The sequence below is a fragment of the Homo sapiens genome, chromosome 2, assembly GCF_000001405.40.
Source record: "Homo sapiens chromosome 2, GRCh38.p14 Primary Assembly".
In the NCBI taxonomy this organism is placed as follows: Eukaryota; Metazoa; Chordata; class Mammalia; order Primates; family Hominidae; genus Homo; species Homo sapiens.
Genome location: NC_000002.12, coordinates 121,193,324 through 121,303,410, shown reverse-complemented (window position 1 = coordinate 121,303,410; position 110,087 = coordinate 121,193,324). Strand labels below are relative to the sequence as shown.

Below are 110,087 nucleotides of genomic sequence, written 5' to 3'. Positions count from 1 at the left end.
ACAAACCCCCATGTTCTCACTCCACCCCCCACACTTAGGTTAAGAAACAGAACATACAATTTAGAAGCCCGGGTCCCCTCTCCAGTCACATCCTCTCTCTCTCCCCAGGGGGACTTAAATCTTGATTTTGTATTAACCATTCCTTTACTTTTCTTTACATTTTCCCACATATTTACATATTTCTTTCTATTATATTGTTGAGTTTTTCCCCTTTTTGCACTTTCTACAAATAGAAAAAAAATCCTCCTACAACTTGAGTTTTTCCTTTCAACATTATGCTTCTCAGATTGAACCATGTTGATGCAGTGGCTACATTGATTCCATTTTCACTGCTAAGAAACGTTATGCCATTCTACAGTTGATCATGGGTCCTTACTGCCCCTATTTTTTTTTTTTTTGAGACGGAGTCTTGCTCTGTCCCCCAGGTTGGAGTGCAGTGGCACGATCTCGGCTCACTGCAGGCTCTGCCTCCCAAGTTCACGCCATTCTCCTGCCTCAGCCTCCCGAGTAGCTGGGACTACAGGTGCCCGCCACCATGCCCAGCTTATTTTTTGTATTTTTAGTAGAGATGGAGTTTTACCGTGTCAGCCAAGATGGTCTCGATCTCCTGACCTCGTGATCTGCCCGCCTCAGCCTCCCAAAGTGCTGGACGAGCCACCACGCCCGGCCAACTGCCCCTATTTTTATATGCACTGCTGCTCTGAAGATTTTTTGCAACAGATCCCTGGTTACATGTTCAAGCGTTTCTCCAGAAAATACAAATGTTTGTCAACTTAAGATAGGGTTACATCCTGATAAATCCATTGTTAACTGGAAATATTGTAAGTTGAAAATGCATTTCATACACGTAAGCTACCGAATATTATAGCTTAGCCTAGCCTAACTTAAATGTGCTCGGAACACATACATTAGCCTGCAGTTGGACAAAAACATCTAACATAGAGCTTATTTTATAAAGTATCAAATAGCTCATGTAACTTATTATTATTATTATTTAGATGGAGTCTTGCTTTGTCTCGAAGGCTGGAGTGCAATGTCGTGATCACGGCTCACTGCAACCTCTGCCTCCCCGGTTCAAGCGATTCTCCTGTCACAGCCACCTGAGTAGCTGGGCCACCACACCCGGCTAATTTTTGTATTTTTAGTAGAGACAGGGTTTCACCGTGTTGGCCAGGCTGGTCTTGAACTCCTGACCTCAAGTGATCCACCTGCCTCGGCCTCCCAAAGTGCTGGTATTACAGGCATCAGCCACCATGCCCAGTCTTCATGCAACTTATTAAATACACTACTGAAAATGAAAAACAGAATGGTTATGTGGATACTCGAAGTACAGTTTCTACTGAATGTGTATCACTTTTGCAGCATTGCAAAGTCGAAAAATCATACGTCAAATCATTGTAAGCATAAGTAGAGAAGGTCTGTGTATTTAGGAGTGGAATCACTGGGTCATGGAGTATGTACGTGTTTGACTGTTTCCTGATAGACTATTTTCTGCAGTGTTACATCAATGTACACCATCATATCCTGGCCGATACTTGATGTCTTCTGAAAATTTTTGCCAGTCTTTTGACTGAAATCTTATCTCAGGGCCAGAATTTTCATTTTCCTGATTACTAATGAGGTTGAGCTATGTTTGATGTATTTACAGGCAATTTGTGTTCCCTCTTCTGAGCAAATGTCCTTTCAATTCTGTTGCCCATTATGTGACTGGGTGGTTTGTTGCATTCTCATTGATTTATGGATAGTCTTAATATATTCTGGATGCTAATCCCATCACTATTATACTTACTGTAAAAATATTTTTTTTAGTCTGAAAATTTGGGGCTCTGTAACTGATGATCTCTGCCCTTTGCCCATCCCCCTCTGCCCATGCCTTGAGGTCATTTGAAACAATAAGTCCAGGTGGAAAGGCAACACCCTTAATTAGATCTTCCCAGTGGGCAGAAAACTCCTTCCTTCCTTCCTTCCTTCCTTCCTCCCTCCTTCCTTTCCTTTCCTTTCCTTTCCTTTCCTTTCCTTTCCTTTCCTTTCCTTTCCTTTCCTTTCCTTTCCTTTCCTTTCCTTTCCTTTCCTTTCCTTTCCTTTCCTTCTCTTTTCCCTTCCTCCCTTCCCCTTCCTTTCAGCTCACCACAACTTAACCTTTACAGCCCCAAACCCAACCTTCTCCATTCAGCCAATTCCCAAACTGCAGATTTCTGTAACTTGCAGCCCCCCTTTGAGATACCAAATTGGGATCGATTAGTATCAACTAGGATCTGATGGGTAATCCAAGGCTGAAGTGATGGCTCCATGATGTCTCCAGGGATTCAGGCTCCTTTTGTATTTCTGCTCAACGTTAGAATGGGCATCTAGCTTTCCCAACATGGCTGCCTGAGCTCCAGCCTTCACATCTCCCTTCAAAGCAGGGAGGAAGCAGAAAAGGCAAGGGCAAAAGGAGGCTGGTCAACTGATTTGGCTCTCTCTCCCATCTTCCTTTGCTATAAAATGTATTTGTATAAAGTATTAGGAACTTTTAGGTGGGAACAATCCTACCCAGATTTCACCACTAGGTTCAACAGAATGTAATGAGCCAGTGCTGTATCCAGTGTTAAACAGGCATGGCATGTTGCAACAAATGCTACACAGGACCACCTAATCTGCAAAAAAACTTATAACCATATTTTAAAGCTTCAGGAGGCAAAACTATTCCAATTCAAAACACTAAGAAACAGTCCCATCATGAAAACCAAAATCAACTTCTGAGGGTACCAAAAGGGGTACAGGACAAATGTGAGGAAAATCAGCATTTGTGGAGTTACAAATACGGGTTTTCTGTAAGACAGACATTAAAGAATTCAGTGACAAAGCTTGAAAATACAAAATAAAACAAAAGTCAGTGGTCATATAATTCAAAATTTACTTCAGAAAAGGCAAGGCAGGCCAGGTGCGGTGTCTCACGCCTGTAATCCCAGCACTCTGGGAGGCCGAGGCGGGCGGATCACTTGAGTTCAGGAGTTTGAAACCAGCCTGGCCAATATGGTGAACCCCGTCTCTACTAAAAATACAAAACTTAGCCAGGCCTGGTGGCGCAAGCCTGTAGTCCCAGCTACTTGGGAGGCTGAGGCAGGAGAATCGCTTGAACCCAGGAGGCAAAGGTTGCAGTGAGCCAAAATCGTGCCACTGCACTCCAGCCTAGGCGACAGAGCAAGACTCCATCTCAAAAAAAAGAAAAAAAGAAAAGAAAAGGCAAGGCAATAGAGTCAGCTTCTAGCCTGTCAAATCTTTTCTGCACTAACATTATCTACAGAAACACGTGGCCAATTTGTGCCTAGAGACTCCTATCATGCTGAATGGGGATTGTGTACAAACATGCTATGTACAAACCTGTGTACAGAACCAAAAGAATGTCCCCTGTCTCCCGTGGAGGTTATCAATAAACAGCAGGAAACCTCAAGCTTCATATTTTTGTTGCCTTACCAGAATTCCAAATAAATATTTCAGGGTGTGATTTTGTTTTTGAAGCTACTTCCCTCAAATATGTGCCCTATGGCAACAACTAACAATAATAAAAGGAAACCCTAGTTTGGGAAGCTGACCCATACAACACATCTGAGGGACCTTACCTTGGGGGACACACTGAGGCCAGCTCACCTGCTATGGAATCTTCCCCCAAAGCTCCGCCCATCAACTTCTTCTTACATCTCATTGGCCAGAATTTAGTCATGTGGTTAGCCCTCTCATTGAGGAGCCTAGGAAATACAGATTTTTTTTTAGCTGGGCACACACTGCTGACACCCCGTAAAATCAGGGTTTTGTTAACAAGGAAAAAGGAAATAAAAGATCTTAAGCGGGCCTGGCACAGTGGCTTACGCCTGTAATCCCAGCACTTTGGGAGGCTGAGGCAGGTGGATCACCTGAGGTCAGGAGTTCCAGACCAACCTGGCCAACATGATGAAACCCCGTCTCTACCAAAAATACAAAAATCAGCTGAATGCGGGGGCACACGCCTGTTATCCCAGCTACTCGGGAGGCTGAGGCAGAAGAATCGCTTGAACCCAGGAGGAGGGGGTTGCAGTGAGCCAAGATGGTGCCATTGCACTCCAGCCTGGGTGACAGGGCAAGACTCCATCTCAAAAAGAAAAAAAAAAGATTTTAAGTGGGCAACTCTAACTAGTAGGGGCAGAGAGGAATTTATCCCCACCAGAATTGCTAGAAGGGCTAAAAAAGCAGGTCCAGGCAAAGCTTCCAGAAACAACGCACTGCTTAATTGCTGTGATGAACCCCAGAAACACTGTCTCTGCTGCCTCCTATACCAGCAACAGACCACCTCCACCCATCCTGCTTCCTCATGTTGCTTCCAAATCAAAACCTCCTATGGGTGCATCTTATTGACGGAAGTTGGGTCACTGCCTGCAAGGGAGGCTGGGAAATGTAGCTTACCAAATTTTGACCTTAAGAAAAAGACAGGATTCACAGTTTTGGGGAGCCAGTGTATTTCACTGATTCTAAAACACACATTTTCCCCACATTTTCATGTCTCTGAAATCAGGATGCTTCTGACAGTTGGTGATGCCTCTGCCATTTGGCAGTTTGGTAATGTGGTTGACATTGCCTGCACACACATGAAATCTCTGCCTAAGACCAAGAGAGCATCTGCATTGAAAGAGTGCAGAGGGGGCATCAGCGGCTTGGAAGGAAATCCTGGGCCAACGGTGAAGCACTCTCTTCAAAAATGCTGCAACGCCAATGCTCATCAGGGCCCAGCGCACCGCCTATGGTGCCAAACCAGCAACACAGGCGATTCTGAGTATAAAAGGGATCCAGAAGACTCTGCAATAAATGTGGGTCCTTTTAAAATATATGCACAAGGGCTGGGCGCGGTGGCTCACGCCTGTAATCCTGGCACTTTGGGAGGCCGAGGCGGGTGGATCACCAGAGGTCAGGAGTTCGAGACTAGCCTGGCCAACATGGTAAAACCCCATCTCTGCTAAAAATACAAAAATTAGCTGAGCGTGGAGGCACATGCCTGTAGTCCCAGCTACTCGGGAGGCTGAGGCAGGAGAATTGCTTGAACCTGAGAGGTGGAGGTTGCAGTGAGCCGAGATCATGCCACTGCACTCCAGCCTGGGCAACAAGAGCGAAACTCCATCTCAAAAAATTAAAATATATGCACAAGAGAGATCTACACTTCACTAAATAGAAATGAGATCTTTCCTTTTTGCGACAGGGTCTCACTCTGTTGCCCAGGCTGGAGTGCAGTGGTACAATCATAGCTCACTGCATCTTCAAACTTCCAGGCTCAAGTTGATGCCTAAGTAGCTGGAGCTCATCCCTCATCCCCCCAAGTAGCTGGGACTACAGGCACGAGCCACCATGTCTGGCGATTGTTTTGTATTTTTGTAGAGACAGAGTCTCCCTATGTTGCCCAGGCTGGTCTCGAACTCCTGGGCTTAAGCAATCTGCCCGCCTTGGCCTCCCAAAGTGTTGGGATTACAAGCATGAGCCACCATGCCTGGCCTTAAATGAGATCTTTCAAGAACAAAATACAAATGCTAAATGATAAGAAAGCATTATGCCTGTGTTTAACTGTCTGCATTTCCTCTTACTGCTCCATAAAATAATGATGCATCTTACAATTGATGGCAGCTTAGATTTAATGAAATATCTGTCAACAAAGCATGGGGAAGAGCACAAAAGATTCTAGGCAACCGTGGCAAGTGCCTGCTGCATTCACAGAAAAGGCAATGAGGAATGGCATCCCTGCCTCTGACCACTGGAGGCAGCACAGTAGGAGCAGTCCAAGGACAGCTGCTGTTCTCTGATCTCAGCGGGGGCATAGACTACGTTTCTCCAATATCAGACCATGCTCGGCAGGCAACAGACACACACACGCCATCCATGCTTTTGGGTAGGACTGAACCCAAGGAAGAGAAGCAAACATTAACTGAGCACCTAGTGCGTATTTGGTGCTGTGCCGGGCACTTCATTCACAATATCTCACGTGAACCTTAAAACTTCCCTGGGAAGTAGTCCCATTTCACATGGAAGAAAGTCAAGATAAATGAGGTTAAGACTCTAATCAAAGGTAGGTGCAGTGGCTCACGCCTCTAATCCCAGCACTTTGGGAGGCCAAGGTGTGTGGATCACTGGAGCCCAGGAGTTTCAGACCAGCCTAGGCAACATAGTGAAACCCCTGTCTCTACAAAAAATATAAAACTTAGCCATGCATAATGGCATGCACCTGTAGTCCCAGCTACTCAGGAGGCTGAGGTAGGAGGATCACCTGAGTCCAGGAGGTTGACGCTGCAGTGAGCCATGACTGTGCCACTGCACTCCTGCCTGCATGACAGAAACCCTCTCTCCAAAAAAACAAAAAACAGAAAAACCCCAAAAAACAAAACAAAAACAACAATAAAAAAACGGACTAAACAAGGTCTCAGAACTAGTAAGTAACAAAGGCAAACTTGAAGCCAGGCTTGTCTTATTCCCAAGCTCAACCTCATTTCTTGGCAAGCTTTGTCCTCTCTTCTCTCTTTGATGGCAGTGGCAGCCCATCTGGAGAAGCCGCTGTGGGGACACCAGCTGCAGCAGGGGTGGTGCAGGTGGGGCTATGCTCTCTCCAGAGCTGGTGGGGCAGGAACAGGTGGGAGGCCTGCCCCCTACTGAGTTGGCAGGGTGGGACCCCTGTACTCCCAGGCATGGATGCAGCCACCCAGCCACAGCTTCAAACCGGGGCATCCCTGTACTCTCAGGGGCCTGAGAATCTCCTGGCCCCCACAGGCTCAGAAGTGCCTGCTCCTGCTCTCAGGCCTCTTCTCACTCCCGGGGCCTGCTGTGATTCTGGAGCAAAGTTGTGGCTGTGCCCAGGTGCTGTTGCAACCCAGCTGGCTGTGCACATGCTTGGCACAGAGCTGACACACCAGCCCCCTCCTCACCTCAGCCCCCTCCAGACCTTGGGCACTGACGAGCATGGGAGGGAGGCCAGGGGCCTGAGGGCAGCTCAGCAAGGGCCTGCAGTTGCCCCTTAGTGTGAACAGCCTGGGCACCGTGGATGACATGTTGATGACAGCAGGAAGCAGACAGGTTCCTAGGTGGGAAGGATGGGTCCTTGGTGAAACTCCACCTACAGGCCAGGGATGGCCTGAAGCCTGGGGGCAAGGCTGCCAGTTCTGGAGGAAGTCCACAGCACAGAGTGAGAACTTCATTGATGACCATTTGGCCAACTGGATGGTGCTTTTTCCAGGCCTGCCCATGGTTGACCATGGACCAATCAGCATGCACTTCGTCCATTCTGAGCGCATAAAAACCCCAGACTCAGCCAGACTCACACACAGGTGGGGATGACCTGCCTGCGGAAAGGAGCTACCCACTTTGGGTCTCCTGAGAGCTGTTCTGTTGTTCAGTGACGCTCCTCTCTGCCTTGCTAACCCTCCAGTTGTCTGCATACCTCATTCTTCCTAGATGCAGTACAAGAACTTGCAATCCAATGAATACTGGGACTGAAAGAGTTGTAGAACAAACAAGACTGAAGCATGTCCCCTGCTCACCACATTATGGGCAACAAGAAGGAGAGAAGAGCTGTGGCCCTTCTGGGAGCCCAGACCTCAGGGCTCCCCAAACCAGGACTGTGACAGGCTCTAACACCCTCTTTGGGGCTCTGCAGTTCCCAGTGTCTCCGAGCTTTCAGGTGCCATTACATTCCCCCTGTCCAGATGCTGGTGCCCGCAGCAGAAGCCACTTGTGGTATGTCTAGTCCACCCTCAGCCTGGCATGGACCCAGCGCCTGGAGATGCCCTCCCTGCCACAGTTGGTGCCCCTGGCTGTGAGCAGTGGCCGGACCCCACACTCGCTTGCTCACACACCCCTCAACACTCCCACCTGCAGGTGTGGGATCCCACCCTTAGCAGGTGTGGGATCCAGGCTGGTAGTGCAAGCCGAATGCAGCCTGCCAGGCTGAGTGGGAGGAATGAGCCCAGCAGGTGCAAGCAAAACCCAAGCAGAGGTGCCACCAGCCACAGAGGTCTCTGGCTGGTGAAGCAACACCCTAAGGATCCTGTGACATCTTAAGCCTGGACTTGTGGGGCTGTGAGGTTGTACTGAACCAACATCTACAGAGCTTAGAGTGAAGGAGAGGAGCACCTGGCCTACTCTTCTGGGCGGGTAGGGAAGGCTTCCTGGAGGAGGTGATGCTGAGCTGAACCTCATGAAAGTCAGTTAGGCAAACTAGGGCCAGGGAGGAGGACACTGAGGAGCAAGTGCTCTAGGAAGTGGGAACAGTAGAGAGGCAAAGAGCTGAGGTGTAAAAAGTACAGAAACTTAACAGCCTGTGTGGCCCCAGGTGGGTACAGACATGGGCACTCAGATGAATGAGCAGGTGGTACTTTTGGTGATTTTCCTCTAGGTGGTGCAGCCCCATGCCAGGTACATGGCTTGGTGAGAGGAGCACGGGCTGAACTTCGGGTCTCCTAGCCCCCACCTTGGCTAGTGCTTCTTGCAGAGCACAAACTCTGCAACCATATGCTGGAGAGCTGCTGCAGTGCATAGTGTGTGTGCTATTCATGAGGGCTGGCCCAAAGGACACAGTGACCATCCATTGCCTTCCTGAGCTAGAGCTCAGGGATGGCCAATGCCAACACTAAGAGATTCCTTTTTAAATTTTTTTTTTTTTTGGTAGAGACAGGTCTCACTATGTTGCCTAGGATGGTCTTGAACTCCTGGCCTCAAGAGATCCTCCTGCCCCAGCCTCCTAAAGCACTGAGGTTACAGGTGTGAGCCACTGTGTTTGGCCCCAATACCCAATAGATTCTTTTTTTTTTTTTTCCTTGAGACAGGGTCTCACTCTGTCACCCAGGCTAGAGTGCAGTGGTGTGATCTCAGCTCACCACAACCTCCACCTCCTGGTTCTAGCGATTCTCGTGCCTCAGGCTCCCGAGTAGCTGGGAGTACAGGTGTGCACCACCATGCCCAGCTAATTTTTTTGTATTTTTAGTAGAGACAGGGTTTTGCCATGTGGACCAGACTGGTCTCAAACTCCTGGCCTCAAGTGATCCAACCCACCTCAGCCTCCCAAAGTGCTGGGATTACAGGAATGAGCCACCGCACCCGGCTCCTGACAGATTCTTAATGTCTTCTCTCTGTGTGCAGTCTCTAGTTCCTCCCATTTGATTCTGGTCCCCAACACCCCATGACTGCATTTGTGTTTTGGTCTCTATCTCTTATGGTAGAGCCCCTTTTCACGTGTTGAGCAATCCACGATTACCTGCTCATATTGGGAGCTGCCCTGGTAGCTCAGAGTGTATGGGAGGGGCTGTTGACACATTGTCACTATAGGGTGATCTGGCTGTGCTCTTTCGCTGGGGAGCCCCCAGTGTGTCGAATTCTTCAAGAAAATTCTTCCAACTTCTTGTCTGACCTGTCCTTTCAGCTTGGTACAGCAGATGGGGCCTGGGTTTTCAAGCCGGACCACCCTGGGCCCTGTCCTGGCTCTACCGTCCTCCAGCTGTGCAAGTTTGGACAAGTTGTTGAATCTCAGGGGCTCGGTGTTCTCATCAGTGAAGTGGGTGTGATGACATCTACCTCCCTAGGATGTTGAGAGTTAAGCGGGCTAATGAATGGGGAGCACTTGTGTTTTCTCCCTCCTTGGCCTCAGCCGTGCCCCCAGCCAGGGGCTTTGTGTAGTCTCACTCACTGCTTTCCTCCATGTCTCTGGAGCCGCAGTCCCTGGGTTAGAGCTGCTCCCCGTGGCCCCCTGCAGAGACTGGCACCTGTAACAGGGCGTTTTGCAGAAGGAGGTGTGAAGCAGATAACAGGGTGTTTGTTTGGCCCTAGAGGGAGGGCACTGTGCCAAAGTGCATGTGGCCAACTCCACCCAGGGCAATTCGCTGTGACTACTGAGCAGGGAGCAGGGCAGCCCTTGTCAGAATGAGAATACTTGACTGCTGCTGGAAGGACTGATGGGAGCAATCTAGGCCGGAGAGGGAGGAGGAGGAGAGTCAGAGCAGGGTCTTTGCATTGGAGGGACTGGGGTTCAAGGCAGAAGGATTGCTTGAGGCCAGGAGTCAAGACCAGCTTGGGCAATACAGTGAGACCCCCTGATAGGGCTTGGATCTATGTGCCCACCAAATCTCATGTCAAATCGTAATTTCCCGCTCCCCAGTGCTGGAAGTGGGTGGAGTTCTCAGGAACGGGTTAGTACCATCCCCTTGGTGCTACTCTCGTGATAGTGAGTGAATGAGTTATCACGAGATCTGGTTGTTTAAAAGTGTGTAGCAATTTCCCCCTCTCTTTTCTCTTCCTCCTCCTCTGGCCATGTGAAACGTCTCACTCCCCCTTTGCCTTCCAGGATTGGAAGTTTCCTGAGGCCTCAGTGGACGCCAAGAAGAAGATGTTATGCTTCCTGTACAGCCTGCAGAACCATGAGCCAATTAAACCTCTTTTCTTTATAAATTACCTAATCTCAGGTATTTCTTTATAGCAATGCGAGAATGGACTAATACACCCCATCTTTTTTGAAAAAAAAAAATATATACACACACAAACATATGGCCAGGTGTAGTGGTTCATGCCCATAATCCCAGCACTTTGGGAGGCTGAGGCAGGAGATCACTTGACTCCAGTAGTTTGAGACCAGCCTGCACAACATAGTGAAACACCATCTGTAAAAAATAAACAAAATTAGCTAGGTGTGGTGGTATGCGCCTGTAGTTTCAGCTGCTTGGGAGGCTGAGGTGTAGGGATTGCTTGAGTCGGGGAATTTGAGGGGGCAGTGAGCAAGCTCACACCACTGTACTTCACAATCCAGCATGCGCTCTCTCTCTGTCTCTCTTTCTCTCTCTCTATTTTGTCATGCACCAAATAGCCCAGGTTGGATGGGAGCTATCTATCTATCTATGTATCTATCTATCTATCTATCTATCTATCTATCTATCTATCTATCTCCCACCCAGTCTAGGAGGAGTTGCTATACCCCTGAGTAGGTGGGGGTGTGTGTGTATATATACATATATATCTCATATGTAGGCCAGGCACGGTGGCTCATGCCTATAATCCTAGCACTTTGGAAGGCCAAGGCAGGTGGATCACCTGAGCACCGGAGGTCAGGAGTTCGAGACCAGCCTGGCCAACATGGTGAAACTCCGTCTCTACTAAAAATACAAAAATTAGCCAGGTGAGTTGACAGGCACCTGTAATCCCAGCTACTTGGGAGGCTGAGGCAGGAGAATCACTTGAAGCCGGGAGGCGGTGGTTGCAGTGAGCCAAGATCGTATGACTGCACTCATGCCTGGGCGACAGAGTGAGATTCCATCTCAAAAAAAAAAAAAAAACAACATATATATATATATATATATATATATAGAGAGAGAGAGAGAGAGAGAGAGAGAGAGAGAGAGAGAGAGAGAGACAGAGAGAGAGAGAGAGAGACAGAGTATGCCCCTACCCAGTCTCTGCCCTGCCCCCATTTTGTCATGCACCAAATAGCCCAGACTATATACCCCCACCCAGTAGTAGCCCCACACAAAGGCTAGTTGGTGCATGACAAAATGACTAATGTCAATGATGCAGGTGAGTTTTGCTTTAGGAAAACCAAACCACACTTGCCCAAATTTTAAGTTGACCATTTGAATTCCGAAGAAAGATTTGTAAAATAAATTTTTGTATTTTGGCATAATTCTAGATTTAGAGAAAAGTTAGCAATATAATAAACAGAATTCTCATATCCCCTTCCCCAAGTTTCCCCCTCTGTTAACATCTCATGTGACCATGTACATTTGCTAAAGCGTAGAAACTGAGCTTGGGGTGATCCTCTGAAGGCCACGTGGGACTTTATCTGAATTTGAAGAAACATCTTGGAAAAGTCATTCTCCTCTCTTGAGAAGCTAGGATCAGACATGAAGATGAACCACATCTGAGATGACAATATGGGCCATTGGAAAATAGGGTTCAAGGATACAAATGTGATGGAGCCAAGTTTGCAGGACAGCAAGGTATGAAGAGACGGTCAGTAGTCGGGAGGCCTCAGTTCCTGCCTGGGTCTGTCATTCACTCTGTGTCTTGGCAAGTCCCCTCACCAAAGTGCCTCGGTTTCTTCATCTGTAAAATGGGAATAACATTCCACGCCTGGTGCCCCTGGCAGAGTATGGCCGGTACTAGTTTCCCCCTCAAATCCATTCTCCCATCTTCCTCAGTAAGAACCTCTGCTTTTTGGCTGGGCACATGCCACTCCAATAAGGACTACATTCCCCAGCCTCCCTCCCGTATAGCAAGGGGGAGGCCAGGTGACTATGTGCTAGTCAATAGGAAAAAAGCAGAAGTGGTGTGTCCATCTTCCTCAGAGAGAGGTATGCCCTTTTCTCCCATTCCTTCAGCCTGTGGCTGGCAGGAATACTGTCATAGTGGCTGGAGCTCCAGCAGCCATTTCAGACTGTGCCACGACCCGGCAAATGGAAGGTTCACCTGGCAAACAAACATGGCATCAGAAGGCTTCCCTTCCATTGTACAACCTATTACCTTTAGACCAGGGTTTCCTAACCTGAGTCCTACTGACATTGTGGGCTGGATAATTCTTTGTTGTGGGGGCTGTTCTATGCATTATAGGATGTTCAACAGCATCCCCGGCCTCCACCCACCATACACCAATAGCACTCCCACCCACCAGATTGCCATTGTCCTCTGGGGGCAAAACAACCTCTGGTTGAGAAACCGCTGCTCTGGGACAAATTGCATCCAATAAGAATATAATGCAAGCGGCTGGGCACAGTGGCTCGTGCCTGTCATCCCAGCACTTTGGGAGGCCGAGGCGGGCGGATCACCTGAGGTCAGGAGTTTGAGATCAGCCTGGCCAACATGGCGAAACCCCATCTCTACTAAAAATACAAAAAATAATTAGTCGGGTACGGTGGTGGGCACCTGTAATCCTAGCTACTCAGGAAGCTGAGGCAGGAGAATCGCTTGAAACCGGGAGGTGGAGGTTGCAGTGAGCCAAGATTGTGCCATTATATTCCAGCCTGGGCGATAAGAGAGAAACTCTGTCAAAAAAAAAAAAAAAAAAGAAAGAATATAATGCAAGCCACAAATACCAGCCATGTATGTAAATGTTTAAAAAGTAAAAATACGCCAGGCGCGGTGGCTCACGCCTGTAATCCCAGCACTTTTAGAAGCCGAGGCCAGTGGATCACCTGAGGTCAGGAGTTCAAGACCAGCCTGGCCAACATGGTGAAACCCCAACTCTATTAAAAATACAAAAATTAGCCGGGTGTGGTGGCAGGGCACCTGTAATCCCAGCTACTCGGGAGGCTAAGGCAAGGAGAATTGCTTGAACCCAGGAGGCGGAGGTAGTGGTGAGCCGAGATCGCGCCATTGCACTCCAGCCTGGGCGACAGAGCAAGACGCTGTCTCAGAAAAAAAAAAAAGTAAAAATAAATGTAAAATTAATTTTCATAATAATATTGTATCTAACCAAATACATTCAAATTGTTATTTATTATATGATCTGTATAAGAATTACTGAGGGGCTAGGTTACATTCCTTTTTTATATACAGGTTTTACATTTCCAGCACACCTCGATGCAGACCAGCCAGATCTCAAGTGCTCAACAGCCGTATGTGCCAAGAGGGTACCTTAGCGGGTGACATGAACTCTAGACTTCTGGAACTTGAGGGAGAAATAAGCCTCTATCTCTTCTAAGCCACTTCATTTTGGGGTTTCTGTTACTTGCAGAGAATGTAATCCTTACCAGCACACAGGGCTTTTGATGAACCACATGCTGTTGAACACTCAAGAAGAAATTAAAGCGAGACTGCTGACCCAGGGCTGAAAAGCAAAGTGCCTTAGAGAAGCCAGGCAAGCCTGCCCTGCACGCTCCATCACTGTCTTAATGCTCCCAACGGCTCCATCAGGGAGGCATCATCATCTTCATTCCATAAACAAAGATTCTGAGCTTGGAGAGCGTGGTGGGTGCTGTCATGTCCAGCCAAAGTGTCCCTCTCCAGCTGCGGCACTCAAGCCCCTGCTGCAGGGAGCCTTGGCAGGTGATAACACTGACAGGTCCCTCTCCAGGACTCAGCTGAGCTGCTTTGCCCAAAGTGATGTCCCTTCCCCAGGGCAACCACATCTGTCCATGACTGGTCAAGGTGGTATAGAAAGGCTTGAACCCCTGCCCAAATTCTGGACAACTTGGAGCACCAGCCTGGCCCTGAGCTCATATAGGATCCACTGAGGCCTCACAGCTTAACTCTGTCCTCTGCTCACTGCTTCCCTCGTTCAGCGCTGCTGATCCCAAGATAAACTGTGATAAACATGTGTGCACACGCTTTCCCTCTGGCTCAATTCCGCCCTCTACGTTGGCCATCCTTCAACTCCTATTCATGCCTCAAAACCATCTTCTCAGACGTGAATCCCCAGTATTCATCGTGATCTCTTTCGAGAGCAGCTGGGAATCCCTTGTGGGGCTGCTAAGGGGGTGACACCTGAGTACTCAGTGGGCCCCTTTCTGCTGCCTCTGCAGGGACCCCGGGCTGATCCTGGGAGCAGAGGACATCTGGTCACAGCACCTTTGCCCAGTGTGGGGTGAAGAAAGGAATGCCGGGCCTTAAGACAGGAATGGATGAGAGTCGGAGTATGGTTGTTGAATTTACAGGCCTGGCCTCAAATCCCAGCTGTGGCAGTCAGCCTCCCAAGCCTGTTTCTTCAATCAGAAGGTCAGGTGATGTCTCTTCTTCTCAGTGTCGGGAGATGACAGTGCATGGCTCTGGGTCTGGTGCATAGTAAAAATCAATGTTCCCACCACATGGGAACTGTGAACATTCACAGAATAAAAGAGGAACTGGCAGGCCATCTCCTGCACATCTGTCTCCTCCTCCTCAGCAGCCTGGAAGCCCCAGGGGTCCAGACTAGGCCTAATTGGGCCCTGTAACACCCAAGAGTCATGGGCAGAAATATGCATTTTTGTTCACACAGTGTGACTCAAATGCTGTCTCTGTAGGCATTGCTGAATTCTACCCTCCCATAGTTAAAAACCTACAAAGAGAGAGAAAGTAGGCAATGACCCAAAATACAGAGAGTCATACTTAGGTCATGAGAGCCATCATCCCTGAGAAGCTAAACTCACCTGAACCTAAGCTTCACCACAACCATGAAATGAGCCCTTATTATTCCCAATAGCAAAACCCAGATCCACAGGGCCCAGCGTATCATTTTTCCATTTGTATGAAACAAACCAGCCCACACCTCAGTGGCGTAAGGCCACAGCCATCCATTTGCTCTCGAGCCTGCATTTTGGGCAGGGCTTGGGTGGGCAGGGCTTGCCTCAGTTCTATGAGGTGTGGTTGGAGGCAATCCCCTGGGGCATCTTAGATGGGCTCTGCGGAGTGGCCAGAGGGATTGGAGGCTGACCAGGTCTCCCTCTCCAATGGGGCATTTGGACTCTACCTGGTGGCTCAGAGCTCTGGGAGAGTTAAGAGAAGCTGCCTATCATGCTTGTAATCCCAGCACTTTGGGAGGCTGAGGTGGGTGGATCACCTGAAGGTCAGGAGTTCTAGACCAGCCTGGCCAACATGGTGAAACCCCGTCTCTAATTGAAATATAAAAAATTAGCTGGGTGTGGTGGCAGGCACCTGTAATCCCAGCTACTCAGGAGGCAGAGGCAGGAATATCGCTTGAACCCAGGAGGCAGAGCTTGCGGTGAGCTGAGATCCTGCCATTGCACTCCAGTCTGGGCAACAAGAAACTTCGTCTCAAAAAAAAAAAAAAAAAAAAGAGAAGCTGCCTAGGGGCCAGCCCAGAAGGGAAAAGCATTACTTCCTCTGCATTCTATGGTTAAAGTAAGTCACAGGGTCAGCCCAGGCGGAAGGGGGAGGGGAGGGAAACAGACACCACCTCTTGATGGGAGAAGCAGCATGAGGTCAATTTACTCCACCCAAGGTCATAGATTCAGATGGAGCTAAGTAGTAAACCCAGGTCTGAACCATCTAATAATATTGACTGCCCTTCCTCCAGGCCTTTGCAGGAGCGTCTACTGGGCCGGAAACCTCCCTCCATCTCCACAGATTGGTTTCACTTCCACTCACCCATCCATCAGGAGATATCACTTCATGCTGGAGCCTCTTCGGAGCTCCAGAGTCCTCCTCTGTGTTCCCAGGGCAGCCTCTACGTCCCTGACCACACTGTACTGTCACTGCTGCTTACCCATGGACCTCTCCTGTTAGAACTCAAGGACGAGTCCAGCAAAGGACATGTTCTTTCCAGACCACCCCAGAGTGTCTCCCATTTAAACAATGGGTTTGTCATGGACCCTGATGGGGTGAGGTTGGTTGTGGGGGTCGGTGTTCAGGATGTTTCTTTGGAAGTTCCCTTAAGAGTAACCCCTGGGCAAGGAACTGGAAGGAAGCAGGAGGGAGACCCTGAGCAGGACACAGGTCTTGTGACAGCTTTGACTGTCTTCATGGGGAGTCCTGGGGCTAAAATACCCCATCAGCACTGTCCCCAGTCAGGCAGAGATGGCCAAGCTTTTATACTTCTGCTGGGATAGTCATTGGGATGTGGGCTATCCCAGGAGGGACATGACAGAGGGCAAGGCTGCTCTCTGAGCAGGGGCAGTTCCTGGAGAAGCCGATGGCTGGGGGACTGTCTGCTGACAGCACCACCTGAAGCCGGGGAAATATTCCCATTCTCCTAACAGGGCAGAACAGTGGGGGGCAGTCCTTGAGGGCTGCACAGAGGAAGTGGTTTGCCAGTTGTGACCTATGGCTGGAGGGAGGAGGGCAGGAACAGCAGAGTGAGGGAGGGTTTTACCCACATCCATGCGTGGGGGAGTGGGGAGTTCTGGACCAGGTCCCCAAGGGATGTCATTTGACTGGATTAATACTCAGGGACAGAATCCCCATCTCCTCTGTGCCAGGTGCTGTGCCATGTACTGGAGAACCGGATAGCACCTGGATAGGGGTCAGGGCTCCAGGGAACTCCACTCCCTCCTAATGGCCCTCCCCTCCACCCCATGACCCACTGTCTACACTGCTGCCAGACTGATCTTTCCAAAAGGCAAATCATACATGTGACTCCTCTGCTTAAAACACAGAATAAAATCCTAGCTCCTTGTCCTGGCCTGCCAGGCCCTCTGATCTTCCCCGCCCTCCTCACCTCATCTCCTAAGCTCTCCTCAAGACCAGCCATGCCAAGTAGGTCTTCCTCAAGGCTTTGGCAGTCACTGTTGCCAAGGGGGTAGGGAACTATGCCTGGAACTATTTTTCCCTAGGTGATGTTCACAGAGATGCTTCCTTTGCATCCATCAGGTCTCAGCTCAATGTCACCTCCTCCAGGAAGGCTTCTCTGATTACTCTTTTGGTGCATTCCTTTTTTCTTTTTTTATGTTTACTCAACAAACATTTATCTTAACTATGTCCCATGCACTGTTCTAGGCAGTGCAGGTAACGGGGTGTTAAGCGAGCCAGGCCCTGTCCTCTTGGAGCTTACAGTCTAATGGGAAAGACAATCAGTACACAAGTAAAAATAAAAAATAAAAAAATGTCGGCCTGACTCGGGGGCTCACGCCTGTAATGCCAGCACTTTGGGAGGCCAAGGTGGGCGGATCACCTGAGGTCAGGAGTTCGAGACCAGCCTGGCCAACATGGCGAAACCCCGTCTCTACTAACAATAAAAAAATCAGTCAGGCGTGATGGGGGGCGCTTGTAATCCCAGCTACTCAGGAGGCTGAGGTAGGAGAATTGCTTGAACCTGGGAGGAGAGGTTGCAGTGAGCCCCGAGATCGCGCCACTGCACTCCAGCCTGGGTGGCAGAGCGAGACCCCGTCTCAAAAAAAAAAAAACCAACAAAAAAACCCCCATGATTTCAGAGCGTCTGAAGTGCTATGAAAAAACAAGAGCGAGGAAAGGCGACAGAGAGGGCCTAGGCTGGAAATCTCGGAGCCGCTCTGGAGACCGGCCCTGGGCGTAGAGTGGGGAGCAGAGGCCAGAGGGGCCGTGTGGAGCGGGTTGGGGGCGGCAAGGGTCACCTGAGCCCCACATCGGAGTTTGGGGAGAGCACCCGGCCGGCCCTAGAGCCCTCTGGTCTGGCCGCCCCGGAGGCGCGCTCGCTCGCCGGAAAGGCACGCGCGGGAGTCAGCCAGGTGCGGCTGCCGCGGGGAGCCGCCCTCCGGGCCGCGCTTCCTGGGGGGCGGGTCTCACCGCTGTCCCGCCCCTGGGCCGCCGATAAATGCGCCGAGCCGGCCGGCACCGCGGGTTCGGAGCGCGAAGCCGCCGCTGGGTCCTCGGCGCGCCCCGCGTCTGCGCTTGCTGCCGCGCCCCGGTCGGCGCGCTGGGAGTTCCAGCCATGCTCTTCTGGCACACGCAGCCCGAGCACTACAACCAGCACAACTCCGGCAGCTACCTGCGGTAAGGGCCGCGCGCGGTCCCCGCGGGTCTCGGGCCGGGCCGGCGGGCCGGGCGCCGTTGGACGTCCAGGGGCGGAGAGGGGGCGCCCCTGCTGGGCCCTGGCCTCCCCGCTGTCCGCCCTCTGGGGACTGAGAGACCCGCCCAGCGTCCCGCCTAGGGACTGACAGATGGACGCCGGCGGGACCCGACGTGCGGAGTTGGGGGCCCGCTGGGGAGGCGAGCGCGCAGAGCCCTATGTCTGCGAGGGCTCCTCCCAGGCGGCAGAGAGGGTGCAGGGCGCGCACCTGCCGGCCCGCCGCCTCCCCTGGCCCGTCCGCCCCCTGCGGCCCTCCTCTCCCCCGCGTATCGGAGAAGCAGAGGAAACTTCCTGCCAGCAGCCTGGTGCCCGGCCCGGGGAAGTTCGTCCCCTGCTCTTTGCCCGTCTCCGCCGGGGCCCCTCTCCCAGCCTCGCGCCCTCTGCAGTGCCCTTCCTTGGACGAGGGGCGGGCGGCGGGCTCGGAGGGGCAGGCCGCCCCACTTCCCGCGATGGTCTTGCGCGTGTTCGCCCGAGGCCCGCGTGGTTATTGCCCTTGATGGAAATCTTTCTTCTGCTGGAGGGATTTGAGTAGTGCCCTTCAGAGGGGAAAGTAAGTCCTGCGTGTTTTGCACAGTTCCCCACAGGCCCCTCTTAGCAGTAGGACCCCGTGTGCTCTCGCTCCCGGAGGATTGTTTTTCCCTGTTCTGCTGCTGGCCGGGACTAATGGGCAGTCATTTCACTTTGTGAACTCGCCTGAACCAGCTTTAGCCTGTCCTTATTTCCATCTTAGTCACAGTTTATGAAATGTGCCTAATTTAACCCAAAGGGCATTTGATATGGGCTCAAGGAAAATGAATGATGAGGCCGAAGGAGTCACAGGCATTGACAGCCCCCATACTAGAGCTACCTTTAAGTGCTAGTTTTGGCCCCAAGAAGTTCCCACTTAGATCTTAAAACGTTATTTGTAATTCCTGGCTGCTGGTAGGTATTTGTCCTCCCTGAAGACATCCCCTTTTCCTGGAGGCGGGGGAATGATTGGGTTTAGTGGATGTATCTGCTGTTTTTATTCATGGGCCAAAGTAGTCGGAGATGGCAAAGGTCTAGAGCCTTAAAGGCTGACAGCCACCCGGCAGACCACGGTGATGTCACCAGAGGGAAGCCCAGGAGGAGATGTTAATCACCCAGAGATTAAGTGTCCATTCACTTGCAAGAAATGCTACAATGGAATACATTTTTACTGTACTGAAGTTTTAGTTGTAGCTTTGGCTAAGTTTTAGTTTGCTGCCATTAAGTATGTTGCCATATCTTAACAATGAGTTTGAAGGTGACCCTGAGTTGAAGGTGAGTGTACTTGAAACTTCCTAGATACCTACAATGTCCTCACCCCGTTAGGGAACAATTCTCCCTTGCCTGGGAGGTACAGTTCTGACATCTGCTACCGAGATGGAAGTTTGTCTGGAGTAGCTCAGGTACCTTTTAGGATTTGGTGAAAGGAGGAGGGTGAGCGTTGGGAGTGGGTGGTGCTGTAAAGCCATATTGGCTTCTGGGGTCATCGGGGGACCATGGATAAAGAAGTCCTTGCCCTTTTTTATTTCACTTCTTGGAAGCTGGGAGTTTTGCCCTCAGTGAGGGCCAAGGTGGCGGTTTGTGCATATGCCCCTGGTCCCCTGACTCTAGAGGGAGGGTCTGGTCCTTTTCCTTGCGTTTTTTGTATTTTATTTTTGGTCGTCTCCTCACTTGGCAGAACTTCTGCAAGCTGTCTGACCTCACCAGGGTAGAGGCCTTTACTCCCTTCCCCCTTTCTGTTTGATGTTCTCGTGACTTTTATTCCTTGGCAAATAAAGATGCCAGGCTTGAAACAAGTTACTGTTGAGGGATGGTTCTTAACTTCCTCTGCCCACCCGCCCCTGTTTAAAAAATTTAAAGGCAGCAGTCCGTGGATTATTAACTTGACATGGTCTGGGCAAACATGAAATTATGCAATCCTCAGTGTTCCTAGAGAACCACCCGGGCTGGGAGTGTGCCCTGCTCTGACAAAAGGAAGACGCCCTGTGGGGGAAAGTCGAGACGGCCTTGCACCCTTATTTTTCGGCAGTGGATGGTGACGGGGGAGGCCCACACAGGGCAGGTTTTCCAGGTGTGTGCTCAATGCCAGGCTTTTTCTTCTCAAAATTGATGAGATGTTGATGGGGTGTGTGCCGGGTTTGTGTTGTAGAGACGCTTGTTTATGATGTGCGAGGAACAGATTGTACCAGTGACTCTGTTTATACAGACAAGTGGGGTCAGCTAATTGGATTCCTAGTCAGGGACCCACGAAGGGAAGAGGGTTATCAAGATAAGAGCACTGGCACTTATTTGGCACTTGTTTATGTGCTGCTCATAATTTAGAGACCTTACACAAGCCTTGCCTGCCTGTAGGTCATTCATGTTCTCAAGGAATTCTTTGTCCCTTGTAAGGGCATTTTTAAAATGCTGGGTTTTTTGTTTCTTTCTTTTTCCTTTTTTTTTTTTTTAGAGATGGTGGGGTCTCACTATGGTGCCCAGGCTGATCTCAAACCCCTGGCTTCAAGCAGTCTTCTCACCTCAGCCTCCCAAAGTACTGGGATTTCAGGCATGAGCCACTGTTCCTGGCTTAAAAAATACGTCCAGAAACAAGTTCCTCCCTAAGTCGCAGGATGATGACTTCATTTTTTTTTTTTTTTTTTTTTTTTTAATGTGGAGAGTTTTGTTAAGAGGTGGAGGAAAAGAAACTTGGAGCAAGGATTTCAAGATTTCCCACTTGGATAAGAAAATAGACTGGGCTGGGCGCGGTGGCTCACACCTGTAATCCCAGCACTTTGGGAGGCCGAGGAGGGTGGATCACCTGAGGTCAGGAGTTAGTGACCAGCCTGACCAACATGGTGGAACCCTGTCTCTACTAAAAATACAAAAATTAGCCAGGTGTGGTGGCTCATTCCTATAATCCCAGCTACTCAGGAAGCTGAGGCACAAGAATTGCTTGAACCCGGGAGGTGGAGGTTGTAGTGAGCCGAGATCACGCCACTTGCACTCCAGCCTGGACAACAAGAGTGAAACTCCGTCCCCCCCGCCCCCGCCCAAAAAAAACAACCACACAAACACAGACTTGAAGCCAAGGTCCTTCCTTCCTGTTTGCCTTTTGGACAGATTAGAATGACCCTGAAAACAGTGTCCAGTTGTCCTCTCTTTAGAAGGGATGGAGGAATGTCTCAACCTGGGTACTCAGGGAGGGAAGGAAGTGGTTTGTTCATTTGCATAGTTTACAGAGCCTGGAGGACAGAGTTGTATTGCTATGAGAAGTGGCCGGTAAATGGAATTGTTGATTAAAAAATAAAAATGTTTGTTTAGATTTTTATTCTAAAAGTGAAACTTTATGAGTGATCGCTTGTGGATAGAAACCAAATAAATGTCTTAGAGGTCCCTTTGCTGCTAGCCTGTCTCTGGCATGGAGAGGATTTCTGTAGATGTTAGCTAACTTTGCCCTTTTACCTCCTTGATGGGCTGATTGAATCAGTGTTTTGGGGGGTCATTGAGTGAAACTAGAGTCACGAAGGAGCGGTTTCCTCTGTTTTAAAGCATCTGGAGTATTCGAGGGTTGCAGGAGTGCAGCCAGCACCCTGCGATGCGCGTGCCGTGTCACCCTGGGCCCCGGTGGTCTGCGTCGTCTCTCTAGCTTCGCCCTGGCTCTGTGCAGGAGCCCCCTGGGGCTCTGCTCCTGACCTCTGCTTCCCGTGTGTTGCAGTGATGTGCTCGCTCTGCCCATCTTCAAGCAGGAGGAACCCCAGCTGTCCCCCGAGAACGAGGCCCGCCTGCCACCCCTGCAATATGTGTTGTGTGCTGCCACGTCCCCAGCCGTGAAGCTGCATGAAGAGACGCTGACCTACCTCAACCAAGGTAGTGGCCAGAGGCCCCGGGCCAGGGCGGAACCCAGAAGTAGTGGGGAGCTGATGCGAAAGGCCCATTTGGGCCTTGTGACTTTGTTACGGTGGGTGAGGTCGGGCGAGGTCGGGCTCGGGAAAGAGAACAGGTGCAGGTTCAGATTCCATTTTCCAGCTGTGTGACCCCCTCCAGCCTCAGTGTCTTCATCTGAAAAATGGAAACATCAGATACCTCACGCGGGTAACAGGGTAACACTCTGCATTCCTCCTATAGCCCCTCCATGGAGCAGATGCTAGCATTATTTCTGTTTTTCCCTCCCTCCCTCCCTCCCTTCCTTCTTTCTTTCTTTCTTTTTTTTTTTTTTTCCTTTTTTGAGGGGGTCTTGTTCTGTTGCCCAGGCTGGCATGCAGTGGCATGATCATGGCTCACTGCACCCTTGACCTCCTCAACCCAAGAAGTGACCCTCCCACCTTAACCTCCCAAGTAGCTGGGATCACAGGTGTAGACCGCCATGCCCGGCTAATTTTTAAATTTTTTGTAGAGCTGGGGGGGTCTCACTATGTTGCCCAGGCTGGTCTCAAACTCCTGGGCTCAAGTGATCCACCTGCCTGCGCCTCCCAAAGTGCTGGGATTATAGGCCTAAGCCACTGTGCCTGGACACATGGTGATTATTTATTGTGACCATGATTGTGTCCTTTGAAGACATACACTGAGTACCGTCAGCATCCCAGGTCCTGGAGCTGCACCTGGCAGTGATGGGATGGCTGGCCTGTGTCCTGCGCAGCACCGGAGCAGGGTTCCATCCATGCTAGACAAAAGTCCTCTGTGGTGATGGGGACAAGTTCCCTCACCATGTCCTGAGGGAAACAGGCTTTGGAGTTTGAATTCCAACTCTGGCACTTCCTAGCTCTGTGACTTGGAGCTGCCTTTTTTTTTTTTCTCTGAACCTCAGTGTTTTCATGTGTAAAACAAGAAGTATAATTTTGTGGAGTTTAAAAGAATGAAGGTCTGTGAGGTGCCTGGTATGATAGTGGTTGTTCAGTTGCTGGTTCCCTTTTCCAGAACACGTGGGCAAGTGTCCTGATGGATGGTGTTTTTGTGGTTCTATCATGATTATGAGTATGCGTTTTTTGCACTTTCTTCTGGGTCGTCTCATGACCACCCTGGCATCATGTGGATTTGTCACCTTCTGCTTTATCTTTTATTGTTTGTGTGCCCCAGACATGAAACAGTTCTGGCCACCCACCCAGGCATCCAGCAAGGATGAGCAAAGGACTGTGTGTCTGCTCTACCCCTGACTGGTATGATACCCCTCTACTTTCAATGGGCAGAGCAGACGGGCAGAGGAACGCTGGTTTCTGTGGGGTCACAGGGAATTGCAGGGGAGCTGCGGTGTCGTAGCAATTTGTCTTACATGTGTAGCTTCCTCTCCGCGAACTTTGATTCCTCAATTTGGAGAGCCAGCCAGGGTGGAAGTCCAACTTGGTCATCAGGCTCTCTGCTTACTGCTGAATTTGCCAGCTTCTGGGCCAAGAAACTAGCTCAGAAGTAGCAGCTGGCTCTGTCTGCCTCCCTCTGGGTAGAAGCAACCCCCTCTCATTGTGGAGGGGCCGCAGTGGAAGGTGATGCTTTATCCCCAAGGGCAGCTCTGCTGGCCTCAGTTGTTCTTGCTCAGCCGAGCTCCCTCAGCTTTAGAGCTTCCTGCTCAGGCCCGGAGACCTGTGCACCATCTGCAGCGGACGGTGGCCATGGTTGGTGGGTGATGTGGCCAAGTGTGCATCTGTGCCGCTGTGTGGAATGGTTTTTGCCATTTGCCTTTCACTTTCATGGAAGGTCAAGTGCTACCAACTGGTTATGCACCTTTGAGCACTTTCTTTCCTCTTTGGGCCTCTGCTTTTTTGCTTAAATTTAGCAGGCAAAAATGAGATGTTTATAGCATCCATTGAGCTTTGATGTGGTTCTTCTTGTTGGCTAAGTCCTGTGGTGCTGAAGAGTGGGTCCAAGGTCTGAGGTCTTGCTCCTAGACCAAGATATTGTGTGTCTGTCCCTGCCCTGGCCCCTGCTCCTGTTGGTAAGGCCATTAGCTGAGTTCCTTACCTTTCCTCTACCCCTTCCAACTCCTTTTTTTTTTGAGACAGAGTCTTGCTCTGTCTCCCAGGCTGGAGTGCAATGACACGATCTCGGTTCACTGCAACCTCTGCCTCCTGGGTTCAAGCAATTCTCCTGCCTCAGCCTCCTAAGTAGCTGGTTTTTCAGGCGTGTGCTACCACACCCAGCTAATTTTTGTATTTTTAGTAGAGATGGTGTTTCTCCATGTTGGCCAGGCTGGTCTTGAACTCCTGGCCTCAAGTGATCCACCTACCTTGGGCTTCCAAAGTGCTGGGATTACAGGTGTGAGCCACCAGGCCTGGCCACCCCCTAGGTGTTTTTTTTTTTTTCTTTCTTCTTTTTGAGACAGTCTTGCTCTGTCACCCAGGCTGGAGTGCAGTGGTGCAGGCTCGGCTCACTGCAACCTCTGCCTCCTGGGTTCAAGCGATTGTCCTGCTTCAGCCTCCCAAGTAGCTGGGATTACAGTCATGTGCCACCACGCCCACCTAATTTTTGTATTTTTAGTAGAGACGGGGTTTCACCATGTTGGCCAGGCTGGTCTCAAACTCCTGATCTCAGGTGATCCACCTGCCTCAGCCTCCCAAAGTGCTGGGATTACAGGCGTGAGCCACTGTGCCCAGCCTACTAGGTTTTTTTAAAAAGAGTTTTAAAAGTTGATCCTCTCATAGATCAGTTAAAAGAGAGAAAAAGGGCCGGGCGCAGTGGCTCACGCCTGTAATCCCAGCACTTTGGGAGGCCGAGGCGGGTGGATCATGAGGTCAGGAGATCGAGACCATCCTGGCTAACAAGGTGAAACCCCGTCTCTACTAAAAATACAAAAAATTAGCCGGGCGCGGTGGCGGGCGCCTGTAGTCCCAGCTACTCGGGAGGCTGAGGCAGGAGAATGGCGTGAACCCGGGAAGCGGAGCTTGCAGTGAGCCGAGATTGCGCCACTGCAGTCCGCAGTCCGACCTGGGCGACAGAGCGAGACTCCGTCTCAAAAAAAAAAAAAAAAAAGAGAGAAAAAGGAGTTACCTCTATGGTCTCATCATCTCATGTTAATTTGGTATATTTATATTTTTAAAATTATATTTTGTAGGTTATTAAAATAATCTACTTTATAGAAAGTTTGAATAATTTAGAAAAGCAAAAGGAAGACAATTAAAACAAAATTAAAATCCCCTCCGATTTCACCAGAAACCACTGCTAACCTTATTTCTACATGTTTGTATATATATCTTTCTGTGATTATGTTACAGACATATATCCTTTTTTTCATTTACTATATTTGTCAGCCGTCTCATGTCATTGAAAATGATTTGAGGACTTGCATTTCTGTTAATGGCTGCATAGTATTACATTGTATATTTCTATGACTTTAACTGTTTCATATTATGGCCACTTAGTTTCCAGTTAGAAATTAAATACTATTATGATGAACAACATCCTTGCATATAAATCTTCCTGTGAAATGTTGATTATTTATGTATTTTAAAAATAAATACCTAAGAAGTAGAATTTCTGGATCAAAGGATTTGAACATTGAGGCTTTTGATGCATATCACCAAATTGCTTTCTCAGAAGAATGCACCAATTTACGTGCCAGCCAGCAGTATACATTTTGTCTCTTTTCCAATATTGGTTATTGTTTTTTGTCATCTGATTAGTGAAACATGGAATTTAATCCTAAACTAACATTTCTTTTCTTTTTTGAGCTGGGGTCTGGCTTGGGTTGCCCAGGCTGGACCCAAATTTCTGAGCTCAAGTGATCCTCCCTCCTCAGCTTCCTGAGTAGCTGTGACTATAGGTGTGTACCACCACCCCTGGCCTTAAATTAGCATTTCTGTGATTGTTAATGCAGTTGGATATTTTAAAATACATTTATTGATCTTTTTAATTTGTTTATTATATTCCTGTCCTTTGCACGTTTTTGTTGGGGTGTTTATGTTTTATGGATAAGGGCATACTATTTATGAAGAATACCAACCTTTTAGCTCCCATTTTTTGCAAGTATTTTTCTCTGATGGTTGCAGGCCATTTAACTTTCGTTGGGTGATAACTATATTTATGGTGTAAGGTATATGTTGTGATTTTTTTTTTTTTCTGTAGAGATCTATTTTAAATGTCTATGGTCAAATCAAATCTTTCATTCTTTGAAATAAACTTTTCTTTTATGCTTAAAAGAAAATGGCTGCTCATCTCAAAATCAATTAGCTGAGTAGTTTTCTGAATTTCATTTAGAGGTGTCTAAATTTTAACACTTACTGAAATGCATTTGGAATTTATGATGTGATATGAAGATCTGAGTTTGTTTATTTTCTAGTTATTGCCTGACTTTTCCTACCTTTATCTCACAAATTTAGAAAGTCAATTCTGAAACTTTTTTTGTTGGCTTTCTTTTTTTTTTTTTTTCTGAGACAGGGTCTTGCTCCATCACCCCGACTGGAGTGCAGTAGCTCCATCTCAGCTCACTGCAGCCTCTGCCTCGCGGGCTCAGGGGATCCTCCTACCTCAGCCTCCTGAGTAGCTGGGACTACAGTTGTGCGCCACCACACCCGGCTAATTTTTGTAATTTTGGTAGAGATGGGGTTTTGTCATGTTTCCCAAGCTGCTCTTGAACTCCTGGGTTCAAGCAGTCCTTCCACCTCGGCCTCTCAAAATGCTGGGACACTTGTGAAACATTAAAAAACCCATCATTCTCAGCAAACTAACACAGGAACAGAAAACCAAACTCCGCATATTCTCACTCATAAGTGGGAGTTGAACAATGAGAATATATGGGCACAGGGAGGGGAGATCACACACTGGGGCCTGTCGGGGGGTGGGGGACAAGGGGAGGGATAGCATTAGGATAAATACCTAACGTAGGTTACGGGTTGATGGGTGCAGCAAACCACCATGGCACATGTATACCTATGTCACAAACCTGCACGTTCTGCACATGTATCTCAGAACTTAAGTATAACTTAAAAACAAACCATATCCTAAATTGTAAGGCAAGCAATATACAGACTTGTCCTGTGCTGCTGATGTTCTTGCCGAATTCCTCATTGAACTAATTTTTGTAGCTTAGAAATATGTTTTCCTTTGTCAGAGAGGTTCCTCTCAGTATTCTTTTTAGCCGTTCCCAATAATTTATTCTTACAGAGGGTTATAACCGTTAAGACTTCCTTCTCAACTGGGCGCGGTGGCTCACGCCTGTAATCCCAGCACTTTGGGAGGCTGAGGCAGGTGGATCATCTGAGGTCAGGAGTTCTAGACCAGCCTGGCCAACGGGGTGAAACCCCATCTTTACTAAAAATACAAAAATCAGCTGGGCGTGATGGCGGGCACCTGTGATCCGAGCTACTTGGGAGGCTGAGGCAGGATAATTGCTTGAACCCAGAAGGCAGAGGTTGCAGTGAGCCAAGATTGAGCCACTGCACTCTAGCTTGGGTGATAGAACGAGACCCTGTCTCAAAAAAAAAAAAAAAAAAAAGACTTACTTCTATACTTTTTCTTAAAAAAACAAATGGATGAGATTATGCTTTATGTGGTTGTTTCTTGCTTTTATTAAATACTGTTCTTGTAATAACATTTTCCATTATTATTAAAAGTATCCTAAACATGTAAAATGTCTACATGTTATTTCTTTTTTTTTTTTTTTTTGAGATGGAGTCTCGTGCTGTCGCCCAGGCTAGAGTGCAGTGGCGCGATCTCGGCTCACTGCCAGCTTCGCCTCCTGGGTTCACGCCATTCTCCTGCCTCAGCCTCCCAAGTAGCTGGGACTACAGGCGCCGCGACTACAGGCGCCCGCCGCCATGCCTGGCTAACAGTTTGTATTTTTAGTAGAGATGGGGTTTCACCGTGTTAGCCAGGATGGTCTCGATCTCCTGAACTGATGATCCACCTGCCTTGGCCTCCCAAAGTGCTGGGATTACAGGTGTGAGCCACCGCGCCCAGCCTCTACATGTTATTTCACTATTTCCTTTTGTTATTTAGGGCAGAATATTGTCATAACTGCTGGAAAAAATATACAGTGTAATTGTTTTAGTGTCTGCCTCCCATAATAGAATGGAAGTTCTATAGGGCTGAGCCATGTATTAAATAATTTTTTTTTTTTTTTGAGACAGGGTCTTCTTGCTCTTTCACCCAGGCTGAATGCAGTGGCATAATCATGGCTCCTGCAGCCTCCACCTCCTGGAATAATTAGTCCTCTTGCCTCAGCCTCTCAAGTAGCTGGGATAAACATGTGCTACCACACTCAGCTAATTTTTCTATTTTTCGTAGATACAAGATCCCACTATGTTGCCCAGGCTGGTCTCAAACTTCTGAGCTCAAGCAATCCTCCTTGGCCTCCCAAAGTGTTGGGATTACAGGCATGAGCCACTGCCTGGCCCCTAAAATTTTAAAGTATAGGCTGAAGAATACCCCTTTTCCTAAATGCTTGGGATTGGAAGTATTTTGGATTTTGAATTTTCTTGGATTTTTGGATATTTGCATATCCATAATGAGATGTTTTGAGGCTCTGACCCACATCTAAACACAAAATTCACTTATGTTTCATATACACCTTAGGCACATAAGATGAAGGTAATTTTATGCAATATTTTAAATAATTTTGTTTATAAAACAAAGCTTGTGTACATCGAGTCATCAGAAAAGATGATCTCAGCCGCCCATGTGGACAATATGTGGGGTCACGTCAGGACTCAAAAAGTTTCAGGTTTTGGATTTTTGGATTAGGGATGCTCAACCTGTATCCTCAGTATTAAGCTGAGTGCCTTGAGAGTATAGTAGGTGCTCTGTAAATATTTAGAAAATCTAAAAATAGGCATGATTTTATCCCCCCACCAATCAGTAATGCTGCACTAGATATCTTTTTCAGTGTACCTCATTTAAGTAGCTTATTCTTCATCATATGACCAAAGGCATTGATACAATTGGTTTTTTTTTTCTTTTTTTTTTTTTTTGGAGACAGAGTCTCGCTCTGCTGCCCAGGCTGGATTGCAGTGGTGTGACCTCGGCTCACTGCAACCTCTGCCTCCCGGGTTCAAGCGATTCTCCTGCCTCAGCCTCCCGAGTAGCTGGGGTTACAGGCGCCCACTACCACGCCAGGCTAATTTTTGTATTTTTAAATAGAGACCGGGTTTAGCCATGTTGGCCAGGCTGGTCTTGAGCTCCTGACCTCAGGTGATCCACCCGCCTTGGCCTGCCAAGATACAGTTCTTAAAAAGTAGTTTTGACACATCATTCAAGACATTTTTCGTTAATTGAAAAGCCTGCTATTAAGTGTTTATAAGCCTCTATGGTAGTTACTGCATTATTCTTGTGAAGCCATCACAGGTCCTCTCCCCTTCCTTGTAATGATGTGTTTAAAGTTCTCTGAAAACATGGAAAAGATGCTGTAGGCATAAATCAAAAAGTCACTTAAACCACTGGATGCCCATTTCTCAGTGCCGTGTCAAACAAATGCCTTGAGGACCTGTGGCTTGGACATGTGTGTTTCATAGGGATGTCCTATCACCAAGCCGAGTGGCTAGTTTTAGATATGGTGAAAATGATTTGAAAAACAAACTCTGTTCTCTTCCTCTGAAAAGGTCCTTCCAAGGGGTGGATAGAGAGTTGAACAGAGGTTTGCAAACTTCCAGATAACTTCCTCTTTGTCAGTGGCCAAAGGTCATTGTAGACATATCTTCCCGAAGGCTGGAGCCTGAGGGAAGGGATGAGGAGGGTGTGGAGGGATGACAAGGGATGTGGAGGAGGAGGAGTCCGGGAGAGCAGAGAAGAGAGAACCCCAGGCAATCTGCATGGGGATTTCTGGCTTGAGATAAGAAACAACATTGCAAAAATGACTTGCGGTGGGGAATGCTTTGATATTTTCTGTCAAAACAACTCTTGAGTCTTAAGTATAGTAATGAATTTTCATAATATGCTTACTTTCATTCATTCATGGAGTAAAATTTCCTATTGGTTGGAAGAGGATGGTGGCTTGGTGAGAAGAAAGAAAAGCCACATGCAAAGGCAAGCATGGGGGTGCAGCTGAACACACTGTCTATCCCAGGAATCCTAAGCAGTTCAGGATGATGAGGGTTTCAAACACAAGGGGAAATATGAGTGATATGGCTGGAGAGGTAGACCAGATATCTGACCTAGAACTCCACCTGCCTTGCTGAGGCTAAACCATCTGGCAACCACCTGGGCAAGTCACTGAACCTTTCTTTGCCTCCAATTCCTTACCTGTGAGATGGGGGAAGTAAACTCCCTACAAAGTAGGTGCTGCCATATGGGTAAAATGAGCTAATGCATGTAGAACACTGAAATGCCGGGCACATAGCAAGCACTCACATGTCAGCCATTGTTATTAATAAAGAGGAAGCATCTCGCCAATCCTGTTTTGGAAGTTAACAAGGTCATCGAGTTGAGACTTTGATAACTTTTGCTGATTTTTATCCTCTCTTTTCCCAATTCAAAGATTAACACAGGGTTGGCTCTAAAGCTAAGAACTGCATCTCTTAGAGTTAAACGGTGGTAGCTTTGGGAAGGCTTGCTTCACTTTTCCGTTCATTCTTCACTCGCTGTACAACCACACGAGGGACATAACCCTGCGGAGAATTTCCTATGCAAGGTGTTGAAATAGCATTTTAGAAATAAAGATCACAAAAAGCACTGAACTCCTAAATGCCGTAAACTATCATGTTAAGGAGGGTTTGTATTACCTGGTAGGCGAGAACCTCAGCCTTTAGGGTGGTACTTCTTTGTTAGCACTTGAAAATTTGGAAAGCACTTTCTGATACTCTCTTCTGGGTTGTTCTCCCAAGATGCGTCGTTCCCATCTTACAGATGACCAGCTGAGAGGGTGAAATCAGGCTTCCCTCTTATATCATGTAAGTTTGAAAGCCAGGAGAGTGATTGAAGTGGGGTGCAATAATAAAGGGAGTTCTGGAAGGGGAAGCACCCTTTCTTTCTCTGGCTGCTTTTTCTTGGAGTTCCTGAAGGCAGGATTCTAGGCCAGGCACTTCGGTGCAGGAGCTCTGTCACTTGGTACTCCTGATGCAGCTCTGAGGGAGGGTGGATGAAGCTTTGTGGGGGGAAGGAATGGAGTGGGGAGAAAATGCCTCCTTGGAGAGGAAAAAAACGTCCATTATCAGTTGCTCCTACCCTACCCCCAACCCTCCTGTTTTCCACTCACAGCAACCTCAGGGAGGGAGATAAGAGCTTCAGGGGAAAGTCCTGTCTTCCCTGCTCCTAGAACCAAACAGATTTGCAGTTCTGTCTTTTTGACCAGCTTCTGCTCCAGGGAAATCACTTGATTCTTTGGAGCCCGAGTTTCCTCATTTATGAAACCAGGACAGTTTCACTTTGTGGGTTACGTGAACAACAAATACCTGGCAAACAATAAGTACCCAGTTATATTTTTCCTTCTTACCAATTATATCAGTGACTTTGAATTTAAGGAATGAGGCAAAGGATTAGTTATTTTGTTTATTGTCTTTTTTCCATAGCTGAAGTTTTCTTTCCAGATTAATTTTTAGCCTGAAGTTTGGGAATATAAACTGAATAAACCAAATGACTTTAAAACGTATTACTTAAAAAAATGTTTTCCCCTTGTTTTTTCCTGAGTATAAAGTAGTACATTCTTTTATAAAATAGAACAGCCAAACCATATATACTCTAGAAAATGTGCCATAGTTCTACCTTCCAGATTTTTCGTAGTCATACTTTAACCCATATATATCTGCTTCCATAGACAAACATGCATATAACCTTATATATGTTCGCCACGTGTACCTTTTGCTTTTTAAGACAAATGGGATCATATTTATATTTGCTGTTTGACACCTTGCTTTTTTGTTTTTTTTTTTTTATTTTTATTTTGAGACGGAGTCTTGCCCTGTCGCCCAGGCTGGAGTGCAGTGGTGCGATCTCGGCTCACTGCAATCTTTTCCTCCCAGGTTCAAGCGATTCTCCTGCCTCAGCCTCTCAAGTAGCTGGGATTACAGGCACCTGCCATCATGCCCAGCCAATTTTTGTATTTTTAATAGAGACGGGGTTTCACCATGTTGGCCAGGGTGGTTTCGAACTCCTGACTTCAAGTAATCTACCTGCCTTGGCCTCCCAAAGTGTTGGGATTACAGGTGTGAGCCACCACTCCCGGCCAACAACTTGCTTTAAAAAAAAAAAAAAAAAGTGTGTTTAGAGATGGAGTCTAGCTCTGTTGCCCAGGCTGGAGTGCAGTGACACAATCATAGCTCACTGCAGCCTAGAGCTCTTGGGCTCAAGCAATTTTCCCCTCCTCAGCCTCCTAAAGTGTTGGGATTATAGGCATGAGCCACTGTGTCCTGCTGCTTTTTTTTTTCCCCCAAACAAAATATCTTCAATGTCTTTCCACATGAGTACATTTAAAAATATAATAAGCAAAATCTGATCTTTACTGGTTACACTACAATCATTGTATGGCTGTTGTATAGCTTGTTCTGTTGAGGAACATTAGGCTTGTTTCCATTGTTTTCATAGTTATAACCTCGTGCTCTAGTAATCCGTGAACATCTATGTATATCTTTGTGTTTAAGCGGGAGTGAAAATAGCTGTAGGATACACACCTAGAAATAGAATTGCCAGCATGACATTTTGGTAGGTACTGCCGGATTGCCTTCCAGTGAAGTTGTGCCAGTTTGTACTTTGTGAACAATAACTATCTGAATACTTGTTTATTTTCTCCTCCCTTATCTTTTTCCAGTCTCTGCCACACATGAAATATAAACTTGAGGGCAGAGACTTGGTCATCTTGTTCACTGCGAGGCCTAGCCCAGTGTCTAGCATACATCACTTCTTTAAATGACTGAAGAAGGTCTGTTTTTCTTTGCCTTTGCCAACACTGTTTACCCTTTGGTAACTGGTGGGGAAAATATAGGGTCTTCTTTTAATTCTCCTTTCCTCAATGATGTGAAATATTTTTTCATTTTACTCTTTTTGCCTTTCATGTGATTACCCATTTTTCTAGTGAGATTTTCATCCTTATTTATTTGTAAGAGCTGCTTGTATATTTGGGATATTATAATATGTACTGGAAATATTTTCCCACTTTTTCATTCATTTCATTCCTTTTTAAATTAGTTTATTTCTTTTGCATATATATATATATATATTTTTTTTTTTTAGATGGAGTCTTGCTCTGTCACCCAGGCTGGTGTGCAGTGGCGCAATCTCTGCTCACTGCAACCTCTGTCTCCCAGGTTCAAGTGATTCTCCTGTTTCAACCTCCTGAGTAGCTGGGATTACAGGTGTCCACTACCACGCCTGGCTAATTTTTGTATTTTTAGTAGAGTCAGGGTTTTGCCCTGTTGGCCAGGCTGGTCTCGAACTCCTGAACTCAAGTGATCCGCTGCAGCCTCCCAGAGTGCTGGGATTACAGGCATGAGCCACCAGGCCCGGCCTCTTTTACATAATTTTTGCTGTTTGTTTTTAATTTATAGAGAAAGGGTCTCTATGTTGGCCAGCGTGGTCGACAACTGTTGGCCTCAAGCAGTCTTCCTGCCCCAGCCTCCCTAAGTGCTGGGATTATACGCATGAGCCACTGCACCCAGCCCATAATAAAAGTTTTTTTGTTGTTGTTGTTTTGACAGGGTCTCACCTCTGTCACCCAGGCTAGAGTGCAGTGGTGCGATTACAGCTCACTGCAGCCTCAACCTCCTTGGCTCAGGTGATCCTCCTGCCTTAGCCTCCCTAGTAGCTGGTACTACAAATGGCCGCCACCAAGCCTGACTAATTTTTGTATTTTTGTAGAGTTGGGATTCTGCCATGTTGCCCAGGCTGGTCTCGAACTCTTGGACTCAAGCCATCCACCCCCGCCTCAGCCTCCCAAAGTGCTAGGATTACAGGTGTAAGCCACTGCGCCCAGCCATAAAAGTTTTTAAGATAAATTTTTATTATCCGGTTTATTGGACTTCACCTTAATTATTTTTGTATTTCATGTCCCATTTAGGAAATGCCTTCTTCACTTTAAGATTTTATTGATATCCATCTTTTTTTTAATAAAAAAAAAAGCCTTTCCCTAATCTTTGATACTTTGACATTTATTATGGTGCATAAGGAATACATTAGGGCTCCAACTCTGTTAATTTCCATATGGCCATCATCACATTGTCCCACAATAACTGACTGAATGTAGAAACTTGATATAGTGGAATAATATGCAGCTGTGACAAGAATGAAGCAGGTCCTTCTGTATGGCCGTGAAAGGTATCTAGTATGTGTTATTAAAGTAAACACCTTTCCCTCATTCCCTCAAATGCCAGCCTGAATGACACTATTAATTAGCCTTTCCTAACAACTGAGTGGCACATTGAAAGTGGTGAATGTTGGAGTTGGATGTACCCAGCTCCCAGTCTGGTTCTTCTCTTCTCCCCTGAACCTGTCAACTGCATTTTCTGTAAAATAGGCATAACACTTACCTCAGTATAGCCTGGAGAATGATATAATATTTTTGTTGTATTTTTTTGCCATATAGGGATACTTTATTTTGGCCATATAAAATTTAGAAATGTTAGCTGGGGCAAGGTGGTGCACGCCTGTGGTCCCAGCCACTCTGGAGGCTGAGGCAGGAGGATCGCTTGAGCCCAGGAGGTTGAGGCTGTAGTGAGCCGAGATCGTGCCACTGCACTCCAGCCTGGGTAACAGTGAGACCCTGTTACTAAATAAATAAATAAATAAATGGGAAAGATACTATAGGCCAAAACTTAAAAAAAATGTAAATATTTATAAAAATGTTTAATCAGCAAAGAATGTGGTAAACCACGTTCAAAGGTTTAAAAGAAAAAAACAACAAAGAACAAACGCTTTCCAAAATGTGAAATTTGTGAATTCCGTAATTTGTGAATCTCAGGCTAAACTAATAAAAATACCAATAAATTAATAGGGGGTGTGTTTTGTTATTGTTTTTTTGTTTGTTTTAGAGAGACAGACTCTTTCTGTGTCACCCAGGCTGGAGTACAGTGCTGTGATCGTAGCTCACTGCAGTCTTGAATTCCTGGGCTCAAGCAATCTTTAGCCTGGCTAACATATATTTTATAGAGACAGGGTCTCCCTGTGTTGCCCAGGTTGGTGTTGAACTCCTGCTTTGGCCTTCCACAGTGCTGGGATTACAGATGTGCGCCACCATGCCTGGACTTCTTTGTTGTTTTGAAAACCAATCAGAATGTATTGAAATAAATACGAGGTTACTTGTACAGATTGCTTATCACAGCTTATAGCACATAGACATGATTTTTAGGGCTGGGCGTTGTGGCTCATTGTCTGTAATCCCAGCACTTTGGGAGGCCAAGGCAGGCGCATCACTTGAGATCAGGAATTCGAGACCATCCTGGCTAACACGGTGAAACCCCATCTCTACTAAAAATATAAAAAATTAGCCGGGCATGGTGGCACATGCCTGTAGTCCCAGCTACTCGGGAGGCTGAGGCAGGAGAATCGCTTGTATCCGGGAGGCGGAGATTGCAGTGAGTCGAGATCGCGCCACTGCACTCCAGCCTGAGTGACAGAGCGAGACTCCGTCCCAAAAAAAAAAAAGATTTTTAATGTTCATAGGTGTCTACATGGTCGTGTCAAACTTTAATTATGTTTTAAGTAGTAATGGGCCAGTTAATTAAAACATCATACTTATGTGATTGAATTCCAGACAGTCCAATTCCAGAATAATATGTTCTTAATAATCACATTGCTGGATGTGGTGGTTCATGCTTATAGTACTAGCTACTTGGAAGGCTGAGATAGGAGGATGCCTTCAGCCCAGAGTTCAAGAGCAGCCTGGGCAACATTGCAAGACCCTATCTGTAAAATAATAAATATTGTGGCCAGGTGCGGTGGCTCATGCTTGTAATCCCAGGACTTTGGGAGGTGGAGGCTGGTGGATTGATTGAGGCCAGGAGTTCAAGACCAGCCTGGCCAACATGGTGAAACCTCATCTCTACTAAAAATACAAAAATTAGCTGGGCGTGGTGGCAGGCACTGTAGTCCCAGCTAACTCTACTCAGGAGGCTGAGGCAGGAGAATCACTTGCACCTGGGAGGCAGAGATTGCCGTGAGCAAAGCTCATGCCACTGCACTCCAGTCTGAGCAACAGGGTGAGACTCCATCTCAAAAATAAATAAATAAATAAATAAATAAATAAATAAATAAATAAATAATGAAAAAAATAATTATATTAAAATCATCTGTATTTTGGAAATACTTTGAAGGAAAAAGAGCCAGCCAAAAGATTTTCTGTTGAAGTTGAAGTGTGTCATAAAGCACGGAAGCATTGGAAGCCCTGGTGAGTCACTCAGCAGCACTTAGTACAGACCAGGGCAGGTCACCCTTTCACTGGGGATGTGATAGACTTCCTCGATTGAGAACGGATTAAAGCAAGTCCCTAAAATTTCATTTCGTGACTTGATGACCCATCTGGAAAAACAGACACACAGTCACTCACTGAAGCATCAAAACCTTGCTAGTCCCAGGTGACTGCAACTGCCTGCCTGGAACCCTGCTGTTGTCTGCCTCTAAACCAAGCAGGTGCCTGGCAGTCAGGACAGACCATCAGTGGGGCTGGAGGAGAGGACCCTGGTTTAATAAACTTTACACTCTCACCTTGCTCTGGTAACTGCAGAAATAGGGTTATGATTTATATGGTACATTATGGAAAAATCACATTAACGGGCCAGGTACATCATAGGGTCTCAGTAAGTGTTACTTTCCTTCTGCCACTAACTTTGGCAATTTTTTGTGGATATTTGGAGGAGGAGAGAGGGAAGGAAGGAAGGTCAGAGATGGGAAGACTCACTTTGCTGTTAGTGAAATGGGATCCTGAGTCGGGTTTCAGGGGCCACTGTGCTATGGTTAGAATTACTACTTGGGGGAAAAAAAAACTATTAAAAAAAAAAAAAGATTAAATCCCAGCACTTCGGGAGGCCAAGGTGGGCAGATCACTTGAGCCCAGGAGTTCAGGACCAGCCTGGGCAACATAAGGAAACACCATCTCTACCAAAAATATAAAAATTAGCCAGGTGTGGTGGCACAAATCTGTGGTCCTAGCTACTCAGGAGACTGAGGTGGGAAAATCGCTTCAACCCCGGAGGTCGAGGCTGCACTGAGCCGAGACTACATCACTGCACTTCAGCCTGGGCCACAGAGTGAGACCCTGTCTCAAAAAAAAAAAAAAAAAAGATTACTACTTGGAAGAATGTGTACAGAGTCTGCTCTGAATGAGGAAGGTGTTTTGTGTTTTGTTTTAAAGGAGCCACTCTTGGCCAGGCACGGTGGCTCACGCCTGTAATCCTAGCACTTTGGGAGGCCGAGGCAGGCGGATCTTCTGAGGTCAGGAGTTCGAGACCAGCCTGGCTAACATGGTGAAACCCCGACTCTACTAAAAATACAAAAATTAGCCAGGCGTGATGGCTCATGCCTGTAATCCCAGATACTTGGGAAGCTGCAGCAGGAGAATCACTCAAACCTGGGAGGTGGAGGTTGTGATGAGCCGAGATTGCACCGCTGCACTCCAGCCTGGGTGACAGAGTGAGACCCTGTCTCAAAGAAAAAAAAAAAGCTTTATTGTGATATGATTCACATACCCTACAATTCACCCATTTACTGTATAAAATTCAATGTTTTTTATTATTCAACTAAATATACTTAGCCATCACAACTAATTTTAGAACATTTTTGTCCCTTCTTAGAGAAATCCTGTACCCCTAGCACTCATTCCCCATTCTCGTTTCCCCCGCCCTCAGGCAACCAGTAATCTACTTTATCTCTACCCACTTGCCTATTCTAGACTTTTCACATAAATGGTATCACACAAGTGGTGGTCTTTTGTGGCGGCATTTTTCTGTCCATCATGTTTTTAAGGGTCTTCATGTTGAGCATATATCAGTATTTCATTCCTTTTTTATTGCTAAATAATATTCCACTGTGGGATGTACCACGTTTTATTTAAATTAAAAGTTGATGGACATTTGGACTGTTTCTACTTTTTGGCTATTGTGAATAATGCTGTTGTGAGCCTTTGTGTAAACATTTTTGTGTGGACCTATGTTTGCATTTCTCTTGGTTATATTTGTAGGAGGGGAATTGCTGGGTCAAATGGTGACTCTGGAACTGCCAGACGGTTTTCCAAAGCAGCTATACTATTTTACATTGTTACCAGCAATACAGGAGGGATCCAGCTTCTCCCCGGCCAGCACTTGTTATTTGTTGTTATTTATTGTTTAGTGTCTGTCTTTATGATGGAGAGGGTATGGGTAACAGACTGGCAGCCATCTGCCAGCCTCATAAAGCAGAGTGTCCCAAAGCTGGGCCCCCGAAGCGCACGGGAACCAGGGGCTCAAATGTTGGGGAGCATTCTTTGACTCTTCAGTCGGTTCCTCTCTGGGCATCTGCCTTCTGCAAGCTCTGCCCACCAGCATCCCTGCCCTGGTGGCCAGATAGCAGACAGCAAGGCCACCAAAGCCTCCTGAGAGCACACGGCCTCAGCTGCCTAGAGAGACAGGTGCTCTCATTCCCCTCCTGATTCTGCACTCCCAGGAGGGGACTGCGAGTCTGGCTTGGTCACCTGCTCACTTGGACCAAGGTGGCCCGTGGCCCAAGAGGTGGGCCTGGTGTAACTGACCCTGGCTGTCCCCGCCTTCCCCATTTCCACTCTGCAGCCAGAGGCTGGGAATAGAGGAGCAGTCTCAGAGAGGGTCCTTAGATACCCTGGGTATGAGAGAGAAGCAGGCTGTGTTGCCTTAGTAGAGACTGCTCCAGAAAGGCCTTCTCACCAGAGGCTGGGACACAAAATGGGACTGCCTGGAGCAGGTAGGTGGTGGGGGTTGGATATGAGCAAGTGGAAAGCCAGTGGCTGGGTGGGCTGGGCCCTGCCTTCGAGACCTGGGGTCAATTGATGTGGCCATGCGACCACTCTCAGCCCGGCACACGGGTTCCCCCTCCTGAGCCCCAAGCCTATGTAGGTGGCAGGGCTTGGAGCAGAGGTGCCTGAGTGAGTCATGATTCTGCCCTTATCTTTGGAGATTTGGTTTTTCTACTCTTTACTGTCCTTTATCCTACTAACTTACAGGGCAGGCTTTTTTTCTTTTTTCTTCATGTTTTCAAAATTTATTTTTTGGCAAGTTAATGCATTTACTTGGTTCAGAATTTAAGTGGTAAAAGGGATTATGGTAAGTCACCCACCTCTGCCCCAGGCACCCAGTGCCCCTCCTCAGAGGCAGCTGATGTTATCCCTGGCTCCAGTATATTTTCATGCATAAACAAGCAAAGATGCTTATCTGGCCTTGTCGTAAACACACACACACAAATGGCAGTGATATATGTGTTTAGGATTTCTGTAGGCCTTGTCAAATCACCTTCCAAAGAGATAGTACCTGTTTATATCCCTACCTCTTGTACAAGAGGACACCTGTCTCCACACTTGGCATTGTCAACATTTTGAATCCTTTCTAATTTGCATGGAGAATAGCAGCACCTTATTTTGATTTGTATTTGTCTGATTTCTCGTAACTGTTACAAGTGAAATTAAGCATCTTCATGTGTTTGTATGCCCTTTTTTTTTTTTTTTTTTTTTTTTGCCAAAAACAGACAGTTGATATCCATTGCTCATTTTTCTTTCGGCTTTTTGCTTGTGCGTCTTCAAGAACCGTTATATTAGGTTAAACCATATGCACTTGCCATTTTGTAAATCAAAATCAGTCAGTTATCTACAGTTTCATATTGTTCATCTACTATGGATACAAATTCAACTAGCAAAACTGGTGAATTCCTATGTACCAGCAATAACAAAGTATAAAATAAAATAGAAAAGGGCCAGACATGGTGGCTCATGCCTGTAATCCCAGCACTTTGGGAGGCCGAGGCAGGCAGATCACCTGAGGTCGGAAAGTTCGAGACCAGCCTGATCAACGTGGAGAAACCCCATCTCTACTAAAAATACAAAATTAGCTGGACGTGGTGGCGCATGCCTGTAATCCCAGCTACTTGGGAGGCTGAGGCAGAAGAATTGCTTGAACCCCGGAGATGGGGGTTGCGGTGAGCTGAGATTGTGCCATTGCACTCCAGCCTGGGCAACAAGAGTGAAACTCCATCACAAAACAAACAAACAAACAAACAAAATATAGAAAAAAGAGATAATATTCCCAGTATGAGAGCAAATCAAACAATTTAAAAAATGGTTATTAAGTGTCCAGGTACTTATGAGCATGTCGATGTTCATATGGAGACCCAGTGTATTTTGTGGAGGAGGAAATAAATTTAGACATAAAGGTGTCAAAGATAGTAGTGAGACTTCTGGGTACCCTGTCCTCAGTTTCCCATAATGTTAACCTATTACATAACAGTGGTACAATTACTGAAACCAGGAACTGACACTGATAGAATTCTGTTGTCTGCTACAGTCTTTGTGTGCATTTTACCAGTTCTCCCACTACTGTCCGTTGTTCCCGGATCCCACGCTGCAGGGGAGTTGCCATGTCTCCTGAGTCTTCATCGATCTGTGACAGTCCTTTTGTCTTTCCTTGTCTTCCGGGACCCTCAGACTTAAAGAGCTTTATTATTATTTTATTTTGTTTTATTTTTTTGAGACGGAGTCTCACTCTGTCACCCAGGCTGGAGTGCAGTGGTGCAATCTTGGCTCACTGCAGCCTCGCCTCCCGGGTTCAAGCCATTCTCCTGCCTCAGCCTCCCGAGTAGCTAGGGTTACAGGCGCCCGCCACCACGCCCGGCTAATTTTAGTATTTTTAGTAGAGACAGGGTTTCACCATGTTGGGCAGGTTGGTCTCAAACTCCTGACCTCGTGATCCACCTGCTTCGGCCTCCCAAAGTGCTGGGATTACAGGCAAGAGCCACTGTGGCTGGCCTATTATTATTTTGTTATTATCATTTTTAATAAATAAGAGACGAGGTCTCTCTGTGTTGCTCAGGCTGCTCTCAATTCCAGAGCTCAAACAGTCCTCCTGCCTTGGCCTTCCAAAGTGTTGGGATTGCAGGCATGAGCCACCATGCCTGGCCAAAAGCTTGATTTTGTAGAATGCTCCTCAATTTGAGTCTGCTTGATGTTTTTTAAATGATGAGATTGGGCTTATACATTTTTGGCAAGACTACTACTGAAGTGACATCGTATCCCCAGCAGTGCATTGGGGATCATGGTGCTGATACGTCTTTTGCTGGTGCTGTTCACCTTGCTGATTTAGTTAGGGTAGTGTCTGCCAGGTTTCTCCACTGTAAAATTACCTCTCCTCCTTTGTAATTGATAAATAATCTTGGGGTGGAGGATATGACTTGGAGACTGTTTACCCTTTGCTTTTTCCCTCTCAATCTTTGCCCACTTATTTTAGCATCCGTTGTTGGACTGTGTCCACACCAGTTATTATTGTAATGGTTGCCTAATGGTGATTTTCTGTTGATTTTCTTCTGTAATTGGAATGCTACTATAAAAGAGTTTTTCCTTCTCTACCATTAACTTATTTATTCACTTACTATATCAGTATAGACTCATGGATAGTTATTTTATTCTGTGGGTAAAACTGAAATCATTTTGCTGTTTATTGTGTTGTTTACATTGTTCAGCTGTGGCCATCGAGAGCTCCTTTGGGTTGGTGCTTGTGTTGCTCTGACATGGCTTCATTCTTTTTTGAGCATTTCCTCACCTTTTGGCACTACAGATGCTTAAGTCTCATCTTGTATTCTGCCTGCCCCAGCTCTGTAAACAGTCCTTTCTCTAAGGAGCCCCCAGTAACTATCTTCCAAGTGTTTACTTGGATTCATCTTACGCCAGACATGATGCCTAGCCTGTGGCATTCATAAGCAGCTGCAAAAAGAAGGTCAAATGCCCTGCCCAAGGTCATGCAGGTGATAGTCCATCAGGCTCAGGATTAGGGTGTGTTGCTGGCAAAGCCTTTTCCCTGAAGCATACCATCTTCTTCTGTGTGAGCGCTCTGTGTCAACAGACACTTGCCTAGTATTGCACATGTGCAAGAGACAAGGTCAGCCGTGTGTGCTGGGCACGATGAGTTCAGGATTGTGCTTTCTGCATCTACCGTTATTACCAGACAGTTGGCATCCAGCCCTCCTTTCTCACTGGTAATGATGGCCTCCATTATGTTTTATGTGGCATTAATTACCCAAACCAGTAACTGTAGGAAAGTAAACAACCTGTAAATCTTGGCTAGCTCGGGCAATTGCCTCCTGCTCTTGGGAACACTGTGATCCAGGCAGGAGGCCCTGTGCTGGGTTCTGCTCACTGGGGCACAGCCACTCTGGCTTTCCATGCTGCTCTGCAGGAGCACCTGGTGGGCACGACCCAGGGGAGGCCCACTGGGAGAGGGGCAGCCTGCTCTGGGCAGTGCTGTGGTTGCAGCAGCAGATCCTGGAAGACAGTGGATGGCCTGGTGGAGTTATCCCTGCCTGGGGGTGTATCCCAGCTGGGCTTTCTCCTGGCTCTGTGACCTTGGCAGTTAGGTCACTTGGTGTGTGGAGCTGTGTGAGGGCTGGAGGACAGTTTCTGTGTGCAGCACGGAATACAGTGACCTGTGCATGGGTAGGGCTCCGTAGGAGGGCGCATACGATACCTGTTATTTGGCTGGCCCTTGCTGAGTACTTACTATTAATACGTGTGGGCGGGAAGTACATTATCTCATTTAATCCTCACAAGACTTCTGCAAAGAACATTTTGCAGATGTTGAGAGTGAAATGCTGAGAGATTTAAGAACTCAGCTGTGGTCCTGGAGTGTCAAGGGGTCTGAGTCAACCCCGGTGGTGTATCTGACCTGACCCCAGCTCCCTTTCCCCTCTTCTCCTGGGCCAGGCTGTAGGCTACTTAGTCTTTGCCATTAACTTGCACTGTGACCTTGGGCAGGTCAGCACCTCTCTGGGCCTTAGTTTCTTCATCTCTGAAATGGGCACGGTCCTAGTGTACTGTGGGTTCTTCAGGGTGATCTCTCAATGAGACCCTGGGTTGATGGGGCTTCTGCCTGTCTTACATGGTCTGCATGTGTTTCCTGCTCTATGAACTGGACTCCCTTCCCCAAATACCACCTGTCTGATTGGCCTTTGGGTACCAGCCTGACACTGGGAAAATAAATACCAATCGCTGTATTGTGAGCATCCATTATGTACTTGGAACAGTGTGGAGGACTTTCCCCTCTTTTCTTTGTTTTGTATTTTTCAAATTCAGATGCAATATATCCCTAGTTGTTTTTTTTCAGGCCAATACTGAAGATATATCTAATTTAACAGGGAAAAGTCCTTCTCTGCCCATTGTTAGATGTATATATTAGACTTACAAATATGTGGGTTTGAGTATAACTTATTTTAAAACAAAAGTGCAGTCACACTGTGTACATACTCAGCAACTTGCTTTTTCATGTGTGTGTATGGTGGATGGCTTTTTACATCTATAACAGATCTAGGTCTGCCTAAGCCTTTTTGTAATCTTAATTTTAAAATTATTTTTTAACTTCTAATTCAAAGTAATTTTCAATTTCAAACTATGGAAGAATTAAAAAGTTATTATGGTTAGTATGTATATCCTCCATCAGATTCACCAGTTTTTAAATGTTTTGCCACACTTGCTTTATCTATATAGATGCACCTATGTGCATTTATGTGTAACTATCTATAGATGTATATATATCTATAGCTCTATAAAGGGATGTATAGATAGGGATAGCTATCGATATGGATATCTCTATTATATATATTTTTTCCTCGCTGAATATTTTGAGAGTTAGTTGCAGACAACATGATCTTTTTTTTTTTTTGAGACAGAGTTTCACTCTTATTGCCCAGGCTGGAGTGCAGTGATGCAATCTCAGCTCACTGCAGCCTCCGCCTCCTGGATTCAAGTGATTGTCCTACCTCAGCCTCCCAAGTAGCTGGGATTACCCACCTACTCCCAGCCTCCCAAGCTTCCCAAATAGCTGGGATTAGCCACCGCATCCGGCTAATTTTGTATTTTTACTAGAGACAGGGTTTCACCATATTGGTCAGGCTGGTCTCGAACTCCTGACCTCAAGTGATCCACCTGCCTTGGCCTCCCAAAGTGCTGGGATTATAGGTGTGAGCCACCGCGCCCGAGCAGACAACATGATCTCTTAGTCATACTTTAGCATGTATTTCCTAAGAACAAGGACATTCTTTTATATAACCACAAGTACATTATCAAATTGGGGAATTTAACATCAATATAATACCCTCACCTATCATCTATTCCTATTAAAATAGGGCCAATTGTTCTGATGTCCCGTAGCAGGTTTTTGCCTTGATCCAGACCCAGTTCAGGACTGGACGTTGTGTTCAGTTGTCCCACTCCTGACCCCGCTTGAATCTGGACAGATCTTCAGTCTCCCCTCATTTTTCATGATGTCGATGCTTCTGAAGGTGCAGGCCAGGAGGTTGTAGATGGTCTCTCTGTTTGGGTTTGCTTGTGTTTCCTCATGTTGAGATTCAGGTGGTGCCTTTTGGGCAGGGACAAGAAGTAGGTGATGCAGCGTCCTCAGTGGTCCACGCAGGAGGTGGACATGCTAACAGCACCACTGGGTGAAGCTGTGCGCCTCTTCCTCTGTGGTGGCCCCAAGGTTTAGTAGTAACGTGATTGCTGACCATTTTGTTCATTTCCAGTTTGGGGCTGTAGCAGTACTGCTGCTTTGAATAGCCAGCCTTGGGCAGATTTTTTAGCGCCTAAGCTGGCAGCTCTATAGACTGGAGTCCTGGTGATGGGGTGGCTGGGCGCTTATTAATATTGATGGGTATTACCAAAGTGCCCCATAGGCTGTGGCTTGTTATCTCCCAGCTCCAGCATGTGTGAGGCGAGGGCCCATTTCCCCACATCGCTGTCCTTGTGGGATGCCAGCAATCTGTTAGTTTTTTGCCATCTGACAGGTGATCAGGCAGTGGCTGCATTGTTTTCATTTGGCATTTCTTTACATGAGTGAGGTGGAGCATCTTTTCGTGTTCTTCAGGGTTTGGCTGACAAGTTCCAGCTCTGTTATTTGCTGTAAAGAATTTAACACCAAATTCTGCCACTGTTAATTAAAAACCGACGACATACCAGTATTGTCCATGGTGCTGGGGGTAGGGGTGACCTGGTTCGGGTGAACTGGTGGCGGGCCGGTTCTCAGAGCTTTCCGTTGTCCATTGAGGGGCTGTGACTTAGCCCCTCATTCAAGGAGGGAGGGGTGGGCAAAGTTGCAAAGCGCCGAAAGCAGTTGGGAGGAAGGAAGGAAGTCCACAGGAAGAAGAAAAATTATATGAAAATTCCAAGTTCAGTGTTTGAATGAATTACAGCGCTGCCCATTCATTCCTGTGTGGTGTGTGACCGCTTCCTGGCTGCAGTGGCAGAGTTGAATAGTGTGGGCGGTCTTATGTCCTACAAAGCTGAAGATACTTGCTATGCAGCCCTTCACAGGGAAGGTTTGCTGATGCTTGGGCTGGAGGTGTTGGACATGTGGGGTGCAGGTGGGAAGAGGGAGAGCACAAAGTTTAGTTGAGCACTTGTGTATTTTATCTGGCCTCCCCCCTGCCCCCTGCTGCTCTTCAGGTGGGTGGAGGGCAGGAGGGGCAAGGGGGCAGAGCCTAAGCACAGCTGTTAAGATTGGGGTAAGAAGTTTCCACACCCGTTTGTGTGGCTCAGGGCCCTTGGGCAGGAACCAGGCCATCCTTCTTGTAGGGTGGTGGGGTGTGGCAGCCTAAATCCAGCTGAGGAGCCCCACCCCTCCCCCGGGAGGGACAGTACTGCCTGGATACCCTCGGGCTATAGCTGTAGGGGAGGCAGGAGGGGGCCTCAGCTCAGCCTGAGGTGGGGGTGGGTGGTGAGTGGAGCCTGTCACTGTGCCTCCCCAGCCCCTGCCACTCCCAAGGTCACCTTGGCTCCTCTGGGCTGGGCTGGCAGCTACTTGCTCACAAGTTTTCATCACAAAGTAATCTGGGCTCCTTCCCTGCTAGCTTTTAAATGGCCTTTAACAGCCTGACAGTGTAGGGTTGGGCCAGGACTTTGGAGGGAGTTGCCTTGAAGCCTTTCCAGGCACTCCTGCCCGGTATGGTTCTACCTCCTGCTGAAGCTCTTACTGGACCCAGAGGTTTCCTGGGGCCGTTGCAGGACCTCCTGTATGCCAGTCTCTGCTGGGTGCACCTTCAACCCTCCAACAACCTATGCTCTGCCTCCCGGGTTCAAGCGGTTCTCCTGCCTCGGCCTCCTGAGTAGCTGGGATTACAGGCACCCACCACCACGCCCGGGTAATTTTTTGTATTTTTGTTTGTTTTTGTTTTTGAGATGGAGTTTCGCTCTTGTCGCCCCAGCTGGAGTGCAATGACGCCATCTTGCCTCACTGCAACCTCCGCCTCCTGGTTCAAGCAATTCTCCTGCCTCAGCTTCCCGAGTACCTGGGACTACAGGCGCCCACCACCATGCCCGGCTAATTTTTGTATTTTTAGTAGAGACGGGGTGTCACCATGTTGGCCAGGATGGTTTCGAACTCCTGGCTTCAGGTGATCTCCCACCTCGGCCTCCCAAAGTGCTGGGATTATAGGTGTGAACCACTGTGCCCGGCCTGCCCACCTAGAATTGATTATATTTATTAAGTGGTCAGGATTAATTTTTCCATATGGATAACCAGTTATCCCACACTATTGAGAAAAGATGGACCCATCGTCATTTATAGTGTCGTGTATCAAGTTTCCAAATAAAAGTCTCGTCTGGGCTCCTCGTTCTTTCCTATTGTTCTGTTTCTCCCCGTGCCAAAACCACATGGCTTTAGTGTGCCATGACTTTACAGTATGTTCAGAGTATGGCAACATGTGTTTCAGGGGGACTAGTGTATCGCAAGGAAACGAATATCAAATTTTATGCCACGGCATGGTTACACATTCATGAGAGTTCTAGGTCCATCTTGGTTCAGAGAGCTGAGGGCATGGGGCAGTAGGGATTTGAACCTTAGGAGAAGCGGGAGGGTTTAGATGTGTAGAAGAAGGTCCTGAAATAAAATGAGTATCAAGAAGTTCAGGGGGGCCGGGCACGGTGGCTCACGCCTGTAATCCCAGCACTTTGGGTGGCCGAGGTGGGTGGATCACGAGGTAGGAGATCGAGACCATCCTGGCTAACATGGTGAAACCCTGTCTCTACTAAAAATACAAAAAATTAGCCGGGCGAGGTGGCGGGCGCCTGCAGTCCCAGCTACTCGGGAGCCTGAGGCAGGAGAATGGCGTGAACCCGGGAGGCAGAGCTTGCAGTGAGCCGAGATCGTGCCGCTGTACTCCAGCCTGGGCGACAGAGCGAGATTCCGTCTCAAAAAAAAAAAAAAATAAGTTCAGGGGAAATGTAATAGATACACTCCTTGAATATTGGAGCCAGATGGGACCTTTGCAAGAACGAAACATTGGGTGCAGTAGTCCAGCAGGTGTGGAGGGGTGGCCCAGTGGCCACGTGTTCCACCTTCGGCGTCAGACAGACCAGGTTTGATCTTTAACAGGACACTTCACCTCTCTGGAACTTAATTTCCTCGTTTATAACATAGGGAAACAATAGACTTTTCTTACAGGATTATCGAGTGGACTAAGTGAAATGACGTACATACAGGGCTTGCAGTGTACTGGCACATGGCTACGTGACAATTCAGTTTTGGTTATTTTTAGCCTATTTCCTTGATTCTAAGACCAGCTCCCTCTCACCCCCTCCCCCCCACATTTTACAATTCCTAAATTAGAACAGGCTTTACCACCACCTTCTATAATGATTTGTTTTCCCTCCTGGATCATTGTTAAGAACGTAGGAAACAAACAGAAGCCTTAACTTGGGGAGTTACGCTGTACAACATTCGGCACACTTTAATCTGTGTGCAGAATGGAAGCAGATGCCTTCCAGAAAGGAGAGGTTGAGAGAGGATCATGGACAACTACAGCTGTCTTGTGCCCAGCACGTGACACCCACTGGGTGGGATGTGGCAAGTGTGGTGGGTTCTGGAAACTGACTGAGATTCTGCCATGGGCTCTGCCACTTATGAGCTATGTGAGCTTGCCCCTGTCAGGTAACCTCTCTGAGCCTCTGCTTCCCCCATCCAGGAGGGCAGGTGATCCTAACTGCTAGTGCCACTCATCTGGAGAGCCAGGTGAGTGACTACTTGAGTGGGCTTTGCCACAGATAAGCACCCTGTGAATGGAGCTGTTTGCAGCTGTTCCCTAGAGGCACTCCTCCCCCTCTGCCTGGCTGTGCTTTGCTTTGGGGGATTTCTTCCTTTTTTTTTTTTTTGAAACGGAGTCTCGCTCTCTCCCCCAGGCTGGAGCGCAGTGGCATGATCTTGGCTCACTTCAACCTCTGCCTTGCAGATACAAGCAACTCTCTTGCCCCAGCCTCCTGAGTAGAATAGCTGCGATTACAAGCATGCGCCACCACGCCCGGCTAATTTTTGTGTTTTTAGTAGAGACAGGGTTTCGCCATGTTGGCCATGCTGGTCTCGAACTCCTGACCTCAGGCAATCCATCTGCCTTGGCCTCCCAAAGGCCAAAAATCCCTTGCTGGGATTACAGGTGTAAGCCACCACACCTGGCTGGCTTTGGGATTTCTTTATCATTCTTCCCCTGAATTACAGAAATCCTGCCCACTCTTCAAAGCCCATGTCACATGTTTTCTCATCCCCTGGTTCGAACCTGTCTCACACTCCCCGCCTCGTCCTGGATACCTATTGCTCACTTTTGGGCCTCCTTTGTCTCTTACAGAAATTTTAAACATTATAGTACGGCTCTTCCAGGACTGTTTGATGTACTCCAGAGGATTGTCAACCCTTTGAGGGCAAGAATGTGTCTTAACTTTGGCAAACCCTGTAATTCTAACAGAGAACAGCACTATAGCACTGTAAAGAAGGTGAAATCCCATGGATGCATTTGCTGAGTACCTACTGTGTGCAGACAGCGCAGTGATGAGCAGAACAGACACGACCCGCGCCTTCTCATAGCCCGCTGTCCTGGCTTCCACCCACGCCCAGCAGTGATGTCGGCCAGGCAGAGAAATGCCCTTGTGCCCTAGGTCAGTTCAGCCTGTGTGACCTCGCTCGTCAGCCTGTATGTGACTGTGGGTGGTGGCCTTCTGCGTGGCTTTTGGGATGGTGCTGTTGTGCTGCTGTGTGAGTTGGGTGGGAGGTCACCTTGGGCCCACTGTGTTGGCACGGGGGTAGGCATGCAGAGGGTGGCTGGATGTCCATCTGCATGGCTAGAAAGGAGGATTTGGTGGTGAAGTGTGTGGATCAGGACCCTGCTGCTGATGGAGAAGGCTCCTGCAGCCGTGATCCCTGGCCCAGGAGAAGCTGTGATCCTGGGCCTAACGCCTCACTCAATGGCTTTACCCTTTGTTCAAGGGCTGCCCCTTATGTTCAGGCCTGGAAGTTGCTCTCTACAGGACAGGAGGTGCTTGCTGTTTGGCGTGAGCTGAGGTTGCCCTGCAGAGCCTGGGGTCAGTGCTATAACTGGGCCCTGTGGCACCCGTAAACTCACTTAATGACCACCTGGACATTGGGCCTCATGCTAGGGCCGCTGTCAGCATTCTTTATCTGTGAAGGCAGAGGACATTGGAAAAACCAGTTAGGGTGTGTGAGGCATGTTTTATGTTGATATCAAGGGAGTGTTGGACTCTTGGTTCAGGAGCCTGGAAATGTATGCAATCTGGCTTTTTCAGAAAGTCAGCCATGTTGAATAGGGAAGCAAGACCTTTTTAGGCGTCACATCTCCTGAACAGGCAAGTGGGCAGGATGAGAGTTTGGGGTTTGCTCCTCTTCCCTCTGATGGGAAAGGCGTCCAGCGCGTCACCATGAGCAGCACTGGGGTTTGGCATGGTCAAGAAGTGTTCACTGGCATGTGACCAGAGACCTTCCTAATGGCTGAGACGGAGTCTGACCCAGTGGGCATGGCTGTGCTCGGCCAGTGTCATGGCCGGTGGGGAGCTGTGGTGACAACTCCAGGAACATGGTGCCGTGTGGCTCTGCTGGCCTCTCTGTTCCTAGGATTCCCACCCACCGCATTTGGCATCAAATTGTTGCTCAGCAAACTTTTTATTGTTATTTTTATAGAGACAGCAGCTCGCTGTGTTGCCCAGGTTGGAGTTGGAGACCAGCCTTCCTCAGCCTCCCAAAGCACGGGGATGATAGGTGTGAACAAACATTTGGAATGAATGATTTAATTTCATATTCTTTGTCCATTCCATTATTCTTTGGTGAGGGTGGGAGTGTATTTGTTTTCTGTGGCTGCTGTAACAAGTTGCTACAAACGTGTTAATTATAGATGCATTAACTTAAAACAAAAAATGATTCTCTCACGGTTCTGGAGATTAGCAGTCGGAAATTCGGCAGGGTTATGCTCCTGGGGGATCTTGGGGAGACTTCACACCTTTGAGCTTTGGTGGCCCCAGGCTTCCTTGACTCGTGACCCTGTCACAGCAGTCTCTGCCTCTGTGGTCACATGGTGCCTCCTCTCTTTTCTGTCTCTTGTGTTTCTCATAAGCACACTTGGATTGAGGGCCAACCCAGATAATACAGGGTGACTTCCTCGTCTCAGAATCTTAATTGTGTCTGCTAAGACTACTATTCCAAATATAAGGTCACATTTCCAGGTTCCGGGGATTAGGATGTGACATATCTTTTTGGGGACCACCATTCAACCCACTACAGGAGTGTCTTGGTACTAATCAATTGCTTTTTGAGCTATATAATAGCTCTTGTCTGGGCGTGGTGGCTCGTGCCTATAATCTCAGTACTTTGGGAGGCCAAGGCTGGGGGATCACTTGAGCCCAGGAGTTTGAGACCAGCCTTGGCAACATAGTGAGACTTGGTCTCTACAAAAATAAAAAATTAGCCAGGCATGCTGGCGTGTGCCTGTAGTCTTAGCTACTTGGGAGGCTGAGGTGGGAAGATAGCTTGAGTTGGAAGGTTGAGGCTGCAGTGAGTCTTGATTGTGCCACTGCACTCTAACCTGGGTGACAGAGCAAGACCCTGTCTCAAAAATAGAATAGAATAGAATAGAATGGAATAGAATACAATAGAATACAATAGAATAGAATGCCCGTAGCCACTGGGTTTGCTCTTCCTAGTCTGCAGTTTGTATTAAGTGTTTTTACATTCATACATAGAAGTAATTTTAAATTTTATATAGCCAGATGTCCTTTCCATTGGTTTTAGGTTCAGAAAGTTCTTCCTTATTGAGTATCTGATAGTCATTCATGTTAAAATAAAACCTTAAGAAAGTGACTTTTAAAAACATTGACTAATGAGAATTGTATTTATCATGTGCAACATGATGTTTTGATATACGTATCCATTGTACATTGGTTGAATCTAGCTAAGTAACATAGGCATTACCTCATTTATTATTTTTTTGTAGAGGGAGCACTTGAAATAGCCTGTCAGCAATTTTCTAGAATACAATGAATTGTTACTAACAATAGTCACCATGTTGTACAATAGATCTCTTGAAGTTATTCCTCCTGTCTAATGGAAATTTGTATCCTTTGATCAACATCTTCCCTGTTCCTCCACAAGAAATTGACTTTTTAATCCAATGATAACTTGTTTTGATATTTGCTGTGAGGATCTGCACTCTGAAATAAATAGCTAGTCTCCAAATGTGATTATATTTCATAGATTATACACATACAAGCCTACAGAAAAAGAGAGAGGGAACATGCAAAACCCAGAGAAATCGAAGTAAGGTCTGTAGTTTTGATAATGTACCATGGTTCCATCAGATGCCACCGTGGGGGATGCTGGCACAAGGTACACAGGACTTTAATGTACTTTTTTTTTTTTTCTTTTGAGACCAAGTCTCACTCTCTCGCCCAGGCTGGAGTGCAGTGGCACAATCTTGGCCCACTGCAACCTCTGCCTCCCGGGTTCAAGTGATTCTCCTGTCTCAGTCTCCTGAGTAGCTGGGATGACAATCACATACCACCAAAGCTAATTTTTGTATTTTTAGTAGAGATGGGGTTTCACTATACTGGTCAGGCTGGTCTCGAACTCCTGACCACAAGTGATCCCACCTGCCTCAGCTGGGTGCTGGGATTACAGGTGTGAGCCACCGTGCCTGGCCATATTTTTGTAACTTCTTAAGAGTCTATAATTATTAAAAATAAAAAAATTAAAAAGCTAATTAGATATACCAATACTGGCCAGGCATGGTGGCTCACGCCTGTAATCCCAGCACTTTGGGAGGCCAAGGTGGATGAATCACGAGGTCAGGAGTTTGAGACCAGCCTGGCTAACATGGTGAAACCCTGTCTCTACTAAAAATACAAAAATTAGCTGGGCGTGGTGGCAGGCGCCTGTAATCTCAGCTACTCAGGAGGCTGAGGCAGGAGAATCACTTGAACCCACAAGGCGGAGGTTGCAGTGAGCCAAGATCGTGCCACTGCACTCCAGCCTGGGCAACAGAGTGAGACTCCGTCTCAAAAAAAAAAAAAAAAGATATGCCAATACCAATTATTAAATGATTTATTTTATTATTTGTAAAACACCCTTTATTAAATTGCGATATATGCTACAGTCTTGTAAAATTGTAGTTCAGTATTTAATTTTGGGAAAATTGGCATCATTTGAGTTATATATATATATTTTTTGAGATACATTTTGGGAAAATTGGCATCATTTGAGATATCATCATTTGAGATTATATATATATACACATACATATATGTATGTGTGTGTGTGTATATATATATATATATAACAGTCTTCTGGGAACATGGTGTATCCTATTTATTCATGGTATATTTTATATTTCAATAAAATGCGTGTCATTTCCTTCAGGTTTCATAGATGCTTTTAAATGTTCTGTTGTTATGGATGGATGTTTTTTCCATTTATATTCTTTGACCAGCCTGTGCTAGTTATATGTCCCTGAATATAATTTCCATACCCTTTCAAATACATGGAATTCTTTTAACTGGGGAACATGCTTTGCATTCTGCCATTAGAGACAATGTTTAACAGGCTTCTTCGTTCCTTCAAACCTGCTCTCAGGAAGGGTGTGGTTGGTTATTTACCCTGTAATGTGAACTTAAGTAGCTGTGTTCTCCATCCCGTTGTATTGGGGGGTTTGTAAAGATGTATGAGTTTGTGTTCAGTGATTTTAATGCTAACTGTATTTTCCTGGATTCTGTTTATTTGAACATTGTAGAGGTGCTATCTCTAGTAGGGTCACACGGTGTGTTGTCTGGGGTATCCTAGGCCCGACCTGGCGGGGTGGACAGACTGATGTCAGTCCAGAGAGTGAGCTGAGCTGGTCGTGGGTTTTCTTCTCTGCTTTGCTCCCCAGGGCCTTGAGGCCTGGATGGGCACTGAGGGTGTTGAGAAGGCTGCTAGCTGAATGAACCCCAAATTTAGAAATACTCAGAAATGGAAAATGTCCTTTTAACCCCCATCCAGGTCAGTCTTATGAAATCCGACTACTGGAGAATCGGAAGCTGGGAGACTTTCAAGATCTGAACACAAAATATGTCAAGGTAAGCCTCACAGGCTGTTCTCATTGCCTCGGGGAGAGGGGCTTGATTAGGGTCTGGGCACCTGGGCTTGCTGGGGTTGGGCACGGGTAGCTGGAAGGTTAGGGAGAGGCCGGGTTCAGCTCAGCCCTCAACGGTGAGACGCAGCCCCTGTTTGGCTTCTCTGGAGCCTGTTGCCCAGGTGGGGATTAGATGGGCTGGCAGCGTTGAACTTTTCTGAGCTGCAGTTTGCTCATCTGCACAAAAGGGTTAATAACGTAAAGCACTTAGTAATACTGGGACAAATGGTAGTCATCACTGTTGTTGCTGTTGTTAGTGTTACTGGAATCTGAGGAGGGGACAGTGGGCAAAGCTTGAGAACTGGGAAAGGAAGCCCCAGGGGGAGGGGCCTCAAAGGTGGGAGGGTTTACTGTGGCTCAGGGAAAAGAGGTGGGTTCCTCTTGGCCCCCCGCGGTCACTTGTTTCCCTGCTGGCCTCCCTCCCCAGAGCATCATCCGTGTGGTCTTCCATGACCGCCGGCTGCAGTATACGGAGCACCAGCAGCTGGAGGGCTGGCGGTGGAGTCGGCCAGGGGACCGGATCCTGGACATCGGTGAGTCTCCTGGCCAGGAGAGGCCAGGCAAGGCTCGAGGCACCCAGGCCACATTGGGTTCTTCCTGGATGCCACCCGGACCTATGCCGAGAAGGCGTTTTAGCTTGCACCTGCTCTGTGTAAAACCCCGCGGGAGCTTGCAGAGCTGACCATACACTGGGTCCTGCCCTCGAGGAGTCCCCTTTTTCAGTGGAAAAGAAAGGTCTGTGGAATTGAGAGACCTGCTCACAGGGAGTTCAGGGAAGGCTTTGCGGAAGGATGGTGCCTTAAAGGATTTTGATAAGTGTTGAAGACAACCGTGAGCATCACAGAGATAGATGGGCAATGGAAATGGAATTCTGGGGCCTCAGGGACTGGCCCACAGTCCTTTACCCATAATCCTTGTGGCCAGGTGGGTTTTGGAATTCAGAAGCTAGAATGACAATACGATGTGTGTACCCAGAGCATCAGGGAACATCTCCAACAGGCAGCCAAGCACGGTCATATTTCTGTAGCAAAATAAAATGACGGTTCATACAAAACGGGGTGAAGACAACACAGCGCTTGTGGTTCAGGTCAGGCTTTCCGTCCAGTAAGTTATGCAAAACTTTTTCAGAGCTTTTGGCATTGCAAATTGGGGCGAAGGAATTGGGACCTGTAACAGGGGTCTTTCCCTAAATATTTGGGAGAGGCTGACAATTGCACTTTCTGTATGTGTGTGTGTGTATGCAGATATTCCACTGTCTGTTGGTATCTTGGACCCCAGGGCCAGCCCGACCCAGCTGAATGCAGTCGAGTTTTTGTGGGACCCTGCGAAGAGAGCTTCTGCATTCATTCAGGTGGGCCACAGGGAGCTTGCCCTCCAGGGGAAGACCTAGTCTTTGGGGTGGCCTGCGTGCAGTTTCTCAAAACTAACCCATCTGGGAGGGTCTGGATGAGCTTCTGCTCCCTGTCACTGGGAAGGAAACTGCAGGAGAGAGAGAATGAGTGTTGCAAAGAGTCACAGAGCTCATTGGTCCATATTTAGGGAAAGGAGTGGGGAGGGTTTTAGAATTCTATCTGGGTTTTGCCCGTAGAATATATAAGCTTTTTATAAATGAGTATTTCCCAACAGAAATCATTTGAAAGTAAACATTTTTTCTATTATAGTTTCTATTGTTGAATGAATTATTTTGTTATCAAGCACTGGTGTGGATCCAGCCTTGTGTTATATGCCATGTGAGATCAAGGTGGTGAAGGATGTGACTGTGGCATTGTGGTTGCGGTTCTGGCTTGATCCTGGCTCTCTCGCTTGCTGTGTGTCCTTGAGCAAGTCTCCTCCCCTTTCTGAGCCTCTTAGTTTTCTAACCTCCCATCTTACAAATCAGATAATGAATACAGAGCCATTAGCACTGTCTGGTCCCTAGGAATCACTCAATAAAAGCGATCTTTTCTTTCTCTTTTTTTTTTTTTACAATTACAATACTCTTAATATGTTTAAAAATTATTACATTGTTATTATTACAGTTATGTATGGATTCTTATAATATTGCAGTATTATAACAATACATTGATATCGAGTGCCATTTATGTAGTAGGAACCTACCAGAAGTACAGAAATGGTTCCAGCCTTCTGGTTGTCCTTTAAGCCTGGCCTGAGTAGCCTGGACACCAGGACATTAGAGAGGGGTTAGGGCTGTGCTGTGGTCCCTGCCCTCAGTCTAGGATTTGCCAAGGGAGAGGAATCTGGGTGAGGAGTTAGGTTGAGGTTATTGGGGTCAGTGGCCTGGGGAGTGGTGGGGACTTAGCTGGTCAGGCAGGGCCTCCACAGTAAAGAGACAAAGGTGGGGGTGTGTATGTCTTTTGCAGGCAGGGGAACAGGGAGGCCACCGGCCTGATGGAGTGGACAGAGTGTCAGGGAAAGCAGGGAGGTCGAGGCAGGCCTGCACTGACCAAGCAGGGAAGGACACCTCCAATAGAGGGGGCGCTTGGGGGATCCAGGGGCACCCTGCTTGGTGCCTCCTTGCCACCTGCCCAACGTTTCTCCTCCCAGGTACACTGCATCAGCACAGAATTCACCCCCAGGAAGCACGGGGGCGAGAAGGGAGTGCCCTTTCGAGTCCAGATTGACACGTTTAAGCAGAACGAGAATGGGGAGTACACGGAGCACCTGCACTCAGCCAGCTGCCAGATCAAGGTGTTCAAGGTAGGATGGCTTCGCAGGCTCTGCCGTGCCCTGCTGCTGGCCTGGCCTGTGGTCACATTCGCCCACAGAGACCCTGGAGTTTCCTCTTACAGGCCCAGCGAGGAACGCAGCATCCCTTTAGCACATGGCTTCTACCTGGGCTTCTAATGCACACGAGCTTCAAGTCCAGGCACCACAGGCTGCTGCTGCCCTGCTGGGGGCATCTTTTCACCTGCGGCACCCGCTCAGCTTCTGGCAGAAGCATCGGCATGGATGTCCGTCCTGGCTGTCGGTCCTCGGCGCTACTCTATAAGAATGATTGGGATTTGCACATTTTAGCTTTTTTTTCTCCCAAGCACATTACAGTTGCCCACAGGTGCTCACGTCTGGATTCTCCTTAAAAATCAAAGCAAGAGTCTCTCCCTGCTGGAGGCCTGGCCTCGGATCTTCCTGTTGAGGGCTTGAAGCCATTTTTCTCTTTGCAATGGCTTCCTGTTAGAGAAACATTTTCATTTCACCTCCCTTTTCTTCCCCTGCTTCATTCCCTACAGTCGCCTGTCACTATTTTCCATCTCTTCAATCTGGACTGATTATTTCCTGAAGATAGTAGCCAACGATAGAGCTCAGTGTCCTGTGTGGCCTCAGGGAGATGTGGAGGGTTGCATGAGCTTGCATCATTCTCAGGGCATGAGGGCAATCCATGTCCAAGCAGGCCCCAGCCCCACAGTCCCCAGCCCCTGTAGGCCCTGTCTGCCGGGGCCGCTCTAGCAGGTGTTTGCAGAGAAGGAGTGGACCCACCTCCTGGGCAGGAATTGCCTTGAGTAACCAGCCCTGGTGCTCATTCCATCTTCCTCTTGTTTCACATTCAAGTGAATTTGGAGCCTGCTGAGAAAGTTCCATCTTCTGGGGCTGGAGACCCAAGAGGGAGTTGCTTTAGACAGGGCCCTTTAGAAAGCTGGGTGTGTGCTGATCTTCCCCCAGACCGAAGGCACGGGCCTGTGGAAGACCCATGCTTGGAACGGATGTGGGAATAAATGCCCACAGGTAGAACCATAAACCTGGTGGCAACCCTGGGAGACAGGGATGGTGCCATTTCTCACAGAGCCTGGCCCACAGTGAGCACTGGGCAGTGATCTGGGGACGCACCATCACAGCTGCAGTAGAGGAAGCCGAGGATGAGCTGATGGAGTCTGCACTCAGGAGACCACACAGCCGGGCTGCCTGACCGTTGTGGGCACAGGGTTCTGAGGCCCTGGCCCAGCTCCGTGGTTTGGGACGCCTTGGTTAGTCAGTGATGTGGGCCCCAAGTGGGAGGGAGAAGTGGCTGGAGGGATGTGTGTTTGTCTTTCCTGGCAGAGCAGTGGCCTCCAAGGGGAGCTGTGCTCCTCTACTCTGCTTGCTTCCTATTGCTGCTGTCACAAATGGCCACAAATTTTATGACTAAAAACTCTGTGCATTTATTATCTTCCAGTGCTGGCAGTCAGAAGTCTGAAATGGTCCTCACTGGGCTAAAGGTGTCAGCGGGCCTGTGTTCCTTTCCCGAGGCTCTGGGCGGGGCTCTTGCCTATTCCAGCTTCCAAAGCCATTCCTAGGTTCATGGTTCTTCCTTTGTCTTCAAAGCCAGCAGGAGCAGGCTGAGTCCTTCTCACATGGCGGCCCCAACCTCCTCGTCTACCTCCCTCTTCCTTTTGTAAGGATGCTGTGATTACACGGGGCCAAGCAGTTAATCCCAGATAGTCTTCCTATTGCATCAGTTGCGTAGCAATCTTAATTCCATCTGAAACCTCCATTCCCCATTTGCCATGTTAGGTGACATATTCACAGGTTCTGGGGATTAGCAAACAGCCATCTTTGGGAACCATTATTCTGCCGACCACGTCCACCAAGCAGTGGGCGTGGCGGCCCTGTGGTATTTCTGCCTGCTCTGGGATCTGCCGGTCCTGGACACCTGCATGGCTGTGTGCTGTGGTCTTCTCCTAGTCTGTGGTTCACTGTCGCTCTGGCCACCACCTCCCCTCATGTACAGACCGCGTCTCTGCTCTGCCAGCCTTGGCCCCCGTCAGGCAGCGGTTCACTCCCTCACCAGGGATGTCATGTTAGTTCTGCTGCTCTCAAGGTGTGTGCCCTGGGGGAGACGCTGTGCTGGGCAGTAGGAGAGAATTGAGGTAGGCATCTCCACCCCCATGGGTGGGAGCTTCTACACCTTGGGTCAGAAGCTTAGGAGTGGGGGCTCTGTCTACCAGGCTCCTCAACCCATGCCAGGCGTTGCTTGGGGAGTTGGGCTGGAAGCTGCGTGGTCTCAGTGCCCTGAGGAAGGCCTTGGCATCTCCTGCAGGGAGTAGGGGTGGCAGGGCCCCTAGTCACCCAAAACTGGCTCCTCAGAATGCCTGAGGTGTGTCCTTCCACCTGCCTGCCCCCACTCACAGAAGAGATGCAGCTGATGTGCAGAAGCCAGGCTGAGCCGAGCCAAGCTGCCTGTCACCCCTCCGTTCGCCGGTCACCCCAGTTACTGGGAAGCCTGGCTTGTTGGAGCCGCTCCCTGGGACTGTGTGTGGGGTGTCAGGGTCTCTGAAGGGAAAGGCAGGGCTCCTGTCTGAGCAACCAGCTCCCTCCAGGCCTCATCAAGGCCCAGTGCGTGCCCTGCATGCAGGCTCGGCCATGGTCTGGCTGTAACCCCACCTTGCTTGTACCCTCTGTGCAGGGAGGAGGAGTCTCCTGAGAGACAGGAGCTGGAGGTGGAGCAGGGAAGCCAGGTCGTGGGGGTATGGCTGCCACACACCACACTCTTACCCGGGACGCTGGATCTGTTGCGCACATCCCTGTGTGACCTCTGCCACCCTGCTTCATCCAGGGCAGGCATCACTCCAAGGCAGCGGGGCCCCAACCTTTTTGGCACCAGGGACTGGTTCTGTGGAAGACCGTTTTTCCACGGAAGAGAGGGGGATGGTTTCGGGATGATTCAGTGCATTACATTTGTTGTGCACTTTATTTCTGTTATTATTATATCGTAATATATAATGAAATAATTATACAACTCATCATAATGCAGAGTCAATGGGAGCCCTGAGCTTGTTTTCCTGCAACTAGATGGTCTCATATAGAGGTGGCGGGGGGAGGACAGTCACCCATCATCAGGCATTAGATTCTTATAAGGAGCACGCAGCCTGGATCCCTTGCATGTGCAATTCACAAAAGGTTTTGCCCTCTTATGAGGATCTAAATCCGCCACTGGTCTGACACGGGAGGCAGAGCTTAGACGGTAATGTGAGCAGTAGGGAGCAGCTGTAAATACTGTGAAGTATTTACTTCACAGTAAGATGAAGATGAAGCTTCGCTCACTCACCTGCTGCTCACCTTCTGTTGTGGGGCCCAGTTCCTAACAGGGCATGGGACCGGTACCGGTCTGTGGCCCAGAGGTTGAGGACCACTGCTGTAAGAGATGCTCCCTAAAAACCCTTGATCTGGGAGCCGAAAGCTGTAGCCTGAGAAAGGTGCCCCCTGGAATGAAAATCCCTCAAGGTGCCGTTGAGCTTGAACTACTGTTTTCATTACCTGCCCACCACATGTAGCCTGCTGTGTGGGTAGTAAAACTGCTCGGTTCTAGCGCTGCTCGGAGTCTTTACATCTGACTTCGCCAAGTAGGCATGAGGTCATAAGATGCACATGCTCAGGAGACTACATAGCAAGGTCGAGAAGGCGCCCCATGGTGGTACCTGCAGGGCCAGCCTGCGATGCAGCACACTTGGCCACTCTCACTTGGATCCTCTCCCATCCTGATGAACCCCTTGAGCCTCAGTTTCCCACTCTGTAAATGAAGGGAATAATAATAGCTGTGAAGCCTGTACACCCTTTGAAAGTTGCCCCGGTTTGCAAAGCACCCATGATTGTCAGGCTCTCTCTCTGGATGGAGACGTTCCCCTGCAGACAGAGTGTAAGCTGGGGCTTAGCGGGAGTCCTGAGAGTTGGGGGTAAGGAGGCCTTCAGCTTATGGCCAGGATTTCTCAGGTTGCAAGCACAGACTAAATCCAGACCAGCAGCCTGTACTTCTTCCACTTTCCTCTGCTCTCCCTGGGTAACCCAAGGAATGCACTGGGATTCCTTGTGGGTCCCCAAGCTTCCTTTTCATAAGCGAGTGGCCATGGGAAACAATCTTTTCCCCTTGAGCAGCAGAGTGCATGACCCGTGGCAGGTTCCGAGTTCCTCAGGTGGGGAAGCATTCAGGCAGAATGGGAGGGGAGATAGGTGCTGTCCTGCCCCTGAGTTCCTCCCTGCGCCCTGGGGCCCTGGGTGAGGTGGGAAGCAGGAGAGGGCTTGGGGGCTGCTGCCTGTGTTGGTTTTGGGCTGATTGGACTCTGTACTCTGCTCGCAGCCGAAGGGAGCCGATCGGAAACAGAAGACTGACCGGGAGAAGATGGAGAAAAGAACTGCCCAAGAGAAGGAGAAATACCAGCCGTCCTATGAAACCACCATCCTCACAGAGGTGAGCCGGCTGGGTGCGGGGACAGAGCCTCCAAGGGTCTTCCACCAGGAGCAGGGCTGCTGGTTTAGATTCTTGGAAAATCGCCCATCTCGGGTGACTACTTCTGAGAGTGCTTATTCTGTTGTGGTGGGTTCCAGTGTCTGGAGCTCGTGTTCATCTGATAAGACCCAGTGGCCCGGGAGGTATTTCAGAAATAACTTCCAGCTCTGCTCCCTTTGAATGCATTTGTGCTTTCCCAAATTAGGTTCCCTTTTTTTTTTTTTTTTTTTTTTTTTGAGTAGGTAATGTATTCACATGGTTTTGAATTCAAAAGGTACAAGAGAGTGTACAACAGAAAATATCCCTCCCAGTGCCATCCCAGCTTCATGGTTTCTCCCCTCCAGGGCAGAAACCTTCTGTATCTGGCCCAACTTTGTCTGCAGGTGAAGCCAGTGTAGACACGTTTGCCCCATGCCTGCATTTATATACCAACAGTGTACATAGACACAACTTGCTTTTTTCCATTATTAGCTTATCTTGGTGCCTGATGCCTACAGCTTTCTAGTTCCTTACCCAGCTGCATGGCATCATGTGTGATGGCCTGTTGGTGGATGCGGGGTTGTTTCTGGGCTCTTGGAGTTTCAGACAGTGGTGCAGTGAATAACTGTGCATGTGAAGGTCTGCACATGGGAAGCAATTGGCAGGTTTCCATTCTCAGTGGGATCTCTGGGGTTGGAGGGTGTCAGCACTTGTTATTTTGCTGTCTGGTTGCATTTTCTGTTAACCCTGACAGCAATGCCAGCCTGCTCCAACCCTCCATATGTCCATGGGAACTCCTGAGGAGCTCGCTCTTCCTCTTCCCTTTTTTTTTTGTTTGTTTTTTGAGACTGAGTCTCGCTCTGTTGCCTAGGCTGGAGTGCAGTGGTGCAGTCTTGGCTCACTGCAACCTTCATCTCCTGGGTTCAAGGGATTCTCCTGCCTCGGCCTCCCCCAGTACCTGGGATTACAGGCATGTGCCATCATGCCCAGCACATTTTTTTGTATTTTTAGTAGAGACGGGGTTTCACCATGTTGGCCAGGCTGGTCTTGAACTCCTGACCTCAAGTGATCTGCCCACCTCGGCCTCCCAAAGTGCTGGGATTACAGGCGTGAGCCACTGCACCTAACCTCCTCTTCCCTTTACGAGTTGCAGCTAGTGCCTCCTTTTTTACAGGGAATTTTTGTGCAACTCTTTCCCACTGTGTTCTGCAGTCAGGCTGACTGATTGGTGGTGGTGTTTGTTCATTGAATAATTGGACTTCCTCAGAAGGCCCTCCATGTGGTAAGGCCCCTGCCGGCCGTGGTGGGATTAAGGCTGTTAGGGGTGAGGCTTGAGGCGTCTAAGAGAACAGTGGCCCGGTCTTGGCTGACGAGCAGCTGTATGTGTGTATGTGTGTGGACATGCAGGAGGGTATTTGCAAGAAGACAGTGTAAAAGCTAATTTTGTGGTCAGATAGATGTGCACTGGCATTTTATCTGACTGAAGGTCAGTCACCTGCCTCCCCCACGGCCCGCAAAGGAGTGGCAGGATGCAAGCACTGCATTTATGGATTAGAGGCCAGACCAGTTTCTTCCCGTACCTGGTTCATGCCTGTGCTGGTGCCACTGCCCAGAGTGTTCCCCACCTCCTGATACCATTCTCTCCCTAACAGCCTCAACCTCTCTGCTCCTCTGCTGACTGCCCCTGGGAAGAGAGGTCCTGGTGAGCCACATGCCAGGTCTGTCCAAGCCCTTGCCACAGTGCAGCGTAGTTGAAAGCCCACCCTGGGAGGCACCGGCTGCCACTTCTATCAGCTGTTCAGCTTTCCTCCTTGGGCTGTAGGATTTAGCACCAACAAATTCGAGCCCACACTCACAATACTTAAATATTTACCAACACTATAGTTTGGTGGGTGATAGTAAATCTTCGGGAATGCTTCAAATTGGCCCTCTCTGAAGAGGCATCATCGCAGGGAAGGGAAGAGATGAACTTTTTCAGCTGGATAGACTTTCTCCAGCAGACAAAACCTGTAAACCCTTGCTTCCTTTGGGAGACTCCACATGCATTTGTGTTTGGCTTCCATAGTAGAATGTTTTCGAGGGCAAGGATCACATCTTTCATGTTTGTGGATCTCCCTTAGCCCCCAGCAGAATGCCTGAAATGGAATGAACACCATCAAATTTCACCGAGAGGAGCTGCTTTTGGTGATTGTGCAAGAGCCTCCGCCCCTGTCAGCAGATTCTTTTTTCAAATAGCACAGGTTTTAATACTGACTCTTACTGCTTATTTTTTTGTTTGGAAGTTGCCTGTGGTCCAGTACTCCCTATAACAGACATTTACACGAATTTGTCTCTCCCAGGAAAAGCTGTTTGTGAACAACTGGCTGGTTTCGTTTTTTCTCTCTCGTGGACCCAAGAATCACATGACTGTGATGTTTCCCCTCTGGTTTTACTGCTAGGAAGCCCAGAGAGACCCCTTGGGTACTTCACTTGCTCCAGGGGTGACTTACTGAACATTTCTGCTGGTTTCCTTCATGTGGCCCTCGTAACCTGCCTTGCCGTGGCTCACTGTGGGCACTGGGTAAACGCAGGCTGCGTTTCACAGGTGGGGGTCTCATGCATTGGTGTCAGTGCATGCCTGCTTGGGAGGACCTGGGGAGCACGGCTCAGCGCCTCTCCAGATCCCAGCTCGCCCTGTGCTCTCTCCTGCAGTGCTCTCCATGGCCCGACGTGGCCTACCAGGTGAACAGCGCCCCGTCCCCAAGCTACAATGGTTCTCCAAACAGCTTTGGCCTCGGCGAAGGGTACGTCCCACCTCTCTTTCTTCGGGTTCCCTGAAATGAAGGCAGGTGTACTTTCCTTTCTTAGTCTTCCTTTCTGGGTCTCCTCTCCTTTCTGTTTGGGTTTCAGGGTAGCTAACTCGTGTTGCAGTCACAACTGTCTTCAGCATTTACACAACTTTTAGTGCTCAGAAACACCCCTGTAAACGTTGTCGGGTGGGACAGCGGCCCAGAACTTACCTGGTGAAACCAGGACTGGCTTGAGGGTGCATGCGGTCAGCCACCCAAGACAGCCTCTGGTGCCCTCTGGGGCAGAATGGCCCTCCTGACAGTGGTGCCTTAGGGAGCAGCTGTCTGGGGGGCCTTTCCTGGTTCTTTGTCCAGCATGGTCACTGAGTGTGGGGGTGAGAGGGTCTGGCTAGGGTCCTCTCTGCCTTGGGTTTCAGGCCTTACAACACAGAAACTGGCTTCATTGCTGTCCCACACAGCTCTGCAGACACACAGGCCACATGGACCCTGAGGATGCTGTGACAGGACAGTCACTCTCCTGAGTGTTGTGGGCTGCACAGCACGGGGCCATGGGTCACCGTGATGGCTCTGCATGCCCTGTGCTGGCAGCAGGGGTGGAGGCAGGAGAGTGGGTGGGAGGCTGCCTGTTTTCTGCTTGCAGGTTCGTCAGAGCCCATGCTTGGCAGACAGAACTTTTCTAATAAGAAAGCGAGATTGTCTGTGAACTTGATTTTACCAAGGAGTCCCCAGGGAAGCGGGGGTAGACACAGAAATGGTGTCATGTTTAGATTCAGGCAGACCTAGTCTTCAATCTGTACCTTTTTGGGGGTAACTCCCTTAACCTCCCTGAGACTCAGTTTCTCTACTACAAAAGGGGGTTAAGAATTCTACACAGGGTCGGGAGGAACAAGTGTACGATGCTTGCACCCTGTAGACACTTGGCGAGAAGTGGCGGCTGTCTTCACTGATGACCGGTCTGGGGATCAGCCCTGCGAGGGTCTCTTTTTCCCATTATGGAGAAATATACATAACACAAAATTTACCATTTTTAAGTGTGCAGTCTGGTGGCATTAAGTACATTCACACTGTTGTGCAGCGTTCACCGCCGTCCACCTGGAGAGCGCTCAGGTCTGTGCCTCATCCCCAACCTGGCCCCCGAGGAAGCTTGTGCACCCCCTCTCGGGAGAGAACAGAACAGTGCTTTTCCTCGTGGATGGATGTCAAGCTGCGGGTGCTTGTTCACTGCAAAATAACTCCCCGTGGGATTCTTATGCCCTCTCCCCTCACCACCTGACAAAGGGTTTGGTGGAGGACCCTTGAGTTTGGTGGTAGCCTTCAGGTGCCAAGGCTCTGGGTGCCCTTGGTCAGCGTGCCTTTCCCTGGGGCTGGGGCTTTGAATCTCCAAGTTCAAGACCAGCAGGGGTCAGCCAGCAGGGGCCTGGGATGTGTTGCCGGTGACTCAGGGTAGAGGAGTGTCATTGACTGGGGCAGTGTAGCCTATCAGAACTTGCTGTCTACAATGAAGGCTCAGTTAGGGATTTTGAGGGATTGGACATTGGCTCCTGCTGTGTTTCTGTGACTCAGGAAATTCTTGAGGACTCATTTCACTTAGAACAAATCCTGCATCTGATAGGAAGTAAAAGTGCCAGGCTGGGTGCCGGGACCGTGGCCATTGCCCTGGGAGCCCCCTCTGTCCTCATCACTGGTTCCTTTTCCTTGCAGCAACGCCTCTCCGACCCACCCGGTGGAGGCCCTGCCCGTGGGCAGTGACGTAAGTGTCTGAGCAGGGCTTTCTGGCTGGTGGTCCCTCGTGGGCCCTGAGCCACCATCTCAAGGCCTCTCCCCTCTGCTCACAGCACCTGCTCCCATCAGCTTCGATCCAGGATGCCCAGCAGTGGCTTCACCGCAACAGGTTCTCGCAGTTCTGCCGGCTCTTTGCCAGCTTCTCAGGTGAGCATCTCCGAACTGTGTTTAAAGCCCATGAGTATCTTGGAGACACTTCAAGGCTGGCCACCTTCCAGGCCTTGCTGTCAACACTGGCAGCGCTGTCGTTTCAGCTGGGAGACCCGAGATAGTGTGGGTTCGCTCGCTCACGTGCCCCAACCCTGGGCCAAGTGCTGGACATAGGTGATGCTGCCCCCAGAAGGTCCCAAGTGAGTGTGACTTGAGGGGGACCATCTGGGTGACTTGGTCAAGATCTCCTCACCTGCGGGGGGTTGGTGGGCTCTGGTCTGTCCAGGAAGAGTCCCCTTAGCCCGGCAGGGTGATGCAGGGCCCCTTATGCTTTTCCTACCCAAATACTGCTCCTCACATTGGCTCCAGAGCCACGACCTGGGAGCTGGAGGTGAGGCCACAGGTGAGACAGAAAGGGGGCTCTTCCTTCTTTAGAAAGTGTCAGAGCCCTTCCTGATGGGCCCTCAGACAGAAGTCCCAAGCTAGGTATTGTGGAGTGCAAAGGTGAACTGAGCAGTGAGCCTTGTCACCAAGTAGAGTTCATCCACAGTGACAGAGTAAAGGCTTGGCCACAACTAGAGGAGCGGATGCCACAGACACCTGTGGCAGTGGAAGAGAAACGACGCCCGCACATCCTCAGCTCGGCATTGCTGAGAGCCTGTTGGGGGAGGGTCCCTGTCCTTGGGAGCTTGTAGCTGTAAGTCAGTACAGATGCATAAACCACTCATTTCGGTGCAGCGTGACTTGTGTGATTGGAGTGGGGGTTCAGAGAGGACCCTGCACTGGACTGGGTGGAGGTGGGGGAGGAGTGCCGGCTGTGTCTTAAGTAGGGCAGTCAGCCACCATGTGGGCACCTGCCTTATGTGGTCACAGAGCAGGGGACCCAGGTGGAGTGGAGTGGAGTGGCCCGGGGAGGAGAGGTCAGAGAGGCACCAAGGGACACGGACAGGATGGGGGCCCTGGAAGAACAGTGGAAGGACTTCGGCTTTTACTCCCAGTGGAAAGGAAGCCATTGTGTCTATAGAATTGTACCTAAAACCGTATCTTATTGTGATGAGAGGAGAGGAGTGGGAATTGTGGCCTTGGGCAGGCTTTCACCTGAGGCTGATATACTAGTACCTTGGAGAGTGTGTGGGACCAGGCTCTCGGGGACCCCTTGGGCTTTGAGGAAGGGGCAGCCCTCACGCTGTGCTCACTTCTGTCCCCATGAGACGGTCACCTTCCTATGTTCCTTTAACTGTGGGCCCGTCCTCACATGCTGCTGGTGGGACCATACATAGATGCAACACTCTGGGAAACTGCTGGCAGTATCTGCTAGAGCCAAACACACCCTGTGATCCCGCAGCCCTCTCCGGGGCTAGACCCGGCAGACACGCACCTTGTGTAATGAACAAAGACATGTATGAGAACGTTCAGAGAGCCTATTCATAACAGCCCAGACCTGAAGCCCCCCCAGCGCCCATCCACATAAAGTGGGTATGTGAATTGTGGTGTAGTCACACAATGATAGGTAATAACGGGCATGAACACTCTGACTACATTCCACACAAATGCACCGTGAAACATGACTTGCGGGGAGGGAAGCCAGACCAGGAAGAGTGCCTACCGTTCAATTCCATGTACAGAAACTTCAGAGAACATGCAAAACGTGTCTGCACTGTAGCAAGTCAGGATAGTGGCTCCCCTGGGTGGGAGTAGGGGTGGTGGCTGGTACGAGGGGCCTACAGGAGGCTGGCAATGTTTCACTGCTGGCTCTGAGTGCTGGGTCCTGGGGTGTATTCAGATTGTCAGCATCCAGCGAGCTGTATACTTCCACATACAGACAGATGCACACATGGCCAGTGCCCTGTGCTGATGACATCTATGCATACAGATTATATGTCAAAAAAAAAAGAGAAGAGGCCAGATGCAGTGACTCATGTCTGTAATCCCAGTACTTTGAGAGGCTGAGGTAGGTGGATTGCTTGAGCCCAGGAGTTCAAGACCAGCCAGGCTAGGCAATATATTGAGACCTTGTCTCTTAAAAAAAAAAAAAAAAAAAAAAAGAAAGAAAGAAAGCAAGCAGGGCAGGCAATGAGGCAGTGGGGACCTATTGGCTTCTGTTGTACTCACTGTTGTGAGCACTGGCACTTCCTGGGCTGCAATCTTTTGATGTTGTTGAGCATTTTGCCATTTTCTCTCTGTGAGATAGTGCAGCTGGCTCTTCCCCACCCCCCACCCCCAGTGCTATGGGGTCTGCAGCTGGTTGGGGACCGAGCCCTTTCTCTGGGTTCCATGTAACAGGCATCCCCGTTTTTTTCCTGCCTAGGTGCTGACTTGCTGAAGATGTCCCGAGATGATTTGGTCCAGATCTGTGGTCCCGCAGATGGGATCCGGCTCTTCAACGCCATCAAAGGCCGGTAGGTGTTGGTTTCTCTGTGAAGCCAGCCAGAGGCTCATGTCCCGTGGCATGTGGTGGGAAACCCCTACCTCAGCCTTTTGGATGGTGGGTGGTCTGGCTGGGGGGACAGGACTCCTGCAGTGTGGGGTCAAGTGTAGGAGGAAATGTGGCAAGAGGGGCACGGGCCACAGCAGGGGAGTGAGACACTGCAGTGGGAGATGTGGCCAGCTGCCGCAGACCCTGCCTGGAGGCCCCTCCCTCTTCTTGGTTGGACGAGAGCCTTGGCCTCTGGATCTCGGCCTCTGAGCCACTTGCCCATGTTCTCAGATGCTTGTGTGGTCCTGGGCTCGGAGCTGCTCCCCCGCTGAGGGGAGCTGTGGACTTGGGGCTGGTCAGATGGTATCATGCAGCAGTTTCAGGGGAGACTCCAGAGCAGCGCCGTCCTGCACACCTTCCTGCCATGGCAGAGACGTTCTGCAGCCGTGCTGGCCACATGTGGCTGTGGAGCACTTGGACCGAGGCTGATGTGATGGACGAAATTTTTATTTAACTTTAGTGAATTTAAGTTTTAATAGCCACACATGGACAGCATGGTTTTAGAGTGAGAGCCTGGGTTTGAGTCCCAGATCTGCCTCTTAGGTGCTGTGCAGTGAAGGGAAAGCCCTTTGCCCTCCGAGCCTCAGTTTGCTCAACTGTGGAATGAGAGCGATAGTCCTAGCTCCCTTGCAAGTTTTGTGAGGATGAAATGAGTTACGCATGTTCTGAGAACAATACCTGATACACAGCAAGCCACAGACAGTGTTTGCTCTAATTGTTGCCTGAAAACGTCTTGTATGTTGAGCTTCATGGTCTGGGGCAGAGTGCCCCTTGGCAGGCTGCGGGACCTGGGAGGGTCATCCACCACCCCATGACAGGCACTCCACGTCACCACCGCTGTCTTTCTTCCTCCCTGAGTTCTGCCCACTATTGTTTCCATCCTGGAATATTCTGAAACAACTGCGCCTGGTCCACCACACCTATTATTTATTTTCTCTTCTCCTGCCAGGAATGTGAGGCCAAAGATGACCATTTATGTCTGTCAGGAGCTGGAGCAGAATCGAGTGCCCCTGCAGCAGAAGCGGGACGGCAGTGGAGACAGCAACCTGTCTGGTGAGTTGTGGGGAGCAGAGCTGGGACCCACACATTGGGTCCCGCAGCCTGGCTTTCAAGCCCGCAGTCTGGCCTCTGTTCATTTCCAGTGAATGTGCAGGACAGTCCTGGGCTCCCACATGCCCACACGTGGAAAGGGCAGCCTAGTGCATGCTCCTTGCATGGTGCATGGTCTGACCTCGTGGCGGCCCCGCAGTGTGGGTGCTGCCTTAGTGCACACCCCGAGGCTTGGGAAGGTGTTGGGATTGTCCCAGATCTTGCTTCCAGTCAGTGGCAGTCAGGATTGGAGGCAGGAATGCCCACCCTGGAGCTTTTTGTTTCCTCAAACTGCTCCTGATGCAGCTCCTGATGAGAGGAGACTCTCGAGGACCTCAGAGGCGTGGCTGTCAGCCTTCCTGCTCCCACCGAGCACTCCCAGTGGCCATGGTGAAAGGCGTCAGCCTGGGATCCTGCTAATTCTTTTTGCTGGCAGCTTGGTTTGTTTTAGGAGCAAAATTGTGGCTGGGTGTGGTGGTTCATACCTGTAATTCCAGCACCTGGGGAGGTGGGAGGATTGCTTGTGCCCAGGAGTTCAAGGCCAGCCTGGGGAATATACCAAGACCAAATCTCTAAATATTGAAAAAGTAGGCTGGGCGCCGTGGCTCATGCCTGTAATCCCAGCACTTTGGGAGGCCAAGGCGGGCAGATCACTTGAGGTCAGGAGTAACCCCATCTCTACTAAAGAAAACATACAAAAATTAGCCATGCATGGTCACACCTGTAATCCCAGCTGAGGCAGGAGAATCATTTGAACCCGGGAGGCGGAGGGAGGTGGAGGTTGCAGTGAGCCGAGATCATGCCACTGCACTCCAGCCTGGGTGACAAAGTGAGACTCTGTCTCAGGAAAAAAAAAGAAAAGTGCACACCCCCACACCTGGCTAATTCTTGTATGTTTTTGTAGAGATGGAGTCTCATTCTGTTGCCCAGGCTGGTCTGAAACTCCTGGACTCCAGAAATCCGCCTGCCTTGGCCACGCAGAGTGCTGGGATTATAGGCATGAGCTGCCACACCCACCTGTGTGTGCTTTTAAAATATTGGGCCTCTGATGAGGTTTGTTGAACCAAGGGTTTCTCAGGTGAGGGAAAGGCTTAAGAATCTTGAATTTAATCCAATTGCATTTGCTTTTGAGGAACTTGAGGTCCCTTGAAGTTGAGTAACCCACCCTGGGTTGCCGGTGGCATTTGCTCCTGCCTGGCTGGTGCAGGCCGTCTCTGTGTCAGTGTCACTGTTTTCTTCCCACTTGCTGACACCATGGTGCCCTCCTGGTGCTCTCTTCTCTCCTTAGGGTTACTGTGTTGAGGCTGAGTATGGTTTGTGTTGCGGGCAGGGGAAAGACCAGGCCTTCTCCTTTCTGTTGTCAAGTAATAGTTCCTTTTAACTTTCACTCATTGCCCTCCAGCTATCCAAGAACCCTTTAAACAGCAAAAAGAGCTGAAAAGGGACAGAATTTGTTGCTTCCTTCTGATGTGGGTTCACATCTGGCTGCATGTCAGAATTGCCTGATACTCCCTTCAGCCCATCTGGGTGTCACTGGGCTGGGGATGGGTCTAGGGATCTCTGCATTTCACATAAGCACCCCAAGAGAGACCGAGAGGAATCAAGAGTGGCAGCCTGGCTGGGTGCAGTGGCTCATCCCTGTAATCCCAGCACTTTGGGAGGCTGAGGCGAGCGGATCACCTGAGGTCAGGAGTTTGAGACCAGCCTGGCCAACATGGTGAAACCCCATTTCTACTAAAAATACAAAAATTAGCCAGGTGTGGTGGTGCACACCTGTAATCCCAGCTACTGGGGAGGCTGAGGCAGGAGAATCACTTGAATCTAGGAGATGGAGGTTGCAGTGAGCCGAGATCACGCTGCTGCACTCCAGCTTAGGCGACAGAGCGAGACTCCATCACAAAACAAAACAAAACAAAACAAAACAAAACAAAACAAAACAAAACAAAAAGAGTGGCAGTGTGGTCCTGCCCCGCCGCCCTGGGTGTGGCATTTTGACAAAGGACTTACTGCTTTCTCAGGGCGGGTGGGAGGCTCACACTGACAGAATGGCCACTTGGAAAGCAGCACTTGCTCCTCCTTCCCCCAGTGTACCACGCCATCTTCCTGGAAGAGCTGACCACCTTGGAGCTGATTGAGAAGATCGCCAACCTGTACAGCATCTCCCCCCAGCACATCCACCGAGTCTACCGGCAGGGCCCCACGGGCATCCATGTGGTGGTGAGCAACGAGGTGAGGGCTGCTGCCTGGCCTGCCCCGACAACGGGCTCTGGGCCACGGGAGGAGTGTCAGAACCCCTGCCCCAGAAACACACTTGGGTTTGGGAGTGACAGACAGGTTCATCTGCACACCACCTGCAGCTGTGGCTGTCCGGGGCTGCGATGGAGAGTGCTGAGGCCCCGTCTGGGTCCAAATGGCTGCCATGCCAAGTAGGCACTCCTTACCCCTCCTGGGCTGGGTGCCCGGTGGGAGCCAGGAGGACAGACTCCACTCTGGCCCAAGGTGCTTATAGTCAGGGCTGTGGAGGTCAGGAGAGGGGCGTTCCCCCAGGGTGGGCGACAGTCCCCAGGGAGAGGTGAAGTGGACTCCGGGGCAGGTGTTGGCGAGGCTGTGGCTTGTGGGAGAGGAGAGCAGAGGCCTCTGCCAAGTGGTGAAGGTGCCACAGCCTTCCCAGGTGGCACAGGGCAGTGTAGAGCACAAGCAGCTACTGGCAGAGGGCTCAGGTACTGTGGTCTCCAGGGATCTGACCCGCTCATGGCTAAGAAGCGGGTGTTGAATATGCCTGCCAAAGGGTTAGGCATTCCTTGCATGATGTAGAACAGAGGCTTTTAAGTTTGTTCTATCCTGGACCCCTTCCACCTAATAACAGGAGTGTGTACTTGTTTTAAGTGTATGCATAGCGACTTATTTAATCCTGTCTGCCTCTATATGATGTGGGTGTTATTATTATCCCATTTCACAGATGCGGGCCTGAGGCACAGAGGCTGAGTAATTGCCCCAGGTTGAACAGTGGGTAAGGGGTGGAGCTATGGTGGGAACCCAGGGATTGGAGCTGCAGGGCCCAAGCTCTGAGCCTGTAAGGTACCCAGCCCCTGCTGAAGTGAAGCCTTTATTTATTTATTTTAAAATTTTTATATTAAAAAGAATTGAGACAGGGTCTCGCTGCATTGCCCAGGCTGGTCTTGAACTCTTGGGCTCAAGTGATCCTCCTGCCTCAGCCTCCCAAAGTGCTGAGATTATAGGTGTGAGCCACCATGCCCAGCCTTTTGTTGTTGTTGGTTGTTGTTGTTGTTGTGAGACAAGATCTTGCTCTATCACTCAGGCTGGTGTGATCTCAGCTTACTGCAACCTCCACCTCCCAGGCTCAGGCCATCCTCCCACCTCAGGCTCCTAAGTAGCTGGAACTACAGGCACTCACCACCACGCCTGCCTAATTTTTTGTAGAGACAGGGTTTTGCCATGTTGCCCAGGCTGGTCTGAAACTCCTGGGCTCAAGTGATCCACCCACCTTGGCCTTCCAAAGTGCTGGGATTACAGGCATGAGCCCCTGCACCAGCTGAAGTGAAGCCTTTAAACATAGAGCTGTGGCTGGGTGCGGTGGCTCACACCTGTAATCCCAGCACTTTGGGAGGCCGAGGTGGGCGGATCACCTGAGGTCAGAAGTTTGAGATCAGCCTGGCCAACATGGAGAAACCCCTGTCTCTACTAAAAATACAAAATTAGCCGGGCATGGTGGTGCATGCCTGTAATCCCAGGTACTCGGGAGGCTGAGGCAGGAGAATCGCTTGAACCTGGGAGGCAGAGGTTGCAGTGAGCTGAGATCATGCCATTGCACTCCAGCCTGGGCAACAAAAGCGAAACTCCATCTCAAAAACAAAACAAAGCAAACAAACAAACAAAAACATAGGACTGTGCTGGTGGGAGCGGGATGGGATCGTGTGCCCCCAGTTCAGCCCCCAGCAGACCCCGAGCCCTTCTGGGAATTCTGAAGGCCTCTGTATAGAGGATTATAGAGCCCCACCTGACCCTGGACTAGCAAAGGAGTGGTAGGACACAAGGCCAGTATTTGTGGATTAAGACTCCGATTTGTTTCTTCCCATCCCTGGTCCTTGCCTTTGCTGGTGATGCTGCCAAGAGTGTTCCTGACCTGGTGATACTGAGTACAGAAACAGTGGCTGGGAGAAGTAGAGAAAATGCAGGGTTTGGAATTGGACTGGTGTCCCCACCTGAAACTACCTCCTAGTTGCTGAATGACTTTGGGGGAAATTTACTGAACCTCTCTGTGCCACAGTTTCCACATCTGCAAAACAGGGATGCATATACCTGTCAGACTGTAGTACAGATAAGGTGGGAGAACAGTGGCAGGTGCCAGGAGACACTAAACAAGTCGTGGGTGGTGTCATTGACTGTGATTCTGCAGGGCACTTGTTATTTGGGGGAGCTAGTGGTGGAGAGATCTTTTTAGTTTTGGGGATGTATAAAAATGTCAGGCTTTTCAGGGTTTGTGTATTTCACAGGTTGACATTACTAGTAATAATCCTCTTGCCACTTGTCATTAAACTGCCAGAGCCCTTGAATGTTCACGAGCACTTCCTCTCAGTCCTGGAGGCCAGCAAGATGGATGTTCCCTGTCTTTCACATTAAAAAAGTAATTTGTAATTAGTATAAGAAGTTAAGCAACATAGAACAGCAGAAGGTAGATGTGAAAAAAGCTTACCTCCCCCTTCTTTTCTCCTGGAATAGTTTCTGTTAAGTTTGATGTGATTCTGCAAGGCAATTTTTTGTGCTCTTGTCTCTGTGTGTGCCCTAGTGTATGTAGGTGTGGGTTTTTAAAACATGCAGTCCGGGCATGGTGGCTCATGTCTGTAATCCCAGCACTTTGGGAGGCTGAGGCAGGTGGATCACCTGAGGTCAGGAGTTCGAGACCTGCCTGGCCAACATGACGAAACCCTGTCTCTACTAAAAACACAAAAATTAGTTGGGCATGGTGGGTGCCTGTAATCCCAGCTATTCGGGAGGCTGAGCCAGGAGAATTGCTTGAACCCTGGAGGCAGAGGTTTCAGTGAGCTGAGATTGTGCCACTGCACTCCAGCCGGGGCAACAGAGCGAGACTCCATCTCAAAAATATAAAAATAAAAAAAAATTAAAACATGCAGCAAACACGCAGCCATACATTTATCTTATCTGCAACTTGCTATTTTTGTCACCAGTTCACCAGTTAAGAATTACGTTTATATTATTACATTCAAATCTAAGCGAGCTTTTTTTTTTTTTTTTTTTTTTTTGTGAGTCACGGTTTCACTCTGTAACCCAGGCTGGAGTGCAGTGGCCCAGTCACAGCTAGACTTATTGCAGCCTCGACCTCCTGGGCTCAGGGGATCCTCCTACCTCAGCCTTCTGAGTAGCTGGGACCACAGGCATGTTCCACCATGCCTGGCTAATTTTTTTTTTTTAATTTTTTGTAGAGACAACATTTCGCCATGTTGCCCAGGCTGGTCTTGAACTCCTGGGCTCAAGCAGTTCACCTGCCTTGGCCTCTCAAGGTGCTGGGATTACAGGTGTGAGCCACTGTGCTCGGCCTAGCTATTTTTTTTTTTTTTTAACTCCTATTTTACGGAGGAGGAAAATGAAGCCTGAGGTTCCTAACCTGAGAGCTGACTTTAGAATAGCCAGGAAGGTGGACATGCTGTGAGCAGTGGACAGCTGTAGTGTCACCGAAGGCTTGTCACTTTGCATTCCAAAATGAATTTCCTTTTGTGAAGACAAAAGCCAAAAATGTGGGGAACGCTTGCAATATCACGGGTCCCTGAAGGCAGTTCCTTCCTCAGCTTGTCCTGTGTGCTCAAGAGTAGGCAGTGAAGCAAGTGAAGCAGAGAGCAGAACCCAAATGCCACCTCGCCTAAGTAGGCGATTCTCATTCCCCAAAGTCTCCTTGCCTCTTAACCCCGAATCTATTGGAAACCTTTGGTTCTTAATTGCCCAGAGTGCTGGAGGCAGCCTGGCCAGCCGCGGAGCCGGCCCCTGGGGTGCAAGGGCACTTCATTAAACAAGAGAGTTACTGATTAAGCCCATGTGGGCTCTGCGTAGGGCTTCGCATGCCCAAGTGGCTGGGCTGCCAAGAGTGCTAGATGGAGCAGGCCAGCAGAATAGAGTAAATGTACTTCACGCATCATTAGGCCCTGTGGGAGGGGCGGGGGCGACAGGTGGATGGATTTGCAAGATTCGAGGCAGTAATCCAGAGCAGGCCATAAAATGTGGATGGCATTTTTTCAATTTGAAAAGGGGTTTTGCTATTGTGTTAGCTAGTGTGTGTGTGTGTGTGTGTGTGTGTGTGTGTATTGTATGTTTATATATTTTATTTTATTTTATTTTATTTGGAGACAGAGTCTCACTCTGTCACCCAGGCTGAAGTGCAGTGATGTGATCTCAGCTCACTGCAACCTCCGCCTCCTGCATTCAAGCGATTCTCCTGCCTTAGCCTTCTGAGTAGCTGGGATTACAGGCACCTGCCACCGTGCCCGGCTAATTTTGTATTTTTAGTAGAGATGGGGTTTCACCATGTTGGCCAGGTTGTTCTGGAACTCCTGACCTCAGGTGATCCACCTGCCTTGGCCTCCCACAGTCCTGGGATTACAGGCGTGAGCCACCGCGCCCGGCCTGTTTATATATTTTAAAAATATTCTTTAAATGTAAATTGTGAAATGCAGTATAAATATGGAAAAAATTTGTAAAACTTACTTATACAGTTAAAGAACCATTGAAGTACCCATGTACCTGCACTCAGGTTACCAGAATGTTACATTAGAAGCCCCTTTGTGGACTGATTTCATAACAGCCAACTGGCTAGTATGAATTTTCTATTAAACATTCCCTTGTTCCTCCTCAATATATTGTTTAATTTTGCTATTTAAAAACTTTCCATGAGTGAAATCATAGTGTATTCTTCTGTGATTTCTTTCATTTCACATTTTGTTTGGAAGGTCATGCATGTTGAAGTATACAGCTGGCGCTCATTGGCACTGCCGAGGAGCATGATTCCATCACATCTGGTTCATGCTTCTGCTGTTGACTGACGGGGCTGGTAGGAGTTTGGTGTTACTGCAGACGGTGCTGCGCTAACCAGCCTCATGCCCGTCTTTGTGATGTAGAACTTTGTCCAGGGCTCATGACTTGTAGGAGAATGTAGGAAAATTTCCTTGTTGGAAATGCATGGTCATTCTTACTGGGTCCCATGAACAGTGTTAGGAAGATTTACATCCCCATCAGTAGTGGACACCAGTTCCTGTTGCTCTACATTCTGGTTATATTTTTATCATTAAATCAGCCCTGTTTTACAGATAGGGCCATGGAGACAGGAAGTTAAAAAGGTTGGCTTGTCCAAGGTCACTGGGTAGTTCATCGAAATTAGAACTCCAGAGAGGAGGCTCCTGAGCAGAGTTGTTAGTTTCCTGCCACATTTATAGACACAGGTAGTGGAACCCTCCTTTATATTTTGTCTTTGTAGGACGCTGATGTGCAGATCCTACTAAGTACCAAGGTTTCTATTTTTAAAAACATTTTATTTAGTTGTTTTTCTCTGTTGCCATTAGTCACATACACATTCCTGTAATGCATCCGTTATAGAGACTGGAAGAATCAGTAACTAGGAAAAAGCAAAAATAGTGCAAACAAACATAAATCAGTGGTCCAGTATTAAATGGTAACATCTTGATTCCCGTTTGGGCCTCTTTCCATCCTTCATATTCATACTAGATGGTTGGGGTTATGTTCAGGTTTCTGTTACTTAAATTGCAATCATGTCACACCTTGATTCTGTGTCCTTATTTTTCAGTGAATGTTGTAGCAGAACCATGTTCCTGCTGCATTCGTAGACACTGTGGCAGTGGTGTTTACCGCATTCCCGTGTGTGTAGACACCGTGGCAGTGGTGTTTACCGTGTTCCCGTGTGTGTAGACACCGTGGCAGTGGTGTTTACCGTGTTCCCGTGTGTGTAGACACCGTGGCAGTGGTGTTTACCACGTTCCCGTGTGTATGGACACCGTGGCAGTGGTGTTTACCGTGTTCCCGTGTGTGTGGGCACCGTGGCAGTGGTGTTTACCGTGTTCCCGTGTGTGTAGACACCGTGGCAGTGGTGTTTACCACGTTCCCGTGTGTGTGGACACCGTGGCAGTGGTGTTTACCGTGTTCCCTTGTGTGTGGGCACCGTGGCAGTGGTGTTTACCGTGTTCCCGTGTGTGTGGGCACCGTGGCAGTGGTGTTTACCGTGTTCCCGTGTGTGTGGGCACCGTGGCAGTGGTGTTTACCGCGTTCCTGTGTGTGTGGGCACCGTGGCAGTGGCTTGGCAGTGGTGTTTCTGCAGCTGCGCATGGCTAGGCTCTGCCACCGAGGCTTTCCAAATGATGAACTCGTGGTTGAAGGAACATGTTCTCTCTTTTGTCTCTCAGATGGTGCAGAACTTCCAAGATGAATCCTGTTTTGTCCTCAGCACAATTAAAGGTGAAGCCTCCCCCTCCCCCTAGGGTAGTTGTGGGGGCAGGTGAGAGGGTGGGGCCTGCCTGCAGGATGGGCCCTTCCAGAGAGTGCTGACCTGGGAAAAGCCTTTGAGAAAAAGAAAGCACAAACTCTCCGTGAAAGCTAGCCCTAGAAATGGCAGAACTAGTGAGATTGGCCCCCAGGGTCACTTCTGAAAGGGAAATCCTGGGCCAGGCAACTTGTTTTCTATGAACTCAGTGTTGAGTAGAAGCATTGTGGGTTTCCTGGGGTCCTCCGGGAAGATCAAGCCTGGAATACAGCCACTGAGTCTGCAGGTAGCGTGGGTCGGGATGGGGGATGAGGGGGCCCACCTGACAGTGTGCCTGTGCTCTGCCGAGGAAGAGCCTGTGGGCCAAGAACATGTATTTATTCATAAAAGGTAGAGAAAGATCTGCTGTGGCCTTCCTAAGGGTTGGGGTGCATGTATAGGATATGTCAGAACAAAAGCCCTCTGACCGACTCATAGACCCTGGACCATGATGAGGCCACTTCCCACCTTGTCCCGTGGATCTAGCCACCGAGTGTCTTTTTTTTTTTTTTTTTGATGGAGTCTTGCTCTGTCACCCAGGCTGGAGGGCAATGGCGCGATCTCAGCTCACTGCAAGCTCCGCCTCCCGGGTTCACACCATTCTCCTGCCTCAGCCTCCCGAGTAGCTGGGACTACAGGCGCCCGCCACCAGGCCCGGCTAATTTTTTTGTATTTTTTTAGTAGAGACGGGGTTTCACTGTGTTAGCCAGGATGGTCTTGATCTCCTGACCTCGAGATCCGCCTGCCTTGGCCTCCCAAAGTGCTGGGATTACAGGCGTGAGCCACCACGCCCAGCCACCACCAAGTGTCTTTGGGGCCTTGGGGGCCATAATATCCCTGAGAACCACAGTTGTCCAAATCCTCCTTGGAACGTAGGTTTTCATCCTTGGGCCTGGGGCTATGGTAGAAAGACCTATTGTTAAAAAGACACTAAACGAGGCAGATGTCAGGGCATGTGAGATCCCTGCTTCTGCCAGCACGCTTTGCTGTATGCAGCCCTATTTTGGTGGTCTTTGCTGATACCCTAACAGCGTGCCTTTTGGGACTCCCCAATACTGTGGCACTGCACCTTTTTTCCTGTGAAATACACCCAGTGTTTCTCTCTTGCAGCTGAGAGCAATGATGGCTACCACATCATCCTGAAATGTGGACTCTGAGCAGCAGTGGACCTCATACCTGTCTCCAGCTCCCAGCCCTGTGGATCCCCGTGGATGTAGACATTGCCCCACTGTAAGCTGTGGCCTCACCAGGCAAGCTGAGGCCAGGAGGGACCCTGCCCAGTCTGTGAAAGCTACAGAGCACCAACCAGCAGAAGCCTGTGGACACCAAGTACGGTGTACAGAAAGCCAGTGGCTCCTTTCTCCCTTCCTCTTGGCCTCCAGATTTTGAATGGTTCCTTGTTCTTTTCTATTGGTCCAACCCTGACGTTCTAAAAGGGCAAACAGTGGAGACGTCTGCTCTGAAATCCCTCATCCCTTAGTTGGAAGCTGATTGGGTATCTTGGTGCTGCCTGTATTGGTCCCTTCTGACCACTCTCCTGCCTCCAGAGAAAGCTCTGCTTCACCCTGGAAGCTGGTACCTTTACCTCCTCCTCTGGGAGTTGGCTGCATGGCCAGCACTGCCGACTTGATGGGAGCAGTTTGCCCTCATTCTCCTGTTTCAGGTTTGCTTCCCTTCTCAGTGACCCTGGTGAGCATCCGCCTTTCCTGTTCTTGGATGAATTGATGGGAGTGGGGCTATTCTGTGCCTTCTACCTCTTTCTTCTCTACGTTGTTTCTAAGGATCTGCTGCTGCGGAACCCAAAGATGTGCTCCTGTCTCTGCACTGGCGCATTGGCATGGTAGATGCCACAATGTATGTGCACGGCCTTTCTCAGAGACATTAGTTCTGAGGCCCTTTGTGGGGAGGTTAGGGGGATGGTAATAGAAAAAGACTATTTTATTTCCTGGCAATCACGGGTAAGGAGGATTAGGAATGAGTATTCCATTCCTAGGTGTCATCAGATGACCTTGACCACCACAATACCAGGCCCTCTTGGATGGACTTATAGAAAGTTAGAGAAGACCTTGTTGAACCGCTGCTAAACTTGCCACAGGAGCGATGTGTTTTCTCTGAGTGCCCCTCACTTACATGTTTATCTTTGTTTGTAGAGGCTATGTTTAGGATATTTTGCCTGCATCAGAATGGGTGCATCATCTTTCTTAATGGCCTAACTATCGGGAAATTTGAGTGTCAGTAACTGTGGTAGACTCAGAAATTCGTCTTTGTCTTGCCTCTGGTTCCTGGGATCCAGTGATCTCTACTGGCCCAGGGCTTCAGCTCTTGGTTAATTTAGGTTCATGGGGAACCCTCTGACCACCTGAATGGGATGTCATAGCTTCTAAATGGAGCTTCTGTGGAATGAAGTGCTAGACTGAAGGACTACCAGAATAAAACAGGGTCTACAATGGGGAGAACTTGTTTTATAGATGAGGAAACCAAGGCTCAGAGGGGCAAAGTCACCTGCATGGTAGCACATAGTGATAGGGTAGCGATATAAATTTATCATATAAACCAGGACATCTCGGAATAAAAGGGGCTCTGTTAGTCATTATGTTGGGTAATAGCCGTGGCATTCCTACAGAACAGAGTGAGGACAGGCTCCTGATTCCTCTTCCTTCTTTAGAGGAGAAGCGGGGAGTGGGTTAACTAACAGCTTTATTGAGATGTCATTCACATGCCATTCAGTTTACCCATTGCTAGTGTCCAATTGTATTCACAGAACCACCATCAATTCACAGAATTACAGTCAACGTTGGTACATTTTCATCACCCCCAGTAAAACCCCGTACCCTTGGTCTGTCACTCCTGCTTTCCTAACTCCTGCAGTCCAAGGCAGCCATGAATCTACTTTCTATGTAAGATTAACCTACTCTGGACATTTCATATATCTGGAATCATGTGATATCTCTTTTGTGACTGGCTTCTTCCACTGAATGTTTTCTAGGGCCGTCCAAGTTGAGGATGTATCAGTACTTCATTCTTTTGTATTGCTGAATAATACTTCATTGTATAGATAGACCACATTTGTTTATTGATTCATCAGTTGATGGACATTTGTGTGTTTTTACTTTTTGGCTACTCTGAATGATGCTGCTATGAACATATTTCTACAAGATTTTGTGTGGACATATGTTTTCATTTCTTTTAGCAATATACATAGGAGTGGAATTGCTAGGTCTTACAGTAACTCCGTGTTTTAACTTTTTGAGAAACTGCCAGACTGTTTTCTATAGCAGCTGTACCATTTTACATTCCCACCAGCAATGTATCCAGGTTTCAATTTGTCTACATCCTCATCAACACTTGCTATTATCTGTCTTTTTGCTTTTAGCATCCTAATGAGTATGAAATGCTATCTTGTGGTTTTGATTTGCATTCCCCTGATGGCAACTGATGCTGAGTGTCTTTTCCTGTGCTTACGGGCCATGCGTATTTCTTTGGAGAAAGGTCTATCCAGGTCCTTTGCCTATTTTTAATTGAGTTGTCTTTTTTTTTTTAAGTTTTCTGTTTTCCTAACCACTAGACTACCAGGGATGAGCCTTCTTTTTATTATTGAGTTGGGTGAGCTATTTGTATATTCTAGACGCCAGTCTTTTATCAGGTATATGACTGGTAAAAATGTTCTCCCCTTCTGTGGATTGTTTTCAGTTTCTTGTTGGTGTCCTTTGAGACACAAAACTTTTTAACTTTGATGATTTCCAAGATACGTATTTTTTTTCTATTGTCACTTGTGCTTTTGGTGCCATATCTAGAAAACCATTGCCTAATCCAAGGTCAAGAAGATTAATGCCTGTGTTTTCTTCTAAGAACTATACTTTTAGTTCTCACAATGGTCTTTGATCCATTTCGAGTATATTTTTATATATGATGTGATGTAGGGGTCCAGCTTCATTCTTTTGCTTGTGGATCTCCACTTGTCCCACTGCTGATTATTGAGAAAAATATCCTTTCTCCACGGAATTGTCTTGGCATCCTTGCTAAAGGCCTCTGCTTCTTACTGGATCTTCTTTCCTGGGACATGGTGTCGTTGGGAAGCTTACCTTTTTTTTTTTTTTACTTAGTCTGTGTTTGGTTCCACCAGTTTTATGCTGCCTTTCTACTCTGTTCTTGCTGTCTCCCTCTTTACCTGAGTCAACGGTACTGAGTCCTATCTCTCTCTGATGTTCCCCAGTCTTCCTTGGTGCATGTTCTAGCTCCACACACTAGTCCTTGGAGGAAGGTTGAGACCAATGATTTCCTGTTATGAGTCATGAGGAAACTGAATCACCTAGAAGTGGAATAATGTGCTCAGGGTCACCATAGCCCATTAGTGGAAGGACCAGGACTAGACCTTTAGTCTTCTGAGGTCCAGCCCCTTAGGCTGTCTGTCATCACTGTACCCAAGTGATGTCACTACCAAGGCCAAATGATGGTGGGCTAAATTTTAATTCTCAAAAGTGTAGGAGGCTAATATTGTCTTCTAAGTTCCAAAAGAAGATGTAATAAAAGTCTGTTACCTTAAGTGTGCTATTAGTAGAGTCTTCCATTTTTCTGGCATGCCCCTGGCATCTGCTCTTCTTACCTTCTCGTGGTTGTAGTTAAAGCTTATAGCTTATGAAAGAATAGAAAATAATAAATACCAAAAAAAAGTACACATGGTAATTTGGTACCAAAATATCTCAGCTGCCTAATTTAGCAGCTCATCCCTTCCACAGGGGTCAGATGAGCTAAAGCTCCAGGTTTTATTTTTCATTTGATTGACATACAGAAAAGCCATAGCCCTTCCCACAGCTGTCCAGGGTCTTTCCTGTGAGTCCGGAGGTGCTGGCCTATTGAGCAGGACAGCTCTTCCCAGGGCATTCCCACCAACCTGTGGCTTCTGAACTGTAGCTTCTTTTTACAGTGAACCCCAGAGGGAAATAAGACAGACACATGTGCTCAGGCCACCATCTTGAACTGGAAGCCCAAAGCTGAGTTCCTTACTCTTAGGTCGTCACGGTTTTTGCGGGGTATCTGCAAGGTTGAGATAAACCCTTTCCTGTTTACCAGGTTGTCCTTTCTGGATGAAGGGACAGAGGCTGTTGAATGGAGGAATAATAGGTTTGCTGGAGGAGGGGCATGGTATGCCTGTGGAAAGGACAGGATGGGGTGGGGAGGTCGAGGCTTTGACTTGGGGTCCTAAACAAAGGTCAGGTGTTGCCCTAGTGACCTCTTGCCCAGACAGCCCAGAGCCCCTTACACAGAGCTATTAACCTAGGGAAGGCTTTACCAGCAGTGGACTGGAGCCAGCCAGGGTCACAAGTTTCCAAGTCCAGCATTGCTTCAGGGGCTGGCCTGAGTAACTGAAGATCTGAAAATCATTAACAAGTCGATGAAATAAACGGAAAAGCCTCTTAGGCTGTTGTCAGTGGAGCAGAGGGAGAAAGTCCCTAGGCGCTCAGAGGGGGTGAGAAAGCAGTGGATGATTGGGCGGGGGTGGGGGATTAGATGTTGACACTGCCTGGGGTGTAGGAAGAGGAACAGAGAACCCAGAGTCAGGGTCCTAGATCCCAGACCCTCGCTCAGTATGAGTCTCTTTGCCTCTCTGGGTCTCTATCTCCTCCTCTTACAAATACAGGCTTGGTGATCTCTGAAGATGGCACCAACCTGCCATGAAATGAATCTGAGGGGTTTTCCCATTTTTCCCTCCATCAAAATCGTACAAAAAGCTGGACGTGGTGGCCCATGCCTCTAATCCTAGCATTTTGGGAGGCCGAGGTGGGAGAATCACTTGACGCCAAGAGTTCGAGACCAGCCTGGGCATCGTAGTGAGACTCCATCTCTGTCTTTTTGAAAATAAAAAATCTTTGAAAATTGCACAACAGGCAGGAGACCTTTACGTGTGCCCATCCTGGTTGTACACAGTGCCACCAGTGCTCCTGCAGTGCAAGGCGGCATGCTTCTTGACATGGGTCAGATTGTGTCCATCGTGTCTTTGGGAATCAGCCCTAGCTCCTAACTGGGCTGACTACTTCCTCCGCAAACTTATGGGGGCTCCCAGATATTCCTTGCCAGCCAGGGGCCAGACACAGTGCAGGCACAGTCTGTGTCATTGGTGCACATGTGCGTGTTTACATGTGTACCTGGGTTCCTTCCCTTGCCCATGAATTTGCCATGAGCACAGCCAGAAGCAGCCTCAGCTTGGCAAGGTGTGGAGATGACTGCTGTTCCCTTCGCATTTGGGGAAAACAGGCTCCCTCGGTAGCTCGATGATCCTCTTTTGATCTTGTGTGACCTCCTGGAGAGTGGATGAAGCTGGTGGCCTTAGCTTTTCTAGACAGTGTAAGTGGCACTGGGCAAGGCCCCCAGAGCAGGGCAAGGTCTCTAGAGCGGGTCTCCCACATGACTGGCTTCACACAGGCACTTCCGCTCGGGTTGCATGCTCTGTGTCATCTTACCGGTCCAGGGTTGCAGGTAGGAAATGTTTGTACCCTCTTCTGATTGCCACCTCCTTCCCATCGCCCCTTAGGGACAGGGCTTGAGGGCCAGTGAGGCGCTGGTCAGGCACCCCAGGCCTCCTTGGGACCTGCCCAGGGGCACCCTGAGAGCTCCTGAAACCCCCACTTAGCTTCCAGACCTTTCTGCAAAAGCTCCTCCTGGCTTTCCTCCCTCCCCCAATCTATGGGTCACAGCTAACAGATCTGAGGGCAACTGCTGTGCTAGTGGCCAGGGCTGCACCTGCCATCCCCGGCTCTGCCACTTTAGGGCCTTCTAGAGGCAGTGTCCTTAGGAAGTAGCTCTGAGGCATGGGTTTTCTGCTCCTGTGCAGGGCAGCTGATGGGATAAGGTGGGGAAGGACGGTCAGTGCTTGGGCCCCAGCTGGCCAGCCTGGCGATGGGGAAACCAAACCATGTCCCCCAGCGAAGGGCCAGAGTGGGAACCTGTCCTCATGCCCTTCGTCCTGAGGAGCCCTGAGGTGGGCAGCAGGGGCCAGGGGAAGTTTTCAGGCCTTCATCAAAGAGAACAACATCCTCAGCTCCGCACCCCTCATCCTGTATCAGCACTTACCGGTGTGTGACTGCCCTTGTCAGCTAGCATACGGTGGGCCCACCTGGCCCACTGGCTGTTTATGCCACTGATTTATGATAGGGAATATTATCTTTGAACCCAATGAAGTGTTTTCTCCCCCATCACAAAAAAAAAAATTCTTATTTTTAGTAGACATGTATTTACCAAAAATATGTACTCAATTATTGTATTTTGGATTTTATCAATTTAAAAATTGTGGAAATTTGTTTGCTCTTACGCCAACATAATATTGATTTTGCCTCTTGGCTCTGAAAGCCCAAAATATTTACCGTCTAGCCCGTTACAGAAAAAGTCTGCTGACTACTGAGCCAGACCTCCATTACCTCCATCCCTGTTGGATTATTTAAAGAAAGCCTCAGACAGTAAGGGCTTTTTTAAAAGAATAAAATGACTTGGTTTGCGCTTGGAAGCAGGGGAAGCATTCAGATGAGCGGTTTCTGCATTAACCCTGCCTATCACGCATCTCGTGTCCTGTGTGGCTGGCGAGCCCCCCTTGGAAGGTTCTGGTGCTTCAGCTGGCTCCTGCAGAGTCCACCCCGCCTCGTGGTGGGAATGCAGAGCCCTTTGCTTTCCTTCTTGCCGCCTGCTTCCTGTTCCTGGGGACCCGCTGGGCCTTTGGTCTGCATCCCCTGGCCAGGTCCCTCAGGGTTGATGCGTGGAGAAGGACTTTGAGCAGTGGTGGGCAGCAGTGGCCTCCTGGCCAGCTCACACTCTTGTCCTGGGAGGGGCAGCCTGATCTCACCTCCACCTAGTACCTTGGGGACTGAGGACCTTTTGGCTTCTCTGGAGCCTGCAAGCCTCTTCCCATGTGTCCAGCTGCTCTTCCTGCTACAAAGGGGACTGCTCACAGTGGCCTCAGCTTGGTGGTTTTGAGGGGCCGCCCCCCGGCCCTCCATAAGGGTATCCTGGGCCTGAGAATTCTGCATCTGCCATTGGAGGATGGACAGCCTCAAATGGAAGGAGTCCCACGGGAGATGGGTCCGAGGTCCGGCTGTGGCCATCCAGCCCCCTGTGGCTTGTCCAGCCTCTGTGCACCCCTGGTGTCTTCACTCCAGGGGCAGACAGCAGCCACTGCAGTTCCTTTCTTCGTGAGTAACAGTAGTGATAGCAGCTGGGGCTAACAGGCTAGGCTTTGTGTTCTGCGCATTTGGTCAGCTTCTCACTCGATCCTCCCTAAAGCAATGGGGAGGCCCCCACTAGCCCAGTTTTCAGGAAGTCAACTGGGAGGTTAGATGGGGGCCAGGGTCCCACAGCTACTGATGGCCCGAGCCAGGTTGAGCTTCCTGGTGTCCAGTCCGGATCCCACTTGCAGATCTCATGCTCTCAGATAGGTGGGACAAGTTCTTTTGTCACAGTGCTGGCTCTGTCCTGAGGCCTCATTGCTGGCTGGGTGTGCTCTGCTGGGAAAAGCTTTGCGGGGCTTGCTTGGTTAACCACAGAAGAGAAGGGGACTGTTTGGGGTGCCTCTCTGCAGCCTCCCCGTGCTGGGTGGAAGCACGGTTACTGTGTTCTCTAATGTTCATGTATTTAAAATGATTTCTTTCTAAAGATGTAACCTCCACACCTTTCTCCAGATTGGGTGACTCTTTTCTAAAGGTGGTGGGAGTATCTGTCGGGGTGGTGTGGCCCTTGGATGGGTCAGGTGGGTGTGAGAGGTCCTGGGGAGGTGGGCGTTGAGCTCAAAGTTGTCCTACTGCCATGTTTTTGTACCTGAAATAAAGCATATTTTGCACTTGTTACTGTACCATAGTGCGGACGAGAAGTCTGTATGTGGGATCTGTGCTTGGGTTAGAATGCAAATAAAACTCACATTTGTAAGAAACCTCTGTGGCTCAGGCCTTGAGTTGTTTTGCTTTTTTGTTTGTTAGATTCTGGTAAAATATACAAAACATAAAATTTACCGTCTTCACTATTTGAATTGTACATGTCAGCGGTATTAAGTACACTCACATTGTTGTGCAACCATCACACCATCCCTCTCCAGAATTCTTAATTTTTTGTTGAGACAGGGTCTTGCTCTGTCACCCAGGCTGGAGTGCAGTCGCATGATCACTGCTCACTGCAGCCTCGACCTCCCCAGGCTCAGGTGATTCTCCTAACTCAACCTCCCAAGTAGCTGGGACTACAGGCGCGTGCCACCATGCCCAGCTAATTTGTTTGTATTTTGTAGAGACGGGGTTTCACCATGTTGCCCAGGCTGATATTGAACTCTTGGCCTCAAGCAATCTGCCCACCTCAAGCACAGTGGCTGATGCCTATAAATGCTGAGATTACAGGTGTGAGCCACCACGCCCAGCCCAGAATTCTTTTCATCTTGCAAAACCGAACCTTTTTACCCATTAAACACTAACTTCCCGTCCCCCAGTGTTAGTCCATTTGCATTGCTACAAGGAATACCTGATACTGGGTAATTTATAAAGAGATTTGGCTCATGCTTCTGCAGGCTGTACATGGCCTCAGCATCTGCTTCTGGTAAGGGCCTCAGGAAGCTTACAGTCGTGGCGGAAGGTGAAGGAGAGAGCCAGCATGTCACAGGGTGAGAGAGGGAACAAGAAAGAGGGAGAAGGCGCTAGGCTCTTTTAATCAGATCTCGTGTGAACTCAGAGAGGACTCACTCATTATGAGGACAGCATTAAGCCATTCATGAGGGATTTGCCCCCGTGACCCAAACACCTCCTATGAGGCCCACCTACTACGTTGGAGGTCACATTTCAACTTGAGATTTGGAAGGGACACGTCCAAACCGTATCAACCCTAGTCCCAGCCCCTAGCAACGGCTTTTCTCATTTCTGACTCTATGAGGGACATCATAAAAGTGGAATCATATAGTATTTGGCCTGTGACCGGGGTGTCCTCAAGGTTCATCCATATTGTAGCATGTCTCAGAATTTACTTTTTTCTTTTTGGTTTTGAGACAGTCTTGCTCTGTTGCCCAGGCTGGAGTGAGATGGCATGATCTCTGCTCACTGCAATCTCCGCCTCCCAGATTCAAACGATTCTCCTGCCTCAGCCTCCCAAGTAGCTGGGATTACAGGTGCCTGCCACCATGCCCGGCTAACTTTTGTATTTTTGTAGCCATGCCCATTTTTGTATTTTTGTATTTTGTATTTTTGTAGCCATGCCCAGCTAGATTTTGTATTTTTAGTAGAAATTGTGTTTCGCCATGTTGGCCAGGTTGGTCTCGAAGTCCTGACCTCAGGTGATCTGCCCTCCTCGGCCTCCCAAAGTGTTGGGATTATGGACGTGAGACACCGGCCAGACTCTCCTTCCTTTTTAAGGATGAATAATACTGTTGTATGGATAGCCCACATTTTGTTTATCCACTCATCCTTCAGTGGACATTTTGGTTGCTTCCATGTTTAGCTATTGTGAATGATGCTGCTATGCACATAGGTGTGACCAAACAGCTCTTCATGTCCCTGCTTTCAGTTCTTTTGGGTAATGCTCAAAAGTGGGATTGCTGGGTCAATTCCATGTTTAATTTTTTGAGGAACTACCATCCTATTTTCCACAGGGGCTGCACCATTTTACATTCCCTCCAACAGTGCACAACGGTTCCAATTACTCCTTGCCAACACCTATTATTTTCCTGGGTTTTTTTTTTTTGTCTTTGTTTTTTAATAATAGCCATTGTAACTGGAGGCTTCAGGTGTTTGAAGTTTGATCAGTGGGTGGGCTGGCTGAATGCTGGTCAGCACGTTTGCAGCGCTGCCACCCCAGTCTCTTATCTCTTACCAGGACCAGGGCTGTAGCCCATGAGCCACCCACAGGCCTCCCTACCAGCCCCCTACCCTGCTCTGAAACCTTCCTACCCTGACCACAACTTTCCCAAGCTCTTCTGTCTCCAGCGTCCATTCTGATCATGTGTGCCCATGGCGCCCAGAGCTGTGGCTCCGCCATGCCTGCTGCCCGTGATCTCCCCAGACTTCCAAGCCCCACGGATGGCGCTCCTCCCACCCCGCACTGGTAAAGCCCCCCTCTCCTCTCAAGTTGCCTGCACGTCCCTGTGAGAGGAGCAGAGGGTGTGCACAGTGGGAGGGCCTTCAAGGCCTTGGGTTGGAATCCTGGGTCCGTATGATTTTGAGCAGGCTACTTAACCTCCCCGATTCCTATTCTCATCTGTGAAATAGAAATACCACCTGCCTTGCAAGTTTGTGGGGCTGAAATGAGACCATGTACACGAGACAGGGAGCAAAAGGCCGGGCACAGGACGAGGCTCCTGGGGAAATGTGGAACAGCACTGGCAGGGCCTCTGAGCTGGGAAACGGCTGGGTGTTCCAGGATCCTGAAGAAGGGCATTGTTGCTGAAGGAGGATGATGCCAGGGGAGGTCAGAGGAGGAGGGGATCGGGCCAGATAACGGAATGATCCTCAGAGTTTTCAGTGTTCCCAGTACACACGCGCATATTAATGAGTTTCACAAAACAATACTTGGACTAGTCCATGTCATTTTTTCTTGAGGAATGCAGATCTTGACCTGTGGAGCTGACCTTCTGGCCTGCTGGTGGGCTGTGCCCTATGCTTTGACTCTCCTGACACAGGGCGTTGCAGACCATATGGGAGCAGGAGGGTCCGGTCTGTGTTCTAAGTGCAGTGGGAAACAGCGTGGCAGGTCCTTAGGCTGAGAGGGTACGTGATGGCTGTCTTAGCCCATGCGAGCTGCTGTAACAGAATGCCATAAGTAAACTAGGTGGCTTATAAACAACAGAAAGGTATTTCTGTCCGTTCTGAAGGTGAGGTGTCCAAGGTCAAGGCGCTGGCAGATCCAGAGGCTGGAGAGGGCCTGCCTCCTAGGAAGGGGCAAACAAGCTCCCTAGGGCCTCTTTTACAAGGGCATTAACCCCATTCATGCGGGCTCCACCCTCATGGCCTCATACCTCCCAAAGGCCCCACCTGCATGTACCATCACCTTGGAGGTTAGGCTTCAACATCGGAAGCGGGGGAGGGAACACAAGCATTCAGTCAATAGCAACGGGATTGGGTTCAAGAGCTCAGAGTGGAACTAGGGAGCCTGGCAAGCTCAGGGCCCAAGAGTTCCCCTGTACCACCGTCTTTCCTTCTGGTATGGCTGCTGGCTGCCCCATCCGCCTGCACAGCCTCTGCCCCAACAGAGAAACTAGAGGTGAGCTAGGACACAAGAGTGGGATGGTGTGAACTCGGCAGCACCTCGCAGCAGCCGAGGCCCAGAGCAGCATGGGCCCACAGCAAAGGCTTCTTCCTTTCCATTCAAACTGCGAGAGCTCGGCAGGCCCCAGCGCAGGTGCGGCTCGGGTCGCTGTCCTCGGCCTCCCGGTGGGCAGGAGCCGGCAGCCGCCCTGCAACGTGGTCTATTTCCAGCAAACCACCCCCCTCCCCCCCAGCCATGATGCGGGCGTGAGGCTTTCCGGCTATTTCCCAGGATGTCTCTTCAGGCAGCGGGGTGCAGCACTGTGGTTCTGAAACTGGAGGGCTTGTTCTAAAGATGGCTGGGCCCTCGGCTCGGTGGGTCTGATCGGGGGCCTGGGAATTTGTATTTCTAAGAAGTCCCCAGGTGATGCTAACACCGTTTGTCCAGGGACCACACTTCGGGAGCCCCTGATGTAGCGGAGAACTGCCTAGCTTCTCATTCAGCCTCCGGCTGTGTGACCTTGCCCAAGGTCGCCTAACTTTTCTGTTTTGCTTGCCTCATCCGTAAAATTAGTCCACGAGGACTAATACTCGTGCCTGCCTCGCAGGACGATTATAACGAGTAAATGAGCTGAATTTACTTCAAGAGCTTGGAATGGCCCCGGCACATATTAAAGCGGTGAGAGGCAGGAGGCTTTTATTCATGGCTTGTAGTGGCTGGGTGGTGTCCCAGTGCATCGGAATCTTCAGGAGGGCCGGAAAGCCACCTGCACTGCACTGCGGGGGTTCCCCGCCCGCAGTCTCCCATTCAGTGGTGGGGTGCGGGTCTGAGAATGTGCATTCCTAACAGGTTCCCCCGGGGGCTGTTGCTGCTGGCCTGGAGGCACCTGCCCTCTCTTTCTGGGGAGGAACCTCCAAGAGGGATAGTGACTCACTCGGGTGGGGTGGGACAGAGGGGGACTAGAGAATGTTAGGGTCCAATGACACAAAGGTGACCCAGAGCCTGACAGCTGGCTGGTAGCTATGGGATCCTCTGCGCCTCCCTGTAGGGGAAGATGATTTGAGTAGTGAAACCTGTTGATGACCCTCCCACCCCCCAACAGACACACACACACACATGCACACAGACACACACACACACACGGAACCAGAGGGGCCTCCCGGGTACAGGTGTGGATGCCACTGGCTCTCGACCCCACTCTCTGCCCTGGGTCAGGTGAGTAGCCACACTCAGCGCTTCTGCTTCTGGAAGTCCTGGGCTGTGGCGGCTCCCACATCGCTGACTGGGGCTGTCCACATGGAAGACCCGTGAAAGTCACCAGTGGGAAGCAGGTGCATGCACTGTTTGGGCCTCTACCGGGTAGGCTGAAGATTCCACCTGGAGTGTGTCAGACAGGATAGGCCCTGGGAGGCTGACTCACGAGGACCAAACCCTGAGGAGCCTGAGGGAATCACTCCTGTGGGTGAGAGGAGGAAATCAGCCATATGGCTCTGGAGGATCCTGGCAGCCTGAGGACACTCTAAGGTGCAAAGCAGAATCCTCAAGGGAAGGGTGTCTGGGCAGGTTCTCCCAGCTGAGCCTCTGCTGGAACAAAGCTGGCTTTCCCCTGGTCCTCCAGCCAGGAAGCGCAGGCCCTTAGGCTTGGCTTGGACACTGTTCCTTGGACCCACCAGGGGCGGACCCAGGTCTAGACAGTCCCCTCCCGCCCCCCATTCCCAAACCCTCTGATAAACATGCTTTGGGGGAAGACTGCACGCCCTGCTTGCTCCAGCCCTGCTCAGCCCCAGGTTGCCTCGCCCAGGGAAGAATCTGGTGGCCAGGAGGCTTCCAGAGCTAGGTTGGGTTGAATATTAACCTGCCTTGATTGGGTGGAACAATATTTAAACTCAATTACAAGAGAAAGGGGTTATCTGGAGAGGGCTTATCAGGCCAGAGCAGCTATTGAAATATCTGATAAGCCCAGAGGTTGACATTGGAGTGGGGGAGGAGCTGGCCCCAAACACTAGTCCAGAGAGGAGAAAGGTGGATGAGGAAAATCGACCAACTTCCCTCCCTTCCTCCTGTCATCCCTTCTTTCTCCTCCTCTCCCTCCATTCCCTTTGTTCACATATGCTTTTTGAGTATCAGGGGCAGGCCCAGCTCTTTCCTGGCACCAACAGCTCACAGAACTTGCTGGGCCTTACTCTTCCTCTGGGCTCTTCCTCTGAGCTCCCATGGGCTCCTGTGCCTAGGCTGTAACTGTCCATCTTTCTGTCCGCCTCTCCCACTGGGAGGAGCTCCTAGAGACAGAGTTTGGTCTGCCTGATCGCTGCCACTCTGGAATCCAGCCCAGGGCCTGGCAGGGAGAAGCCTGCTAGGAGTGTTTGTTGAATGAGTAAGAGATAGCAAGAGGTGCTGGGCAAACGAGGGACTGGGACCTGAAAGCAGCGGTGAAGGGAGCCTGTGCCGGCAGGGGGCAAGCTGCTATATGGTGACGTGTCACCTTAGCACAGAGAGAATGGGGACAGAGGACAGTGAGTTCGGATGGGGCAGTAGGGATTGGGAAGAGGACAAACATGGGCACAGGGATGTGGTGTGGGCCGGCAGGAGGAGGCCTGTGAGGGGCTCCCCCAGCCAGGTATTGCCCGTGCCTTGTCTGAAGGGATCCAGGATGTACCACACTGAAGAGGGTTTTCTGGTTTATTTTTTTATTTTTTTATTTTTTTATTCCCCTTAATCTGCCTAAAAGCAGAGGCTCCCAAAAGAATTCAGCTGCCAGAAATCCTTTCCCTGGAACTTTCAAAACCAGAGAGATGGACTCCTATCACCAAATACAAGAATTCAAGAAGTCAGCACTGGCACCAAGATAAGAAATCACCAGAACAGACATAGTTGCAAAACTGTCCTAGCTGCCATCTGTTCTCCTAGGGGCCATTTATCTTTCCTAAAAGTAAAATGGTCCTTCTCTTCCCTCTTCCCCTATTAACATGGTATATAAGTCCCAAATTATAACCACCTCCTTGAGTTGCATTTTTCTTTTCTTTTCTTTTTTGAGACAGAGTCTCACTCTGTCACCCAGGCTGGAGTGCAGTGGCACCATCTCGGCTCACTGCAACCTCCATCTCAAGCAATTCTCCTGCCTCAGCCTCCCAAGTAGCTGGGATTACAGGCACCCGCCACTGCGTCCAGCTAATTTTTGTATTTTTAGTAGAGATGGGCTTTCGTCATATTGGCCAGGATGGTTGTGAACGCCTGGCCTCAGGTGATCTATCCACCTCGGCCTCTCAAAGTGCTGGGATTACAGGTGTGAGCCACCACGCCTGGCCACATTTTTCTTTTTATTTATACTTGTTTTATCCTTTTCTCCTTTTTTCTCTTTTCTTTTTTTTTATTTTTTATTTTTAACATTTCTTTCTTTTTTTTCTTTTTCCTTTATCTTCTTCTTCTTTTTCTTTTTTTTTTTTTTGAGACAGTTTCTCACTTTGTCACCCAGGCTGTAGTGCGGTGGATCATAGCTCGCTGCAGCCTTGAACTGAGTCACATTTTTCTGTGAAACTCCCTCATAGGTATGAGAATAAAAATCCATCTTTTTTCTCTAGCGAATCTATCTTTTGTCAGTTTAATTCGCAGGCCCCTAGTCACTGAACATAAGAGGACACAGGAAAAGTTTTTCCTCCCTATTATCTCATCTGCACTCACAGCACCTTTTCAGGCAGTTGTTAAAGTCTCTGCTTTGCCTGTGAGGAGACTGAGGCTCAGAGAATCTGGGCAGCTTCTTCAGGGACACACAGCTAGTCAGGGGGCAAAGTCAGGCTTCTGACCCAGGTCCGTCAGCTCCAAAGACTGTGCCACCGTCCCATGTGGCTGCGGGGAGGCTGATGCTGGGGAGCAAATGCATCCGGATAAGGTGCTGCTCCTGGCTGGGAAGGCGGATGCCAGGATATCTAGGTAGCTTGGGAGATGCCCCTCCCGGCAGTTCTTCCTGCCCATGGGGAAGCGTGCCTTTGAGACAAGCTACATACCATGCTTGTCCCCTCTCCACCTCAGCCCTGACCCAGCTGTGCCCTTGGGGCCTGTGGAAAGGGGTGAGCTAGAACCGCCTCCTCCTTCCCAGTGCTGCGCCCGCTTGCCTCTCTGGGACGGGGAGGGGTGGGATATGCGGCCAGGGGGCTGGCTTGGTTTAAGTCTTCAGCTCACAGCCCAGCCCCAGCCAGGGGATCCTGAGCCCCAACTCGTTTACAGTCCCTGCATGGGCATCTTCCCCACAGCTGCAACTGTCCCCTCTGCTGGCCCTGCTGCTGCCCTCTGGAATGTGGGCCCTAGGAAAGGAAGCCTGTCCCCGGGTACCTGCAGATGCAGCTCTTCCTCTGGGCTGCCGTGGGCTGCTGGGCTCCAGGGTTCTGCCCCAATACTCAGGCCACCTCCTCTCAGGTGAGGTGCTCACCCCTCTCCAGCACCTTCTGCTGACCGTCCCTGCCCCTCTATTGTGGATGGACTTGGGAGGCCAGTTCTGTGCTTCACCTCCTTCCACCTTCCTCCTTCATCTGTCCCTTTCATTCATTCTTTCCCTCTTGAAGAGAAAGTGGACTCAGAGTTCCAGCTGATCTAGCAGGGAGACCCTGGCTCTGACCCCCATAGGCTGTTTTCTTTTTTCTTTTTCTTTTTTTTTTTTTGAGACAGGGTCTCACTCTGTCACCCAGGCTAAAATGCAGTGATGTGATTTCAGCTCACTGCAGCCTCAACCTCCCTGGGCTCAGGTGATCTTCCTACCTCAGCCTCTCAAGTAGCTGGGACTACAAGTGTGTGCCACCACACCCGGCTATTTTTTTTTTTTTTTGTATTTTTGGTAGAGACAAAGTTTCACTATGTTGCCCAAGCTGGTCTCAAGCAATCCACCTGCCTTGGCCTCCCAAGGTGCTGGGATTACAGCTGTGAGCCACTGCATCTGGCCGACTGTTTGCCATTTAATCTCCCTAAAGTCTCTTTTTTTAAAAAAAATGGGGACTAGGACCAGCCTGACCAACATGGAGAAACTCCATCTCTACTAAAAATACAAAATTAGCCAGGTGTGGTGGCGCATGCCTCTAATCCCAGCTACTTGGGAGGCTGAGGCAGGAGAATCACTTGAACCCGGGAAGCGAAGGTTGCGGTGAGTCAAGATCGTGCCACTGCACTCCAGCCTGGGCAACAAGAGCTAAACTCCATCTCAAAAAAAAAAAAAAAAAGGTAGGGGGGACTAGTCATACCTACTTCAGACAAATGAAGATGAATAAATATATGTATATATTCTAAATGAACAGATATTGAAGGTGTATTGGTCAGGCTGCTTGGAGCTTTTCTGGCCTAGAAGTCCCCCTTATGGCTACTGTCATTCTGTGGAAAGCCACTGTCCGCAGGACTAGACTCCTGGAAATGACCTTCAGGGAGAACTCTGCTTTTTCCTTGGGGCTGTAAGAGCTCCCAGCTGAGGAGTAACGGAGGGAGTAGAGGCAAACCCTGTCCTCCCTGCTGTGAGGTGTTCTGCCAGCATCCCTTTGGCTTCAGCCTGACTCTTGAGCCGCCAGCTCTGGCTGACTTGTCTGTTTCAAAGCACGCTGCTCCTGCACGCCCCAGAAGGGAGGGGTGTCTCTGTTTTGAAATTAATCTGACTTTGACTTTAGGAAGGGGCCATGAGGGCCTTGGGCAGACCATGTGTTCTAAGTAGTGTTGTGGGTACTGTTTTATTTGTTGCTAGTGACTTAAGAGTTTGAACTGGGTCTGAAGACCGACTACACTGTCTGTAAAGTATTCAAAAGAAGATGACATTAAAAAGAAGACTCCCAAGAACATAGAATAACACCGCTAAGGTAAGCATTTTTAGAAACAGATATTAAGTTGGAAATATCCTGAGAAGATTGAATTAAAATACAATATTCTCATATCTTGGCCATATTAGGTAAGTAATATTGGCCACTGCAAAAACAAGCCCCAAACGCCCATGGCTTAACATAATAAAGGTTTATCTCCCCTTCACATCTCAGGCCCATGTGGGCGCCCAGGGCCGCCTCCCACATGGTCATTCAGGGACCCAGGTTCCTTCCATCTAGTGGTTCTGCCATTTTTGTGTGGTTTTTTTTTTTTTTTTGAGACGGAATTTTTCTCTGTCACCCTGGCTGGAGTGCAGTGGCGCCATCTCGGCTCACTGCAAGCTCCGCCTCCCGGGTTCATGCCATCTCCTGCCTCAGCCTCCCGAGTAGCTGGAACTACAGGCGCCTGCCACCATGCCCGGCTAATTTTTTGTATTTTTAGTAGAGATGGGGTTTCACCATGTTAGCCAGGATGGTCTCGATCTCCTGACCTCGTGATCCGCCCGCCTTGGCCTCCCAAAGTGCTGTGATTAAAGGCATAAGCCACCGCGCCTGGCCCGTTCTGCCATTTTCTAGGGCCTTAGAGCCTTTGCTCCTGCCAGAGGAAGGGACAATGGGGACCCTGGGAGGAGAGGTTTTGGGGACCAGCTTGGAAATGGCGCCCTCACTTCTGCTTGGATGACCTTGGGCAGCGCAGTCACAGGTCGTACCCAACAGCCTGGTTGGGTGGTTGGGAAATGCGGTCTAGCTATAGGTCCAGCCTTCTCTGCCACAATGACATTTAAGACATAAATAAATAAAAGCCAGCTGGAATAAGTGAAAAAAGAAATTGCCGACGCCTATGGTGTCCCCTCTGTGCCAGGCTTTGTCCTTAATCTGTAGATACCAATCCTCACTATAGCCCTGTTTAGACACCAGTATCAGCACTACTTTCAGAAGCAGGAAATTTAAACCAGGAGAGGTTCATTAAGTTGCTGAAGAAAGGAGTTTACCGGCCAGGCCCTGTGGCTCACGCCTGTAATTGTATCATTTTGGGAGGCTGAGGCAAGAGGATTGCTGGAAGGCCAGGAGTTCAAAACCAGCCTGGGCAACACAGCAAGACCTCATATCAATTCTTAAAAAAAAAAAAAAAAAAAGAGAAGGAAGAAAGAAAGGTTAAAGAAAGAAAAGGTCCAAAGTGGGCTGATTTTTAGGAGAAGAAAGGAAGGGAGGGAGGGAGGGAGGGAGGAAGGAAGGAAGGAAAAGAAAAGGTCAAAAGTGGGCTGATTTTTAGGGGTCCTGCATATTTATTCATTCTTTTTTTTTTTAAACCAATTGTCATTCTGAGCTCACACTGTGGTGTGCCAGGCGCTGCTGTGTGGGGTGGTGCAGGGTGATTGGCAGGGTGATTGGCTCCCCCAAGCCTAGCTGTTGGGTGTGACCCAGGAGTTAAGAGGGGGTGACTGTTGTCTCCCACCTCCTCCAGATTCTTCTTATGGCCTCTATTTGCCTCACAAACCTAAGAATGTGCATCGATGCCTTTAAGAAAAAAAGTGCATTGTTATTGGAAAGACAAAATTGGCCTGCAGGTTTCCTATGACCCACCATGGGTGTTTGTATATAAAACAGAGCCCGGGCCTGGGGGTGGCCAGGGGCTGCGCTGCACACAGAGGCCCACTGTCAGCCAGGGCTGAGGCTCCAGTTTCAGTCCTGAGTCTCTGGCACAGAGTGGATGGAGACTGGGCGAGAGGACATGGCTCCTATGTGACATAGCTGTGGCATCTTGGCTGAATTCCAGCCAGACTCCAAGTCACGCAGGCCTAGAGAATCAACGCTGCAGGGAACCCTGGAAATCCAGGCCTGTGGTCTTCAAACTTGCCATGCCAAACCTGCTTTGAAGGAAATAGAATGTAGCAGCACATTCAGAACCAAGAGCTGCTCTGAAGGGCCAGATTGGCATGGGCGGAACTGAGGACCCAGGGCTGTGTGGACCACGGTGGGAAAGCTCAGAGCTGCTCTAACCTCTTCTGCTGTAGCTGCTGGGGAAACTGAGGCCCGCAGAAAGGAAGCAACATGCTTAAGGGCATCCGGTGACTTGGTGGCCCATCAGGCTAAGAAGGAACCCATCAGATGTCAACTGGAAGTAGTGGGTCCCAGCTTACCCTTACTTCGCTTTGTTTGTTTGTTTGTTTCTTTTTGAGACAGAGTCTTACTCTGTCTGGAGTGCACAGTCTGGAGTGCAGTGGCACACTCTCGGCTCACTGCAACCTCTGCCTCCTGGGTTCAAGCAATTCTCTTGCCTCAGCCTCCTAAGTAGCCGGGACTATAGGCGCGCGCCACCATGCCCGGCTAATTTTTGTATTTTTAGTAGAGACAGGGTTTCACCATGTTGGCCAGGCTGGTCTCGTACTCTTGACCTTGTGATCTCCCCACCTCGGCCTCCCAAAGTGCTGGGATTATAGGCATGAGCCACCGTGCCCAGCCTTTTTTTTAAAAAAAAAAAAATTTTGAAGATAGAGTCTCACTCTGTCACTCAGGCTGCGGTGCTGTGGCACGACTTGGCTCACTGCAACCTTTACCTCCTGGGTTCAAGTGATTCTTCTGCCTCAGCTGCCCAAGCAGCTGGGACTGTAGGCATGTGCCACCATGCCTAGCACATTTTTGTATTTTTTGTAGAGATGGAGTTTCACCATTGTTGCCCAGGCTGCTCTTGAACTCCTGGACTCAAGTAATCTGCCCACCTCAGCCTTCCAAAGTGCTGAGATTATAGGTGTGAGCCACTGCGTCTGGCCCTTACCCATAGTTCTGTGTAACTTGGCCATAAAATGCGGGTTCCCACCATTCCATCCTCAAGTTCAATAATTTGCTATTATGGTTCACAGAACTCAGAGAAGCTTAGATTTACTAGTTTATCCTCTGATAAAGAGTATGATAATGGACACAGATCACAGCCAGATTTTTAAAAGTACATAGAGCAAGGCCCGGAATCGTCCCAAGGGCAGGAGCTTCTGTCCCCCTGGAGTTGGTGCTCACCAACCCAAAAGCTCTAACCCTCGTGCCTTAGGGATGTGTTTTTTTTGTTTGTTTTTTGTTGTTTTTCAAGATGGAGTCTCACTCTGTCGCCAGGCTGGAGTGCAATGGCGCGATCTCAGCTCGTGGCAACCTCCACCTCCCGAGTTCAAGCAATTCTCCTGCTTCAGCCTCCTGAGTAGCTGGGATTACAGGCATGCGCCACCACACTGGGCTAATTTTTGTATTTTTAGTAGAGATGGGGTTTCACCATGTTGGCCAGGCTGGTCTTGAACTCCTGACCACAGGTGATGCACCCGCTTCGGCCTCCCAAAGTGCTGGGATTACGGGTGTGAGCCACTGTGCCGGGCCCTCAGGGATGTTTATGGAGGCTTCATTGTGTAGGTGTGGTTGATTATTAACTCAATCTCAAGTTCCTCTTTCCTCCCTGGAGGATGGCCCTAGGGCTGAAAACGCCAAGCTTCTAATCAGGGCTTGGTCTTTCTGGTGACCAGCCCTGTCCAGAAGTCCCCCAAGAGTCACCTCGTTGGAACAAAAGATGCTCCCATCACCCAGGAAATTCTAAGGGCTTTAGGAGCTCTGTGTCAGGGAACACTGGGAGATCCTGGAGAGCAGCTGATGACCAACATTCCTCAAGGGTAGGAGGTTCAGGAACTTGCTCAGTGCCCTGCAGTGAGGACGTGCCAGGGCTGGGACTGGAGGCAGCCAGTGGGCTCCAGAAAAGCCTCACCAACACTCTGGATGTAAACATCAGTGAAGAAGTTCCAGTAACCAGCGCATGATAGCCCCACACAATATGGATGTGTATCTGACAGGAGAGCGATGGAAAGGAACCAGAGAGAACGCAAAATGTGATGGAACAGCCTCTGCAGCTGCTAAGGACGCCGAGGTGGTAGTCATATGGAAAGGCAAGCACGCGATTAGCATGAATGTCAGCGGAGTGGTTAGCTCTGGGGAAGGGAAGGCCAGCCAGGTTCTGGAAGACCAAAATGTGTTATTTCTGGAGCTGGGTGGTGACTTCTTGGGGCTTTGCTTTGTGATAAGTCATTGAGCTGTGTGCTTGTTTTGTGCCCTTTTCCATATGTGTATTACATTTCAAAATAGGACAGGCTTAAAAAAAGAGGCAGAAACGCTCAGGAAATGAAGTGTGTCACCCTTCAGAGGAAGGACCTGCCCTTGGAGTGCCACCAGCTGGAGCGGGCAGCGCCTTTGGATCCAGGGCACCTTCTGCCTTCTCTCTTTACCCACCGGCCTGTCTTCCAGGTTCACCAACAAACTGGTGTTGGTGACACTTAATTGTGAGTCCCTGTTCCTAGTGCCGGCACGAGCAGGTGATGCAGCATCCTCCCCTGGGAGCCCAACTCCACTGCAGAGCCAGGCAGTCACGCCAGGCAGGGGCCAGAATGGCCTCCCCATTGTCCTTCCCCATCAAAGCCACTCTGGCTGAGAGCTCAGAAAAATGAGGAGGCCTCACAATAGGTGGGAACAGAAGTGGACCTTTGCCTTTCTGGCCTCCTGCCACCTGATGCCCAGCCCTATGAGCCAGCCTTAGGAGGCAGCACTCAGCTGCCCAGCCATGAGGCCTTTCAGCTCACACCTGGGCCAGCTGGTGCAAGGAGGGACTCTGGTGGATCTCCCCTCAACCACTTCCCTGGGCCTCACTTCTGAGTCCATTGAGTAAGGATAATTATTCCTGCCTCCCCAGGATGGTTGCCTGGTTTCAGTGCACTGACTCATAAACAGCGCAAGGCACCGCACTGGCATGGGAAGGCTCGATCACATGGCTCTCCTGCTTGGGACTGCCTTCCCTCCTTGATCCCTCCCAGATGCATCCAATGCCACCTTGACTGTGCTGCCTTCTGGCTTTCATTCTTCAGTTCTCTCGTTCCTGCCTCAGGGTACCCTGCTGACCTCCTCCGAGCCCAAGTGGGGTAATGAACCCTTCCCTGGCCCTCATGGCCCTCATGGCCCCCAGCTTGCCCCAGCAGTGGTGCTTGACACTCCCCTGGGACTGCAAGCGTGCACCACCACACCCGGCTAATTTTTTTTTTTTTTTTTGTATTTTTAGTAGAGACGGGGTTTCACCATGTTGGCTAGGCTGGTCACAAACTCCTGACCTCAGGTGATCCACCTGCCCCAGCCTCCCAAAGTGCTGGGATTACAGACGTGAGCCACTGCGCCTGGCCTGCTAGGTGCTTTATATCCATTCTCCCAGAAAACCCTCATGATGGCTTTGCAAGGTGGGTGTTATTACACTCATTTTCAGATGAGGAAGCAGAGGAGAAGGAAGGTAAGTTATCAGGGGTGCGCCCAGCATGGTCCCACTTCCTGCTGCTGGGCTCCCTGCAGAACGTACTCCATCCTTGACACCTACTCCTGCTCCCTTGCTTTGGGACTGGCTGCAGATCTACAGGTTGTCCAGAGACTGTGTCCATGTAGGTGCCATGTACACACCTCCCGGCTGGTCAGCTCTGTGTCAGCACTCAGGCCACCTCCCAGGAAGGGGTGCTCACCCCTCTCCAGAGATGGCACCTTCTGGTGACCATCCCTGCCCCTCTATTGCAGATGCACTTGGGAGGCCAGTTCTGTGCTTCACCTACTTCTACCTTCCTCCTTCATCTGTCCCTTTCATTCATTCTTTCCCTCTTGAAGAGAAAGTGGACTCAAAGTTCAAGCTGATCTAGCAGGGAGACTCTGGCTCTGACTCCCATAGACTGTTTTCTTTTTTCTTTTTCAGCTCCTGCTGAATGGGAGGTAGAGCCTGGGGTGAAGCCTGGAGAAGTCATCCACAGGGATCCAGGGCCCAGCAAGGGGTCCAGGGCAGGGCAAAGCCAAGACTGTTCCCAGCCAGTTCCCAGGCAGGATCAGGCAGAGACCAGCAGAGTCAGGCTCCCCTAGAAATTGCCCCAATGCAGATCTGAAGGTGGGTGACACTCTGGCCTGTAAGGACACTCATGCACAGATACCAGGCACTTCCCATGTACCAGGAGCAGTGCTTAGCCCTGGAGCCCAGGCACAAGCAAGACACCATCCTTGGCTCAAGGGACTCCTGGCTGGTGAAGATAATTATGGAAAACAACCAACCTGGGAACACAACAAATCCTCTGAAAATGAGGAATGGCTGCCATCTGTCTGGAGGCTCCCTGTGCCGGGCACCAGGCCGGGCATCTGGGGTGCGTTAGGACTCATGCTCATGAGTGACTTTGCAGTGCAGATATCTTTATGTCCATTTCTGCCAAGGAGGTGATTGAATTCTAAGGCTCACTCAAGGTCAAAAATCATGGAGGGTCAGACTTGGAACACAGGTCTGTCTGACTCACCTTCCTTCCTCCCAGCTTTGGCTCCTAATCCTTGCATGAGGAGCCTCTGAAAGCGCCTTTTGCCAACAGCCAGCAGGGTGGGAGGCCCCAAGTGCACTGAGCAGAGCATCTTGCCTGTAGCTGATCTTGGCTATGACCGCAGGGAAGAAAAGAGATCCTGTGTTTTGGGGGTGAGGTGTGTGACTGGGGGAAGACAGTCCTGGCAGGGTGGAGGTGGTAGCAGGGGCCACCACTGAGTTCCATGGCTGAGCTCATTCTTGGCCTTTAATCATAGCCACTGGGTAGCTAGAATGTCACATCGTACTGGGGGCAGAGGGCCCAGGTAACTTCCCTCCAGACCAGGGGCATGGGTGTCTTTCAAAGGAAGCAGGGAGGGCCCTCCAGCCCCGGCTCTCTGGTAGCAACTCGAGAATAGATCCTGGCCCTGTGTCCCTGCTGGAGGCTGCCATTCTGCCATCTGCTCAGCCTCTTGGGTCTGAAACAGCATCTTCTGTTGATACCGGAGCTCACGAATCAGTCGTCTTCTCACTGTGGCCAGGGCACGCTGAGCATTTCTCCAGGACATCCTTCATCGATTGGGGAAGTCTTCTGCCTGGAATGTGCTCCATCTGCCTGCCTCTCCCTCCTCCTTCAAGGCTCAGCTGAAGTCTCCCTCTGCTGAAGCGTTCTTTGACAACTCGGTCTGGCCCCCCATTTCTTCACACTTTGCACCCTGTCTTAGGCAAGTTGCAAGGTCCTTCAAAGGCAGGGAGCAGAGACGCACACAGAGCCACTGGAGCAATGAGGGCAACTGTAAGCCTGCACAGCAGGGTCCCCACGGCACTGCTAGCTCTGAGTTCAGGACTCTACAGCAACACACAGCGGCTCAGGAGCTGCAGGAGCCCACAGCCGCAATGCTCATCCTGGCCAGCCTCCCTGGAGTGCCACACCCTGCCCCACCCCAAGGCCCACCGGCCAGAGCCTTGAGGCCTCAAAGCCATCCCTTCCCTGTCGCCTGGCCCACTGGCAGCTGGAAACATGCTGAGAGGGAAGGCCAGGGCTCAGGCGGGTCAGGGTCTCTGTGTCAGATGAAGTCACGGAGGGCACGTGTGAGGCAAGAGGCTGGGGGGGATGACAGCAAGCCACAAGTGGAGCCCTCGGCTATGTGGAGCCCCGGAAGGAGTGGGAAATGGCTGGACTGCAGTGTAGGAGACACCATGGGAAGGAGGCCTGCAGCCCCAGCTTTGACCTTCTTCCTGTCCCCAGCTCCAGGTTCTCCTGGAAGGTCAGCTGCACTAGGTGGGGGCTGGGTGAATCTCCATCACTGCATTCTCCAGGCCTAGAGTGGCACCTGGCACCCAGTGCTGCCTGGGTCCATGTCTTGCTGTAGAGAACTGAGCACAGAGCTAGAGGTGTCGTATCACCCAGATCACAGATCGGAAGGAGACACTGTCCCATCCTCCAGGGCACTCACTCCTAAAGTGGCAAGCAAACAGGACATGGAGACAAGGTGTGATGGGGGCATGCAGTGGTGAGGGGATGGGGCATGTCTGGAAGGGAACCGTGTGGAGAAAACTCTCTTCAACAATCATCAACACAGAATACTTCTGTGATCAGATGTGCGGGGGTTTTCCACACACCAAGCAGCGGACTCCAGCTGGGGGTCCTCGAATTCTGACTCCCTACCTGGAGATAGTGTGAGACCCCACAAGTGGAGGGCTCAGTCCCCAAGACTGCCCCTGCCCCCCACCTCCACCAGTCACAAGTCCAGGCCTCCGGAACTTCTGACATACTGACTTCAAGTTGGGGTTCCCATGACCCCCTCTTTGGGTTTGAGTAATTTGCTGGAGCGGCTCACAAAACTCAGGGAGACACTTACGTTTACTGTTTTATTATAAAGGATATTGCAAAGGATACAGGTGAAGAGACGCATAGGGCAGGGTATGGCGGAGGGGTGTGGGGGTTCCATGCCTGCCCTGGGGCACCACCCTCCAGCGTTCTCCATGTGTTCAACTGCCTGGAAGCTCCCTGAACCCTGTCCTCTTGGGTTTTTATGGAAGCCTCATGACATCAGCATTCCTTCCCCCAGGGTAAGACTGTGGTCTTAAGACCCACAGTCAGAAAGGCAGGGGACACAGGCGTGAAGGGAGGGCAGGAGAAGGTCAAGGGCCTGCCCCTGAGGCCTTAGACACCCAACACCATAACCCAAGCCTGTAACGATGGCTGTGGGGGTTATGAGCCAGGAACTGTGGGCGAAAACCAAGATAGTTGTCACAACACCATAGGACCCCTCATCCCAGCCTCAGGGGTCTGGGGCACTTCCTGGAGATGAGGCTTGAGGTTAGTGGGGTTTTAAAATTTATTTTCCTCCCAAGTTTTTGTAACTTAATTTTAATTTTATATTTTTTAGAGACGGGGTCTCGCTCTCTCACCCGGGCTGGAGTGCGGTCACAGGTCACTGTAACCTCCAGCTCCTGGGCTCAAGGGATCTCTCCCTCCTCAGCTTTCCAAAGCGGGGGCATGCATGAGCCACCACACCCAGCTGTAAATTTTAGAAATAATTTCAAACTTACAGAAAAGTTACCAAAATAGTACAAATTATTTCTGATACAATTCGAACTCCTTAAAATGTTCATGTTTTACCACAGTTGCTTTTTCTCCCCATCTCTCTCTCATTCTCTCTCTTTTTTTTTTTATTCAGAGTCTCACTCTGTCGCCCAGGCTGGAGTGCAGTGGCGCTATCTCGGCTCACTGCAAGCTCCGCCTGCCAGGTTCACGCCATTCTCCTGCCTCAGCCTCCCGAGTAGCTGGGACTATAGGCGTCCGCCACCACGCCCGGCTAATTTTTTGTATTTTTAGTAGAGACGGGGTTTCTCTGTGTTCCAGGATGGTCTCGATCTCCTGACCTTGTGATCCGCCCACCTTGGCCTCCCAAAGTGCTGGGATTACAGGCGTGAGCCACCGTACCCGGCCCTCTCTCTCATTCTCTTAATACATTTTTTTCTAAAATATTTCAGAGTAAGTTGCAGACAGGAAGCCCTTTTACCTCTGAATATTTCAGTGAGTGTTTCCTAAAAATGTGGACACCCTTTAACATAACCGCAGTACCATAATTCATGTTAGGAAATTGCAATAACACTATTAGCTAATTTGGATTTTATTTTGAGGAACTCCTCTGGTCAACACTGGTGAGGTGTGGCGTGGGCAGGCCGGGGGTGTGGGGTGGCCAGTGAGTATGCAGGGTTGGTCAGCACTTCCGTGCTGGTACCCGAGAGGGGTAGGGGACACGAGATTGCAGAGTAAGCTCATCTCAAAGGCCTGGGACTTAGTTGAGGGTTGAACTTGACCCCAAAGCACTGGGGAGCCGGCAGATTGGCAGGCTGGCCAGAACAGGCTGGTCCCTCTTGTGTCCTTCCTGATGCCCTGGCCTGGCACCCGTGATTCCAGTCGGCCAAGGGCCCTCAGTCCATGGGAGAAGAATCGAGTTGCCCTGTTCAGTGAGAAGTTCAGGAAGAACAGAATGTACTTACTGTGCCCAGGGAACAGGGAGTGGAAGGGCAGGGAAGGAATTAAAAGAAAAGTAACCGAGTGTGAGTGTCTGGCAGGAGCCTGGCCTGTTTTGTAACCACGAAGTGTCCCAGTGAGTCACCACTCTTCTCCAAGGCCTGCTCCTTCCGTGTCACCCCCGAGCTGGTCTCTTGTTCCAGCACTGTTCTCCTCTCAGCTTGGTGTTCCCGGGGCACGTGGACTCGGAGTTATTCACAGCTCGGTTTGAATTCAGCCGTGGCTGGCTTGTGAGCTCAGGCAAGATGCGGTCCTCTCTGAGCCTCCTGTCTTTTTTTTTTTTTTTTAGGTGACCGAATCTCACCCTGTCGCCCAGGCTGGAGTGCAGTGGCACGAGCTTGGCTCACTGCAACCTCCGCCTCCAGGGTTCAAGCGACTCTCCTGCTGCAGCCTCCCGAGTAGCTGGGATCACAGGTGCCTGACACCACGCCCAGCTAATTTTTGTATTTTTAGTAGAGACGGGGTTTCACCATGTTGGCCAGGGTGAAACTCCTGACCTCAGGTGATTCGCCTGCCTCGGCCTCCCAAAGTGCTGGGATTATAGGCATGAGCCACTGTGTCTGGCTGCCTCCTGTCTTGTAGATTGTGGCAGGAGCTCCAGGTGGGATGGGAGGTGTTTTGCCCAAAGCGGGCCCAACGCAAGCCTGGTTCCATCACTCACTGGCCCCTAAGTCTCTTTGTGGGTAAGGCCCATGGCTCCCGGGCACTATTTCCCCCAGCTGCGAGGAGGCCCGTGCTTACCAGTGAGTGCCTTGAGAGCAGGCCTGGGCCCGATTCACCTCAATGCTCCTGCCCAGGCCAACGGCACACAGGTGTGTTCAGTTGATGTTTGCCGAGGCTATGAGGAAGATAAGCCCCAAAGTCGGCACCTAGCGTGCAGCAGAGCCTTGGGAAGCGTTGTAGTCTTACGTGAGGTCTTTAAGCCCTCCAGAGTTATGCCCCAGAGCCCAGCGTGCCGCAGGTGATGGGTGTTCCCCTCCTGAGTGTACACCAGTTGGGAAGGAGACCCCTGCACGTGGAATTACTGGGGCTAAGGAGGTGAGAGGCGGGAGCTGCAGCTGGGGCTGCAGGAGGTCGTAGCTAGGACTGCCGGGCTACACTGGGTGTGGGGGTCTGAGCAATGCGTAAGGCAGGAGGGAATGTGGGTGTGTGGGCAGGGGACAGGGGTCTGGCTGCAGCCCTCATCTCCTGCCAAGGCTTTTCCTCTGCCCTTGGGGTAACCCGACACCCAGCCATACACCTGAGGTGCACGTAAGGGCTGCACCTCACCTGCCTCTCTTGGCTGCTCCAATTGCATTTGGAAGGTGTTGCAAATTGCTCTGTGATGTTCTGGAGCCAAACCATGTCCCTGGCCCATAGCCCAACCCCTGGGGCTTGGCGTCAGTGGCATTGTCCCTGGAAGACAAGCTGCCTTTGAGGGTTTGAGGGTTTGGAGGGTTTGAAGGCTTTGGTTTGGCGGGCCCCGTCCACAGGGCTCTACCTGGCTGGGTCAAGCAGAATCAGGGTGGTGAGAGGACACAGCCCTGGGCCACCCAAAGGTGCCCCTGTGATGAACAATGTAGAGGTTAGGAGTGTGTGCTCTGGTGTCAGACAGCCTGGGCTCCACTTACAAGCTGTGTGACCTTGGACAACTGACTGAGCCTCTCCGTGCCTCAGTGTTCTCATCTGTAAAATGGAACTGGTAAGAGTCCATACCTCCTAACAGTGTTGTTAAGGTTAAATGAGCTTATACAAGTAAGCCACTGAGAGCATCCCTAACTTGTGTGAGCGTCATACAAATGGAAGCCGGAAGCCACTAGGATAGAAGGCAGATTCCTCTGAGGGCAGAATGAGGCCAGCCTCCCCTCTCCTGACCCTCCAGCCCTCTGTGATCTGCCCCTGCCCATCATCCTGCCTCATCTCTTAAGCACCCCTCCCTCTCCACAGCAGCTACACTGAGTCGCTGGTGCTTCTCTTGAGCCTGCTCAGGCCTCTGGTCCCAACAGGTGTCCTCCTCTGCCTGGGGCAACTTTCCCCTCTTTGTGGGGTCAACACCTACCTTTCACTTCCTTTCATGACTCAGCTCAGGTGTCACCTCCTCCAGGAAGCCTTTCACTTAATGCTGTGACATGATTAACCTCACTAAAGCCTGCAAGGTTTGAGCAAATGGAGGCTCCTCTAAGAGGCAGAGCTGCTTGCCCAGGGGTAAGCTGGAGTGGGGAGTTGGGACTAGGCTCTAAAGCTTTAGAGAAAACCAGCTTTAGGGTTGCTATTCCCCCTAGCCAGACTGCCTCTTGCTGTCGGCATTTGTGGGGGACGCTGGAACAAGCCATCCCAGTCCTGCTTCAGGACTGAGGGACTTAGTCCACAGCTGCTGGGAGGCTGCCCATCAGCCTTTCCAGGAATTGCCTTGGCCGAGGGGAGCTTCATTGCCCAGGGCCATCTTCTTCCTCAGAGGATGCCCGTGCCTGTGTGGAAGAGCCTCATGCGCAGATATAAAGGCTTGGTCTCTTGCCCCAACCTGGGACAACTCAGGGCAATGCCAGCTCCAGAGCTGCCTGTGGCATCAACTGAGGCCTCCACTGAGGCTGCTTCACAACCCAACTTCTCCCTCCACTCAATCCCACCTTCATCCCCCACCCCAACATGGAGTCCCAGAGTGCTTCCCAGTGACAGTCCCGGATGCTAATCTAAAGCAGAGTCTGCTTCCAGGGAGCCCGGCCTGCAGCAGGTTCTTGCTTGGAGGCATCTGAATCTTGCTGGAAGGGATTACAGAGATGCCCAGAGCCTGCAGGCCAGGCTTGGGTGCTGTGCAGCAGGAAACGCTATCAGGTCCCTGGGATGACATGGGTCAATGCTCCCTCACTGCTGTGGCTGCTCCTAGGGCCGGATGCCAGACCCCCGCCACACTGTCCCCAGACCAGTGGAATACCTTCACAGCACATGAAGGGTTGAACTTGACCCCAAATTCAACCTGGTTTATGGTGTGAGGGATGGGCTAACCCAGGAATGAAAGGGGAAGGATGGCTTGTGTTTGCAAAGGGAGCTTCCTTTGCAAAAAACCAGGCCACTTATGCCTTACTCCAGAGAAACAGTCTCTTAGATTAGTTAATTAAAAATTCCTGAGGGCAGCAATCACAGCCGATTCAATTCTGTCTCCAGGGTCTGGCACTGGGTTGGGAACTTCGGAACACTCAATATTTATTGAGTGTGTAAATGAATGAAAGAAAGTGGCATTAAAAAAAACCAAACAGGCCCCGGTGTGTGATGTTCCCCTTCCTGTGTCCAAGTGTTCTCATTGTTCAATTCCTACCTATGAGTGAGAACATGCAGTGTTTGGTTTTTTGTCCTTGCGATAGTTTGCTGAGAATGATGGTTTCCAGCTTCATCCATGTCCCTACAAAGGACATGAACTCATCATTTTTTATAGCTGCATGGGGCCTGTTGTGGGGTGAGGAGAGAGGGGAGGAATAGCATTAGGAGATATACCTAATGTAAATGACGAGTTAATGGGTGCAGCACACCAACATGGCACATGTATACATATGTAACAAACCTGCACGTTGTGCACATGTACCCTAGGACTTAAAGTATAATAAAAAGAAAAAAAGAAAAACAAACAGGCTGTAATCCCAGCACTTTGGGGGGCGGAGACGGGCGGATCACGAGGCCAGGAGATCAAGACCATTCTGGCTAACACGGTGAAACCCCATCTCTACTAAAAATACAACAACAAAAAATTAGCCGGGCGTGGTGGCAGGTGCCTGTAGTCCCATCTACTCGGGAGGCTGAGGCAGGAGAATGGCATGAACCTGGGAGGTGGAGCTTGCAGTGAGCTGAGATAGCACCACTGCACTCCAGCCTGGGCGACAGAGCGAGACTCCGTCTCAAAAAAAAAAAAAAAAAAAAAAGAAAGAAAAGAAAAGAAAAGAAAAAACAAACAAAAAAACAAAAAAGGAAAGAAAGTGGCATTAGGTCTGTCCCCCCAGTGGAAGGTAAGCTCATGAGGGCAGGACAACATCTGCTTCAATTACTGCCCCACCCCAGTGCCCAGCACAGGGCCAAACACATATTTGTTGGATGAATACGTGAATGAATGAATAAGTGTATTACCTGTTTTAGAGTTTTCCAAACTGTGGTCTATGGATATTCTTTGTATTTCACAGTCAGTGTCCAAATAAGTTTGGGAAATGCTGTACATGGTAGTTTCCTGTCAGAGCCACTCCACACAGGAGCATACTGAAGGCTCTGAGAAGGTCTGCAGTGAAAAAGGTTGTTACATCCTATTTTATCCAACAGTTAC

The 110,087-nt window shown here is 49.5% G+C and overlaps 1 protein-coding gene across 7 annotated transcripts, besides 7 other annotated features; it reads left to right on the top strand.

The window, feature by feature from the left end:
• Positions 18,044-18,183: a silencer, noted in NCBI's record as "silent region_11920". NCBI's record gives its function as "represses an Ori minimal core promoter by ATAC-STARR-seq in GM12878 lymphoblastoid cells {active_cell/tissue: GM12878}" and the evidence as "EXISTENCE:reporter gene assay evidence [ECO:0000049][PMID:35858748]".
• Positions 18,209-86,824, top strand: TFCP2L1 (transcription factor CP2 like 1). Of its 7 annotated transcripts, none has more exons than NM_014553.3 (15): positions 18,209-18,363; positions 22,140-22,291; positions 53,764-53,840; positions 54,324-54,429; positions 55,141-55,247; positions 56,441-56,593; positions 60,942-61,052; positions 63,762-63,853; positions 65,561-65,609; positions 65,695-65,788; positions 68,100-68,190; positions 69,217-69,320; positions 71,443-71,585; positions 77,798-77,849; positions 79,024-86,824. In NM_014553.3, exons 1-15 carry the CDS (start codon positions 18,302-18,304, stop codon positions 79,068-79,070), a joined length of 1,440 nt encoding a protein of 479 aa, NP_055368.1. In that variant the 5' UTR covers positions 18,209-18,301; the 3' UTR covers positions 79,071-86,824. The 7 variants fall into 7 exon arrangements, with proteins under 7 accessions (NP_055368.1, XP_016859391.1, XP_016859394.1 ...); XM_047444020.1 differs by lacking the exon at positions 18,209-18,363 and adding an exon at positions 19,767-20,516; XM_047444021.1 differs by lacking the exon at positions 18,209-18,363 and adding an exon at positions 49,193-49,382 and having other exon boundaries at positions 22,208-22,291.
• Positions 56,657-57,158: an enhancer, noted in NCBI's record as "H3K4me1 hESC enhancer chr2:122003829-122004330 (GRCh37/hg19 assembly coordinates)". NCBI's record gives its function as "activates a minimal SCP1, AML or CMV promoter by ChIP-STARR-seq in naive H9 embryonic stem cells {active_cell/tissue: H9 hESC(naive)}" and the evidence as "EXISTENCE:reporter gene assay evidence [ECO:0000049][PMID:30033119]".
• Positions 85,641-86,142: an enhancer, noted in NCBI's record as "H3K4me1 hESC enhancer chr2:121974845-121975346 (GRCh37/hg19 assembly coordinates)". NCBI's record gives its function as "activates a minimal SCP1, AML or CMV promoter by ChIP-STARR-seq in primed H9 embryonic stem cells {active_cell/tissue: H9 hESC(primed)}" and the evidence as "EXISTENCE:reporter gene assay evidence [ECO:0000049][PMID:30033119]".
• Positions 88,410-88,910: an enhancer, noted in NCBI's record as "H3K4me1 hESC enhancer chr2:121972077-121972577 (GRCh37/hg19 assembly coordinates)". NCBI's record gives its function as "activates a minimal SCP1, AML or CMV promoter by ChIP-STARR-seq in naive H9 embryonic stem cells {active_cell/tissue: H9 hESC(naive)}" and the evidence as "EXISTENCE:reporter gene assay evidence [ECO:0000049][PMID:30033119]".
• Positions 102,689-103,188: an enhancer, noted in NCBI's record as "H3K4me1 hESC enhancer chr2:121957799-121958298 (GRCh37/hg19 assembly coordinates)". NCBI's record gives its function as "activates a minimal SCP1, AML or CMV promoter by ChIP-STARR-seq in primed H9 embryonic stem cells {active_cell/tissue: H9 hESC(primed)}" and the evidence as "EXISTENCE:reporter gene assay evidence [ECO:0000049][PMID:30033119]".
• Positions 103,189-103,690: an enhancer, noted in NCBI's record as "H3K4me1 hESC enhancer chr2:121957297-121957798 (GRCh37/hg19 assembly coordinates)". NCBI's record gives its function as "activates a minimal SCP1, AML or CMV promoter by ChIP-STARR-seq in primed H9 embryonic stem cells {active_cell/tissue: H9 hESC(primed)}" and the evidence as "EXISTENCE:reporter gene assay evidence [ECO:0000049][PMID:30033119]".
• Positions 105,536-106,434: an enhancer, noted in NCBI's record as "H3K4me1 hESC enhancer chr2:121954553-121955451 (GRCh37/hg19 assembly coordinates)". NCBI's record gives its function as "activates a minimal SCP1, AML or CMV promoter by ChIP-STARR-seq in primed H9 embryonic stem cells {active_cell/tissue: H9 hESC(primed)}" and the evidence as "EXISTENCE:reporter gene assay evidence [ECO:0000049][PMID:30033119]".

Coding starts and splice junctions, on each gene's coding strand:
- TFCP2L1 (NM_014553.3), top strand. CDS start 18,302: ATGCTCTTCTGGCACACGCAGCCCGAGCACTACAACCAGCACAACTCC. Junction 22,292..53,763: donor GCTGACCTACCTCAACCAAG/GTAGTGGCCAGA, acceptor ACCCCCATCCAG/GTCAGTCTTATGAAATCCGA. Junction 61,053..63,761: donor AAACCACCATCCTCACAGAG/GTGAGCCGGCTG, acceptor TCTCTCCTGCAG/TGCTCTCCATGGCCCGACGT.